General features: G+C 41.5%; 3 protein-coding genes across 3 annotated transcripts; 2 read left to right on the forward strand and 1 right to left on the reverse strand.

The window, feature by feature from the left end:
* Positions 1–8,710: 8,710 nt before the first annotated feature.
* Positions 8,711–83,972, reverse strand: Eif3h (eukaryotic translation initiation factor 3 subunit H). Its single transcript, XM_057792373.1, has 8 exons — positions 83,812–83,972; positions 68,428–68,584; positions 22,011–22,178; positions 20,405–20,504; positions 19,148–19,297; positions 12,273–12,393; positions 11,253–11,385; positions 8,711–8,968 (listed from the first exon to the last, which is right to left on the reverse strand). The coding sequence occupies exons 1-8, from the start codon at positions 83,941–83,943 to the stop codon at positions 8,871–8,873; spliced, it is 1,059 nt and encodes a 352-aa protein (XP_057648356.1). The 5' UTR covers positions 83,944–83,972; the 3' UTR covers positions 8,711–8,870.
* Positions 83,973–92,988: 9,016 nt separating this feature from the next.
* On the forward strand, positions 92,989–98,144 carry Utp23 (UTP23 small subunit processome component). The gene is made up of 3 exons (XM_057792326.1): positions 92,989–93,235; positions 96,372–96,546; positions 97,612–98,144. The coding sequence occupies exons 1-3, from the start codon at positions 93,048–93,050 to the stop codon at positions 97,990–97,992; spliced, it is 744 nt and encodes a 247-aa protein (XP_057648309.1). The 5' UTR covers positions 92,989–93,047; the 3' UTR covers positions 97,993–98,144.
* Positions 98,145–107,893: 9,749 nt separating this feature from the next.
* Positions 107,894–109,116, forward strand: LOC130888756 (ADP/ATP translocase 2). Its single transcript, XM_057792072.1, has one exon. It carries the CDS (start codon positions 107,957–107,959, stop codon positions 108,851–108,853), a length of 897 nt encoding a protein of 298 aa, XP_057648055.1. The 5' UTR covers positions 107,894–107,956; the 3' UTR covers positions 108,854–109,116.
* Positions 109,117–144,179: the final 35,063 nt, after the last annotated feature.

Genomic DNA, 144,179 nt, shown 5'->3' on the forward strand with positions numbered 1-144,179 from the left:
ACGTCTTATACCCACTGCTTGCCTTTGCCTTCAGCTAGGGCCAGCAAAACCACAGCAGGCCCAGCCCAGCTCCTGAGCCTGTCTGTAGTTGACATTTCTCAGAAGCACAGCCACACCGGTCGTTTCTATACTGTCTGCAGCGACCTTATCGGCCTCAGAGCTGAGCAGCTGCTGTCCTGAGCCCCTCGCCCACAAGGCCTAAAATAGTGTATGGTATATGGCTCCTTTCAGAGAAAAGCTGCCCAGCCCCCTGCTCTGCAGCTCCTCTCTCAAGAATCTCCCATCAGCCCTGGGAACCACTGCTGACAACCGGCTCTACAGGTTCCTTGGTCACACAGTCGATCCTTTAACAAGTGCTTTAATTTAATCCCAAAAGCCCATATTACTGTATGTATTATTATATGGTGTGATAAGGGGACTGGCCCCAACCAAGTGAAAGGGTCATCTTTTTTAATAGATCAAGTGGTGATGTGGGATTCCCCTCTGTATGCTGTGAATGTTTTATTCCCATTGGTTAAAAAAGAAGCTGCTTTGGGCCTATGGCAGGGCAGAATATAACCAGGTGGAATCTGAAATATATATATATATATATATATATATATAGAGAGAGAGAGAGAGAGAGAGAGAGAGAGAGAGAAAGTAGGCAGAGTCAGAGAGATGCCTAGTAGCTACCAAAGGAAAAAGAGGCCCACCAGAGCCTGCTGGAACCTTGCCAGTAGGCCATGACCTCGTGGTGATGCACAGATTAATAGAGATGAGTTAATTCAAAATGTAAGAGCTAGCTAAAAACACGAGGCCATGACCTCGTGGTGATGCACAGATTAATAGAGATGGGTTAATTCAAGATGTAATGGATAGCTAAAAACACAATTAAGCTATTGGCCAAGCAGTGTTGTAGTTAATATAGTTTTCAACAAAGTATGACAATTTCATGAAAAATCAAGCTAACGGTATCAGTTGGAGAACTGCAGCAGAGGAGAGAGCAGGAGAGGTGTAGCCAGCAGCAGACAGTTAAGAAGGGCAAGCGCTCAGGCCCAGACCAGCCGTAGTCTAGGTCCGTGGTTCTCAACCTTCCCAAACACTGGAACCCTTTAATACAGTTCCTCACGTTGTGATGATCCCCTCCCATAAAATTACTTTCGTTGCTATTTCCTAGCTGTAATATTGCTACTGTTATGAACTGTAAATACTTTGGGGGAATAGAGAGGTTTTTGTGAAGTCATGGCCCACAGGTTGAGAACCACTTGTCTAGGGTCATCCACCTTACTATGTGGTCTTTTCTGATAGGTCACAAGTCACTTTATGGAAGGAATCTTGCTCATTTTAAAGATCACTTTCATCTACTACTGCTTAAAATGTGTCTGGCCAGGAAAGTTCCCACCTATCTATCCCCAGACATAGTGAACAAAAGCAGCCCCGGCTTTCCAGAACTGCTTAAGAATGCCCCCCTCCCTCCCTCCTTCCCGTCAGACAATCCACAGTACTGAGGGGCTGTCACCAAGCTCCAGGGCTCCAGCCATCCCCTACCTCCCTGAAGACCCATGCAAATGGGCTGGGGCATGCCCAGTTAAAGGCCCACAGTGCCTCGCTCCACAAGCAAATGAAACCCCATTCTCACAGCAATAGCCTGTGTCATCCACGCTACTGCTGGAGGCTAACTCCATTTACAGGAATAATGAAGCTCTAGCCTAGTGTGCTGAGGGTTGTTACTTTTTTTTACCCATCCCAACACCTCAAACGTGTGATGCAAATACACCGTATCTTCCATCAGAATGGCCCAAATCGTTTGCAGGCTTTTTTCCAGCAGCGGTACGGAAAACTGAGGCTGCCTTCCAGTACAAGTCAATTAAACAACCTGGTAGATAATTAGCATCCCTGCCTCTCCTTTTCAAAGGGAAGAACAATTTTTATATATGTAAAGTTTGGCCGAGCCCTGTTTATAGCGCTTTCTTTAGGAATAAGGTCTTGACCATCACAAGCATTCTCCGCTGACCTTCCAAAAGCATTCACTTGGTAAGCAGCTTCAGAATTTGTCGCAACCCATGGTAGACATCCGCATGCAAAAATAGCGAATCTGGGGCTGAAGATTTTATTGCCATATTTTGAAATGACTGGCTAGGCAGCTGCTACCGTTCTCTTGCAGTTACTTCTCAACTTCCCAGACCCCTAAACTCAAGCTGTAGCAAATTAAATCTAAACTCCTTTCTGCTTTTTCAAAGAAAGATTGTTATCAGAAAGCAGCACCGCAAAAGAAGTTGGAATGGAGGAGAGAGGGACACTGGTAGAGAGACGGTGAGTCCATTTCCTGCACCTGGGCAGGGAGGGGAGGCTGTTTCATAGCCATAAGCTATGCAGGTTTTGGTCTTGGAACAATACTCTATTGATAGTACCTAACTACATAAGAAATCCTCCGAAGACTCCAGTATTTTGGAGATACTTCAGATACAAAAAAGAAAATCCAATATCAAAACTGAGAAAAGTATGTGTATATATTGGTCAAATGAACATGTCTTTTTTTTTCTTTTAAAAAGAATTTTTATTACAGAGAGAGAGAGAGAGAGACAGAGAGAGAGGCAGAGACAGAGAGACAGAGAGAGAGACTGAGACTTTGATATGTGAACATATGCAAGCAGGTGTCAGGTCTCTCCTTCCACCATGGGAGTCCCACACATTTTCTAATCTTTTTTTCCACTTTGTATCTGACTTCTTGACCCTAATTTTGGGGAGCAAAGAATGAGGGGAGGGAACAGATTGCTCTCCCTTTTTTTCCCACCCCATGCTATATTTCAAAACAGAGCCCAGAACACAGCCAAGGTCTCTGGGGGAATTTCCTCACTGCAGGGTTGTAAAACGTCACATGGTGTCCTTTTTTGGCTTGGGTGCTACACTGCCAATACAGACCATACAGTGACACCGGCTACTGCCTTACAACTGGAAGGCTCTCAGGATTCGAGACCCTCCCAGCCCCCTCCTCCTGCCAGCCCCCCTCCTCCCAGGCCCAGCATGGTCGTCCTTTTCAACCTGTAGAGGTTCCAGTGAGGCCCTAAGTTATTACGGAAAGTCTTCTTGCTATCACCTGGCAACTTAAAAGATGGGGGAGGTGAGGATTTCTAGACCTTATGGGCTTATTTCAGACTTGATTAAAAACAAAACAAAACAAAACAACAAAACAAAACAAAAAACAGAAAAACCTTCCCAGGAAGCGACCTAGCCAGATTCCAGGGTTGGCCAGGGCCCCAGCGGCAACCCTCCTGATCCAATGAATCTGGGCTGAGGCCAGAGAACTCACTGCCCTCACAGGCTTGCAGGCGATGTTCATGGGGGCAGTGCTTTGAGAGCCACTATCTTTGGCAGGCCCCTTCAGCACCCCTGCCACCCCCAGCACTGATCTGGGTCTGATCCACGTGTTCGCTGGTTGTGCTCCCAAAGTGCTCTAAGCATGGCACAAGTCCGAAGGCGACACGATTCCTGAAAGTGTAAGTCTGAAGTCACACTTTCTGCCCATGCCGATGATCTGCCTAGGGAAGCAAGTCTGATAAGCGACGAGAGACCGGGGTGCTGAACTGACAGGCAAATAAATTACTCTCTGATTTCTTATTGCTGGTTGGCCAGTGGGGTTTTCTTCCTCAGTGCTAGTGGGTAGCACCTAAAAAAAATCAGAAGGAAGAAGATAACGTTTTTCCAAGTACGCTTCAGTTGAGAGTAATGACTTAGTGCTAGCGATTTTATAGTCAGTACTCGGGCAGGAGTTGCCTTGTCAGCCTCTAAGCACTTGGCGGCAGAGCCCCCCAAACTGCTCCAGTCCATCAATACAAGACAGAAGATTGACATCTGAGACTTGCCACATCAGGGCTTCATTAGCATGCAACATCGACACCTTCCTTTTCTCCTTCTACCCTGGATGAGTTCTGAATCGCTGTGCATTTGTGAATTCACAGAGACATGAAGAGAATGACAGGGGTGTCACGAATGCAAATGTCTTTATTGCTAACAAATCATGCCGGTTTCTCTCCTCTGTGTTAGGGAAGGGTCTCGGCAAAATCACCTTAAGCTTAGGAGCGAGGGCAAAGGGGCTTCCGGCTACCCTGAGCCCCCCGAGAAGCAACTGCTCTTAAACACACACAAACACGTATTTTCTTCCCAAAACTGATTTGTACTTCACTGACATCTGCATCTCTGAAGAAATACTTTGCTGTCAAGAGAATATAGCTGAATTCTGTTTTGCTTGAAATGTTTTCATCTCAGACCAAATTTAGAACCCCCTGCCACCTGTTTTTCCTGCCAGTCTCCAGCAAAGCAGTCATAGCTCACCTCTCCCATTCACGTCCCAGCTGGAGCAGTCAAGGTGATGGGGAGACGAAGTTTTAAATCCCAAGTTATTGTTCCTCTCTGAGTATGCAGTATTTGCATCCCCACTCCCGGGTGCATCAGAAGGAAACACGAATAGAATAACCCATCACGTAAGAGACAACATTTGGGCTTTGTGAACTGCTGTGGCACAGGTTCATCTAAAAGGGTTGGGGACCTAGGATGTTTCAGGACCCTCACCAGAGTCCTAGGGACCGATTTTTTTTTTTTTTTTTTTTTTTTTTTTTGGTTTTTCGAGACAGGGTTTCTCTGTGGTTTTGGAGCCTGTCCTGGAACTAGCTCTTGTAGGCCAGGCTGGTCTCGAACTCACAGAGATCCGCCTACCTCTGCCTCTGCCTCCCGAGTGCTGGGACTAAAGGCGTGCGCCACCACCGCCTGGCTCCTAGGGACCGATTTTTGCCTCTGAATAGGTGTCAGTGCTGGCCAGGACTGGACCAGGTCTCGCAACATCTTGTCTGATTATCACATTCACTCTTAAGACCATATCTTCCCCAAACTGTTGGAGCCTACCTTACAGCAAATAAGTCTTGGGACAACAATGAGGATGTTGTTTTTGAGGCTGAATGTAAAGACACCAACTCAGTTGGTGGGGGGGAAACTTACTAAGATTCAAAGCCTTTTGTAAAACCCAAGGACACAGATGCAAGGACAGCTTCGGAAGGGAAGCAGAAAGCCAACTGTTAGAGAGACAGCACCTGTCACTTCCAGCACCCAGTCTCAGGGCAGCAATCTGAGGTGGGCTTGTCACAGTCTGCTTGAAGTCTAGTTCCATCACCCTTAGGGCTGACATCTCAGTCCCTCAGTATTCTCCGGACCAAGGACATTTGCTTCCCAATGTATCTGAACAGGAGAAAATATATGAACAAGAACTCTGGGCATTGTAAAGGAATACAATACAAAGGGAAGGGCACCTGAAGCTATCTCGCCTATGATGTAATCTGTCTGTGCGTTCTTCTCCAAACTTGGCTCTTCTGCCTCTAGAAAACTCCCCTCAGGATGGATGAAGCATCACAGACTGCAAGCCAAAGCAACCCTCCCATCCGAACAGGTATTTTATGTAGGCAGCACATGCATGTTGTATTTCCTTGGCCCGTTGCCTTCTGAGAGTGCACTTCTGCTACAGTGCAGCGGGCTAGAAGTGGAAGTCATCATCAGCCGCGATTCTCCTCTGTATCTCATTAGAGGCCCAGTTTCCCCTTAATGCACACGAAGACCTTTCATTAGCAATAATGGGAGCCGCACGCCTCACAGAGAAAGATAGCCCTCACCATTGTAACACCGACGAGGTTATTGGGACACTTGCCTGCCCGACGGGAAATTATGACATTCTGAGGTGCATGGTTAGATTAAGGAACAAATTAAAATCTTTGTGGCCATTTTTAAAAGGTGTGTGTGTGTGTGTGGATGCACACATGTGCACGCAATTTTAAAATCTCTACCCGGAGAAGGGCAAGAATCAAAAAACCGAAACATCACAGGCAGGTTGAAATGAGGAATGAGTTGGGCCAGTGAGAGCCAAATGACAAGATAAACAAAGGTGAGGAAAGATGACCCAGGGTTATCTGACAAAGTAAGAATCCTTTCCAATTTACATAAGTAAGATGCAGCCGAGAGACTACAGAGAATCTGAGAAGAGATGGCAAGGGTCACTTACTGCCAGATAGTAAGCCCAACTGAAGGTTAAACAAATCCTTGCCTCAGTGTCCCCAAGGGAAGGTGGAAGAGGACAGAAATGACTGCGCTGTGAAGTCTGAGCCAGATATTACTGAAAGAAATACAGCGACTCCCGAGCTTGTGTTCTAAGGGTGACAGAAATGCCGGAAGCAGTGTTTTTCTCCTATAGTCACCTTTAAATTAGGACATCTGGAAATGGCCCATTCTGCATGATTGGAGTGGCTGTACTAGAGTGTTCAATGTAAATACTGTAACCCATGAACTGAAAGAGGAACCTATCTATGCTTCACAGAAGCTCCTTGGGAATTAGGATTCTTTTGGGGTTGGGGAATGAGCATAAAGAAACTCATGTATCTGAAAACCAGGGAATGACTTTTAGAGTAAGACATGTTCAGCTCTTTGCCCTTCGTCCCTTAACTGTAGGGATGGCACCAGCTAGTGGTTACTGCTTTAATAAGGCTGTACCTATTCCATCTTTGACAGACTGTTGGCCATTAATCCAATGAAGAGACAGAAAAGATAATGGTGCAGGGTGGTGGTAGTGCATGCCTTTAATCCTGGCTCTTAGGAGGCAGAGGTAGGTGGATCTCTATGAGTTCCAGGACAGCCAGGACTACACAGAAAAACTGTTCTGAAAAACAAAAACAAAGAATGGCTAACTTATAAGAAATGCAAAAAGACTTCAGCATGTAATCCCATATACTCGCCCGAACTGTGAAGAGCTGATCACATGACAGCTGAAGCCAAGACTTATTTGACAATGCATCTGAGGGCCAGGATTGACTAAGGCACTCAGAAGTAACTATCTGGGATACATCAGACTCTTTGGAATGGCCCAAACTCTCTGTGCTGGTCTGAGTAAGAATGGCCCCCAAAGGTTCATGTATTTGAATGTTTGGCTCCAAATGGTGGACCTTTTAGAAGAATCAAGAGGTATGGCTTATTGGAGGAAGTGTGTCATTGGGGATGGTCCTTGAGGTCTCAAAGTTCACATCAGACCCACCCTCCCTCCCCCATCTCTCTGTCTCTATCTTGGACGTAAGATGTAAGCTCTCAGTCAGGTGGTGCACGCCTTTAATCCCAGCATTTGGGAGGCAGAGGCAGGTGAATCTGTGAGTTCGAGGCCAGCCTGGCCTGCAAAGCAAGTTCCAGGACAGGCTCCAAAAGATACATAAAGAAACCGTCTCAAAAAAACAAACAAACAAACAAAAGACGTAAGCTCTCAGCTACTGCTCCAGCACCATGCCTACCTGTCTCACTTCCCATCAGGGACTAATCTGAAACTGTAAGAAAATGCCCAATTAAATGCTTTCTGTATGTTGCCTTGATCATGGTGTCTCGTCACAATAGAAGAGAAATTAAGACAATTTCCAAACTGGAGATAAAAGCTCCTGAACATTATCCTTTCATCCACGGACACATCCCTGAAATCACAATTAAAGTTTCTGCACAATATCCCTTTTGTACAGCTCCAGCAAGAAGGCAGCCTGAAGCACTTGCCAAGGTACCAAGGCCACCTACCCATCTTCCTCTTCTGGGACTTTTACAAGAAGCTCTACTGGCTCCTGTACCAAGCTCAGGGACAGAACCTGTGTTCTCATTTTCTTTCTAACAGAGTAAGTAATTGACACATAGTACATGCTCAAAATATTGTTACAGGAAAACAAATAAAAGGATCAGAAAAAATTAGACCTTTCACAGGGGAAAAAATGTCCAGTGAAAAGGAAAAGGAAATGGGCTATGGTTTATTACATTAAGTTGGTTGAGAATTGTTTACTATAAAAAGACAGGACTTACAACTGGAATACGCAATTTGTGACATTTGATTATCGGTATGCCAGAGTTCAGTGCCAGCAAATGAAGTTCACACAAGTTTTCTAAGATCACAAAACCAAAATATGAACAATGTAGTAACATTTTAGAAGGTAGGAAATGAGAAATCATATTAAAGTCAATTTATTATCAATCACATTTCAATTTCTAAGCTTCAAAAAATGGAGCATCTTTCAAACATTTACATTAAGGGATATAATGGTCTTACTTCTGGATGCTACCCAAAAGATTTGAAATCAGTGATGCTCATCCATGTCCATCACTGTAGGCGGAGGCTGCTTGTTTCCCAGCCACCCAGACCTGAAATAATCAAACTGAAACTATACTAAAATCCAACAGTGCTTGACCTATTAGCTTATGTATATTTCTAGCTAGCTCTTATATCTTAAATTAACCCATTTCTATTAATCTATGTATCACCACATGGTTGTGGCCTACCAATAAGGTTCTGTCTGGCATCTGTCTCCTGCAGTGGCTACATGGCTTCTCCCTGACTCCGCCTACTCGCTCTATGTATCTTTTCCAGCTATATTTGTAGTATAGGAAGATAAATATGGAATCCTAAACAATATACAAAAGATGAATTTCTATGATCATCTGACAAAGTGACTGTTTAAAATCCCTCTGCTCAGTGGTCTGTGAGTTTGGAAACAGGTGCCCATCACCTGAAGAAAAGGAAGGAGACCTCTGCAAGTACACGAAGTGCCCACAGACCTCCAGAGCAGAGGAATGTGAGCTGAATGCCTGAAGACTGAGCTTGTATAGCCTCTAGTCAAGACTTCTTTCTTCTTTCTGGAAATAAAGACATCAAAACAAAATAAAACACGCAGGCAAGTGCACAATCAAGGTTTTATTACTGGTTAGAAACACATTGCAGCAGTGACATTAGAGAACCCCTCTCCGCTCTGCAGTACAGAAATATAGTTTTCCAAGAGTCACTCTGGTGGAGTCTCAACAGTTTTCCACTCAACTTCTTTTCTGCAAACTTTCTCTTCTTAGTTATTGTATTCTTGAAGAGCCTGAGCCATGAAGAGCTTGCCTAAGTTTTGGGCAGTGAACTCTTTAATGTTCTGGCAGTAAGTGTTAATCTGGCCTGCGTATTTGAGAAAAACAGATCACAATTAATATTCAACAAACTACAAAATTTTCCTAGAATCTTGAAACCAAAATCACCTGTTGTAGGGAAGGGACCCACTTGTTTGTTCCATCTGCCTGGCTACCTTATACCTGAAATAATCACACAGAAACTGTATTCATCAAAACACTGCTTGCCCCATTAGCTCTAGGGTTTTGTTTTTTTTTTTTAAAGATTTATTTATTTATTTTGTTTACAGTGTTCTGTCAGCATGTGTGCCTGCAGGCCAGAAGAGGGAACCAGATTTCATTACAGATGGTTGTGAGCCACCATATGGTTGCTGGGAATTGAACTCAGGACCTCTGGAAGAACAATCAGTGCTCTTAACCTCTGAGCCATCTCTCCAGCCCCAGCTCTAGTTTTTTATTGGCTATTTTTTACTTCTTAGTTTAACCCATTTTTATTAATCTGTGTATTGCCACGTGGCTGTGGCTTACTGGCAAGATTCTAACCGGCGTCTCAGGCAGAGGATCCATGGCGTCTCCCTGACTCTGCTTTTTTTCTCCCGGTCTCCAGTTCTGTTTTCCTCGTCTACCTAAGTTTTGCCCTATCAAAAGGCCAAGGCAGTTTCTTTGTTCATTAGCCTCCTACACCAATCACCTGTATTGTTTTAAATCAAGAATTCCATAAAGGAAAAAAAAAAAAAACAACAACCCAGTGATACTTTTCCACAAGAGATGAAGAATATCTTTGCCAAAGAATCTATCCTCCACTCTCGGTGCCCTAAAGAATGATGAAAAATGGTAACTTTCTAATAATCATCAGCCACCAGCCCCAATGTATTTGTTGTCCATCAACAACTAACTATTCAGATCGGACTGACATTATGTTAAGACAACTGAGAAAGCAGCACAGACTCTCCTCAGAAGACAGAGGAGTAATAAAAATAACCAAAACCTGAAGCTTATCAGGGTTCACCAGGCCCACATGTGAATGGCCACCTTGCTTGGAATGACCTATAGGAGTGCTATCCTTAGGTTACAACTGAGCCAGGGCCCAGCCCTCTTGAAGGTTGTCAGGGGAGCTTTGATATCAGAAAGCTAGCACATCTACACATGACTTAACCACTTGAACTTGACCTAAAGGAAGATCTATGTCTCAGTTCCTCTTATCTAAAAACTGCAGAATATTTATTTAAAACAAAAAAAAACCCTTTATGACGAATTTAAAACTGCAGTCTAACTGTACTGATCATAGGCGACTGAACTTTCAATGAGAATACATAATCCTGAGCCTGGATGTCACAAGAAGTTAGAATGAAAGAACTCAAAAGTCCTGTTCCTAAAGGAGCTGGGACAGCCATATCATTCAGCTAAGACTACAGATTATGAACTATGGGCCATCATCTCGCTTTGACCTGGACCCAGGTTACAGTACAAGTTACAGATACACAAGGAAGACCATGAATTAACAATAAGCACAAAAAGTCCTCCTACCACACAGACACCTTCACCATGGTGGTCACAGAAACCATGTAGTCTCAATGAATATTGAGTTTTAAGAAATCTGAATTTTCACCCTCTCAATTAGTAAATTGTGGAAGATAAGTTTTTACGTCTTAAGTCTAATACAGCTCCCAAAGACACTAGCTGACTGAAGAATCACACTTACAATTTCTGTAGGAATATTATAGCCAAGTAAAATATAGCATTGGTGCTATATTTTAAAATCAACCATGCTGCCGGACAGTAGTGGTACATGCCCTAATCCTAGCACTTCGGAGGCCAGCCAGACTACACAGTGAGACCATACCTCAAACAAAACAAATCCACCCACAGAAGCGAGATGCCAAAACCAAATACCCACAAAGAAGGCTCCGTTTTGCATTGCCATAGTCAAAGAAAAGGCAGGATTTTCTTCACACTCCAAACTCCTTTTCAGTTCACCATGGGAAGAGATGAAAAGGGCTTGAATTACATGGTCTTTTGCATTATGAGGGTATAAACCTTTGTCTAGGTTTCCATTTACGATATGACACATAAAATCTATTTTAGAAAGCTTATAATGCCAGCTCAGAAGTGTTTAGATACACATATACTGAGGGAAACCGTGCAAGGATCCAAGACACAAAAGGGTTACAAATTCTCAGCCACAGAAATTACAGGTGCTAGACACAAATTCAATTCTTACTATTTATAAAACACTAGTTTTTATGACCCACAATGCTGTTTGGGAATTTTTTACTATGTACTGATCTCTGAAGAAGACAAGAAGCTACATGTGCCCCCACGGTCAGTAATACCTGCAATGAGCAGCGAATCCATCCTGGCAGGGGCCTGGTGGGGCTTGAAGAGTTTGGAGAGGTCTTCCTCAGGGAGTGGGGGCTCTCCTCGACTCTGGCGCTGCATATTCTCCTGCTGGCGACGCTGCTGGTACTAAAATCAAAGAGAAAATGATTCATGTTTATTAATCAAGAAAACAAAGACCTTGTGCACACAAATGAGCGTACACACGTCTTCTCTATTCAAATGTGGCAAAACCATGTGTTTTTAAATTCACTATATATGTGAACTGATGCTAAGATTTTTAAAATATAACACTGTCAGAAATACTTAGCTGTGCTTAGCATAGTGTGTTTAACAACACCTAGTATGTAAGACATTTTAGCAAAGTGGTCATATTTAAACACCATTTTAAAAGATAAACATTCTAGAGTCAACTTATCTATGAGTCAAAGACTAAGAACACTAGATTAATAAAAACAGTAACACAAGACACCATGAAAGTCTTGTGGCCATCAGGTTACACGAATAAAGAAAAAATTAAAGGCACAAAAGACTGTGTATGTACATATGAGAATATTGGGGTAATCCTAGGGTCTTTATCTGGACTATACTATCTATTTCACAGCAGTTGGTCTATTATTTCCTATCAAAATTGCTTGCTCTTAATCACAATTGCTCAGTTTTTAAATGAACTGAAGATTGCTAAGTACACCGCAATGAGCCACTACCAAACCAATTACAGTTAGGGAAGAAATGAGCTGTGACTCTGCGGCCCTCTTCTGCCTCTGGTTTTCTCAATAATGTATCACCTATTTGCATAACCTTGGCATTACACTCTCAGCCAAACAGCCTGCTCTCTGTAAGTCAGGTATTTTAAGTATAAGGTGTAAATAAATAAGAGTATAAAAGAATATTTTTTAAACACGATAGTCATTAGGCTAGCAGTCAGCGCTTTCCCAATAATTCTGAAAGACACGCCTGCAACATTTGCACCTAGAGATGGATGACTACTAAATTCTCCTGAAAACCATACCCACCTGATGTTTCTGCTGCTGCTGCTTACTGGTGTTTCTCATGTACGTGTTGTACTTGATTATGTCCTGGCTCATTTCATCCACCCGGTCCATCAGCAACTGGAGATTCTTCCCCAAATGATTGCTGAAAAATGAAGTGCACTGGCATGCAGTCTTTAGGCTATTTTTTTTCTGAACAGTTCTGAGATGTTAACCGAACCTGCCTTTTGTTAAAGGCCTGAGCCCATACTCATGTAGAAACAGAGGCAGCCGATAGTGAGAGTCTGTACTAAGTTCCCCAGTCAACCTCAAGCATCACCAGGAGTGTCGGCCTTAGCTCTGTTTCTTCCTGTCGGAGCATGGGGATGGGGCCAGGAAAGGTGCAGCATAGCGAGTGAGACATCTACAATGGGCATTTTTAAAAGTCCAAGTTTAATTTAAACTCTGTACTCCTGAATGTTTTCCCTTAAAACCTTCCCCTCTTGTCCAAGAACTTTAAATCGGCAGTCACCAGAAAAGAACACATGAACAAGTAAAGCTCCTCCAACTGCAGTTCTTGTCTAGCAGGCTCCAAACACAACACCAGCCTTCGCTCTGCACTGCACAAAGCTCTGTCTCTCACCATTCCTAGAATTCTTTCCAGAAACTTCCTAACTTCTTGGAGAGGTATGCTAGTGATCAGCAGAATGACCACAATACACACCACTGCTGCCTGCAAACATCCGCTGCCACAAGAAGCCTGAATAACTGACAGACACATTCCAGCAGCGGCGGCCTGACAACCAGTGCTCCATTCGCCTGCTGCAGACAGACAGACAGACATTTGCTAACGTTTATTACATGGTAGTCTCAGTCACAGGAAAGAGGGAGACAGCAAGGCATCAGACACACACAGTCTCCATCTTCACTGGACCTGTAACTGGAGAGCTGAGGAGACGCTTTAGATAGTATGTCAGAGTATCTCTGAGGAGATGGCAGCCTGAAAACAGAGGATTAGGCATCAATTATGCCAAAAATATGTTCCAGAGAAAAGATAAGTACAAGTGATGAAGGCCTGAAGACAGGCAAGAAATAGGCATCTTAAAATCCATTTAATTTAAAAGCAAGAACCACCCAAGAAGGCCAGAGGCATCAAACCTCCCTTCCGGCCTGCTCACGTGGTTTGTGGGAATGAATCTTTCGACTACAGTGTGAAAGCATCCTGGCCAATTAAAGACTAATGAAGACTGCTTCCTTTAAAATGGTTAGCATTATGAAATCGTGTCTATTTTAAAAATATGAAATGTGAGCCAGCTGTGGTGGTGCACACCTTTAATCCCCAGCACTTGGGAGGCAGAGTCAGGTAGATCTCTGTGAGTTCCCGGACAGCTAGGGCTACATAGAGAAACTATGTCTTTAAACACCAAAACATAAAATAGAACCACAACTAGTGATGGGCCATCCCAGGGGAAAATGCCCTTAGCCTGCCCACGCCCAGTAAGCACAACTGCCGCTTTACACACGGGTATGACAGAGGAGTGGGGTGCTGGTGGCTCAGCTTCCTAGTCTGAGCAGCCAACTGGTACAAGAAGAAACAGGCTGGGAAGCTTGGGACCAAATCAAAGTAAATCTAATTATGGATTCCATCTGTAACCAGAAAATTAGAAAGTTTGGGTTCTTTCTTAAATGGTATTATAACAGAAAGAGATGTGTATGGGTGAATAAATCTACTTTTTAATTCCAGTCAAGCAGTTCTTAGACAACTTTGACTCAGTAACTCCACCTGCCTAATCTCTTTCTATCTTCTTTCCCTCCTCTCCCCTTTTCTTTTCTCCCCGCAGGGTGTCACGGAGACCAAGCTGGCCTCATACTTGTTGTCAGTGAGGTTAACCTTGAATCAACCTCCCCATCTTCCTGCCCCCATCTCCTTACTGCTGGTGTTCTACTGGCTTCAAGTACTACTTTAATACTAATACTTAATTCACATTTATAGTATTTCATTGAAATTTTTAACTTGAAAAGTATTTCTTCTCTGATAATTGGGTATTTGTTGCTGTTTTCTAATTTCTTAATAGTTTGAGTTTAATCCACCCAGACTCAAGTGTTTGGGCATATGGTGCAAAATGAGGAATGAGAGTGATTTTTTTCCTGGTAGCTAACCAAATGTCCAGAACCACTGATTAGTCACATTGCTTCCCAAATAACTTCAGGATTAATTTAACAATACTGCATCTCACACTCATTCTTTCAACACTTTCACTGCCAGTCACTCCCTTAGACAATAAGGATTAGTCTGTAAGACACTGTTACACTCTGCACATTGTGCCGAGAAGGTAAAGAGATAAGCACAGAAGTGCGGTTAAGAGCTATAACATGCACAACAGATGCATAGGAAAGATGGTTGGGTGGGATAAAGTCAGACCCTCCCAGATGATCTGACAACGACATTTTGGGTTTTTGGTGATGGTGACACACAGGCAACAAGAGTGGAAAAGCATACTGCAGGTACTGGGCAAAAGCAGCGTGCTGGGACCCCAATGAGGAAAAGGAGGTGCATGGAAGGAGATCCACTGAGAACTGGGGACATGAGCACTAGGGCAGTGTAGAGGCAGGCAGGAGCTATGCTCCAAAGACCCCCGGGCAAGTACTATGGCAGTGCAGAGGCGGGCAGCACACGCACCAGACCTTTGTAATCTTGGGCTCCCATCCAAAGACAATAGAACCCGGCAAAGACTTCAAAGGAGCAATATGAGCATCCTGTCTGCACATAGCAAGATAACGATTTTGAAAAAGGAATTAAAAGTAAGAAAAAATTAAAACAAATGAGAAAAAAAACAGTAAGTTTTAAGACCAAAATAAGTCAAGGAAAGATAATGAAGTAGAAAAAGTTGATGGAAATAAGATGAAGTCACCCCTCAAGGTACATGGCAGGGAAGACAGATCCAGAACAGCACTAACATGGAGGGGTGAGCAAGAGAGTTCACTGTGTATAAAAAGCAACCCTTACTAAATCAGTGGATTCCAAAGAGTCCCATAAAGAATTAGCCAACAGTACTCAGTGCTAAGTGATGGACGATATCCAGGGACAAACAAATTTTTAAAACTTTGGTGAGAGCTCTGTCTTAGGGTTTTCCTTGCTATGAAGAGACACCATGACCAGGGCAACTCTTTTTCAGAGGTTCAGTCCATGATCATCATGTGATGGAGAGCATGATAGCATGCAGGCAGATGTGCTAGAGCTGACAGCGCTACATCTTGCAGGCAACAGGAAATCAACTGAGACACTGGGTGGTATCCTGAGAATAGGAAACCTCGAAGTCCGCCCACCCCTACCATCACACACTTGCTCCAACGAGACCATACCTACTTCAACCAAGTCACACCTCCTCACAGATTATGGGGGACAATTACATTTAAACTACCACAAGTTCCAACGACATACATTGTAGTATGGGGACAGTGGGAAATAAGGAGATAAAGACAGTGACAGAAAACACTATCAAGAAATTTAAACACAAAACAAGGAAGGGGTGAAATGTTGGAGAATAATAGCATGAAGTCAAGGTTATTCTTTCTGCAACAGAGAAGGCCTGGCAATAACAATAAACTAGGAATGATATGAAATAAAAATCTATGCAGAAGATGGACACTTGGAGTCCCTCAACTCAGTTAAGGCATAAAAGTTGGGGGCAGGGTAGAACTGCCTGGGGGCAAACGTTTCAATGGTGAAAGACCAGAACTATGTCAAGTATGAGAAACACTATTGACATGACTGGTTGTAAAGCAAGACACACTCTTAGGTGGTGGTGGTGGTGGGGGGGGGTTGTTGGAAGGGGGTAGAAGAATACAACGGGGAGATTAGACAGAGAGCAGGAGAGACGCTGGTAATGCAGAGAAGCAATTAATCCTGGAGACTAGCTACACTCACTTCAGCAATGCAAAAATTAAAAAAGGCCTTGCTGGGGCTGAAGAGGTAGCTCACTGGTTAAGAGTATGTGCTTTTTTTGGAAAAGAAATCAAGTTCAGTTCCCAGCACCCATGTAGAGTGGATCATAACCAACCGTGTCTCAAGTTCCAGGGGGATCTGACACCTTTGACCCCCCATGAGCACCTGAGCACACACACGCACTCATATGAAGGAGGAGGAAGAAAACAAAAACCACACTCCCAAATTCCTAAATCTTACTTTCCATTGATGTCTTTCAACTGTTAAGCCATGTGCTAAAAAGTATATGGTATATGCAATCACAGTAAAAGACTGCCATCAAAGATACGGCAACACATATACCATAACAGTGGTCTTTAGAAACATACTCAAAAAGACAGTGTATAGGCACCCGCAATTAACATTTCATACCAATTTCAGATACCATTCACAGAAAATCAGATCCATCACCAGGAGCAATTTTCTGAGGCAATCTTTTCAGTATTGGTTTAGCCAGTATAAGGAAATAGGGAGTTCCTGCGAGGAGCTTTCTATAACACAGTTCTGTCTTTAATTGCCAAGGAAACAAAGAATTGAAAATAGATAACTTAAACAGATGTGAACCAAGACAGTGTGAAGCCGACTCTCCCCAAAGCATCAGTTCATGCTTATTACCCTTAATATAGAATGCTCACTCCTAGTTTACTGTCTAAAAGAAGGAAATAGAATTGCTTTTCATGTGTGAAAAGCCCAAGGCCTGTGCTCTACAAATGTAAGAACTAACAAAGACTGATTTAGAATGCCCATCTAGTAAAATGTACACGACTAAGGCTCTGAACAAAAGGAACTGCACATCTTAGACGTGTTAAAAAAAACAAATTAACTGTAAATGAAAGAACTGACACCCATATAATAGGTCATGGAAGAGAAAATAAGCCTAATATCCAAGGAAGGAACTATGTAATAAAGGTTTCTAATCAGGATTCTAGGAAGGGAGGGAGGGAGGGAGGGAAAAGGCACATATTCAGGTATCACCTTATTATCCTACTGATGCCCCAAATTAATGAGGATATACAAAATGTACACTCTGGTATCACCTGGCTCTATCTAAGGATTCACAGATATAGGATAGGCATTGCTTCCTGCCCCACAACACTAATTTACCCTTTGAACAACAGGGAAAGCAGAGGCCTCTCTTTCAAAGTCACAACAATACAGAAGATAAAGCCATAATAAAAGTGTTTGGAGATTTTTGGTGATGGAGCAAGCTAGGGTAATGTTCCTGCACAACAGCGATTACAGACTGGCTCACTGGAGACCCGACAGCTGCACAAAGGCTGTGTTGTCTCCTGATACAGAAAGGGAAGAAGGGAAGACGTGAATCATACAACTCTGTACTAGTACATCAAACTGTAACCTCAGATGCCTTTAAAGTAGGTCCTTAGCTTGATTCTTTAACTATAGGTGTGCTGAGTATCTCTGTAAAAACAACAGAAAAATCTGATCTTCTCAGACAAGTGTAAGGACTGTTATAAAAATAGCTTTGCAACTAAACAGTACACTCTTTGGGTCCTTGAAACCTGGCTGTATCATTTAGCATTCTGGTTACCATTAGGTTTCCATCTTGTTGCCCTTCAAGGCCTTTCCAGTGGCCTTTGTGATGGATTAATGTGATGGACAATGTTACCTGAATTACAGTGCTGCTCACACAGAACACAGAGAACACTGGTTTCCTGTCCTTTGTTCCTCTCATAATTACAAAGCTTTTCATTTTTCTAACAAGTATTGAATGATAACTACAAATCTGACAAACAACTGAAGTTCTGCTACAAACCGATTGCTTAAGAAAATATACCTTTCCGGGTGGTGGTGGCGCACGCCTTTAATTCCAGCACTCGGGAGGCAGAGGCAGGCGGATCTCTGGCAGTTCGAGACCAGCCTGGTCTACAAGAGCTAGTTCCGGGACAGGCACCAAAGCTACAGAGAAATCCTGTCTCGAAAAAACCAAAAACCAAAAAAAAAAAAAAAGAAAGAAAGAAAGAAAATATACCTTAGCCAGGTATGGTGGCATACACCTATAGTGTAAGGGAGAAGAATTTTGAGTACCTAAGCTACCCCGTGAGAGAGCCACTTAGGAGTTGAGGGGAAACCGTCTCTCTCTTTTAGTCACCTGACTATCGACTCCGTGTGTTTGTTTTATATAATATGTCTACTGATGCCTCCTTCTACCACAAAGGACAACCACTGAAGCCGAAAAGGGCATGTAAAAGAGCTCTCTGTGAGTTCACCAACACTTCTACTAAGAGGACTGGGACTGAAGCAGTCACTTGCCTGGCATGTATGAGATCCTGCACTCAATACCCATGACTTAAAATAAAAAAAAAAAAAAAAAAGTAAGAATTTGGGGACCTAGGGAGATGAAAAGTAATTTCAGAAACACAATTTGTTCTAGGACATCTCAATCAGTATTATAGCAAAATAAAAATATTATCTTGCCAATTCAACAGCTAAAACAAACAAACTAGAGGAAATTGCATCCTCAATGTAACTTCTAAAATAGCAAAAGCCAATGAGGATCAAAAATGCTAATTTTGGTCACATGCTCTGATAGCTGAAAGTCTACTGCTCGGGAGGTCTCCGTTTGTACAAGGGCCACTGCAGTCAAATGAAGTCTTTCTCTGCTCCGAGCACATCAGAGACTACAGAGCAGCTGCCTGTCTCTTGGGATCGAGTACAGTAAACAATATCAAACTCAACTTCAGCAACCCCTCCCTATCAGGGTCCAAATGGCACAGTAAGGAAGACAGCCCAGGGTCCTTACAGCAGATCACTGATGGCTTTCACGGTCTAGCGGGGCGAGACAAACTCTACACACTCTTCCATATCTTAGTAACCTCCAAGCGCTCTTCAGGAATTTCTCCTGGTTTTACAAGGACCATCTACACAAAACAATTGTTTGCAAGGTGGGGGGCTTTCCTTAGGAAGGGTCACTTACCTGCTAGCAAGACTGAGCAATTCGTGCTTGTCCGCTACGGCTGACTTCTTCTCAAGCTCCCACATCAGGACATTGATCAGATGGGAGTTTTTAATTACAATCGGCACTTCCTCAAACATGTGCTCAAAGGTGATGCTTGCCTTTTTCAATCTGTGAAGCACGTTAAAGACACTTGAGGCTGATGGTCAGCACTGAGTGCTAAACTGAGTGCTTCCCACATTTCACCGATTACCGCGCTCTCCACAGACTTAGCTTCATTAGTCTTTTAGGGGCTTGGGGTGGAAAGTGATTGCCAAGCCTAAGTCCAGTGACTTGAGTAACTTTAAAAATGATCTGAATCTGAGCTGTAAGCCCAAAGATTAGGTCCCTGGCAAAAGAACTTGCTCATCCAGTGTTAATCAGGAGTTCTTAGGTTTTTAGCGACACTGAGAGGTCACTGTGAGCTGTGATGTGATCCACACTCACGGCAACTAGGGAAGGGCCGTGCTGTCTGCACCTCAGAGAGGTGACTGCACAGGAACGGGCACAGGGGACTCCACACCAAGTGCAGGACACAGCTTCTCCTAGGTTGGCTGCAACTCCACACTCAGACCTGGTCATGAGTCAGCTTTGCTTTGAACAACCTACACATGTCTTTTTTTTTGGGGGGGGGGGCAGCTGGGAAACTAGAGATGAACTGTCTGGCATGAAGTTTCATAAGAAGTTTATATATATAAAAAAAAGCCCTTCACAATAACAGAATAATTCTAAATATTTTTTAAATGTACATATTCTTATGCCACAAAGTCAGATCACAGAACAGTTCATCTGATGTGTACTTGTTACCCCGTAAATTTCCAATGAGCCACTTTTTTTTCTCTGAATGCTTGAAACATTGAGATTTATTCCACTTCTTCGTCAAACAGGCCATGAGGTGCAGAAGCAGACTACAGCTTGCACTCTGATGGTGGCTAACCACTCTTCTCACCTTCCTTTATCCACCACTTGGAGAATGCTTCAAATACGGTGGCTAATTAATTCCCACTAAGTGAGTTCACCCAGTGAAAGCAGCAGATGAGACTTTCCACACAATAGTTTTTAAACTATTTATGCGGAGAAGGGAAATCAAATGGCCCTTGCACAATGCAGAAAACTTTTCATCCGCACGGTAATGGCATTACCATAGGCCAACTGAGGACTCAGTACATGTGGTGAACTGAAATTCTAGAAGAAACACAGAGTCCTCTACTGCACGCCTCATGGGCCTAGAACACTTACGCTTCAGGGGAAAAGTCCTTCTCTTTACAAACTTCCATCAGTTTAGGAGTCAGTCTGTATGCCTTCAGTGAGAGAGACCCTTGGGCAGTTTTTATGGGATCTCAAAAAAGAAAAAGAGAAAGGTATTACTGAGAAGTTTGCCACTGTTAGTGCTTGTAAAGTACTAGTTCTGAGGACACTGTTACTAATCACACAAGCTTTGAAATATGAAGACCAAAATATATAATCAGTACATAATTTGAAGCTGATTAAAAACAGAACAGCTTCCTCCTTAAAACAAAAACTAAGCATCAAAATCTAGGTGGAATACCTTCAAATCCATTCCTCAACTAGAACCAGAAAACTTGTTGAAAATTAAATGTATGATATGTTCTATAGGTCTTCCATAAACAAGAGAAAATACTCATGAATACTGAACATAGAAAAGCTCTGTGTACACTTCTATAGCCCTTCAGTCAATAAACTGAAAACAAACAGCCTGGGAACAAAGCACATCATCCAGTGAGTGCTGTTCACGGTTCTTCATTAGGCAGACTGTAAAAACAAAACCACTGTGTCAAAGCGCTATCACAAAGTGTCATTTCAGTTTTAGAGAAACAAATTTTTGTCAAAACTGACTGCTTAAACAGTCCGCAAGGAAGGGAGCTGAGCACTTGCTGCATGATAACGGCTCTGGTGTGCCAACGCTTGCCTAAAACCTGTGTCAACATTCATGTTGTCTGAAATTCAACACAGTGAAACTTTTAGCAATAGGTGATAAAATGAAAACCAAAATAGATTGAAGCAAGTGGAAAATTCATCAAGGTCTGATGATGCAATGTTTCCAGCCAATCTAAGTGCCCTTTAACAACTTGTTCTCCCTGTAATCCAATTGCTAACACACTGAAACAATTTCAGGGCAGCTCATAAGATTGATCGTATTCATTAGTATTTTTTCTGACAGATACTCAGGACGTTACATTTACTTCTCAGCTGGAAACTATATGCAAGTCTGCCAGATATGGCAAACTGTGAGTGTTTGGGAAGGGGGAGGCTATAAAGCTGTTAAATTGCCTACGGTTCTGATATAGCACAGAACATCTGGTCTGGAGAGCTTGAGGAAACACCATTAAATAGGCCGAAAAGAAAAAAATCTTTGTGCTAAGAAACAGTCCAGGTTTTGTATGCTGCTGTCAGAGGTAAAAAAAAAAAAAAAAAAAAAGAAGAAGAAAAAAGAAAAAAAAAGGAAAGGAAAGGAAAACTTGGCACACTGTATTATGATTGGTCAGTCACGTACAAAACCAGACACGCCAGCAATCGGGGTTTGTTAGACATCTGGTCTCATTCCACCAGCCCCTGCAAAGAGGGAGGGAGATGAAGGAAAAAAATGAAGCAGCTACTCCAGCATTCCAAAACGTACACATCAGGGCTCTGATAGCAAGAAAAATAAACAGAAAGAAGGAAACCCTGTCTAGACGTAGCTGCTGCTGAGGCTGCTGCAGAGCGGAGCTGATATTTACTTGAGAGGGCCTGCCAGCACTGCTCCAAGAGGCAGAAAGACAGAAAGCAAAAATAGCAGTAATAATATTAAGGGAGGAAAAGAATAATAAAGGAGCCTCCTACTAACCGTAAATGAGGACGACAGATTCCTCAATGGCATGCTGGTAGCTGAACTGAGAGTCCAGAAGCGCCCGGGTAACAAACGAGCCGTAGTACGTGGACTGGTACCAGCCCACGTGGAGGTGATCGATGTTCACATGGCGAAGGCTTCGCATCATCTCCATCTGATACTGAACTAGAAGACACAGCAGCGGAATTCATACAAAGCTCACCAAACAAAAACCAAAGCATTTAATGATGCCACTAACATTAAAAATAAGACTTTTTCATTTACACAAAAAGAGAACATTTTTCAAATCACTTCAAATAATTGGTCTTTTCCTTTTGTTATTTAACAAATCATATTTTATACAAAAGGTATTAGAAATACAAAGTTAATGTCTTATTATAAACAAGGAATTATTAATTGTAGCTCATACTTCTCTTTTCTAAAACCCTAAAAACAGTAAATGTATAAGGAAAAGGTATACAAGTGTTTGATTGTAATAATTTCATCTGAATTAATGGTGAGAGTAGTTATTGTCTCCTTCACATGTAACTTTGGGAACTAAGAACTAAATCCATCAAGAAAACTAAGGGAAAACAATTACCACTGACTTACATATGAACCAGACAGAGGCTACAGCTGCTTCAACATAAGAATTCATTTTTGCCTTCATCTAGTGCCCCCTACTGCATATACTTACTTTTAAAAAGACATTCTCTTTTCTTCTCTTTGCATTCATTTGTACTAGTAGATGATTTTTATTAGACTGGTTGTATTTTAATCACCATATATACAAGGAAAAGGTGTGCGGGCTTTTCCTTTTGCTGAATGAGTATAATATATATTATTTATTTAAAGTAGTAGTACTAAAAAAAGAGGCACAAATTCATAAAGTAATAATTGCCTTTAAAAAGCAATATAGAGTTGGAGAAATGTCTCAAAGGTTAAGAGAACTGAATTTAGTTCTCTTAGTTCTCTCTCAGCATTCACGGTAGCTCACAACTGGCTCTAACTTCACCTCTAAGGAGAATTATACACACTCTTTGCTCTGCAAGTGCATACACACATGCATACAAACATGCACACACATATCAATAAAAAGAAATCTTTAAAAATAAACATTACATCCTAACAATGTACACTTAATATAAAATAGAGAAAAGTTTTATAGTCAACACACTAGCCAAGCTATGTCTATAATGAAGAATGAAGGCATGGTTGCACAGAGTAGCCATAACTGCTTGACACTGAGCCTGACAACTTCATTTTCAAAACAATCAAATTTTACCAAAAATTTTATTATTGCTATTCCTCTGATCGGAGCACTATGGTTTCAAAAAAGAAAAATCAAACAAGACTCAGATCACAATGTTTTTCAACATGTTATTAGGCAAAGAAATTAACAGGCTTTTGTCAAAGAGCATCTACCTCTTGTAGAAATGACCCAAACGCAATACACCTATCACTCTTTGGAAGAACCAAATTTCATTCCACAGTAAATCTGCTGTTAAGATGCACACACATAGAAACAACTCACTTCAAAGTCAGCTCGTTCATTCATTATTCTCTGGCTGGACTACTTCTTTTGTTCCTATTTAAAGGGTATGGTGGAGGAGCTAGAGAAACAGCTCAGCAGTTTAGAGCACTTGTTACTCCTGTAGGTGGCCTGTGTTCAGTTCCCAGTACACACATGGTGGTTTACAACCATCCATAACTCCATTAACTACAGTCTCATGGATCGGATGCCCTCTTCTGCCTCCATGTGCACCAGGCATGCAAGAGGTGCATATACACACATATACTCAAAGTACTCATACATACATACATACATACAAACAAACAAACAAAAAGTAAAGGGTATGGCAAAGAAGGTATATAATATGCTATACACTTTTATAAATTCTGTATCTTTTGCAATTTCCTAAATAATGTGTGAAAACAAAGCCCTATAACCCATGTTACATTCTAAACCACAGTTAAAAGCATCACAACCAGGTTGGAGACAGCTCAGTGGTAGAGCATCCTCCTAGAACATGGAAGGCTCTCAGTTCAATAGTTACCTAATTAATCTTTTTTAAAAAGTAAATTAGCAAGCTACAACCAAATCAATAACCTTATAGCAAGTATTTTTGTCTTAGTACTATCTCTTTCTGTGATGTAAGAAACACCTCACTATCCTATTCTTTCATCCAACTTAACAGATTCTCCCTCAACAACCCAAATCATTCCTTTGGTCTCTAGCATGAGACTCTTCATATAAACTTATTTGACAAATTTTAATCAAATTTAACTTACAAATAAATACCTTAATACTATCAGTAAAATGGGAGATAAAATGAAATTTGCTAGATTGTTTTAAAACGAAAGTGACGAGGAGACGGAGGAATTATCAAATAATGGACAGAACAAATACCATTAAAAAACAAACACCACATCAGTACTTGAAAAGCAGTGTCAGTGAGTGGCTGAGCCTTAGTACAAGAGCAGCATCCACCACACCTCTGCTAGTGAGTAGCTAGCAGTGCCATCTACCAACTTGGAGGACCAGAAAAAAGAGTGCTCCTGCCAGCTCTGACATTTTCCCTGTGGGGATCTTGCCGCCTCTATTAGCTAAAGCAGGCATGCATTACAACTTAAATCAAAATGCATTTTTTGGAAAAAAAAATAGTCTATAAGCTAACTAAAACTCCCCTCAAATAGCTTGGATAAAATGAATTTTACAAAAGCATTTTCAGAATACCTCACAGAGTTTAAAAAAATTCTAAGATCAGTAGCAAAACTCCAGTGTCCAGCTCCCCCCACTCTTCCCTATTCCACAGGCCCTCCAAAAAGACCAATAAAGATGAAGTTCTTCTCTAAACCGAAAGAGTCAGAGACACAAGCCCCAGGGCTACTGGGTGCATAACTAAATCTGGAGACTAAGAGTAGGAACGCTGATTATTTATCACGTCAGGAACAAAGGAACAATGTGCCCTCTTTTCCACCAGAGAATGCTAAGATTCTGGAGGTTGAACATATTCCTTCACAAGTCACTATCTTAATGACTATAAAAATGAAAGTGCCAAGAGCATGGGCAGTGGATGAACAAGGCTGCTCTGAGGAATTCTAGAGAGGGCACTGCATGCCTGTAATCCCAACACTGGGGAAGCAGAAACAAGAGGATCAACTGCTGACTTGAGCATCATCTTGATCTCTGTAGTGAGCCGTCAGGCCAGTCGGACGGAGACGTACGGAGAAATCCCAAAACCATGAGAACAAACAAAACATTCCAGTCCACTGGAATTTTACAACAAAATCTGTGCTTCGCCCATTCTGCACAAAGCGTTAGTTCTTTATCTAACCTGACTGCGCTCATGACTCAATTTTAAGAATTGAGAATTCTGCCAGGCAGTGGTGGCAGCACACCTTTAATCCCAGCACTTGGGAGGTATTGACAGGCAGATCTCTGTGAGTTCAAGGCCAGTCTAGTCTGCAGAGCAAATTCCAGATCCGGCTCCAAAGCTACCCAGAGAAACCCTGCCTCAAAAAACCAAAATGAAACAAACAAAAACAAAATGTCAGAATTCTGAAATCACATGTTATAATATGTTATAATGCCTCCACCACTCCGGAGGGCAAGCAAGGGGATCCTATCTCAAATTTGAGGCCAGCCTGGACTACAAAGAGAGCCTCAACTCAAAAGCAAGTCACAAACTAAATACATGCATTGCATTTTACAAAGTCTGTGGCTGTGCAGGCAGAAGGAATAGTGGTTATTCTCTAGTGTACATGAGGTCGCTCTCCTGTGAAGCTGAGGCAGATGTCCCATCCATGTGCTGTCTGAGAGAGGTCACTTGATTTCACTTAGAGACTGATGCTCCTACCAGGTGCAAGCAGAAGAACCACACAGAGCTCACACACAGTCATGTGGACCAAGTCTATCTGCAGATATTTAAGGACTGTCCTTGTTCTCATGTTGACAGAGACATGTGGTCCTTATCTCCTTAGTTTTTCTTCCTCCCAACCCAATTTCCAAAAAGTTTGTTGCTAAAACTAAGTAGAACTAAACGATGGACAGTACCACTAACCTCAAGACCAAAGCAACACTCCCAGCACCCACCATCTGTCAACTCAGTTAGAGCATGGTAGCTGGCACCCACTTACCTCACTGTGGAGACATAATAAACCAATCACGAAGAGGTGGCACAGCCATTACAATAAGCTTTACACTGTTAATAACAAGAATGGCCATTTTGGATTCTGACTGCTAAGTTAACACCACTGCTTTTGTTGCCGTGCTAGTCCACCAATAGTGAGCAGATAAGGTGAGCATGGATGGAATCCACTGAGGTATAAACCACAGTTCAATAGAGAAGCTCCAAAGTATGTGGATGAGGCCAAGTTATAGCGCACAGCTCTGGGAAACATGACTGAATCCTAGCTTACATCTAGCCATTCCTATGTAGACAGTGGCTCACAACAGAAGGAAGAAGGTCAAGTCCAAAGGAAACAAGAGAAAAAGAAGAAGGGCCCCTAATAAACAGCCATAACTCGCCATCGCTGCACTCATGCTGACCACCGAAACTACAAGCTGCCAACTTCTCAAAGCTGGTCCACGGCCAGACACTTACATCTTGGGTGAAAATGTCTCTTTAATAAAGAAGCAGTAGAAGCAGTCATCCAATGGTATTTACTTCTGAATTAATGGCTGGGGGTTCCTGGGAATTTTCCAAGGAACAACGGCACCAGGAAAATCCTTTGGAAAAGGGACTACTTTTAAATTGATGATAATGTTCAAGAGAAGGGCTTAGAATTTCATTATAAGAAGTCTAGGGGAGAACCTTTAAAATATTTAGCTTAAAAAAATAAAACACTCAGACTGGAGAGGTGGCTTAGCAGGTAAGGGCAGCAGCTGCCAAGCCTGGTGGCACATAAGTTCTATGCCCTGGAACCCACAGGGTGAAAAGAGAACCCTCTGATCTCCACAGATACTCACACACTCCTAGCTCCTCCACACAATGAAGAAAATGCAATTAACTATTTAAAAGCAAGGCAAATAAATGTCTAACCAACTGAAAAAAAGAGGCAAGCAGCAAATTAATGTTGCAAGCTGGTAGTTATTACTAGGCCAGCTCAGATTACTAATAAAAGTCTATACACAGATACAAGAGAGGTGTTGCCATAATATGAGCAGCTTATTATTATAAGGGTCGAACCCTTACAAATCACGACAACCCCTACCATTGTCTTAACTATCTAGGCCTAGGCCTTCTCGAGCAACAGAGAACCTGGGGCAACACTAGTAGCTGCTCCAGGTCTGGCACTAATACACCCACCTTCACTTTTCCAGGGAGAACTCAAATACCCAGAGCTACAACCACCCTTAGGCTGCCCAGTAACTACTCTTAAAAAAAAAAAAAAAAAAAAAAAAAAAAAAAAAATCCCAGTGCTTTTTATTGTCTTTTAAAATCAGACAACCCTGAAAGTAAACGTCATCTTATACTGGGCTGCTGCATCGGGAGCAGCTCTGGCAGCCCATCACATGGACGAGAGGATTGTCAGTCCGGAATTACTAACCATCTCCCTTCACCTCCAATTCCTCACTCACATTTAAGTAACACCTCTTTTATACCATTTTTCAAGGCTGTGTATTGTGTATATGTGTGTGTGTAGAAGTCAAGGCTCTCTTCCTCCACAATTCAGGTCGTGCGGACTGAACTCAGGTCATCAGATGAGCTGCGAGCAGCCCTACTGCCTGAGACACTTGTGCAACAGTTCCTCACTGCTGGGTGGGAACAGCTGACTGTGCTGGATGACCTAAATATCATCAATAAAGCTGTAGCACAATGAAAACAAAAACTAGTTTGTCCAGCACACTGGGAGGAAGAAGTTGCACAGATGTGTTATTAAGGAACTCCTGAAGGCCAAAACAACCTGAATTTTAAAAATTAAAAATCACTTTAAAGGCCTACTGTCTTAATGGCAATATTATATAAAATAAACCTACAGGTAGAGCCTGGATGGGAAAGGATACATCTAGGCATGAGAAAAGACACCAGCCCTGACTAATCACTATTTACTAGTTCGACTTCCCAAATGGCCTACACATATTCTAACTCAAAATAACTATAACGTGCTAATCGCAATCATGGAAAGGTTTTAGAAAAGCAGCCTACCACAGCCTTGTCTTCAACTTGCCTTTAGACTCTGACTCTAAAACCTAGGCAGTCCATCATTCACAGGCCCTGGCTGGGGAACGTAGTTATCGACATCTGACTCAAAGTGCAGCAGACACACACTAGAAGCTACAGAGAAAGTCACCACGGCTTCTTAAGCACAAGGTAACTACAAAATCAACAGCCAGTAAGAAGTGGTGAGGCTACTACCAAAGGCTTTTAGGTGCCAAAGCAATGTGAAACCAGACTCCCAAGACATTGCATTTTTTGAAACTTGGGTCAAGATTGAGTTGTCATTAAACACTGGCTCAGAACAAGCAGGGAGACAGTCAGCAATGGACCACACATTACACAGCAAAAAACTCAGTCAGAAGATGCAAATAGCTTTTAAAAACAAGCAAAGCCATACAATGGCCCTGAAACAAACTAGTGATTTCAACAAATACTGTCATATTGTCAAAGTGCAGAGCATAGAAATCACCTATCTGTTCAGGCACTGTGGCCAGAGAGGACTTTGAGAAAACAATTACAAGCCTCTCTCCCTGCAGTGCCGAGGGATGCCAAGGAGTACTCACAGCCTGTGAGCATTTAGCAAGACAAACTTCATTCTGTGCTTTTCCTTTTCACATTGAGACTTTCTGCCAAGCCGCACATACGTTCCAGGCAATGTTCAAAGCTAGTAGCAGATGTAGATTTAAGCAAACAGAATGTGCATTTGAAAAAAGAATTAAATACAATCTACTTTAAATGGAGAGAATTATGGAATACACAGATTTCTCAAAAGTTCCATAGTCTCTTCCCCCCATCTGTACCACGTATCCATCACTTGTTTCAATTAACACATCTGTTATTAATGCCACTCCTATGATGGCTTATGAATTTTGGTAATGTTTTTCACAATTTTTCACAATAAAATGTTCAATATAAGTTCTTCTTTATCTAAAAACCACTAAAAGAAATGTCAAAATACTGCTTTGTCCTGAGTGGTTAGATATATTCCTTAAACTGACTTTGAATTTTGTCAAAATAATTTCCTTTAAATGTCAGGCTGGGGACAGGAAATAGAGGGAGGCGAGAGGGTGACTCTAGTTTATCTTTAAAACTACTTAGAGCCTTTGACAATATCTAAAATATTTTTTGAGAGGGGTGCTGGTGTGTTTAAGGAGTTGTCCATGAAATAGAAGAAAAGAGAAAAATCACATCTTCATTCTGTAACACACAATGTCTTTTTAATCAGGTCATAAAATATAGTCAATAAATTGTGTTTAAGGTTATGAAAACGTACTCACTAAGTAAATACAAGAGCACTGGGAAGTTAATGTCACTTGACATTCGTGTACACAGGATCAAGGACACGAATGCTTCACTCCATGAAAAACTATTACAAAATGACTACACGGTATAAGGCAGACCAAACGATAATCTCTGGGTGTGGACAAAAGTATCACATGAAGTCCTTTCAAAAGGCAGGTGGCATCTCCTTCACAATTATAGTCATCTATGAGGAACTAAAACTAGAAGCTACAAAAAAAAAAATTCTGAAGGAATGGAAAGTTGAGTGCCCTTTCTAAAGACTGCCTGAAGATCTAAGAGTAAAACAGTCCCACTCGTTAGCCTTACAGACCAGAATATGCTAACATACACCTTTAATCCCAGTAGCTACAATGACATGCATCTTTAATCCCAGTCCTAGAGGGGAATGGTTTCCTTCTGAGATTCTTGGAGGCAGGATCACCATTTTCAGACTGAGGTCGAGGTAAGAGCCAGTGGTTGGCTGTTTTGCTTTTCAGATCTTCAGTTGAACCCCAATTTCCGACCTGAGCTTTTACTAATTGTGCATCAGTTAGCATATTTGTTTTTCTTAATTTCATCTATAAAATATTGATTTCATCTTCCAAAAACATGGTATTGACAGCAAGTTCAGAAGCTGACTCCCTACATAAATGGCCCTTTGCTAAAGGAGCACTTCCAGCGGAAAGCAGACAGTTTAGTGACCATCACTCCCACCCTGTAGCCTGCTGTTTCCAGTTTCTTCTTCAGTACATGCACACTATGAGCCATTAGTCTACTACTCCTTTACCAGCTTATACAGCCAAGAACATCTGCATAAGAATTCGTTTTTCTTTACAGCCAAAATTATTTCAAAGCTAGGGGGAAATGGCATGAGAAAATAATCACAAGGCACAGAGAAACAAGGTAGAATATGAGTCTGTCAGGATACAAATGGCTATATGGAAACAACTTGGGTTACTTCCATACCCTAAAAAGAAACACCATAAAGAAATGGCTAAAACTAGTAATGCTCCTAGCTCTCTCCAGGAGAAAGATCAGAAGTTTTGGGTTTTTTAAAATAATTTTTACTATTATTTTCTTTTGATTATTTTGGTAGTACTAGTGACAGCAATAAAACACTCTAGGGTTAAATAGTATAATTAATTCCAAGTGTTCTATGGCAAATTACCTCACAAAGAAATCAAGAACTTGTCACTATCACCTGGTGCTTGGAAATATTTAGATTAGAATCTCAAAGAACTGACACCTGAGTTCAAAATCAAATTTTTTTTTTTTTTTTTTTTTTTTTTTTTGGTTTTTCGAGACAGGGTTTCCCTGTGGTTTTGGAGCCTGTCCTGGAACTAGCTCTTGTAGACCAGGCTGGTCTCGAACTCACAGAGATCCGCCTGCCTCTGCCTCCCGAGTGCTGGGATTAAAGGTGTGCGCCACCATCGCCCGGCTAAAATCAATTGTTTTTGAACACGAGGTTTGATTAATTTGATAACCAGGTATTATATAAAGTCCTGATTTTCCATTTCTCTACTAGGAATACAGAAAACAAAAATACAAAGGAGATTGTACCTGACCACAAAAGATAAAGTGTGACTTCATTAACATTCATCTCATGAAACTAAACTCCTGTGTATAAATACAAATGTGACCAGAAAACAATCTACAATGAGAAAGATTACAAAAGGAAAAATACTTCTAGGTATTAAAACTATAAGTAATTATACTCCATACAATAAAGAACAGATTCAATAAGAGAGGGACAAGCTACAGAAATTCAATTTCAGGAATAGGTAATCCTGATTATTGCTGTGCGCCTAACAATATAATTACATTTTACTACACAAGTTTCTATCTCCCAATTCCATTTTAAATCTTTAAAAAGAGAGGGGATAAACCTCTGCCCCCTAGAGGTGAGTAAAACAAAACCACTGGTAGGTGAGGGCCAAGTGGTGCCAGCACACGAATGTCTGGGCAGCCAGCTCAGAGACCTCAGCAGGGGCTTCTTGGGAATCCTGACCATCCAAGCAAAGTACTAACTCAACCAGAAACGGCAAAGAATTTTGGAATGCACCATGCTGATGGAGCTGGTCCATTACTGCATCTTAACTGTCTAAACATAAGTTCAAATATTAAGATTTAGACTTTAAAGCCAGTTTTAAAAACACTAAATATAAGCCTGGCTGTAGTGGCACACACCTGTAATCCAGACACTCAAGAGGCAGAGGCAGGTGGATATCTGCGAGTCTCAGATCAGCCAGGACTACAATTCGAATTCCAGGTCTACGATTTTTGATCCTCAACTGCAACCTAAAGAAAGAGAGGCTGGCAAAACTGGAAAGAGACAGTGTTACTGTCAAAAAAACTTTAAAAAGAGAAAATAAGTTCCTATGGGTTTATTAAATAAACACGTTTATGTTTCCATAGTCACGTGCCCCACTTCTCTACGTCTCCAACTCCTTCCCTGCACATTCCGCTTCATCCAAACGTTTTTTTATGGGATAAGGACCACAGAACTTCATGCTGAGACAAACATTCAGGCAGAGATCTTTCAGAGCAATTCGTGATAAATCTGAAGGCTTGAGCAATGCATGGCTTCCTTTTAACACCACGTTTCATTTCCTGTTCAGATACTTTTCAGGGAGACAGTTCCCAGCCCAGGGGTCTGGAATTTCAGGGTAAATTTCTCCAAATCACATGCATATAACTTCTGTGAAGGAGAACCTAAAGCTCTCACCAAATTCTCAAAGAGGCTTAAAGATCCAAAAGAGGTTAATAGGTGCTAAGAACAAGACTGAGCGAGCATGGCTGTCAGGAGAGCCTGTCCTCTGTGGAGGCAGGAAACAGGGAGAAGCCTGGGTGTAGGCAGTAAAAGAGGTCCAGTTGGGGACAGTTGTCGAGTAACACAGACAAGCACTGGCCCGGCCACCAAGGAGACAGAGTTCAGAGAGAATACCAGCTGTCATACACACATACCTCCCAGACCAACACTCTTCTTCCTCCAACTAAGAACCAGAAGTAAATAAGCACGGGGCCAAGCGGAATGGAGCCACCACTCAACTCCTCTGTGGCCCAGGTGAGCAGTTCCCATGATAGACAGGAAAGAAGAGCACTACCTCTAGGAAAAATGTGTTTCTTTTTCTGCTGCCATGAATGTACTGAAGACAATAGTACAGTCTCACAACCAAACATATTTCTCAAAGAACACACTGATCTTAACCTGTAGCTTTTTTTTTTTTTAAGAGACTTCTAAGACTCATTAGAGAGACCTGTCTGATGAGCTGTCCTGAAGCTCATAGATAATTTCCTATGGAAGGCGACTTTGGCCACAGGGTGCTGGGAAGCAACTGCTACGGAAAGGCTTCTAAGAAAATGACTGGAGGAATGTGTTGGAAGCTACAAAACAGACCAAGGGGCTCTCTGTTCTGTTTCTGCTCGAGGTTCAAAAAGGAATTCAGGGTTAGTTACGACAGGAATAAGCCGAAAACTACAAACACGCACATAGGTAAATGTAATTAGCCATTCAGCAGGGCTGTTTCTCCCCCGAGTTATACAGCGGGCAATTTATCCCAATCACATGGTGAAGATATGCCAGAGCCAGCAGTACAGGAGACAGGATACAGTGTTTCAAAGCATTCTCAAAGCAGCCTCCTCTTAAAAAGACAGGTATCTTTTCCTGCCAAAGGACTACACCCTCTGGCACTGAGGGGCTCCTATGCTTCCTCCTTATATTTGGGAATTAGAATTTTAAAAAAAGAAAAGAAAAAAGAAAAGAAAGGGTAACCCATACATTCATTCCTTTGTGTATTCACCTGAGCTCAAACGTGAAGACCAGCTAGGTGCTGAGAAGCATGGAGCAGACAAGACACAGCTGGCATTTAGGGAAGGGAAATAAAACACACACAGGGGATTGGCAGCCAGCAATCAAGGTCCCCTCAGATGCCTGAGGGACAATCTATACACAGTTCTCCAGGCCCCGAAAGTGAACAAGCTGCTGTCAGGAGCAATGAGGAACTAAAGCTTAGAAGTCAAAGGCTTGGCATCAGCCCCGGCCAAGTTACTACAGTGTAAGAAAACCACTGCAGTCTAAGCAAACAAGAGGCTTACGCTGCAACGCTGTGACTAAATAATGTAAAAAGAAAATGCTCATATGACAAGACGCTCCCTAAAACTATGGTTTTAAATCATGTACATTCAATTCATGCAATGAAAAAAGAATGGCTTGGTTTGATGCTTACACCATGATAGTGACAACAGTGAACAGTCAAATGGCAACCGCCACTTTTTTGTAAGGCAGAATCTTAGAGGTAAAGCAAGGGCCAAATAAACAGAATTCTCGTTGTTTCTTTGCTTGGGTTTGTAAAATTAGAATCAACTGGTTATTACTGTGTTAATAATGCACAGAAATAAATTTAAAAGGCCAGTTTCATTATAATTTTCTTCTATCACCCTAGCAATCACAAATAAAATGGAAATGAAAACAGGGCTCATATGAGTGGCCAAAGGTCAGCAAAGAGAGGACAGAACAGGAATTGGTTTCTGAACTGACAGGACAGTTGTAGGATATACCTCTATAACAGATGTGTGCTCAGAATCAGGAAAACACATATAACACACACACACGGACACTGGTGTTAGAATAAGATGAGACCAAGGAGTTTTATGGGAGCTCTCTGCATTGACTATCCTGAAGCGGACACTCAAAACCATCAGTAAGCTTGACCATGAATTCAAGGTTATCCTGGGCTACACAGTGAGTACCAGGCTAACCTGAGCTATACGACAAAATCCTGTCGAGGGGGGAGAGGGAAAGCGGGGAGAATGAGAGTATCAACCAACCATACAGACATCAATGATTGTCCTCGGGCTTAATCTTATTTCAGACAAGGAAGTAGCGTTTCTCAAGCCTTTAGCGGATGTGCACCTTGAATGGACACTCATGAAACTGAGCTTCCTGAGCTGTCATTTCAGTTTGGATTGCATAAGTAATGGTGGTTGCTTGCAAAGCTCTTTACTCAGACTAAGAGGGCATCCATCAACAGTGATCAGTGGCCACTGCTAGGGGACACTGGACAAATGAACAGAGAATCATGGTGATTTCACACTGGCTGTCTAAAGAGCAGGACAAAACTAGAAATTCATAGTTTAATTAGGGAAATATGTAGATTAGATCTTATCCTTGACCTAATTAAGCTGTGGGAGTTACATGCACCTTACTGAAGAATTTAGATATTTTTAAAAAATGTTAAGCAATCTCATCAACTTTGTCCTCTGTAAGTAAAAATGACCACGGTTTACTTCAAGTACAAACACTCGAGCACTGTATGTTTAGCTACAGCAGGCCACCTTATCTGAGAGAATGTGGGGTGGCTTTACTGGCATTAAGTGTGCCATAAACACAGGGCAAAATGTGCTGTGTAACCTTCTCACAACTGATCTGGAAAAGTGAGGTCAAGCACACTGTAAAAGAGAACACTTAGAGAGCAAAAGTTGGAATTTATTGTTTCTAGTATTTCCTTCTACACTGAGTTAAACCAGAAAGCATGACACTGTGTCTTATCGAGTCTAAAACTCCACCGACTAGAGTGACAAGGAAAAGCCAACCACTTTAACTGTAAGATAACCAGGGACTAAAGGCTGCTCTCATAATTCAGGTACAGAAAATTTCCCAAAATGTTTATGTGCTGAAGGCTTGGTTTCCAGCTAATGGGCATCTACGAAACAAATGGATCTTGAGAAATTGGATCTAATCAATGTCTTTCCCCCTTGCTGGATTCGTAATGAGAGATAGTGACTAGGCAGGGTACAACTGAATGAAGTAAGTGCAGGCACAAGAAATTATACCGGGCCTGTCAATGCTCCCTACCGCCAGGAAATAAACAACTTTGCCTGCCCTATCCTTCCCTCAAAATTTGTTCTGCCTCCCACCTAGGAACAATGGGGTCGAGTTACTGTGGCTGAGACCTCTGAATCCATCAGCAACATAAACCTTCCTTCTTTTTAAGCTAGGCCAGGTGTCTGTCAGAGTAACATGAGGCTGACTATCAGTGATGTTCCGGAAGCCGTTCCTTGTGAAGGAAGCAGCATACGTGTATTCTGTGATAGAAGCCACCTCCTAAAAGCACAACTGCGCCATCAGTACTGGTTCCAACACACTTCTTTCCAGTCATGTATCACAGTTCACGTTAACAAAATAAAAACTCTTCTCTAAAATCAGCTTTTCCACAATGAGCACAGGAACTACTCTGTACGGAAGCAACACGTGTTCAGCCTAGCTGCGGGTCTCAGCGTGTGTGTTTCTGTGTACTTATTAGTGAATATTTTTTTGCAATATTATTCAATCACTAATTTTGTAAAGGAAATGACACAGCTCCTCTGCTTTCTCCCAAAATCTATTTTTCACTAACTTTGTAACCAATTTCAAATGTTCTTTGCCACAGCACGACTTGCTGGTGCAGAAGTCCTGTTCTGGATCTTGTTCTGGCAGAAGAGATTGCTTATCTTTAGAGAGAGGACTCATCATTTAGAGAATAATCCTTCAGAAAATGTAAGAAAAACTCAGTTGATTACAAATGTCAAATGTCAGCATAACTTACTTTTAAATCTTACACTCTGATGGCACTGTGCCACAACTTAACGATGTCTTACAAGAGACCAAAGCTGTGAGGAAGAGCAAATGACTAAATGCGCCAATAAAACCTATCTTCAGACACACGTCATTATAATTTCTGTTCATACTTCTTTTTCAATTGCAGTCACACAAATATTCTCATTCTCAACAGCTGCAGATCCATATACCATTCCTGAACAAGGTTTTACAACATGGGTAACAACGACATTTTGTGAGTGTGGGTGGGGTAGGAGCTGAACACACTCAGGTTCAGGTTGTACCGTCAAAAATGTTTCCAAACTACCTACTCTTACTGGAAAGCAAGCCTCAGTTTGTCCTGAAAATACTAACTTAAGCACCGGAGCTGCATTCAAGTGTCACATTATTTTGAGACAACAATGACATTATTTTGATGCCTAAATGCTCCACTATGGTATACTTTTGAGATGGGACTACAAACACAACAGCAGAATAAAAAGGTAAAGACAATGAAATAAACACCTAGAGCACTCTTTCTAATCACCTCCTAGTGCAGGTGTGTATTAACCAAACAAAGCACATAGTCAGTAGACCACAAGCCAGAGCAAACGTGGCAGTACGAACAGGCAGGCAAGAGAAAGGCCAGCCGTGAGCTGCTGCTTATCTTTCACGCCTTGCCTTGCAAAGTTCCTGCTCTCCAGAAAGGATCGCAGTTCTCCATACTGGGGACCACATGCTTTGAGAAAGTTGTCTCACAATGCTCTATGCTATTTTGCCTTTATTTTTCTAAATAAACTACTATGTCCTTAACACTAGGTGGATGATCACCAGAAAACAGTGGATTCCTGCTAAAAGGATGCAGATGAATTCTGGAGTAGCCGTTCTTATGATACCCAATAATAACAATAACATTTACTAATTTATTAAGTGATCAAGACTATCTAAAATATTGTGATGACTTCAAGCTTTCCCCAGATATCAATATGAACCATATATGAAACTTTCTAAATTTAGAACAGATGAATGGGGATTATAAAGCCATTTTTACTTTTTTTCCCCCAGAAAAACACACTGTAGGAAAATTACGATTTCAGATACGCTTCAGTCCTGCATATTGACCCAGTAGTCTTGCTCAAGTTAGCATCGCCTTCTACCAACATCATCTACAATAGGAGTTAAACTAAAACAGTGTAATCCTCATCCAAAACGTACACAATGTGGGAGGCAGGAGGGACCACTCAATGGCAGTTAGAATGTGGTTTAGTCACAATACAACATGTGTTCTAAAATGCTTGAGTCCAATATATTATTCTGTCCTAACGTCGAGAGCTCAGCCCTTAGCTGACTAAAGTAATACTACATGGTAAATTATATGCGCACAGTTAAATGGAACTCCCACATACTGAGAGCAACAAGCCCAAAAGAAAAATGTTGGCACTAAATAAAGGTTCCATTTACTATGTGCCTGTATTTCACTCAATCAATCAGACATTTCTACATTTCCTATATAAGGCAGATACTTGTTTTTCCAATCGATTCAAGAATAACTTGTCTGTACAATAAGAACCTGACAACTATAACTCAAGGCTAGACTTTCCAAACTGCCAAGACTTTTGTTATTTTCAATACGCTATAATAATGTTTACGTCCAATGACTAATTCCTTTCATAGGAATACAGAGTAAAGCTTTAACTCAAACTCTAAGGGAAAGAAAACTATGTCCATGGTCATGAAAAAAACTAACCATATGAAGTAGGCATGTTGTATCACAACTACAATATCAGCACTCAGGATGATGGGGCAGGGTTACTGCAAGTTCAAGGCCAGATTGAACTACAGAGTGAGGCCTTATGAAAAAACATTTCTTCTCTCTCCCCCCACCCCCATCCCTTTCCTCCCTCCAAGGTTGTCCCGGCTATTCCCCTTGAGCCCCTCCAATGCTCCCCAACTCACGAGTTGTTTCTTTTGACTATATTTTTTTACATAAGCACACATGTATGTCTATGTAAGCACAAATTATAAACAACAACACACACACACACAATCCAGTGAGTCTGTTTTTGTTGGTGGTGTGTATAAGGCTTCAAGACTGACCACTCTGCATTGGGCCACCAATAAAGGGGCTCATTTCTGGAAGAGGCTAATTCTCCTCCTAGCAGTCATTAGCAGCCTACAGTTCTTTGTCCAGGAGTAGGACCCCCATGTTAACGTGCCTACTAATACTGTCATTCTAATCTTCTTTATGTGGCCAGTTCCAGGAGAGACTGTTTCACAACAGACTTCCTGGTATTCTGTCTGTTGCAATCTTTCTTCTGTCCCCTCTTCCACAATGTTCCCCGAGTCACAGATGCAAGAGCTGTGGTGCAGACGTATCCACTGGGGCTGAACACCCCAGTGTGTTGATCTCTGTGGTATCCAGTTATGAAAATGCTGCCTGGATGGACAGAACAGTACAGTACTACTAAAGCAAGTCCTTGTTCTAACCCCACATAAAAACAACAAATGTTTACAACAAAACCGAACAAACCCAGACCCGAAGGCTGATTCATCAAGTGCCTGGGGTACAGCGTGAGTTCAGACTTCCAGGGGTGACAGCATGGAAACAGGAAAGGCAGTGTGGTGATGCACGCGTGTAACCCTGCTCCCCGGCAGCTTGTCCAAACCAGTGAGCTCTGGGAGCAACAAGAGACACTATCTCAAAAAATAAGGTAGAGAAAGATCCAGGAGGTCACCCAACACCAATGCTTGGCCTCTATATACACTCGCATGCACATGTACACATTCACATGAACACTCCCCACACACAAACACAAATTAATTAATTAACGTGTAATGATAGTGTCAGTAAGCTATAATACATGCACACCTTCAAGTTTCCAGTTCTACTATAATACTGATGGTGATGAAGATTTCAACTACAGAAGAATATGTGATTTATTAAACATACACAAAATGTAAAACATTTTTAAAGTTTAGATGAAATGCACCAAAATGGTAACTGTTGTATTCAAAATAATATAAGACAAGGTCTGGAGAGATGGCGCAGCAGTTAAGACAGTGACTGCTCTTCCAGAGGACCTATGTTCACTTCCCAGCGCCCACATGGTGGCTAACAATCAACTGTAACTCCAGTCCCAGAGGACCCAGGATCGTCTTCTAGGCTCCATGGATACCGGGTATGCATGCACATGGTACACAGACATATATCAAACAAAAACATTCATATACATTAAATACATTAAAACAATTTAAGATAAGATAAAACATAGTTTTTTCCTAAATTCCCTGAAATATTTTCTAATAATTGTATCATCCAAAAGTCATCTAAAAATGAAAAACTTTAACAAGTGGTGCTGGCATAACTGGATATCAACATGTAGAAGAATGAAAATAGATGCATATCTATCCCCATGTACAAAACTCAAGTCCAAATGGATCAAAGACCTCAACATAAAGCCAACCACACTGAACCTCATAGAAGAGAAAGTAGGAAGTACACGTGAACACGTTAGTACAGGAGATCACTTTCTAAATATAACCCCAGCAGCACAGTCACTGAGAGAAACAATTAATAAAAGGGACCTCCTGAAACTGAAAAGCTTCTGTAAAGAAAAGGACACGGTCAGCAAGACAAAACAACAGCCTACAGAATGGAAAAAGATCTTCACCAATCCCACATCAGACAGAGGGCTGAACTCAAAAAAATTGGTCAACAAAAGAAGAAATAATCCAATAAAAAATGGAATACAGACCTAAACAGAGAACTCTCAACAGAGGAATCTAAAATGGCTGAAAGACACTTAAGGAAATGTTCAACATCCTTAGTCATCAGAGAAATGCAAATCAAAACAACACTGAGATTCCATCTTACACCTGTAAGAATGGCCAAGATCAAAAACACTGATGACAACTTACGCTGGAGACGTTGTGGGGAAAAGGGAACACTTCTGCATTGCTGGTGGGAGTGCAAGCTGGTACAGCCCTTTGGATGTCAGAGTGGAGATTGCTCAGAAAATTAGCAAACAACCTTCCTCAAGACCCAGCAATACCACTTTTGAGTATATATTTAAAGGATGCTCAATCGTGCCACAAGGGCATGCGCTCAACTATGTTCATAGCAGCATTGTTTGTTATAGCCAGAACCTGGAAACAACCTAAATGCCCTTTGACTGAAGAATGGATAAGAAAAATATACATTTACACAATAAAGTACTATACAGCAGAAAAAAAAAATAATGACATCTTGAATTTTGCAGGCAAATGGATGGATGGATCTAGAAAACACAATATTGAGTGAGGTAATTCAGATCCAGAAAGATAAATATCATATGTAATCATTCATAAGTGGCTTTTAGAGATAAAACAAAGAAAAACCTGCCTACAATTCACAATCCCAAAGGACCTAGACAATAATGAGGACCCTAAGAGAGACATACATGGATTTAATCTATATGGAAAGTAGAAAAGGACAAGATCTCCTGAGAAAATTGAGAGCATGGGGACCATGGGAGAGGGTCGAAGGGGAGGGGAGAGGAAGGGAGGGGAACATAGAAAAATGTATAGCTCAATAAAATCAATTTAAAAACTGCAAAAAAAAAAAGAAGTAAAGAAAAAAATTTAGTAAAGACTCAAAGTTCAACTACAGTCCATTCTCTAGTCACAGTGAAGTTTAAAGGAACAGATAAGCAAGAGACATGCAAAACAGAAGTTCAAGAGGTAGACCAGACATCCCTGTGGATCTTCAGCAGATTATTCTGCAGAGAAATTCAGAATGTCAAAGGCTACGTTTAGATCAAAAACCATAAAAGATCCACCCACTACAGAAATGTCCATCACAGGGAGGATACAGTCATGGTACACTTTCAGCAAAAGTCAAAGTAGTGTCAGTTGAAGACTGAGTAAAAAAATAAAGTACTGGCAATATGAGAAGACCATTTTCTTAAGCACTTCACTGGCTAAACAAACACTGACAATCAAGTCAAGACAGAGATCAAAAGATAGATAGTTTAGGGGCGGGGTGATGGTGGCTCAGTCTGTAAGGGACTTGCTGTGTAACCATGAGGACCCAAATTCTGGTCCTGATCACCCATGTCAAAAGCAGAGCACTCTGGTACATGTGTGTAATCCTAGCGCTGGGGAGACAGGCAGATTCCTGATGCTCACTACAAAGCTCAGAAACAAAACTGGAGAAAGACTGAAAAGCCACCCAATCTCAGCTTCTGGCATGCACTCGTCATACCCATGCACATACAGACACAAAGGTATCATGTAAGAGACACTATCTTATTTGATGTGATAGAAAGTTCACTTGCTTGTGCTGTAACTATCACTTCTTTCTCTCCAAGCATTTCTCCTTTACTTTCCCACATAACTGAGATTGTACGTTTACTTATATAATATTAATAAGGACTTCTCGCCGCCAGGTCAAAGACTCACAACATGAAGTAAAAATTACTGTTTGCTCTGCTCTGTTCCAAAAACATTTACCTTCCACGTGAGAGCGGATTTATTAGGAGTATCCAGAGTAATCCCCCCCCGTTCTACCCAGCACCCTAATCAAGAGAATATACACAGTGAAGCGCTGTTTTACATGGTTTGCTACAGTTATAAGCCATGAAGTTTTTTCTAGAGAACTCTGTTGAGAAGATAATCATCTGACACTGAATTATGACTAGTACAGTCAATGCTGGCCCGGGGAAAATCAATTAAAGTTGCACAAATGTTAAAAATCGAAGCATCTAGGGTACCTATCACCTACAATAACATTTTACAGATGTCTTCAGAGGACAAAACTTTCAACGAATTGAAATGGTGGTAAAAAAAAAAAAAAACCATAAACCCCTCACTAAACAGAATGACTTTTCATTGTTATAATATTTCATACAACAAATTTATTTCCATAGTGTAATATAGCACAGCTGACTGCATACCTATTTACTTCTAATATGGACTTTACCTGTACATTAATCTTCTGGGGCTATCAAAGAAAGAAAAAGGGGAGGAAGGGGGTAGTAGGGAGGGAGAAGAAAAAGTAGGGATTTCCTCTGTACCGTGAGTTTTATTTTTAGCTTATCTTTTGAGTACACAAGAGTGTAAGTGTGGGAAATTCATCCACACAGCACTGCAACCATGGGAAAGTAAGATGGTAACTCGTGCACTTGGCTTTCTTCATTCATCTTTACATGGGCTCTAGGGATTGCACTAAGGTCTCCAGGTTTACAGGGCAAGCACTACCGGCTCAGTCATCTTGTCACCCCTGTCTTATATTTAACTCCGAAGAGAAACTCTTGCCATACAGAAGGCCAGAATGAGTTGGTAAGTTCCACAGACAGGGGCATTTTGACTGAAAATTGTAATCATCCATAATACATTCACAAGCAGGCTGTTCCTGCTGGACCCTCTAAAATAGAGACTTACAAGAAGCACAATTTTAAGGTAAGATTTCCAGGAAGAACTTTATGATTACCTGTAGCTATCCTATCCTATCATACCTAATAAAGTGATATACTTCTGCATTTCTTCTTAACCACGTAGTTGTTTTTATAAGGCACAGTCCTTAATAAAATTGCTATACTTTTCCTGATTGGAAAAAAAAAAAAAAAACAGAGAAATTTGGAATACACACAATCTTTTCCAGACTCAGAGCTATGATCAGTGCTAAAATTCAAAGACTGAAGGAAGAGATAGGGAATAATCCCTTTGAACTGTAAGCATACACTGGAGGACGTGCGCAACATGAAAGCAACACAGCACTTTACAATGCTTGTAAATCAATATCCTGTAGATGCTATGATTAAGCAAATCGAAAATCTGCCCAATTACAAAATGTTTTAAAATTGTTAAATTAAAAAGAAATATTTACCACTTTTTTGAGAATATGTAAATCATACTTTAACACACATTCATCGGAGACACTTCCTGAAAAAGATTTTTCCCACACTTTTTTATGTAGAATATGGATATGTCAGGAAGATATATGCACAAGACGTGGTTGTAGCACAACCTTTTTACTATAAGGCAAATCACATCATTTCCTCCTATTTGTTTAGAGAACACTTGAAGTTCTGTGTTCTCAGCAGTGTGTGATAAGCACTGACCAGAAGGGAGCCTGAAGGAGAAGCAGAGCATCTGGTGAAGCACATTACAAGCCTAAGGACCACACCTGCTACTGAGGTTAGGATCCAGCAAGAGAGCTGCAACCTCCATGCAAACAGTAAGAGCACAATGCAGAATATGAAAACATGCTTCATAGAGCACTTTCTTCTTTTCTTGGCAATGTGTTAACAACTGAGGCTCACAGAGAACTAGGAGAAACATTCCCGCAAATTCCTTCAAAGCATGTAGGAGTTCAACAGACTGTTTTTACCCCATGGCTTCTGACTACATCCCTCCTCCACATATATCAACTGAGCTTTCAAGACAAGATGGATGCCATTTCTCTGTGATTCATCAGTTTTGCTCTTTTTGTTGTTTTGAAGCATACCAATAAAAAAATCTGGGATAGAAAAAACAAAAAACAGAACAAAAAAAACAAAGCAGTAAAGAAAATCTGAGGAAGTCCAAAAGAGCCCAACCACATTCAGCAGTCCTTCTCCACTTACCTCCAGCTTTCAATTTTGTGCCATAAACAGCAACAACGAAAAAAATCTTTGCTTGCTGCAGTATAAATTGCCTAACAGTTCTGACACTTTTAAGAGCCCCAACTGTGCCGTGAAAGGTTCCCCAACAAGGAATGATCTGCACAGTGGGAGAGGAACCCACTTAGATTTCCTCACAGCTGTGAGGACTAGTCTCTTGGAGTAACAGAAACCAAGGGCAGACTAGAAACTCCTCAGAATGCTGTTTCCATCACCTCAGACCATCAGCCACTTCCATTAGTGCCCAGGAGAAAGACAAGGAATTACTTTGCACTTCAGTATAACAAGCTTCATTCACTAAGAGACAAGTAACCCACCACCAAACACAACACAAATGAAAAACACTTGTACTCTTCTATTACTAGGATAAACAACTAGTTTAATAATAATAACTTTTTAAAAGCCTTAATCTATACAAATTTATGGAGCATTTTGTTAGCCAGCTTCTAAAATCAAACATTATGGTATGCTTCCTACCTAGAAAGCGTGAGGTTCTGGGCTGCACTCTAGCACTATAGAAACTATGCTGCTGTGATATCAGCACTTAGGAGGTGGTGTCAAGAAGACCAAGAGTTCAAGGTCATTCTTGATTACATAGAGTGAAGCTGGAGTGTCCTGGTGGTTTTATAAAGAACCTGGCTATCAGCAAGAATAAGACAGTCTACATATCTTGAAAAGAAAGATAGGTGACCACCTAGGAGACTATCATCCTCTATATGAACAACATGAGGATGTGAAATCAAATCCAAAGTCACACTAAGCCTGGGTGTAGTAGCATAGGCCTTGAAGGAGCTAAGTTCAAGACTGCTTAGTCTGTACAGTGGGTTCCAGGACAGATTTACAAAAGATTAAAAAGGTCACTTTATAGCTAATTACTAAGTTATTCCAACCAGTACTCCCTAGTACCTATCCCTTTAGACACTACAGTAAAAGCTAACAGCAAGCCTTGAAAGACAACACAGTCCTTGCCTTCAAGAAGACACACATGTAAAAAAATGCCAGGTGAAAAGAACAATCAACTGATATACAAGGCAAAACAATACAAAAGGAACTACAGAAATGAAGGCATTGATAAATGTTTCTCAGAAAATGTTACCTGTGCTAGACTTTGAAGGATGGGTAAGTTAGCCAGGCAGAAGAAGTCAGAGCGGCATCACAGCCTTTCCGAGAGGGTATCTTTGAGCCTTCTGCAAGGCACAGGGCATGAATACAAACTTTAAAGAAAGATGTCTAACAATCACAGATTATATAATGGCCATGGCAAAAGAACAAGAAATGAGGCATGGTAGATAGCTCTGAACCACATCTCAAAGGGTCAAAGGCCAGAGAGACAGACTCTGCTTACAAAATTGGTTTTTGAAATGAAGACTCTCAGCTACCAGCTTTAGACACTGGAGTGGAATAAGGGATAAGTCAAAAGGGAGGACTTGCACAAGAAAACTGCAAGAAAAGAGGTGACCGGTGAGGTGATTCCAAAAGGCTAAAAAGAATCAACATAAGAATTGGAAGAAACTCCGCAACTTCGCATGCTACCTATAACGTGGGCTTGTCAAAAAGTGTATGACAACATCAGAAAGACAAGCGAATTCTAGAAGGCACTTGAGGCTCAGTACAGAATGAATAATGAAGGGTATACTGCAGAACAGCTTCACTCACAAGGAGACTGCAAATCTGCATCCTACCTGCTTCGACTCTGGTGCTGCAGCAAAAATACAACCTCAGGTTGACATCATAAAATCCACCAGTCAGAGTACAATGCGAACATTCTCAAATAAGCAACTGGCATGATTTATAATCACAATGTGTTGTATAATGTATGATATTGATAAGTTACCCAGCTACTTCATGTTTTGTTTTCTGCCTGGTCCTTTTTTAAGCTAGAAAGACAAAGAAAAATTCATTTGATAAAAGGCATTTTTAAGGGGTTTAAAAACTATAGTTTCCAGAATGTATTTCCCATTGATGCATTTATTTCTGGAATAAAGTCAAATCTGTTAAAATGAGGTTTGTCAATTATTTAGTATGACACGATTCCTTTTAAAGATAAAGTCACAAAAGCAATTGTTCATTCACATAAAAGAATCTAATATTATGGACATGGTAGACTATGCCGGTAATCTTATCATTCCATGGGCTCAAGTAGGACAACTGTCAGAAGTTCAGGCTGGCCCGGGTCAGACAGCCAGTTCTAGGTCAGTCTTGGCTACCAGACTAACCTAAGTGAGATCCTGCAAACAAACAAGCAAAGACAGAAAACAAACTCAAAGAATTGAAAATGGTCCAGAAGTCATTCCAAACTGACACAAGTTATGGCAACCGCCTATGTATCCTCATAATACAAGCTAGCTAAAGGTAATAATTCTTTCAGAAGGTCAACAGACATGTTCTGACTACAGCTTAAATACGAGACAATGGAGCACGGTGTGTTGGCATCCAGCTCTCTCACATGCAGGAGGTAAGCGGATCTATCTCTGTGAGTTCAAAAACAGCCTGGTCTAAATATTGAGTTCCAGGACAGCCAGGGCTATGTGGAGAGATCCTGTCTCAACAAACAAACAAACAAACAAACAAAAAACAGAGAGCAAAGGAAAAAATACACTAACAAATATTGTATTTAATAGGCCAGTTTATTTAATATTTTATTATATTTAATAGGCCATTGTTTCCTCATTTTAATCTATATATTATTCATATGATTGAGAAAACTGAAGCAATCCAATGGAAAAGTTCAGAGTTTTGCAACATGCAACTACTTATTGAAGCGACCACAAGCTAGAGTAAAAAATCTTCCACAGAATGCACTCACAGAGTAACAGACATGCTAACCACCCAGCACTCATAACTAAGACAAAGTCTGTAAAATTATCAACTACATGAGACAATTTTACCATACAAGTGTCTTGACATGGAGTACATTTTAAAAATCTGAAAATTCTACATAAAAACAACCAGCTGTATTCTGAGGAGAGAATGAAAATATAAAGCACAACATATTCCCATCCAAGGATGTAAGAATGAAAATGGATGAACAAGAGACGATGAGCCTAAAATGTTAGTGCCAAGGAAAAGAAGCAAGACAGAAAAGATATACTTTTATAAAATCCAAAAATCAGACAAATTATAACGTATATAAACACAGCTGCAACAACTGAAAAGATGAAATGCCATAGATGTCAAAATACTGGTTAGTTCTAACGGGAAAACAAGTAGATTTTGATCAAGCAAGAAAACTCTAGGGAGAGTCTGTGGTACTATCATGGTCTATTTCTTAACCAAACCAGTGGTTATGGAGATGTGTGCTTTCTAATTATTCTCCAAGCTATGCATTTGTTTTATGTGCTTCTCCTGCAAACATCTTTTGCAATAAAATGCTTTTAAATGGGATAGTTTTTCAATTTATTTATTATACATACACTTGCCAGAAGAGGGCGCCAGATCTCATTACAGATGGTTGTGAGCCACCATGTGGTTGCTGGGAATTGAACTCAGGATCTCTAGAAAAGGAGCCAGTGCTCTTAACCTCTGAGCCATCTCTCCAGCCCCTTAAATGAGATATTTTTAAATGATACAAAGATCTCAAAATTAATGGGCAAAGTATATCTCAGTTTTCTAAAAACAATGTGTAATTGATATAACTGCTTTGGGAGACAACCAGGCAGTTCCTTAATTACATGTAGTTACCATGTAACCCAGCCATTTTTTCCTAGGAATACACTAAAGAGAATACACAATCTTACACTAACAAATGTTTACAACTGCACTACTCACAAGTGATTGATGAATAAGCAAAAGATAACGTGTGCACATAAAGAAATTCTTCCTGGTCCTAACAAGGCCCCTTTGAGTTCTGTTGGAGTTATTTTGAGGTGCCATGTGGACAACCCTTTAAAATGTATGCTTAATTAAAGGGGCCAGACATCCTAGCACAAATGCTGTGCGACCACCCTACAGGACATAAGAGCAAATTAACAGCACGAGAAATCAGACTTGATGTTATCAGAGAAGGAAAGGGGAAAAAAGAAGCTATTTTTTAGCAGAGTTTCCGTTTGGAATGATTAGAAAGTTAATAGAAATGATTATTGCACAACACCATGAATATAGCCATTATCAGTTAATTACATACTAAAAGATTAAGGTGGTATGTCAGAAAACAAAGCATTTAAAAAACTAATAAAGTACTGGTGTGTGCTGTAGTGGGAAAGAATTCTGAAAATATGCCAAGTGGAAGAAACCAACCATGAACGACCACAACTGCATGATTACATTCATACAAAATGTACAAAATGAACCTCTATGGAGCAGAGTGTGCCAGTGGTGACTTAGGGAGAAGACAGAAGGCCAGGAGACGAGCAGGGCAAAGCTGAATAACAAAGCTGCTCTGGATCTAAGATGGATTGGCTCTGGCTATATTCATCTGTGAAACTCACTTTGAATTGGTACGTGGCATGTGTAAGGAGAATGTGTTGGAAAATGCCACTGCTGCTTAGAAAAAAACATAGTGCAACAAATTTTATTTTTAAATATAATTCTAAATTAAATAAGCACATCTAAGAACTGAATACATATACAAATGTTATCCTTTCACTAAACAATTATGAGAATTTTTAGAACTAAGATTCAACAAAATAATATTTAAAAACTCAGTAACATGATTTGTCTGAGATCATTAACAGCACAGCATTAAAGGCCGGAATCATTACATCAGTACATACAGAATCAAGAACTGAGACCTATGTGGTCTCAAACACCCATACCTTGAAAGAAAGAGGGAGGGAGGCCATGGAGAGAGGCAGACAGGGAAGGAAGGAGGGAGAGAGAGACCCTTTTATTGAAGACGTTTCCTGTATTTTGTGGGTATAATTAGTGGCACCAAGAAGAACACATGTAATATGATGCAGCCCAGAAAGACCAAAGACTCTCGCATCCCGATGCCATGCCTACCTCCACATTTATGCCCATATGGTCCCATGACTGTAGTATCTGTTTCAAACAAGTTTGTTGACAGGTGTCTCAAAGAACAACCCTACCTATCACTGAAGATGCCAAGCCCACGTCTTTCTCCCAATGGACCTCCATTCACTCGTTTCCTAACGTTCTATTTGCCTGGAGTGAATGACCTAGAGTTGACCTAGAACAAACCTATGAAGCACAAACAGCTATTACAGAAATCACAAGGTGTTACTGAAAATAGTGAACACGAAGGCTTAATGCAGTTCAAAGAAAAAACTACTTTCCCTTTATCCCTCCATCCCTTTCTTCATTCCTCAATTCCTGTATCCAATACCACCAAAACCACTGAGAAATAAGCTAGCAAACCCCCATGAAAATGTAATGTTCTTCTCTGAGGTGCACTCGGAAACGGCTGTAGGAAGGAAGCCTAAGAAAGAAGAGCTGGGGTTATCAATTCTTCCAGGCTGCTGTAGTATTACTTTAATCCTAACTATTATTTCTAGGCTCGAATTACATAAGACTTTAATTATAAGCTATTTTTCTTATATTCTCAGTACACAGTGGAGGGAGTATAATATAATTTGGACACAGCAAATATTCAAACATTAGTTCTGCTCTCTGTAATCGTTTTAAGTGGGACAGAGGAAACAGAGAGAGGTATGACATGATTTAAGAATGTTATATGAAGTAAGTGTGTACGCAGCCCATCACTCTCCACACAGTGAAGAGTCTCATAAGCAGAGTGAAAGCCTCCCGCAGCCCACGGCTGAGTTCACACGAATTTCTGTCCAAATGACAGACACCAGTGTGTCTCTGGAGAGGACACTCAGCCTCAGTTTCATCATCCAGGTAAGCTGTGTCCTGCTGTTCTAAACCTAAGCACCCCTCCATCCTGCTACAATCTTGGGGGTGGGGGGCAGTGATTCCTAAGAGTCAGCTGTCACACTTAGAAAAAGAATGGCTCTCCTCATCATCCCATAAACAACATATTTGTAGGCTGTCCGTAACTCAGAGATAGCACGCTTCAAACTTAACAGTGACATCATCTGCCTGCTGCTGAAGCCAAAATGCCACCCCAGTTTATATTCACTCCTGAGCCCTAAATGTGACTTTGTGGGGATGGAGGCTTCTTGAGAAAGTCTAAGAACACTCCAAATATAACTATCTTTTCTTTCAATCTTTTAACATATACTGAATCTTTTCACCTCTCATACTTTATTTTCAGTAATTTGAACTGTCTCAAAAAAAGGAGGGGAAAGCCTCCAAAAGCAGTGTCCTTCTAGCTGGAAAAGAAAAGAGAGAAAATATCTTCACTTTCTATTCAATGTTAAGGTTTCAAAGAATAAACAAACACCTTGCACATTATTCCACTTGGAGCAGAGATTGTGTAACAGCTGGTGCTAACACTAATGTATCTTCTTTTGACTCATGATTTCAAATGGCCATCTGGCAAATAAGAGCCTACTTTCTGTAACCTCCTCAGAAATCCTCCCCAGTACTACCTCTCTTTACCTGCTGGAGTAAAGAACAGAGCAAAGACATATAACGATCCCCCTATCTGTACAAACTATTAAATGGAAAAGCCCAGAACCATTTACATTTTCATTCCCCTGCCTTTCTGAGCAGGAACCATGCCACTCTGCGGCACAACCACTATCGACCCCAAACATTCTCACCTAAATGATAAAGAGAGAATTTAGGGTGAAACAAGTATGAGTGACTTCAGTCCAGAAATACTGGTTCACTGTGTTACAGAATGACGGACACATATCACTACAGACACTGCTGCTCTAATTCAGTATGGGTTACTGTGCAATCCTTACTGTGCTCACTTGAGCATTTTACAGCTAAAGAACAAAAGAAGAGTCAGGTGTCAACACTATTTCCAAATACAGTGGTGGGGACAGACTGATGGGCTAGGGTGTAGGCAGTGCTATAATAGGCTTCAGAGACTATGTGATAACATTCTTTACTTTGGGGTTGTAGAAATCAGTGGCATGAGGTTAAATACTGAATGTAAGCTCTGAAGGGAAATAAAGACAGTCCAAGGTAACTTTGGCTCTGACGCTGTAACATTGTAACTCTATAATCATATCCCAATGGGTCAATCAGCCTAGCCTTGCACTATCCTCAAGCAGATTTGTTTTGTTTTGTTTTTTTCTGGGAACTTCAGCCTTCTCAGTTACCAAATGATATCACTGTTAACAGTATATAGTGAGAGCTGTTCTACTTTATTGTTGACTACTGCTCATCTCTCACTGTGCCGTGTGTGTGTTCAATATTAAGCATGGTACCTTAACCCTCTTGGCTTTTAGATAGTATTAGTCACTATGGGCTCTCCTCCAGGTCTACTACCTACACTACCTAAAGTAAGAGGAGCAGAGGAAACCAACTCTTTTTACCAAATTCTGAATTAAGTTGAAATAACGTAAATAAAATAAAGGGCCAGTGTGATGGCTCAGGAGATAAAAGCACTTCCCAAGCAAGCCTGATGATATAAATTCAATGCCCAAAGTCGTGTCAGGAGAAGCGATTCCTGAAAGCTGTCCTCTGCCCTCCACACACCATGACACGTTCATACACCTGCTTGCATGCAAACTTCACACACACATGCAACATTAAGAAAATTAACAAAAATAAATTGCAATTGTAGATGATCAAAGCCTAGTCTATACTGGAGCAGCTGTCTCTATACCCCAAACCACTGCAACAACGTCAGATTCCTGATGCATGACATTATACTCACCGCCACCAAGAAACCTCTACACTTGCCTGTCTTCATTATACTAAATTGGTTATGTTCCTTCCCTTGGGGCCAAAACTTTAACTTGTTCCTAAAAAAAATATTGTCTATTTAAAAACTTTCTAAATCTCAACTTGCTGATTAGTTTGAATTATACAATGTAAATTAATCTATTCAGCAAGTCTTGGGCCTGAAATTTGGTAAGTATAATCTCCACTGATTAAGTTAAACTATGCTCCAGTGGAAGATATAGAGTCTGTATAGTTCAAATGTCCTCAAGGCACATGTGTCCAGTTCCTATGTTTTCCTAAAAAAACAAAAACAAAACAACAACAAAAAACCATGCACCACTCATTGTCTCAATGATTTGCTTGTGTTCTTTCTTAATCCCCAGAAGAACCCAAAGGACAAACAGTATTAACATGTGTAGACAGAAGTTTCTGTCCTATTCAGTCCTGTAGCTGTTCAGTTCCAAAGAAACAGAGGCTTATACTAATTAAGGCTTATATTAACTAATTATATAAACTGTTTGGCCTATTAGCTGAGGCTTATTATTAACCAGCTCTTACAACTTAAATTAACCCATAATTCTTGTCTATTTTTAGCCACGTGACTTGGCACCTTTTCTCAGTTAAGGTATCCTCATCTTGCTTCCTCTGCTTCTGGATGACAACTGTGTCTCTGCCTTTCCTTTTCCCAGAATTCTAGTCTGCTTGCCCCGCCTAATACTTCCTGCCTGGCTACTGGCCAATCAGCATTTTATTAAACCAGTACAAGTGACAAACCTTTACAGTGTACAAGAGCATTACCCTACAGCAATCATGATCAAACTCAGATCACAGCTAAATTTCTTAATCCCCAGAACAACGCAAAGGATAAGCAGCATTATCTTCATCAAACTAAGATCACAGTTAAATGCACCTTAAGAAGTAGGAAGCTATGATTTCACATGCTAAGTAAGTTTAGTAACAATTTTTGTAATGTCAAACCGATACAAATTTGACATTTATTATTCAAAAAGGTAAATCATATACATTTTATTCAAAAATTTCCAATTTTCAAAAGCCTAGCTCACAAGTCAAATTAGCTGACAATCACAAATGCAAATTAGCCCTTTACTCAGCGGCCACCACCTCTCCTATCCATCTCCTCTTCATTGCCACCACTAATGATCTAACTGATCTTCCCAAATCCACAGCTTTATCTATACAAATCTCAACATTTTCATGGTACAAAAGGCCTTCATAGCCACCCACTGTCAGATGTATTGACCAGCCAAACTCCTGATTAAATGATAACTTATAAACACTGCTGTCAGTAATGACTATGCTATGTCTTACCAATGGGGAAACTGATGTTACATGCAAGCATGGCTTACTGTTTCTGTTCCTGGTGCAGCAACCAACAGGCTTTTCCAAAAGGGAAGGAAGAAAACCAAAAAGGTAAGTGCAGTTTGAAAAGAAATCGGACAGCATCCATGAGACAAGCTGGCATGAACTATAGAAGTTAAATTTGGTATGCCTGAGGTTCAGAGATTCATTCATATTGCAAAAATGAGGTTAAAACAGCACTGGAACTTTTTAACCACCTTTGGGGGGGGGGGATTTTTCTAACACTACTAATTTACTTACAAATTATAAGCTTTCCCACGCTGAATCCACCCTTCTAAAATGAAGGGTATACTCAACCAACTATCTTTAATCATAAGACTTCTTATATGGGGCTGGAGAGATGGCTCAGAGGTTAAGAACACTGACTGTTCTTCCAAAGGTCCTGAGTTCAACTCCTAGCAACCACATGGTGGCTCACAACCATCTGTAATGGGGTCTGGTGCCCTCTTCTGGCCTGCAGGCATACACACAGACAGAATATTGTATACATAATAAATAAATAAATAAATATTTAAAAAAAAAAAGGCCTTCTTATATTGTCAAAAGGATTTAATCAGTCAAATGTTAAAATGAGAAAAATTTTAAAAACTGCTTAATTTCAAATAAATTCAAAACAAACTAAGCTATTGGAACACATACGTGTCAGATGGAAAAATCAGCAACACCAACCTATTACCTACCTGTACGCCAGTTTCCACCACAGTGGCATGGATGCAGTTTACACTCTCCCCCTTTCCACTCAACAGATATTTTATTTAGCATGTAGTTCACTCTACTGTTCTACACACAGGGAACTATCAATAAGTGTCGGCCAAGAGTTCAATGAGAACCCAGTCTAGCAGAAGTTGAGTAATAACTGAAAAGATAGGATCTCACCGTCCTCATAATGTGTATTAATTATACAGCGCTTTTCATGTATCTTCAGGTCTTTGATATTCCTCCCACAAAGACATGGAATTTAAATCCTACATTAGATAAGTATAGGAAAAGAAGACCACTAACTGTTTAGTGGAGAAACCAAACAGTCAGAGTCCAAACCACATGATCCATAACTGTCATTGTGTGCCCGAAAGCAATGTCCAGAATGGGAGCAATGAGGAAGACGGTTTCACCACTTCCTCCACCAAATCCAAATCTCAACACACCATGAGAAAAACAAATAAACCCAAAATGGCAAACATACAAAATAACTGATAAAAATAAACGCGTCAAGTTCAGGAAAAGGAAGAAAATATACAAAGTAGAGGACACCAGAGATACAATGACTGAATGTGATACAACACCCTAGACTAGATAAAGACAGAGAAAACCTGGAGAAATCCAATCAGAACCTATAATTCAGCTTTTGGTAATTTACCAGTAATTTCTTATTTGAGTGGGCTCATGAGCTGTTAACTTGCTGACCATGTCGTGTGGGGACCAGGGATAACACAAACAGAAGCATGACCCTGTATGATCTTTAGATGTAGCCATTACTACCTGTAACTCCAGCACTCTTGGAGATTCAGGCAGGAATATCAAGTTCAAGGCCAGACTGTGCTACACAGTGAGAAGCTGTCTCCAACACTCCCACCCCAACAACAGAGTCAGAAATAAAGAGTATCTCCATGTAGGGAAAAAAAGAAGATATGACATCAAGAAAAGCTGAATAAAGGCTATACCAGGAATGTACTATCTTTGCAAGCTCTGTAAATCTAATTTCAGAATAACGGCTTCAATATATGTAATCTGGTGATCACCACTGTTGAATAAACTTGTGATCTGTGGGAGCATGCAGCCAGGGCTTGTCTTGGGACTATGTGTGTGCGGTCTGGGATAATATCTAAACTGGAATAGAAGCAGGAGTTAATAGAGGGGATCCCTATTTAGGAACAAGGAAGACTTTGCATTTGTATGGTAAACAAGTGCCTCAGTACAACTGGAAGAATGAGAGAAACAAGATAAGAGGAACCACCTGTCTTCAAGACCCAGCTGAATCCCAGGTAGACCAACCAACCACACCAACCACAACTTCTTGCCAGAAGGATATCCTTTACTCAACCATGTCTCCCATCTGTCATTTCGTCCCAACCATCTCCTGAGAGCATCTTACCTCTGGCAGTAGAGAACTGGAAAGATTACGAAATCTGAAACCTTTTCCCCCTGGTTTTTGGTAGTTGTGCTAGGGATCAAGTCCAGGACCCGAATGTGTGTAGGTCAAACATTACCAGTAAGAAAGTCTTACCAGTGTTCATAATGCTTTAGGAATTTCAGATTTTGGATTATTATGTAAGTTTATTTACAAAAGACTCCAGATATTCTGACTTGTGAAGAGTATCTAAGTACCCATTACGCTTTCTTAGAATAAATACCAATAAATCTAATTCCCATCCCGGGTTTCCATAAACATTTCAAATGTCAACTGTAAAGACCAGAAGGCAAAGTCTTAGTATAGTCATGGAATTAAAGAGTGCATGGCCATCCTCTGGGGTTCTAAATAACAGCACCTTGTTTCCCATCCAAAAAGATTCATTAAGCAACATTAGCCCAGTGCAGGGTCTCCACACTTGTTCTTCCTCTCCTCTTGGCTCTGCACAGTAGCTCTGTCTATCTGCTCACGCAGGATCTGACTCTGTGGCCCAGGCTACCCTGGTACTCATAACCTACAACTAACAGTGATCCTCTTGCACCAGCCACCCAAGTGCTGGAATTGTCGGCTTAGATCTTCTTATCCCTCAGATGTCATCTGGCTGTACCTTTCATAAGGATCAGCCCCACAAGTACATTTGTTTAGCCCTTCTACTTAGCACACTGTGCTTATTTTACAGTCTAATGTTTTCTGTTCCACTTGACTATGGAATCCCTTAACATAGTAAAGGGATACTAGTAAACACTCATTGAACAAATCAATCAGCTCAACAAGCCTGCAAAACTGTATCTGAGATGGCGTAACTGAGAAATAGCATCCTCTTTCTATTTTTAGGTTTGGGCTCTGTTTGAAGCTATCCTTAAAGTATCAGCTCACATTTGCACAGCACTAACTGTTCCACATTCTCTATGTATTTTAAATGATCTAAACAATTCTCTACAATTACCGAATCTAAAAACACTAAATACTTCATTTCAGTAAAGATGATATTGTTACTACTAAATATATGAACCTCCTGGCCTATTACCAATTGCTTTCATTTACTACACCCATCTGCTCTTTGACACTTACCATCATCACTGGTATTTTTATGAAATATTTTAAAGGAGGGGATAATGAACAAAACTTAATTCTTCCTTTTTCTGGAATCTATCAGGCACTGGAGGTAATAAGCCTCTAGCTCCACCTTATGTGTTCTTCCATCTCTCTAGTGTTCACCCATCATTATTTCATTCAAGCTCTCCTCTTCCTTCTGATGTCCCTCTGTAAACCACAAAATGCTGGTTTCACACTATCACACCTATGCTACAGAATAAAGATTGACTACTACTGGGGCTGGAGAGATGGCTCAGAAGTTAAGATCATTGCTTGCTCTTCCAAAGGTCCTGATTTCAATTCCCAGCAATTACATGGTGGCTCACAACCATCTATAGTGAGGTCTGGCACCCTCTTCTGGTCTGCAGGCATACACACAGACAGAACATTGTATACATAATAAATAAATAAATATTTTTTAAAAAAAGATTGACTACTACTTCAAAACTATACTTCATTTTCAAATATTCCAAAATCTGACTCTACCTACTATTTTTTCAGTCTACTCCAAAAGTAAACCTCTGCTTCAACCAACAGATCTACTCATTCTATGCCTGTATCACGTATGCTCCCAATCTATGTGTAGCTAGAAGTTTCCTTTGTCCCACAAGATCCTCTTTCTTGAGTCAACAAGTTGTATATGACAAGTTAAATAAAATACAAACTTACTTTCAAAAACAAGAGTATCATACCTCTTGGTAAGCAATCTCTCCAATACTCAAGTCTTTTACCTATTTTTAATTTTTCCTCTTTTTTCTGATAAGAGAAACTAAAAGTAAGACTGGGTGTCAATTCCACATAGTCCTTTTACTACTAAAGGAAAAAAAATCAAGGATTTACATTTTTGAATATTTTTAACCAGACTTAAGTTACATGGGGAAAGGGAAAACTTAGAGGTAAATTTATAGCAGTTGTAACAGGGTAAACAATGATAATTAGTGAGAATGTGAACAAACGTACAAAGTGTATCACATATAAAAGTTAGAACATTGCTGAATGATTATCATTACTACCATGCTAGTAAAAGTCATCTTAAATTATTCAGTTTTTCCCGTCCTCCCGTCACCACTCAAAATGCTTTTCCAAGTTAAAAAAAACTGCTTCAACATTTATCAAAGAAACTGTTAAATATTAACGAAAAGACTCTGTAATAAAGAAAATCAGTAGAAGGAAATTCTGATGGTTTTGATGAGTAAAATTTTCATTTACTGACATTAAGCTAACTGAAGTTTAAACATTTCAGGTTCAAAGGCAAAGCAAGACAATTTATCAAGCAAATTAAGTTCTGTGATTATTATAATTCAGTCATTGTGGCTGAAGCGGTTAAAAATCATACCATAAGTTCTTGAAGATGTTCATCAAAACCACTTAGCACTTGGGAAGGAAAGTGGAGAGCAGCAGTACCTTCTCAAAACATGATACGTGTTTTAAATGCGTATTTATATCAAACAATAATTAATTGAATTATACCACTCATCCTTAGAGCATTCCCTACCATAAGAAGTGTAATTATGATCTAAGCAGAAACTGCAAAGAAGGTCAGACGAACTTGATATTCAGTGGCTTTTATGTCTTTGTGGAATGGTTCTCTTGTCCTAAGGTTCCTCAGGCTGTTGAACTTGACCTCCTCCAAATTTTGGCTTGGCCAGAATCTTTCTTTTTAAAAAACAAAAAAACAAAAATAAAAACAAAACAAAAACAAAAAACCTCTTTGCAATGAACGAAATTGTGGTCTAAATCACACAATGACAAGAAACCTTAGCAATTTAAAGAGACAAGCCTTGGAATAATTCTGTGATCAAAGTATCAAGCAGCCTAATAAAACCCAGGTGGCCTGGCCTTATCATAGATGGTCCTCATTACCACACTGCACTATTTAACCTACTTCCTGGTGTCAACAACAGCTTTCTGTTATTAATTCCTCCCAGTTATGGATCTGTTTAAGTTTCCATGTTTTTTGATAACTCTTTTTGCAAAAAAAAAAAAAAAAGTACAGTAAAAAAGAGTGGATCTAATTTTGAATGTTTCAGAACTGAGCATGGTTGGTAAGCCTCAGAAACCACAGTGGCTTTGTACTATTAGCCATCTATTCAAGGCTATGTTAATTCCTAAGGAGGTTCCAGATGAGCATGGTTAGCACAGTTTAGTAAGGGCTCACATGTTTTATGATAATAACAAGAAGCTGCAGTATAAAAAGCAAACATAAGCACAAAAACCTGTTTAACAATCCCGAAGATTAAAAGAGATGTCTCCACTAACAAAAGTGTCGGCTTACTCCAAACACAACTTCATCATTAATTCAAAAAGTTCCCCAGCGGTACAATGGGTGAGGTTTGAAGTGATTTTCCCATCTGTAGGTCCTGCTGCCTTCTAAAACGGGACTTAAGTATCTTGGGAAATTTGCTTTAGAGAATAATTTGGCTCCAAAAAGGTTTCACTAAAGTGAAGCTAAAGTGTCAGTGGTCCTTACATCTACCTCAACATTTGCGCCAAAGACGGCAGCAGCGAAAAGACTGTATTTTAAAAAGGAAAAAATTGTTTTATCTGCTTTCTTTCACCAGCTCAACCCCCGCGCCTAACACACCGGTAAAAACAAATTCCTACGAAGATTCCATGCTGGAACAGGGTGAAGGACTGGCTGAAGAACAGTGAAGTCATGAGCTGATGGCCTTTTTGTCTAGCTGTGAATGTTTTAGGTGCTGAACTACTGTCTTTCTCAACCACAGGTTCCAGGACATCCAAAAGGGATGACTGTGAGAGCTGTCCATGTTACAGACCTCCATTTTACACAGTGACTTAGATGGGCACAAAGACAGCTGCCACAGCTCAGTGTGCTGCGAGTGGCACCCAGTGTTCACAGAGATTCCTTACAGCTGAGGGACCCATTTCCTTCCCGTGCTTTCTTTTTTTTCATTCTGTTTGCCCAGATGGCAGAAGTAGCAGATTGGAAGCATTGCACAACATATCACTTAACCATACTGTGTACTCAGTAAAGAAGGAAATTCACATGACAGGCTTTCTCAGTACTGTCTGTTTAAGTCATCTGCAAAGCAATGTATTCTAGAAAGCCTGTGCCATCAGTCAGCCAACTTACACTAAGTAAAACCATCTATTCAAGCTATTTGGAAATACAGTTCGTGGCATTTAATAAGAACTCACCCTACTCAGCTCAATCTATACTTCAGTTAGCTTCTCCATTCATGTAGCAAATACTAGAGGCTATGCTGACTTTCAGCAACTGTGTTTAGAATGCCTGAGCTGACTTGATTGACCCACAGTTGCCTGTTTAGAATGTCTGACTTGATTCAGCCACCACTAATCTATAGCTAATGTAAAGCTTAGGGCTGCCCTGGAGTTTTAATGTCTATGGTACACATACACAACTTACTACATTTTCTGAAATCTACCTTAAATTTAACAACCATTTCCTTCAGCTGGACCAACAGTAAATGGTAACACCAAGCAGGGCTTTAAGTGAACACATGCCTGTACACTGATTTCAGGGCCTGCATCACTCAGACAACCATTCTGACAAACCAGCAGGATCACTCCAGCTCTCCTGAACTGGATCTCAGTGCACAGGTCTGTTAACTGGGGCTTCTGTCACTACTTAATTAACCCTGTGCTTCTATTTCCTCAATTTCCTACCCACTAAAGATTCAGGGAAGTATCCATAATGATCTACATTACCAACGTGTAAACTACCTGGAGGAAAGATAACAGTTAGTGGCAAATCTACAACTGTAGCCAGATAGCCAGAACAATTGAGAAACTAGAGTTTGGCTTTTTTGGGGGGAGGGGAAGGGGGGACCATGGAGGCTTATTCTTAGTTATGAATGCCAGCCTTAGTCTGACTTGCTTCTTTCCAGTTTTTCTTAAATTATCACAACTATCTTTTGCCTCTGGATTTTTTCCTTTTCTTATTTCTGTGTATCTTACTTTCACTCGTATTCTGGTGGCCCCTGACATCTCCTCCCCTTGTTCTCGGGTTGTTCCTCCTCTCCTCCAGATTTCTCCTATTTATACTCTCTGCCTGCCAACCCCACCTATCCTTCCTTTCTCTTGCCTTGCTATTGGCCATTCATCTCTTTATTAGGACCATCAGGTGTTTTAGACAGACAAAGAATCACAGCTTCACAGAGTTAAACAAATGCAGCATAAACAAAAGTCATACACCTTAAAACAATATTTCCTAACACTGAACTTCCTTCTTTTCATGCCTTTCAAAGGCTGGCGATGGAAATGTGTCTTTGAGAAATTTTCTCAGGTGAAAACTGTAATAGTGTATGTGTGCAGCTCCTGTAATTAGCTTCTAGTATATTTTTCTAGTCAGTGTTCTATAGGAGGAGACATTCTGGAAAGAAACGCAAAGCTAGATTCTGAGAAGGCAAGAGCAGTCTCACTGCCCCTCACACCCAGCACTGCTAAGGCAGTAGGAAGCCCCTGGCTATTCCCTAAGATCCGAATATGCCATGCCTACCTATACGATCCTTTCCTTATTTCATCACCAGAGGAAAAAGACTAGTGCCGATCAAGGCATTACTTCACTATTCTTCACCCTGTTTAGTCCAGGATCTTCCTAATGTTTTGTTTTAGCAATATTTGAAGGTGGGGGAGAGGAGTTGAGCACTTGATAGAAGACAAACCAAACTATAAAATTTAAGGAGAAATAATTCATAACAGTAGAAACTTTAGTAATACACGCTGAAAACTAAGTACAGCTAGTATTACATCTCCTGTTTGTAATCCTAGCACCTAGGAAGTAGAGACCAGAGGATGGCGAATTTGAGGAGATCCTTTGCTATATTAAGATTTCTAGGCCAGCCTAAACTACATAAGACACTGTCTCAAAAGATAAGCAACAACAAAACAATGCACAAAATACATTTAAAAGCACTAGGAGTTATTACCAAATGAGGTTAAAAGAAGAAATAAAATATATGTCTAGTAATCAGTGCAAGGGTGGTTCAATTTTAATATTTGAACAACAAACTACCTTGTATATAGAATCATTTTAAATCACAGAATTGATGATGTAGAGCTTTGTAAATATATTTGCCATTCTCACCCGTCATTCACCTTATTTATAAACAGAAGATAGATAGATAGATAGATAGATAGATAGATAGATAGATAGATAGATAGATAGATAATGAATCTAGAATGTTCACTTTATCGGTCTTCATTTTATACTTCTCTGATTTACTAACATCATCTATTAGGCTTCCTCATGCTTCAAACCTAATGTGCTGCTTAGAATGTAGCAGTCAAAAAGGCCAGGCATATAGTTTTCCTTCAAATATCAACCAACTTAAAGAGATGGGGAGGGTGAGAACATACATGGAACTTGGAAGCTGTGATGCCCAAGGACAAGAGGCAGAGGTCCAGCTGGTGCTACTGCTGTCATCCCTGCAGCCTGCTTAGGCTGCAGGTCACAAATCCCAGGCGTCCCAAATAGGTTCTGCAGTCAGACTCCTGCAGCCATTGCTGCTGGCTCCTAAGGTTAGCTGCCTGCTATCAAACATGCGTACAGCATTACCACCTATCTAGTTCTGTAAAACAGAAACAATGTGGACATTTCTGCAAAGACTGCTGATATAAACATACAATCCTCTCCCTACTCAAGCAGACGCAGAGGCTGTCTGCATATTAAAAGATGTGTGAAGGCTGGATGTTAGAGGAGACAATGGTAAATGTGCACAAGGGAATGGTCAGAAGGTGATCCAGGGTGTATAAATCATTTGTACTATGATAGTGGTCAAAACAAACATTGCTTTTGTGCTTCACTACGTTGGAAAGTAGATAAAATATACCAGATGAATGTTTGTGATTCTAAAAAGGAATAAGTAACACTTATGTTGGGAATGGTCAGGTACACAAAGCCCACTCAGCATGCAGAACTACCGCGATGTCAGCAGAGAAAGGCCAATTTACAAACAGATGTCATGTCCTAGATTGAGGGAGCTCTGGAAAATGCAACAACAGAATCAAAAACATCAAATCTAATTATAGTTAACCTAGCAATATATAAAATTCACAGATTAGGTAATATATTTAATTGTCTGACTGAGATTAGCCAGTCTTCTGGGCAAAATAGGAAGCGAGCTTAAACTTGCTTCTTAGGAAACGGTTTATAGAAAAACAGAAATAACAAGGACCTTTGCTTACATACCCTAATTGTGGCCTTTTGACATCTTAATTAGTATTAAATAGTTCTTTCTTAATGGTTATCAGCTTGAAATTTAGTAACGATTCAAATATCTTTACCTAGAGTTGTTGTGGGTCAAAAGTAAAACAGGTTTTATTTAATTAAAATTTAAACCACTGGGAACAGTAATTTAAGGATTACATTTTTTAGACTTGGGAAACTTAGGAATTTTAACTACTATTTAAGTACTATATTCACCTGTAATTTTCAAATCTTACAGTATTACTTTAAGTCTGCACAAAATTCAAACAGGTTTTCCTTGGCTTCTTTCCAAACCATAGCACTTACGCTTTGGGGACCGCTGCTTTCAGTTTCTTTAAGCAGAAAAACCTTTCACGTGGACCGCATTTCCAATAGCGCATCCTTCCTCACATGGGAGTTTCTCAACTCATTTTTTAAAAGTGAAATTTAAAATATGAAATAAGCACATCCTGACCCTTTTGAAAGTTTTAAAATAAAGCCAGATTTTGACCGCACTTCTATAGTTATTCTTGAAAACTCAAAAGAACAACAAAAAAAGAGACCAGAATCAACTGAGATTTCAGTTTCATCTTTTGATTTTCTCATTTTCTAATCACCTTAATGAACCAAAAATAAAACACATCATTTAATGTCTAACACACAAACAGCCTATCTGAATGGTCAAAATAATCTGGTAAAGCATTAATCTAAATCAGCTTACTGCTCTGAACAGTCACCAGAAAAATCATTAAATATTTAAGATTTAACATTTCAAACACTACCATGAACAACAAAAACAAGAAACAAAAACCAGGAGAATTATAATTTAGTATACAGTCCCATGGTTTGCTGCCTGGACAAAATGAAAACGAGCTATTTAATATTTATGTTAAACATTTTCCTACACATTTTAAATAGAGCTTCTGTTCTATGAACTAAAATTCCCACAAACTTGACACTAGCTTGGTCCTTTGCTTATCACAAGCATTACCACCAAAGGCGTCTCCACTTTGAATACAGGACCCCTCATCAGAAGTCCTGTAAAGGAATATAACTTTCTCTGACTAAATGTTAAGCCAAATTGTCACATTACTCTTTATTTCTTGAGATAGCAGCGCTATTTACTATGTCCCACAAATACAAATAATTAGAATACACTAAGAACAAACATATTACCTTCCTTAACAATTAACTAAAATTGCAACTGACATCTACCTACAAATTCAAGCTTTGTTTCTGTGAGGTCATCCCAAACAAGAAACCACACTGATATCTGATCCTTCCTACCATTTTTTCCATCTCTTTCCAGATGTATCAAGGACACTTCAAACTTTCTTATTTACACACTTGTCTCTCCTACTTAAAACCTTTCACAGCTATAATAAGATTTGCTATCTTTCTTTTTTCACTGTCTATACAATATCATTTCCACATAAATGCCAAAATAAACTACTGTGGGCACTCTCTTATCCCCTGAAATATACGAAGCATTTTATTACACTCTTGCACTTGAAGACTTGAGATCACTAAAAATGTCCCCATCCTTCCAGCAAGCTTCAAGCATGCCCCTCAAAGTGTCTAATATTTCTATCAAGAATTGTCTAATGTTTCTATCAAAAAAGGTTCTTTGTAAAAAAAATTAACAAAACAAGCAGATTTTTTAAAAGAATGAATCTATTGAAAAGAACACAGTGATTACTAACTACAGATAGGCGAATCAAGAAAATAATAAGCAAACAGCCCATCTTTCCACAAAATGTCTCCATCTGTCTGATAATTAGAGACCATGCTCTGTCCTGACCACGCTTGGAATTCTGAAGCAACACAGACTGAAGAAGGATCCCGCCCTCTAAGTTTTGAGCAGTCCTGGCTCGGGTCTGCATTTGGGGCAGCCTAAGGAAAGTGGAGGAAGGTGACCAGGCAACAAGTAATTAAGCCAAGACTTAATTACCACCGAGCACAGATTCTCACACACCACTGCAAAACGGCAACTACAGATCTCGCTCCCCATAAACCCAGGGCACGGCAACTGTGAAACTCTCGCTACTCTGAAAGCCCCTTATTTTCATTCAACTTCTTTCTTCTTTTTTGAGAAGTCCATTTAGGAGTCCCAGCACTTTGTATTTGAATTTTTTTTTTTTAGCTAATTCTGTAAAACAGTCTGTACTAGCATTTCTTAAAACGAACACTACACTTTTATCAAAGAAAACAAATTTGCCACAACAAAAATTACCCAAAGTCTCAAACATCACATAACTTGCTATCTTTGCAGTAACTGCCGACCACACACAGTAAGATGGTCTAAGTCGTTCCCCTACCAACCTCCCTGCTTCCTTGGTAAGGAGACCCCTTCTGCAAGTCAATGACCACTTTGTGGCAAACCTGAGGCAAGCAAAATTAAACTTTGTCCATTTCAAATATAAAAATTAGGAATTTGGCTCTAATGCAGACAAGGTAAGCTTTTTATAGCACCTGCAATATTAAATTGATTTAGTGTGCTGAAAAACAAGACAGTGAGTTATTGAATCTGTGTTTAATTCAGTGCACTTTATAACATATTTAAGGAATTCAGTTGTATAAAACAGGATCTGAATCTTATCAGATAAAAATATTTTCGCTGTTAGCAAGCCCCGGGTTGTATGTCTGAGAAAACAAATTAGTCTCCAGTTCTAAGCGTGATAATAGTGCCCCCTAATGGGGGTTTTGACTTGAGGGGTTTACTCACATTTTTAAAAAGCAAATATTCTCTAATGGGTAAGTTACCTCACTTTCACCAAAAAGCAAATTCTCTAATATAAATTTAACAAAATTTGGACCACTCAAAGAGTTACCTATGTTGAATTTAAAAAAAAAAAAAAAGAAGGTAAGAAACCCTGTGAATAACAGAATCAAATGACACATTTCTAGGTTTTACATTATCCTAAAGCACAATCCAAGCAAACACCAGGCAAACAGTTTTATCTAAGGACAGTCTTTCTTCACACTTTTGGTACTCACTGACAGAGCGAGCAGCATCTTCTAAGTGGAAGGCATCACCGAATCCCACAGAAGTGCTCCCAAGTTATTCACTGTCACGGGAGCTCCAGTGTCAACAGGAGCATCTTTAACAAGGCGGCCACAAGACACCCATGAGCACCTACCCTGTCATCTATAGTTAGTTCCCCAAACATCAACAACTCAGTGTGTATTTTTTTTCTTTAAGAGAAAACGCACTAAAATTAAGAAAATCTACTGTGATACTGCCAGTGAAATAAATCCAATAGCATTAGAATTTTCAGGTTGGTGTTCACAACCCATTCAAAACTTGGGTAATACTATGGTATACATCCAGGAGAAATAAGCACTGAGCAACTACCACCACATACATATTTAAAATAAAAAGAGAAACTACCATCTTACTTTTTATCCAAACCATATAAAGAGAATAAGGAATAAGAAAGTTATATTATCAGTCAAAATTGTTCAAAGAGCCAAAACTTTTAGTATTTTAAGCTAAAGACCCATATGGTTACAGTAACGACTGTAGTGGGATATAGCTACAAATACACGAACAAACAGGACAGTCTTCCAATGAAACTTTATTGACAACAGCAGGCACACAGGTCAGTTTGCAACCTGGTTTAAAACATTTACTAATATTTTATTTGTACCACAGATTAAAATTGCTCACTTCCATGAGGCACCAAAACAAAAACAAAAAATCAAGCCTATATCCCTAACAAAAATTCTTAAGAAACCCAAACTGTATGATTACCATAACTATGAAATATTTGACATTTCAGCTTCATAAAGCGGTGGCAGAAGAGGACACAGAATAATGGAAAACCAGTGAGTAAAACAAGCAGCCTTTACTATGACGCACAATAACCCACATCTAGGAATATTCTAAGATACCTAACCATAGTAAAAAATTTTATTTCACAAAAATAAAAAATAAAAAAATAAAAATTCAGCCGGGCGGTGGTGGCGCACGCCTTTAATCCCAGTACGTGGGAGGCAGAGGCAGGCGGATCTCTGTGAGACCAGGATCTCAGCCTGGTCTACAAGAGCTAGTTCCAGGACAGGCTCCAAAACCACAAAGAAACCCTGTCTCGAAAAACCAAAAAAAATAAAAATAAAAAAAAATAAAAATTAAACGATGACCACATTCTGATGATTATTAAGAGAATAAATGGGTTTAGGTAACTGAACCTAAATTCAAACTTCTCGCCTAAGACTATGAAGAAAAACAGTGTCACGCTACATTTTCACGTGCACACTGAAAAGGACGGATCCCATTAGTTCTTTGTACGAGCACGTTTGTAAACATACTGAGACCAGAGGTCCATGGCAGGTATCTTCAGCAAATCACTCTCTGCCTTATACTTGGAGGAGTCTCTCACTGAACCTGGAGCTATCAATTCAGCTTCACTGGATGACAAGGAAGTGCAGGGACCCTCCTTCCTCCATGCTATGCCCTTGTATTAAGATCTGGGGTTACAGACACACACCACAGAGCCACGCTTTTACTGAAAGCTGGGGAGCTACCCTGAGTTGTCAAAGTTTGGGAGGCAAGCACTTTAGAGACTGTGCCACCTTCACAGCCCCATATTAGTTCTTACAGGTAAAACAAGAAATTAAAGCTTGTTTTACATAAAGAGATTTCAAATATGGAATCACACTGCTTTGCATCCAATATATTTTAATCTCTGACACACACTTCAGTTTCCTAATACAGAAAATAGGGCTGATAAAAATTATATCCTGTGTGGGACAGGATATAATGACCAGGATTTAAAAATTACTAGTATTACTAAATGCTAAGTACAGTTTCTTCTTATCTTGAAACTGTTAAAGCCTTAAACAAGCTTATTAAAGTATATGTTAACTAACTTCCAATTGTCAAGTTCTAAAATTAATATGTAACACTTTATGCAGCATAATTGGACTAAACATTATTTCTTTATATTCTAAAGAATGTTATTTAAAAAATAATTCCTACCCAACAAAATCAGGCATTATATATTCTGAGATGGTTTTTATTCTAACCAGCCACATTGGTTCAATAAACATCTAAAGCTCTTCATTTTTAAGAGAAAACAACTGTATGAATAACCACTTGTCCCCTGGTCTGAAATAGTGAATATTAAATTACAACTAAGCATCTCCAGATATGCTTCTAGAAAAACTGATCTCTACTGATACTGCTTTAGGAGACTACACAAACCCCAAGATTATCCTTATCAAAGGTGCTTTTACAGAAACCCAAGTGAAAACAGGCCTGTTTAGAACAGAAAAAAATGCATTATGTATAGAAGTTTACAAATTAACACACGGGCAGTCAGGTGTCTCAAACAAAGGCAGGTAAACGATTTTCCAGAGATATTAAGTTAATGGAAAACTATTTCCAGAAGAATGACAGTATCATGAAACCAGCCTCTGCAAGAATATACTGTACATTTCTAATATGTTCAAGTTGCTTCATAGAAAAGGCTGAATAAAATAGTGACATTTTATTAAGTTAAAAGTAATTGGCTAAAAGTTATTTAAAAATCATGAGGGACCAACGAGATGGAGCAGTAGGGAAGAAAAATGCTTCCCATTCAAGTCTGACAGCCCAAGACCGATCTACAAAATCCACAAAGATGGAAAGGCGAAAACATAACCTCTAACCTACACACATGCTGTGGCACACATGCCTCCAAACACAATAATAAAAAGTTACATTTACATCTTAATTCCAGCACGGGAGGCAGAGGCAGGCAGATGTCTGTGAGTTTAAGGCCACCTGATCTAGAGAGCAAGTTCCAGGATAGCCAAGGCTACAGAGGAAAACCCTGTCTCAAAAAAAAAAAAAAAAATTATTTAAAAGAAATGACTAAGAAAAATACCCAGTTTATAGCATTATAAATACAATTCTTAGAAATAAGCTTAACCAAGGAGACAAAAGACTTGCCACTACCTACAGTGACTTACATATTCAATGTAATCAAAATTCTAATATTTTAATAAGTCAAATAATTAATGTGGGCTGCTATCGATACGTATCTCTTTCTTTTTCTTTTTTGAGACTTACCTCTTCTTAAACCCTTCAAAACAGAAGACAATGGCTGCCAAACAGGACAAGTCATGAACATTATTACACAAATTCTCACTGCACAGAACATGCAATGTTTCCAAGAAACTCAAAAGTCAAGTTGAGATTTAGGTTAACCAATAAAACTCTGATAGCATATAATCAAAAGTTAACTAGAAAATTTGTCAACATTACTTGTATATCCTGTAAAGACAAACTTGACACCAGTCCAGACAGACCCTTACCTTCATCAAACTCAGCATCATCTTCTGTGTGCTGGGGGAATGGGAAGCAGTTGGTAATCTCTAGTCGATCTTCTACAACCAGACCCAGGAGCACTCCCTGAACTACCTCAGTTCCTTGTCCTTCTTCTTGATAATGTTTGATTATCTTTAATATTACCTGAAAGAAAATACAAAAGAGAACTTAAAAGACATACTAGTTTATATTTTACTTATTTCTAAGAGAAAAAAAAATTCTACCAGTGAGTTTTCACAACCACAAAACTACATATTAGGACTCAACAAATTTTGTCTCACAAACCATTTCCTTTAACTTTAGGTGGAAAGATAAGCCTGGGAATTACTTGTGTTCATTTCAATAAATAAAATTTCAAATTTAAGGGTAAATTATCTACAGCATTCAAGACTGGCTAAAATAAACTCATCAAGAAAGACTCCACCAATATAATAAATGTATGGTCTTACCATTTCAACCTAATGAAATAAAGCACACAAAAATTAGTCAGACCATATCATTCTCAAACCTAAGCAGCTTCATTCATCCTTTGAAACTGTATGGTCTTTCCACTCCCCTACTGCTGTGGTAGGAATACACATGGCCCCAAAATCCTGTGTTTAGTGTTGTGCCTCAGTTGGTGACAGTATTTCTGGAGGTTCTGGAAACGCTTGGAGATTGGACCTAATTGGAGGATATCAGTTTCTAGAGGCATGGCTCTGAAATTCATACCTGGTCCCAAGTCCCTACCCTTCAGTGCTTCCCCATCTCCTCTTTCATCCTGTGACTCCAACACAGGATTAACTAAGTCAGAACTACTTCCCAAAGCCCATCTGGTGATAATTCAGCTTTCTACCTAAACCATAAGAATATTAAACTGGAGGCTGGAGTGATAGATGGCTCAGAGATTAAGAGTGCTGATTGCTCTTCCAGAGGACCTGGGTTCAATTCCCAGCACCCACACGGCAGCTCACAACTATTTAACTATAACTATAGTTTTGTAACTATAGTCCCTGACACCCTTTCACAGGCATACAAACAGAGCAATAAGCCCTTTTAACTCCTGGCCTCTCTATTTATCTGAAAGAACAAAAAAAGAGCCGGGCAGTGGTGACTCACACCTCTAATCCTGGCACTCAAGAGGCAGAGGCAGGCAGGTCTCTGTGAGCTCGAGACTAGCCTGGTCTATAAGAGCTAGTTCCAGGGCAGCTAGGACTGCTACACAGAGAAACCCTGTCTCAAAAAAAAAAAAAAAAGAAAAAAAAAGAGAAAAAGAAAGGAAGAATTAAAAAAGAACAATTGAATGGACAAAGAAAGAAAATTCCTCAAGGGAACAAACTGAAGCCTATTTTTTATAATTCTACATAACCACAAATCTGTTATATACATGTGTTTAAAACTTTGGGATCTGGAAGTCTCAACTTCCTGCTTACTGCATCCCCTCTTAAAGACTCTCATAAATGAAGGGCTGTTTTACTCAGTATTACATTTTCAACAGCTAACAGACACTAGCACATGAAAGATACTCCAAATGTAGTTTAAGGAATGCATAAAAAAACATTACCAATCATTCATGATACACTAAATCCTCTGCTCAATGTCTTACAAGTAATGAATGACTTAATTCAATCCCTACATCCATCTTTTTACAAAGCCAGTTGTACTATTTTCCTGTCTTCTCCAAGGAAACAGTTACGCTGACATGAAATGAGCATATTCATGTAAACCTTGGTACTTTTAAGTTACTCTGCAATAACTCAGAAGGTGAAGGTGTGCTAAACATGCTTGTAACAGGCTAGACCATCATGATACAGTATCAGCATCTCTAGATGGTGTTGTTGTAACTATGGCTACACACTAAGGAGTTCATGCACACAACACAACATACAAGATCAGGCAGCAACTGTCTGTGAAAGAATGGTGATGATTATCAAATTAAAGCACTGGTCGCTGAAACAAGTGCCCAGTTACTCCAAGAATGCAAAGCAGCTTTTATCTTTTACACGTCAGTCTCATGAGTTTCAAATTAGGAATATCCACCCACAAAAATCCTCACCTGTTCATGCTCAACTATTTACTTTCTTTCCCACCAACCACCACGGCTCTTTCCACAAAACAGTGCTGATATATTTAATTAGTCCTGTTTAGTAAAGTCAGGTTCTCTGTCTTTACTTTCAAAAGCAGATGTGTGGAAGGTTTACTAGTTCTCCAAAACAAAAACATATTCCCATAATATATTTGAATATTGAGTCCACATACTCCAGAGCCTTACATCACTTGTTCTCCGTTTAACAAATGATCTAACAGATGTTTTCAGCATAAATAAATGCCCCTATTTACATACATATAAAGAGGCATCTAGGGAGCCCTAAAATATTCTTGCACCCAATCATACTCTCTGAACTCAGAGTTAACTAATCTGAGCAGGATGTGTATACTGTTTGGGATGTTTTGCATTTAGATTCTCCAGGTGACTAAACTATATCATCCTACTTGACTCTAATACCTTAAAACTTAATTTATTTTAGTTACTATTTAAACTAGTGTAGCTATATGTGTCTATGTGTAGATATCTGCTCCTGAGTATGAACAGCCAGTAAAAGCCAGAAGTTACAGGGTCCTTACAAGTGGGTAACAGCCACCTGACATGGGTTCTGGGAACCAAACTTGGGTCCTCTACAAAAGAAGTAAGTGGCCGGGCGGTGGTGGCGCACGCCTTTAATCCCAGCACTCGGGAGGCAGAGGCAGGCGGATCTCTGGGAGTTCGAGGCCAGCCTGGTCTACAAGAGCTAGTTCCGGGACGGGCACCAAAGCTACAGAGAAACCCTGTCTCGAAAAACCAAAAAAAAAAAAAAAAAAAAAAAAAAAGAAGTAAGTGCTTTTAGTACTGAAGCCATCTCTCCAATCCTATTCTATCTCTTAATGAACATGATCCGGCTTTCCTTTGTCCTTATTTTGTTGGTTTAACTCCTCAAAAGGTTATAATGCCATGAGCTTTCTTTCTTCTAAGACTTCTCAATGTTTCTAAAAAGTGAAGAGTGAGAATTCCTTGCCTTACTTTGTCATGCAAACTTTAAAAATCTTTTTTATTTTTGAATATTTTCTTCATGTGAATGTGAATATTTTATTTATAAAAGCAAAAATACCACCCCAATAAAGAAGCCAAGCTCAACCTGGAAGAACATTACAGTAGGAAGCAAGAGGAAAAAGAAGCACAGAGATCCCTTCTTAAAAGCAGACTGCTTCTTGCAGTCCAGTGGCCTCAGGGCTCTGGGCGACCCCAGGCCTCCAGAACCAGTGCTGACAGGATCCTAGAAAAGAGTGCAATGCACAGTCTGCTATAAACTCTGTCTTCTCAGAAACAAATGAGCAGTGTCCTCTTACAGAGGGACATAAAGCAAGGCAAGGAATCCTACCAGCAAAATACTAAAGGATGCCGTGTCTGCTCAGACAACCCTACAACGAACTTTCCTAGATCACTAATGCACACTGTGAAATAGCAAACCAGGCTATTGCCTAATCTCTAAGGAACATAAGAGGATTGTTCAACATGCCCTGGCTTTAAAAAGGAAAACAAAACAAACGCAACCTAACTTTGATTCAAAGTCTAAATGCAGCAACTGATTTAACTTAAGGTAGTGTTTTCAAAAAAAAAAACAAGATAGTATTCTCAAGAGAACAGGGAACCCTCAAGGTTCAGAGATTTGTCCATACAGAAGAGGAAGCAGAAACATTTTTAGAGCCAGAAGTGATGGATGGCTCCAAGGAACAGAGTCTTCCACACAACAGGATGATACACAAATGAACTCAGAGACTGACACAGCACACACAAGGCCTCCACCGATTAGTGGACATGGACTTTTACCCTAACCAAGCACTTGACACACGCTGGCAAAGAAAAAGAATCCACCTTAGTCTCACTCTACACTTTATTGCAGGGCCAGTTTTGAGGAATGGCTGGCCAACACAAAAGCAACTCAATGGTATTCTGGTAGCTTTTGGTCTCATTTTGCTTTATTTGGACTTTCTCTGTCTTGCGGCCTTTTGTTGTTTATTTTGGTTTCCATTTTTGTTTTGTTGGAGTTTCTCTCCTTTTTTTTTTTTTGGTTTATTGGTTTTATTGGATTGTTTGTTTTCTTTCAGAGAAAGAAAAAGTGGAATTGGTAGGGAGGTAGCAAAGATCTGGGGATTGTGGAACACAAAAACATAATCAAATGAATTGAATAAAAATATTTTTCAATAAAAAAGTTTAAAACAAGCCGGGCAGTCATAGTACATGCCTTTAATCCTAGCACTTGGAAGTCAGGGGTAGATGGATTTTTGTTAAGTTTGAAACCAGCCTGGTCTACATAGCCAGTTCTAGAGCACCAGAACGCCATAAAAGGATCCTATCTCCAAAACAAATAAACAAAAAAGTTTAAGACATATATATGGGGGACCATAAATACTAATCTATAATAGCCAAGTAAGTTATTACAATAACAATCAGAAATGCTAAATTTAAAGCATTAACAGGATGGGTAAATTTTTCTGTGATTCCCTAAGGCCTCCCTATAAATACATTAGGAGTTTCCTAGCAGGGTGCGGAAGAGTGGAAATTCCAGGTCAGAGTTCAGTCTGAGCTTTGTCTCACCAAAAAGAAAAGGAAAAAGAAGAAGGAAAAGAAAAAGAAAAAGGAGGGAGGTTGAAGGGCCTTTTAATTTCCTATCAAGAAAGACTTTAAATCTTACCAAAATACAGATAATGCTTTTTGGCAAATAACTGTTTTCTATCAAATATGCGTTTTTGAAGAACATTACCTAAAGAAGGTTTGAATCTTCTGCACAGATTTACCAGGCTTCTGCTACCTTCTACTTTTCTCTTTTCTTCATTAATTCATTTGGTCAGATATTTACTAACTTAATTCTATAGCCTGGTCATCTCTCCCATACCCTAGGAATATAAAATGAAGTCTAACATAAAATGCACGAAGTCTATGCTTTCATGAGGTTCCAAGTTTTAGAAAAGCAAGTCTCTTACTCAAATATTTAAGGCTTCCATACTAAGCAAGTCTTCCAGTGCCCCAGCACCACTTGAGAGTCTCAGATTGTAAGGCAATTAATTCTACACCTGAAGTTAGCACCAGACTCCAACGGTTAAGAGCTCTGTCCCACACCACTTCACACTTCATGTCTCGGATGCTTCTGACCAACAGACCATATAAACCAGGGATTCTCCCACAACACCCTTCTCAGGTTTAACCACCTGCTTTAAAGAGCTTACAGGACCCACGGAAACACATTACTTAGCAGTGGACAATGCAAGGGACTGGCAGCAGGAACAGCCTACCACTCCCCCAGTGCCTCTAACTATTCAGATTCCTCTCATTTCATCAAGGCTTATATCTTAGTAGATTTGTTTCAATTTTATCTTCATTTTACTGATCTTTAGTAAGTTAGACTCATCTCCTGTTTACCCAACCGCTCCAATCTCTTTACAGAACCTCATCATCATTAACATAAATTCCTATGGGACCAGAGCCTGAGTATGAACAAAGGCCATTCCTGTCACTCAAAGCCCTCAACGTGATAGAAGCTCTGGTACAGAAACTGGGAACAAGAACTGAACACACGCAGGACCCAAAACGCTCACTAATCTTTTAAAACTTTAAAATTCCTAAAATTCACCAACGGCCCCCAAAACTACAGTCAATTGAGAAATTTTCACAATACTTCTCTTAACAACAATAATGAATGTGCTATGTGCCAGCATAAGCTACATTCTTATGAAAAATAACTATTTTCCAAAACAAAAATATTCACTCAGTATTCAACAATGGCACTTCCAGATATTTAGAAAAAAGTTAATTTATAAAAATATTGTATTCAGAACAGAAGAATCAAACTGTTTCGAATTTTCAAGTCTTTTTTTTTTTAACGTCTTGCTTTGTAGGCAGCAGGTGGATTACCAAGTCTACCTTTGTACTCAATCTTTTATTACATCACTTTATCGCTGAGCATCTGGAATGTACTGAAAACTCATGAAAGAATAAAAAAAGCTGAAAAAAGGAGTTTATGTATTATGAAAAGTTTGACCCTGGAGACTTTTTAAGCAATATCTAACTAAGATGTTAATGACAATCAACAAACCTGACCATGATTACAGTTTGTTTGGTGTGGGAGGTTCTTCTGTTCATGTGTTGCTTTCATTGGCTAAAGAATAAAGAAACTGGCCGGACGGTGGTGGCGCACGCCTTTAATCCCAGCACTCGGGAGGCAGAGGCAGGCAGATCTCTGGGAGTTCGAGGCCAGCCTGGTCTACAAGAGCTAGTTCCGGGACCAGCACCAAAGCTACAAAGAAACCCTGTCTTGAAAAACCCCCCCAAAAAAGAAACTGCTTTGGGCCTGATAGGACAGAACTTAGGTAGGCAGAGAAGACAGAACTGAATGCTGGGAAGAAGGGCAAACAGGAAGATGGAAGACGTCATGAACTTCTGCCTGAGACCTACTCTGGTTAGAATCTTGCCAGTAAGCCACAGTCACGTGGCGATACACAGATTAATAGAAATGAGTTAAATTAAGATGTAAGAATTAGCCAATAAGAAACTAGAGCTAATGGGCCAAGCAGTGTTTTAATGAATACAGTTTCTGTGTGATTATTTCAGGGGCTAAGCTAGCCGGGTGGCCTGAAAGAACAAAGGGGCCCTCCCTGTAACAGTTTGTGAAAAACAATTATAATGAAAAGAAAGGGAGGGGGTGTGATGAGGGACAAGAAGGCAAACTGATGAGGCAATCACCTGGAGAAACAACACTGGAAACTACACCTTTGAACATTTTAAATAAAGCACCAACATCCGCTTTTCATAAAATATATACATTTTTGTTTGGTTGGTTGTTTGGTTGGTTTAATTTACTTGTATCAGGTATTTGCCTGCATCTGTGTCAGTGCACAAAATTTGTGATTGGTGCCTGTAGAGGCCAGAGGAGGGTGTTGGATGTCCTGGAAATGGAGTTACAGGTACTTGTGAACTACCATGTGGCTGCTAGGAATCAAATATGTAGGCCCATATTTCTATTTGGTATGGCAGCCAGGCTCTAAAGCCATAGTCAGTACCTGAAGTGGTCACATAACCTTCTGAACTGGCTGTCGCTAACCTAACAAAAGGTCGGGATATTGTTTTGCTCCTTTCTTTGTAAAGTGAAGGATGCCTGATAGAGATGCTAATCAAGCCTACGTGCCACCTAGCATACACAGTAGATAGGTAGAGGTGGACATGACTTAAAAGCCATTCACCTGGTTACCTAGGAGACAGAATGCTAATGTATTTACCCCTCAGTTTATGTTTCGATATATAAGGCTGTTTGGAGAATAAAGCAGGAGGGATTCTTCAGGATGTGAACTCAGGATTTCATGAGGGACCACAGAGAATCTCCCTCTCAATAAAGCCATGTTGTGTGTGTGTTTATTCCTGCGCCTCCACGCAGGTCCAGAGAGAGAGAGTTTATGTTGGGGTCTAGTCCAGAGAAATAATTTATGGTCTGGGCTAGCACCGGACCCCGACACTTTCCAAGAGGAAAGCAGCTAGTGATCCTAACCACTGAGCCATCTCTCCAGCCCCAGCAAATTTATTTTAAAGATATCAAAAATAACTAGAGATGATGCAGTTTGATACATACAATCCCAGATACTCGGGAACCTGAAGCAAAAAGATCACAAATTGGAGGCAAACCTAAGCAACTTAATGAGACTATCAAATTAAACAAAGGTTATTAAGCAAATAAACCTCAGAGACAGAGTGCTTACCTAGCATGTGTGAGGCCTCAAGTTCAATTCATCGCATGCATAGTCAGTCAGACAAAAAGGCTAAGGTTCAATTCATAGCACAAATAAACAAATAAGAAGTAAAAAGGTGCTGGGCAGTGGTGGTGCACACCTTTAATTCCAGCACCCGGGAGGCAGAGCCGGGCAGATCTCTGTGAGTTTGAGGCCAACCTGGTCTACAGAATGAGTTCCAGGACTGGCTCCATAGCTACTGAGAAACCCTGTCATGAAGAAGGAAAAAAAAAATTAGGAATGCAACTAAGCCAGGAATGGGGATGCAAGTCAATAATCCCAGCACTTGGGAAGTGGAGGCAGAGGTCTCAGGAGAACGAGGCCAGCCTCGGCTTCACAGCAAGCTTGGTTGGAATCAGCCTGGTATTCATTTCACCCTGCCTTAAAAAAAAAAAAAAAAAAGGGTTAAGCTACTTCACTCAAAATATTCTGTATTGTTTATATAATGCAATTCTCATGCAAAAGATGACTATACTAGCTAAAAACATGGTGTTGTCTACTCTAAGTGTTCCTTAATACACTAAGTTGTTTAAAACAATGACATCGAAGCCAGGCGGTGGTGGTGCACGACTTTAATCCCAGCACTTGGGAGGCAGAGGCAGGCGGATCTCTGTGAGTTCGAGACCAGCCTGGTCTACAAGAGCTAGTTCCAAGACAGGCTCCAAAGCCACAGAGAAACCCTGTCTCAAAAAAAACAAAAAAAAAAAAACAATGACATCAGCAAATTTGCAAGCAAATGGATAGAAGTAGAAAAAAATAATCATCCTGAGTGAGGCAACCCAGACTCAGAAAGACAAACATGGTGTGCACTCACTCATAAGTGGATACTGGCTGCAAAGGATAACCATGCTACAATCCACAGACCCAGAGAAGACTAGGTAACAAGGAGGGCCCACGCGGGGAATGCATGGATCTCCCTGGAAAAAAGAAATAGAAAAAGATCTTCTTGGTGGACGAGGGGCGGGAGGGGATGGGAACTTGAGGGATCGGATTAGGGGTGAATGGAAGAGGAGAGTTCTGAAAGAGAAGACTGGTAAGGGGGGTCAGGTAGAAACCTGATGCAAGAAAAACCCCTACAAATCTACAAGGATAACCCCAGCTAAGACTCCTAGCAATAATGGATGCATAGCCTGACCTAGCACTCTCCTGTGATCAGATTGGTGACTATCCCAATGGCCAGCGAGTCTACATCCAGTAACTGATGGAAACAGATGCAGAGACCCCACAGTCAAACATTAGTCCAAGCTCAGGGAATTCTGCTGAAGAGAGGGAAGAATTGCAGGAGCTAGAGATGTCAAGGACATCACAAGAAAACCCACCAAAACAACTAACCTGGCTCACAGAAACTCAAGAGTCTGAACCGACATCTTGGAAGCTTGCAGGAAACCAACCTAGATGCTCTGCATATATGTGACAGTGGTGTAGCTTGGTCTACTTGTGGGTACCCTAACAATGGGAGCAGAGGTTGTCCCTAAAACTTTGGTTGGCTCTTGGGACCCTATTCCTCATACTGGATTCCTTCAATCAGCCTTAATTCAAGGGGAGGTGCTGAGTCTTGCTTCAACTTGTTATGCCACGCTTTGTTGATACCCATGGGAGACCTGCCTCTTTCTAAACAGAAACAGAGGAGAGAAGAGGAGGAAGGGGAAATGTGGCTGGGATGTAAGATAAATTAATAAATTTACTTGATTAAAAAAAAAGAGTTCCTTAGAAGTTCAGAGCAAAGCAGCATAGGCCAAAATGCAAGGGGCTGGTGGGTTGAAGGACTCAGGCAAGCTGAACAATGCCTAGCTGGCTTTCCTCTAGCTCTGCAGCTTCTGGGAGGTGAGGCCCATGGCCTGAACTTCTCACATCAATCTCTGTCAAAGACCAGCTATTACTGTGGAAGAGTTTGATTCTCACAGACACTGTGATGTCACAAAATCTCCCTTAATATATTCTGTAAAGTCAGTATCTAGATTTTCATTTAATTCTGGCTTATTTTACTGCCAGATCTATGCACTTGGCAGTTTTCTTATTTGCTTAAGTCTCGACCATTTATTCTAACACTGAACAAAGAAGGTAGTTGTTGCCAAAATATAAATTCAAAAAACAGAAAGCTACATTAGTCTTAAATTTAACACATTTTATAGCCCAAGTGGGATAGGAGTTCCATTTCACAACTGGCTGAGTCAAAGAATAAATGAAATTTAAAGCATTGCTCTTAAGTTTTGATGTGAATGAAACTTTAGTAACTTCAATGGTGGAAATAGTTATTTTGCCCCTGACACATATGAGATTGGTTATAATGCTTCTCTATAGCTCACCAATATCACCTCTATAATATTTCATTTTGAAAGAACACGTTTCATGATTATTCTCTTGAATCTAATGCTAACTGACGGTTTACATTTTTAAAGTTAAATCAACTAATTACTGCGAAAGAGAGCATAAGCGCAACTTCAGGGACCTAGAGCACCAGTTCTCTTGTCCTACAATTGGCACGGAGAGCACAACGGTACAACCAAATGTTCAAGCACACATGATGTGGGATTCCCCTCTGTATGCTGTGAATATGTTTTATTACTGTTGGTTAATGAATAAAGCTGTTTTGGCCAATGACTTAGCAGAGTAAAGCCAGGAGGGAAATCCGATGAGAGCGGGAAATCCGATGAGAAAGAGAGGGAGGGAGGGCAGAGTCAAAGAGATGCCATGTAGCTATCAAAGGAAAAGGACATGCTGGAACCTTATTTGGGTAGGCCAGTCTGTGGCGATACAAATTAATAGAAATGGGTTAATTTAAGATATAAGAGTTAGCCAGAAATATGCCTAAGCTATTCACTATGCAGTGTTGTAATTAATATAGTTTCTGTGTGATTATTCGGGTCTGGGCGGCCAGGAAGCGAACGAGCAGTGGAATCTCATCTGGTCGCAAATTGCTATGTAACTGAAAATGACTTTGAACTCCTGATCCTTCTACCCCTACCCCAAATGCTGGGATTACAGATGTGTCATCTGTAAAGCCGCCATTCTCAGCTGAAACACAATCCTACTTACAATATTCTCAATTTACTGTAGGCTTATGGGGAGGTAAAAGCACTGTTAAGGAGCATGTGTATACTACACTTGTAATAGGAGCTGGGGACGATAGCTTATTTGGTAAAGTGCTTTGCCATACAAAGCTCTAAAGGACCTGAATTCCTCAGACCTCACCTAAAAAGCCAAGCTTGGTGTTGGCGTCTGACATCCTAGGCCTAGAGAGGAAAAGAGTGCTGGATTCCTGTAACTTGGGCAGTCAGTCAGCATAACTTTATCAGCAAGTCCCAGGTCTGCCTCAGAGGCCTAATTTTAAAATATGAAGTGGAAGCCCGGCGATGGTGGCGCACGTCTTTAATCCCAGCACTCGGGAGGCAGAGGCAGGCGGATCTCTGTGAGTTCGAGACCAGCCTGGTCTACAAAGCTAGTTCCAGGACAGGCTCCAAAGCCACAGAGAAACCCTGTCTCGAAAAACCAAAAAAAAAAAAAAAAAAAAAAATGAAGTGGACAAGCTGCTGGGGGAAGAAGAGACAACAAAGATCTTATCCAGCTGCATCCACATGCTGCACCTACCTACAGACAAACCATGCCGACTGTCAGTCAGCAGACCTGCTCCACAGGCACAAATGGAATGCCTGATAATGTAGTCCTGGTCAAAAGCCTAAAGCAAAACCTGCCTTCACCACTTTGCTGAACGGACATGGTCAACTTGCCTTCTAACAATTTATGCTTGGCCAAATATATTTGAAAGTCGGGTGGTGGAGGCACACACCTTTAATCCCAGCACTCAGGAGGCAGAGGCAGGCAGATCTCTGTGAATTCGAGGCCAGCCTGGTAAACAAGAGCTAGTTCCAGGACAGGCTCCAAAGCTACAGAGAAACCCTGTCTCAAAAAACCAAAAAAAAAAAAAAGAAATCTATTTGAAATAAGTCAAGTCATTCTCATGAACTATCCTTCAATATAATTAAGAGTTTATATTCCTAAGGATAATATTAAGTGGTTGTAGCCACTAGTAATATGCCAGAAGCAAGCATAATAAGTATGAAATTAATATCTGAACTCACCCATGCCTATGCATGGCTAAGTAAAGTCATGGTAGCGGGACTGGAGTGTCTACTTTGCTCACCAACAGAAGCAGCAACTGGCAGAGCTGAACGTCACTAAAGAAAGGTAATCCATAGTGGGTGTGGAGGAGAGGCAGAGGCAAGTGGATCTTTCTGAGTTCAAGGCCATCCTGGTCTATATTAGTTAGTCCCAGGATAATCAAAACTATACAGAGCAACCAATTCAAAAGAAAGAGAGAGAGAGAGAGAGAGAGAGAGAGAGAGAGAGAGAGAGAGGGAGAGAGGGAGAGAGGGAGGGAAGGAGGAAGGAAGGAAGGAAGGAAGGAAGGAAGGAAGGAAGGAAGGAAGGAAGGAAGGAAGGAAGGAAGAAAAAGATAGGTAACCTATGATTTTTACTAAATGAATCAGAACAGAGCATATCTGAACTATACAGATTCAAATTAAACTAGGGATTAAAACCATAGCTCTATTTAGTCACATTTGGCAACACTATACATGAAAGGAGGCAAAGAGGAACGCCACAGACAAAAGGAAGACAAACTGCAGGACCTAGTCAGGGAAGAACTAACTGGCCACATACCTTGGACAAAGTGTGGGATGAACAGGAAAGAAACCTGAACACAAGAAGCAACACCTTGATGGGGTGAATTCACTGACAACATCTAATGTAGGGAGACACTATTTGAACTTTAAATGAATGAGAAAAAATTAAGATATCATTAAAGGGGTATCAAGATTTGAACTAAGGGCCAGCATGATGGCTCAGCAAGTAAAGGCCCTTAACAACCTGAGTGTCCCTTTTGATGGCTCATTTGGGGTCACTCATAATCCCCAGGATGATTTGCCAGGAAGCTGATAAAAGAGGTCCTTTTGATTGAAGACATGAGTACTTTGTCACTGAAAAGTCTATCTTCATAGCAAATTATAAACTTTTAATCCAGTCTCTTGTGAAGAGCATGAATCAGTTTATGGATAAAACAGTGGCCGTGAAGACAGAAATCCAAAGCAAGTGTCTTGACTTTCCTAGGCCCACTGCCGGCTTGTCTGTCTCCGCCTGCAGCAACCACATTCCTTTAACTTTCTTAAGGTACCCTGACACTGTTGCAGCTCGGCAGTTTCAAGGCTGCCCTAAAAAGCATGCTTTACCCTCTCTTGGTTGACAGTCTCACTATGCAGCCCAGACAGACTGACAGACAACTCCCCCAGCACCCTGCTGCACCCTCCCAAGAGCTAGGATTACAGGTATGCATCTCCATGCCCAGCCCAAGTCCTAAAATACTTATTTGTAATTAGATCCACCAGATGGATTTATAACACCTCCTTGTTGCCTTCTACACCTCTAGAAACCAAGTAATTTAGAGTACTTTCAAAGCATACGTAAATGCAGTAAAACATAAACTCGTAAGACTTAAAACACTTTCCGAGCATCCAGAACATTTTCTGAGTGTTTAACTGGTACTTCAACAAGTCCACCCACCAACTAATCTGCAATCTTTGAAAATGGGTTCATGCCTTTAATCTCACCACTCAGGAGGCAGAAGCAGGTGGATCTCTGTGAGTTCAAGGTCAGGACAAGATCCAAAGCTACAGAGAAACCCTGTCTTGAAAAACAAGAATAAACAAACAAAAAAAAAAAGTTTTATTCCTGAAGGCACCTGCTTCAAAAAAGCCAATGGAAGTTGAAAGTGTCAGCTAAGCAAAAGAGATAGCACTGCTTTTTCACGTGACATTTAAATGATGCGACTAAGCTGCTCAAAGCTATTCCCTACAGCTTTCAAACTCCACAGATGTTCCAGCCAGCAATAACCACAGCTCACAGTTTGACAAGCTCACAACAGGTCGCCACATCAAGGGTTTCCACATAATCCAAACAACACACTGATACATACCAACTTCTCACTCCCATCTGTGAGGTAAGTGAGGCTGATGAAGGCTAACTTTCTCAGGGCCACAGAGCTGGCAGATGGCAGAACTGAGAAGACCAAGCCCTTAAACATCAGGGTATTCTGAGGTGAAATTACGAAGGACTTCTTCCACTTAAACACTGCACTGCCTGATGGGGACACCCACTGATCAGTCTTCCTGAGCTAATGCGAGCTCACCAACTCCAGCCGGACTGGGAAGGAACAAGCATAGGACCAAACTAGTTCCTCTGAATGTGGTTGACACTTGCACAGCTGGGGCAGACTGAGGGGCCACTGGCAGTGGCACCAGGATTTATCCCTACTGCATGTACTGGCTTTTTGGGAACCTATTCTCTTTGGATGATACCTTGCTCAGCCTAGATATAGTGGGGAGGGTCTTGAACCTTCCAAAAAACAATGTGCCTTACCTTCTCTGAGGAGCGGATGGGGGTGAAGGTGGGGAGGAAAGTGGAGGGAATGAGAGGAGAGGAGGGAATGGGAACTTGGATTGGTATGTATAATGAAAAAGGACGAGCCGGACGATGGTGGCGCACGCCTTTAATCCCAGCACTTGGGAGGCAGAGGCAGGCGGATCTCTGTGAGTTCGAGACCAGCCTGGTCTACAGAGCTAGTTCCAGGACAGGCTCCAAAGCCACAGAGAAACCCTGTCTCGAAAAACCAAAAAAAAAAAAAAAAAAAAAAGACGGTTTTCTTTTTTAAAAATAACTAAAAATTAAAAAAAATACACCGCACTGCCTGCTGTAATCCCAATTTTCACACGAACTTAAAAATTCCTACAAGTGTCTTAGCTAATGGATATACCCAGAAAACTGCTTTGAGAGGAAAGTGTGCTTTTGGAAAAACGCACGGTGAATGCCTCTTTTTTTTTTTTCTTTTGAGGGGGAGCACCTTAGCCCCAGGTGGCCCCAGGAGATCTGCCTGCCTGTGCCTCGCCAGCGCTGGGAGGACAACCGCATGCCAGCACACCCTGCAGGAGGAATGCTCCTAAAGCTTAGAAACCCACATCATTCAGATTCGCATCTCCTGCCCCATCCTTTTCCTTTTACTTCTACCGAGTTTCCACAGGTGCCCTTACCCAGAAACAGACGTAAGGCTATTTTCCATGCTTTCTGTAGTTCGGACTGAACAGTGTCCAGGAGTCTATCCCAGGCCCGCAATTCCAGCTGACGTGCTTAAAGCACGGGAACAGAGTAGCAGATCTCGGGAGGAGGCACTTGTCAAAAGTCTCTCCGGAAAGTCAAGGTGTCTCCCTTCCCCTCTCCCCTCCCCAGAGCCCTACATCCTTCTCATGACAACTGCCACTTTGCTGGAACTGGTCCTTTCGCCCTCTTCCTGAGCACCTACACCCAAGACCAGGCGAATCTGTCGCACGCCCGACTCCGGTCCCTCTGCTCAGCTCCCAGCTCTGTCCCTGGAAACCAGGGAAGGCTGCGGTGTCTTTCGAGCAAGAGTGAGGATGAAGGAGAAGGGTGCTGAGAGGAGAGCGCGGTCAGCATCCTCCAGGGGAAGGCGACAGGAAGCGCGCCCGGCGAGAATCTGGGTCCCGCATCGGCCTGCGGCCAAGACCCGCACTCACCAGGCCGTCGATCTGCACCTGCTTTACGGCTGAGTCCCCGGAGCCGCCTTTGCCTTTGCCCTTCCCCACCGCGCCGCCCGCCGTGCTGGAGGAGGTGGCGGTGGACCCGGTGCCTTCCTTGCGCGACGCCATGTTTCCAGCCAGACAGGAAGAAAGGGAAGCGTGAGGCGCCGGAAGCGGAATGACGAACTTTGTGACATCGACGGGGGGGGACTAAAGGGCGGGGTCTGGGAGAGCCGTGCCTCACCCCGGTGCTCCCCCCCCCCCACACACACACACACACTTTGGGCGCTCTCCAATGACTCTGCGCACGCGCGTTGTGTCTGGCTAGTGTCAGTCTATGATCACCCACTCACTACTTAAAACCTAAAAGACGCCTTTTTTTTTTTTTTTTTTTTTTAAATACATGTGAGTGCTCTGTCTAGAAGGCTTCAGATCCCATTATAGAAAATGGTTATGAGGCCGGGCGGTGGTGGCGCACGCCTTTAATCCCAGCACTTGGGAGGCAGAGACAGGCGGATCTCTGTGAGTTCGAGGCCAGCCTGGTCTACAAGAGCTAGTTCCAGGACAGGCTCCAAAACCACAGAGAAACCCTGTCTTGAAAAACCAAAAAAAAAAAGAAAATGGTTATGAGCTACCAAGTGGTTTCTGGGACTTGAACTCAGGACCTCTGGAAGGGCAGACAGTACTCTTAGCTGCCAAACCATCTCCAGCCCAATTAAGCTTTTTTAGTGTGGACTTACTCGCCATTAGGCAGACGGCTATAATAATAGAGCTCGTATTTCTGTATCGTTTCCATATTAAAAATGTTTTTATTTAGCCGAGTGGTGGTGGCACATACCTTTAATCCCAACGATCGGAAGGTGGAGGCAGGAGGATCTCTGTGAGTTCGAGGCCAGCCTGGTCTACAAGAGTTAGTTCCAGGACAGGCTCCAAAGCTACAGAGAAACCCATTCAAACCCATTCTCGAAAGAAAAAGAAAAGAGAAAAAAAAAATATGCTTTGACTCTTAATTTCCAATCCTCTCACCAGCTGTCAAGGAGACTTGAGACATCACCCATTAATTAGTGACAAGCTGCATCAAGTCGCTTGCCTCATGAAGTTTTAGATTGCTTTCTCTAGCCACTCAGACCATACAGAAAATACGTAAACCATGGTTAACTTTGATCAGTCTTCAGGATCAAAGATTTACGTGAGTAAAATACCAAAGTTCTTTTAGTAGTGTTGTAGTGTTGAACTTGATGTAATGGTAAGTATTCAGAATACATCACAAATCAAGCGACCTATGACATGCAATTCTGAAATACATACCAAGTCTGGAAACTACTGCATCAGTTGTAGCAAGCCATTTTAGGTAATCCTCTACATTCAAGTGACTTTGTTCCCATTCCTTATTTTTGCAGTAAGTATTCCTTTACTAGTACTCAAAAGTAATGAAATGGTCACATTATGGTAAACCATGTTGTACCATGTTGATTTTGTTGTTGCTATTATTTGGGGTCTGTTATGCATCAAGTTGACAGCAGTAATTGTTACGCCTGACATGTTACTGATGATTCAAAGAACATTTTTTCAAGTCTATAAGAAATATTAGCAAAATAGACCTCATCCTGGACCAGAGAGAAAACCTCCACAGGTAAGTGTCAAAGGTGGATCACAGATTCTATGGAGGCACCAGCTCAACTTCTCCATGTTCAGTGAGTTTTGTAGGGGTTGTCTTTGGCAATTGGGTTTGCTGTCAGTTTGTGGCGAGCAACCTTTTGTCTTGGCAACAGCCTAAGTTATTGGGGAAGTTTCATGGGAGCCTTTTGACCAACAACCATGCCATGTTGGTGCCAATTTGTTGGAGGAGAGAGAGCCCCTTTTTAGTCCCAGCTGCCCAACCATGAAATAAACACATGGAAATTGTATTAATAAAATCACTGTTTGGCCCATTAGCTCTAGCTTCTTATTGGTTAACTCTTATATTAATTTAACCCATTTCTATTCATCTATACATCGCCACGTGGCAGTGGCTTGCCGGCAAAGTTTCAGCATGTCTGACTCTGGCAGCTTCATGGCATCTCTCTGACTCTGCCCTTTTTTCTCCCAGCATTCAGTCCAGCTTTCCCTGCCTACCTAAGTTCTGCCTTGCTATAAGTCCAAAGGAGTTTATTTATTTATTAATGGTAATCACAGCACACAGAGGGGACTCCCACATCAGGGCTCTGTCTCCTTGATTATTTGGAGATTTCATTAGAATTGCCTTCTTCTATTTTAGGAAGTTTCCATTGCACTAGGTTCCATACCACCCCTCAAATGTCTCCCAGTGTTATGTGTCTCTCCCCAAATTCCCTCCTTCGACCTCATTTCCCCTCCCCATTACTAATTTTAGAATAATAATCAAAGAAGTTCCCTCTTAAGAAAAAGAGAAAATAAATAGTTTTGAACCTTGATGAAGGAAAAAATAGCATGATAATTAAAAACCTGAAAAGGAAAATTAGACTTTTCTCATATTTGGAGATTTCTAAAGCATTTTAAAAGTTAAAGTAAAATTTTTAGCCAGGTGGTGGTGGTGCACGCCTTTAATCCCAGCACTAGGGAGGCAGAGGGCAGGCGGATCTCTGTGAGTTCAAGGCCAGCCTGGGTGATCAGAGCTAGTTCCAGGACAGGCTCCAAAGCCACAGAGAAACCTTGTCTTGGAAAAAAAAGAAAAAGAAAAAAACAAATAAATAAATAAAATTGTTTATTATAGTTAAAATGTATATTAAATGTATTTAAGTCAGTTGTTTTAAATAAGCTGTTATAGGTTATAACACCTAGAGAAGGAAGCTTTACAAAGAAATATGTTAAAATGCCATAGATAATTAATTTGAAATGCTAACAGAATCAGGTACACTTGTGCAAATTTGAAGTATACAACTCGAGAACCTAAAACAGGTTGATGAGTTCCAGGCAGGTCAGAATGGCCTACACAATGAGACAATATCTCAAAAAAAGTGCTTTAAAATGTTTAAATAACCCTCAGTGTTATAGGAATCCAGCAGTCACTGTATCTAGGGCAAACTTTAGGAGGGAGAGTTAAATTCACTTTAGCTAGGGTAAGCAGTAGAATGAATAGCGGTTTCCTAGAAGTCCTTTGACCTTGAAGACATCATTGTGGAAAACAGTGATTGTTTTCCGTGATTTATAGACTTGTTTTTCTGAGGGCGTTTACAGCCTTTGTGTGACTTCTGGCATACCTGGGGCTCTTGGATTATTGGGTACTGCAAACTGTATGCCCATGGGGACATTTCATATTCAAACCACAACACCCGTCACAGGAAAAGTCTTCTCTTCGCTTCGATTGGTGTCAGTTGAACCCACGTACCTCCTTTTTTGTCCTGTGTGTAACATAGGAGTGTATACTTGGAAGAGTGACGTGATCTTTTTTCAGTGCCACAGAAGGAGCGACAGAGAGGGTAAAGCAGAGCCATTAAAAACAAAACAATATTCAGAACTTCCATGAGACTCAGCGTGGGGCCATTTTCTATAGGTTTGCTAAAATAATAATTTTTAAAGTGACATTTGACCTTTCTATCCCCGTGTGTTGATTTATGACTTACCGACTAGTATTAAAACAAATTGAGCTCACACTGGGGAAAATGTCAAAGATTCTAAGAGTGAGCTTATTTTGTATAATATCATGTAATTAATACCTCATATTGGTGTAATTCAATTATAATTACCAGACTCTGTAATAATATTCTACTGGATTAATAAAGCGCATTTATTTTCTTGCCTCCAGGAGTTCGGTCTCTACCCCAAAGTCCTCCTGCGGCTTAAAAACACACATGGAACTCTTAAGTGAAAGGTTGCCTTTACCATCGCGCGCTACAAAAATACACAAGGAACTGTAAGTGAACGGTTGCCTTTAACACGGCGCGCTACAAAAACAAACAGTGGTGTTAGAAAGACCCTTTAAAGCCGTAATCGGAGAGAGTTTTCAATCTTTAAGCTCCTTTAAGAAATAGCACTAATATTTGCTTACCTAGAGTAATTTCATACGGGTTCATTAATCTCTAAAGGGTTTTGATGGGTCAAAACGATAGCCCCCGTACAGCGTGAACTCTTTGACCCATTTCAGTTATGATGTAATTAAACTTCAAATGGCAAGGTGTTTTCACCAAACCGAAACATTTTTCTTATTGAGTCTGCTTCGTTTCTGACAGGAAAAAGTAAAAATGGCTGCTAGTTCTGAGCCCTTCGCTATCCTCTACAAGTTTCTCGGCCCCCACACACACCTTTATGGAGTAAAATTAAAGGTTCTGGAGTGAAGTTCCAAAGGCAAGCACTATCCAAACCGTAGTGGAAATCTGAATCTCGTTCACTTTAGTCAAGTGGGCAGGAATCTTGCATGCTTTTGTTCAAACAAGCTTTCTAGTCTAATTTTGAAGTCATCAGACGAGCGTCATCTGATAATTAATTCTAGGAAGGCTGGGTTTCAAAGTTAGGATTAAAACATTCTATACTAGCCGGGCGGTGGTGGCGCACGCCTTTAATCTCAGCACTCGGGAGGCAGAGGCAGGCGGATCTCTGTGAGTTCGAGGCCAGCCTGGTCTACAAGAGCTAGTTCCAGGGCAGGCTCCAAAGCTACAGAGAAACACTGTCTCGGAAAAATAAAAAAATTCTATACTGCAGGGTAGGTAGTTCCTTAAGTAAGGAGGTAAACAACCAAATAGTAGTAGCAGTAGCTTCTAGAACTCCCTGAAACTGACCAGCTTCTCTAAATTCTTTCCTGCCAGAGCAAGCACAGTACAGCTACAAAGAAGACTCCCAAACAAGAGATTAAGGCACCGGGAAAGGACACTTTCCAACCCGTTGAGCTGTGTTCCAGGTCCCCAGCATTTGTGAGCTGTCACCCATGCTGGGGTGGACTTCAGTGATGCAGCCGTCTCTGAGTCATTTCTGTCCCCATTAAGTAACCTCTCACTCGTATTCCTGTGAGTGACTCCAACAAAACGCATCGGTTCGCCAAGCTGGACTTCGGTGGCATCCCTTCTTTCTAGGTTCCCTATCTGGGATGAGTAGACATTTATGCCGTGGCTCCCCAGGAAAGAAGGTTCTGCTACACAGCAGGAGTTAACGTCTTATATTTATTGTTCTACTTGCTATAGGATTGACATGGTTGATTTTGTAATTCGAAATTTAAAAATATTTTTAAATGTGTCACCTGTATATTGAATCTTAATAACACCTTCAGACAAATCAGGGAGCTCACATGAATTATGTTCTATAGAACAAAATATATCTGTATAACTCTCTCTATCCAGTGAAGACATTAATGGGACCTCACTATGTAGCAGTTCACCTAACTTGTTCTAAAATGCAATTTATTCAGCTAAATCATTTATTTAGAGAGAATGTTTCCTGCATAATTTAGGAGGAAAGTAATATTCTTTTTTGAGTTAATGCCATGTTAACAATTGTTTATAAATATTTAAATGTGAATGCAAGAAAGATAACATCACAATAGATATGTTACATGTATCCCTTGATGCCCATAAAATTAAATAAAATTACACTAACATTCATGAGTGAAACAAAATAACCTCTATGAACTGAACTTAATGTTTACCTATTTAATTCCATTTAGACCATGAATCTTTCATGAAATAGTCCTTTTTAGGTATTAGTCACACCTTCCAAGAACAAATCATTCTCATGGCACCTTGGCTTCATCAAACTTTCATGAGGAATAAAAAACCTCCAAGATCATGTACAACAACATCACTTTATAAATTATATTTGATCCAGACACAATAATGAATATAAAGAGTATTTTAAAAGTCAAGAAAAATAAATTTCCATCCACCTCAGCTGAATGTAAATGTCTGGCATAGGATGTACGCAGTGCAGCAACCCAAGACAAGACTAAAGGGTAGCAATGTTAAGGTATTATTGTTCTCACCACTATAAAATCATATTTTCAAAGACTGCTGTAGCTTTTAAAATGATATCGCAATATTTTTTCAAAAGATTTAATTCATTTCTTTGAAAATTTTAAACATATCCTAATAGTTTATTGAATAATGGTAATATTTAGCTTCTGCCTTTGCTGTAACCAAATATTGACTTGCCATTAATACTAGGTCATTTGGCATTTGGGCAAAAATGTTTTAGGTAGATGGTCTAGTGGAAATATCATATTGGATAAACAGTAGTGTTTTACTGCAAAAGGTCAGTCAGGAACACTAATAAGCATGGTGATGACTTGGAGAAATTTTCATAATAAATGTGCCTCTCTGTCTGAATACTATATACTACCAGCCTGTTAGTTCTTCAGTGGGTGGAAATTGAAACTAAAAGTCAGATCTTAGGCAAGAGACACAGAGAACTTCACATAAGTTTTATCACAGTATTAACTGCTCTATTTTATTATTGTTGACAGTTCCCTACTGTGACTGATTTGTGAGTTAAAGTTTATCACAGGCCTGTATCTAATGGAAAAGACATAGTCTATATAAAATCCACTACTATCCACATGTTAGGTTCCCCCTGGAAGAGTTTAAGAACTCACAACTAAAGTAAAATCTTTCTCCAACAAAACTAGGTCTGAACCAGAAATGGCTATCTTAAGCAAGCACACTAAGGTGTTGTCTGCATAGCTGAGGATCATGTTTTTAGAAGACATTAATAGGAAATGATTTCAAACTTGCTCATCACTGTTATAAGGCGCTTTCGTTCTTTTTTAAGGAGAGGAAGAAGGCAAATTGGCAGGCAACTACAGAACTTGAAAAAGACTGTGCTGTAGTTCAGTAAATTAAAAACAAGAAGAAAAACCCTAGAATATGACTCAAGTCCTTTGTGGTGTCCCACATCTTTCTAGAGCTAAACAATGCCTAGAAGTTAGATCTAGAGTGAAAGATGTGGGCCTATTTTTTAAAAAAAAAAAAAAATATAAAGCTTTCATTGTTTTACAAGGCTGGGACAGTATTTCTTTGTGATGAGAGTACGTTCAGGCAGGGAGCATGCACACAGGAACAAAGGAAAAATCAAAGTAGAAAATAGTGAGAAATTAGGCTTAAGGACCACAGATCCGACCCTACTACAATTTCTCATGATTTCAAATGCCTAATTGAATTTTCAGTTAAATGAAAGCAGCCGTCATCTCAGGAAAGTGCTGGGATTCAGATCAGGGCTCTTTTTAGAATACATTAGTTCTAATTCATAAATCTATAAGTTGAAATAAAATGGCAAATACAGGCAATACATTTCAATCACATTATAAGTCATTTAAAAAAAATGATTCTTTCAATCTTTGACCAAAACTAGATCTGGGACAGATTCCAGGCAGAGACAAAAATGCAAAATTCATACTCTCCACTCTTTGATTATTTTACTTTATAGTGGATACCCCATGTGGTTAATCAAATTGAAAACTTTTGGTTCATTGTCTTCATCTAACCAAATGGACTAAGTAACGTGTAAATTATTTAAATCAGATGTGTGTCTTCCTATTTTTAACCCAGTATGTATGTTTCTTCTGTCAGAAACTATGGACAGAAAAACATCTATAAAATTGAATCAACCTTTCAATTGGTTTGAAGAGGAAGCTGGGCACAACTGTCCTGGAGAGTCACCAAGCTCAAAATGATCCAGGTTAGTGGTAGGATTGGGCTTCCAACTCAACAGACTTTGTTTAAAAAAATGAAACTCAGGAATTCTTCTAAAACACTGAGTCATTTAGGAGGGGCTTTAGGATGAGGAGATACAAGTAGTGGCTCTGTAACTGGTCTGACAGAAATAAAGATATTCCTTTATTTCCTTCAATTAAAACAAAATTGACCCCAAGAAATGTGAATCTCCTTGGGGACTCTCGTGCTTGGAGAAGGAAAAGTCTCAGAGCCTAGAACCCATGAGGGAATTTAATTTGTCTTCTGGGAAGGAGATTTCATAGTCTTAACACCTTGTTAGAAGGATAGGACTGAAGCCTAGAAAATGAGGGGTCAGTGGTGGGCAGTAACATTCATTAACCTAATTTGGTGAGAATTTGGTGGTTCGCAATGTGTTGGTCACGACCCCTTTGGGGGTCGAATGACACTTTTCACAGGGGTCACATATCAGCTTTCCTGCATATCAGATATTTATATTACGATTCATAAAAGTGGCAAAGTTACAGTTATGAAGTAGCAATGAAAATAATTTTAGGGTTGGGGACCACAACATGAGGAGCTGTACTGAAGGTCGCAGCATTAGGAAGGTTGAGAATCATCGTCTTAGATGCTCGTATTCATGGCTACCTATGTACACTTCCATTTCATTTCAGGACCTCAGAGACTGCCTGCAGAAATGGCAGCTCACTGGACCTCTTCAGCCTTGTTCTCCATTGGGACACGTTAATCAAATTTTTTTTACTGTTTATTTGACTGTTTTAATTGTGTTCTCCAGAACAGGCTTATGGGGTAGACTGTGACCTCGACTTGGGTATACAGACCTTCTTACCGTAACATGTGGCTCTTTGATGGGGTCGATTCTTAGGGGTGTGGTAAAATACCTGACATCAGGCAGTCAGTGCTGGGTTCCAGACGCTGAAGAACCACGTGCCCTTCGCAAAGGCGCTTTGCTTCCTTAAAGAGTACTACCCCGACGGTGGTGGTACACGCCTTTAATCCCAGCACTCGGGAGGCAGAGGCAGGCGAATCTCTGTGAGTTCGAGGCCAGCCTGGTCTACAAGGGCTAGTTTCAGGATAGGCACCAAAAAAGTTACAGAGAAACCTTGTCTCAAAAATAAATAAATAAATAGATAGATAAATAAATAAATAAAAGACTAGCAGCCAGCCAAACTTGCCAAGGTAAGGCTGTCCAACACTGGCTCCTCTCCCTCTCTTGAAAATTAAAAACATTCAATGGGATGATACACAGTAAATGTCAAATTACAGAGTGCCTGGAGCAATGGCGTCATCGTTGGTTATTTTCATATTCCTAGTGTTTTAGAGACTTCCTAAGTTCCAGGCAGCAAGCAGCACAAAGCAACAACATTTTTATTCCAGCTCACGGATGCGAACGTGCCAGCGCGCGCGAATTTGCGAAGCTCCGCCCCTTAAGGCTCGCGCTTGGAGAGGTGGGAGTGGGCGCTCCTCTGAGAGCGACGCAAGCCAGAGAGGCGGGGCGTGTACTTCCGGACCGAAGAGGCTTCGCTTCCGGGGATACGGGCCGTCTAGGAGTGCGGAAGCGAGGCTGGCGCCGCCGGTTCCGGGACGGGGACTTAAACAGGAATGAAGATCACCAGGCAGAAACACGCCAAGAAGCATCTTGGCTTCTTCCGTAACAATTTCGGGGTCCGTGAGCCCTACCAGATCCTTCTGGACGGCACGTTCTGCCAGGCGGCGCTGCGGGGGCGCATCCAGCTGCGGGACCAGCTGCCCCGCTACCTGATGGGAGAGACCCAGCTGTGCACCACGAGGTGGGCCTGCGGGGCGGGGTCGCGGGTGTGGCCCTCGGTAACTGACAGATGGGTCAGGCGGATGGTACGGTGTCCTGACAATAGTTCCTATTAGCCCTGCGAAATCAGAACGCGTGTTTTGTAGCAGGCAGGCCTGGCTTTGATTCCTGTGTGATTTCAGGCAAGAAATGGCGTCAGTCGTGAAGTAGAGGGAATCATTTCCTCCTTTTTTAAAAATTGATTTATTTGTTTTTATTTCATGTACATTGGTTTGCCAGTATGAGGTGTTGGATCCCTTGGAGCTGGAGTAATAGACAGTTGTGAGCTGCCATGTGGGTGTTGGGAATTGAACCCAGGTCTTCTGGAAGAGCAGCCGGTGCTCTTAACCACTGAGCCATCTCTCCAGCCCCAAGGGAATAACTTCTTATAAGTTACTGTTAGGTCAAATGAGGTATAATGTACATAGGACAATTTTCAGCATACAAATGCTACCCCTTTTCTATAGTGGTTGGTACCTTTAACGCAAAGGTTTTCAAGTCTTCCAAGTGCCAGTGAGGTATTATCTTCAATTCCTAGGAAAAAAAGTCAAGACTGGAGATTGAAACCTTTGCCCGAGGCCATTTATAAGTACCAACCAAATGTCAAGCGCTGCTCCCGACCCTGAGAACACTTAGTGGGCAGGACAGAGGTCCAGCTTTTTTTTTTTTTTTTTTTTTTTTTTTGGTTTTTCGAGACAGGGTTTCTCTGTGGCTTTGGAGCCTGTCCTGGAACTAGCTCTGTAGACCAGGCTGGTCTCGAACTCACAGAGATCCGCCTGCCTCTGCCTCCCGAGTGCTGGGATTAAAGGCGTGCGCCACCATCGCCTGGCCTAAAGTCAATTCTTGATGGCTGTCCTCATCCCACATCTGTGCCTCCTCACTTCATGTGAGTGAGCACACCTAGGGCAGAACACTGTGAGAGCAGGAGGGTGGTTGTGTAATCTTAAAAGGTTTCATATTTGAGTCTCAAGTTTTGTTCAGACCTGAAGGTGGGGAAAGTCTGTTTTGAAAATATAGATATGGTAGTGCTGTCGATTGAGAGAACTTTTGAACAAATGCAGTCGGTTGACCTCAGAAAAAGAGGTTGTGTCTAATATTGTGGGATATGAAAGTACGGTGAACTAAAGCTAGACTATGAAGAACTCTTAAGAGTTTTAGTGGTTTTTGCATTGTAGAATACTTGCTTAAGCAAATAAATTAAAATGAGTCATACTGTTACAGCTCATGAATAGCTGGTTTGAATGTTCTTTATATGTGAATACAAACCTAGCGGTGCCGTGTGCTGTGGGAATGTTCTGTCTTGCAGTGACTTGTCTTCTGTATTAAGAATTTCTCATGCACGCCTTTAGTCCCTGCACTCGGGAGGCAGAGACAGGTGGATCTCTGTGAGTTCAAAGCCGGCATGGTCTATAGTCTATAGGGCAAGTTCTGGAATAGCTAGGGCTGTTACACAGAGAAACCATGTCTTGGGGGGGGAAAAGGAAAGAATTCTCAAGTAATGCTTCTTTTGGGTTACAAATAGCCTTAAAACTTTATAACCCCAGGCTGGAAAGATGGCTTAGTGACGGTAAAGTCTCCTTCTTATTCTTGCAGAGGACCTGAGTTGGGTTCCCAGGAGTCTCATAACTGTAACGCCAGCTCCAGGGAATCCAACTTGCTCTTGTGGTCTCTGCAGCCACCCACACATACACACACATGTTTTTGGTTTGTTTTTGCTGTTCAAGACATGTTTTCTCTGTGTAGTCCTGGCTATCCTAGAACTCACTCATTCTTGTAGACCAGGCTGGTCTCAGACTCAGAGGTCCACCTGCCTTTGCTTCCCAAGTGTTGGGATTAAAGATGTGTGCCACTACCAGCCAGCTACTTTGGGAATTTTTCGAACAACACAGAAGTAAAATGATGGTGGAAAACCTCGATACCCAGTGTTTGCAGGTACCGGGATGCTCATTCTTGTTGACCCCACCTCTTCCCTACCTTCTTACTCAGGTTAGAGCATCTCTCCTTCATTCTTTGTTGTTTATCAGCTATTTATTTATGTTTTTTGAAACAGGGTTTCTCTGTAGCTTTGGAGCCTGTCCTGGAACTAGCTCTTGTGGACCAAGCTGGCCTCGAACTCACAGAGATCCACGTGCCTCTGCCTCCCAAGTGCTGGGATTAAAGGCGTGCGCCACCACCGCCCATTTTATTTTTTATTTTTTTTATTCATTCTTCTCCCATACAGTACATCCCAACTGGAGTTTCCTCTCCCTCTATTCCTCCCAGTTCTCCTCTTACCTCCCCTCTTCCCTAGTGCCATTCCTCCTGTTTCCCTTCAGATAAGAGCAGGCCTCCAAGGGATATGAACCAAACATGGCATAACAAGATACATTAGGACTAAGCACAAACCCTCATATCAGGGCCAGACGAGGCAACCCAGTAGAAGGAAAAGAATTCCGTGAGCAGGCAAAAGAATCAGAGATACCTCCATTCCCACTGTTAGAAGTCCCATAAAAACACTAAGGTAGCGACTCTAACAAATTGAGAGGACCCAGCACAGACTCATGCAGGCTCTGTGATCGCTGCTGTAGTCTCTGAACCCCTGTGAGCCATACTTAGTTCATTCTATGGGCTGCGTTCTCCTTATGTCCTTAACCCCTCCGACTCCTACAATTTTGAAGAACCTTTTTAAAATCAGGATTCAAATAAGATATACAAGTTGCTTTGGATTCTGTGTAGGATATTTTGAAGTTGTACCAGCAACCTGGAGGCCTCTTCAGATATCTGAAAGGTCACTGTATCTGGTACCTCTCGAAGAGATGTAGACTTGAGGATAAGTTAGAAATTAATCAAGTTTATCACCTAGCTTCTGGAGTCATTTGAAGTTAAGCAATAACCCGTGAAGAGCTTCCTGTACACACAAGGGCTCAGTATATTCTGGCATTGATATTCCTTCCGCTTGGAGTATGTAATTTTCAACCCTTCATTTAAGAAAAAAATGGCAACAGTACTATAAATTCACATTTTGATGGTATAGTTTTGCATCGTAAGCACTTGCGTATTGTGTTTCTGCGTGCTTTGTATACACAAAAGGAATGCGTCAGTTGTGATCATGAGCATCTCTTGACTTTGTTTCCCACCAGATGTGTGTTAAAGGAGTTGGAGACTCTGGGAAAGGAATTATATGGAGCAAAACTGATTGCACAGAAATGCCAGGTTCGAAATTGTTGTCACGTCAAGAGTGCAGTGAGTGGATCGGAATGCCTCCTGTCCATGGTGGAGGAGGGAAACCCTCATCATTACTTCGTGGCAACACAGGTGATGTTACCTTGAAAACTGCGGTTCTGACTGTTTCTGTGTATACTTCACGTGATCAGAAAGAAATAAATGGAAGGGAAAATGCAATGTTGGAATTTTATTTATTTACTTACTGTGATATGTTGGACAAGGATTCTATCACTTAGCTATAATCCATGTTTCATGTTTGCACTTCCAAAAATGCAGACTTTTCAATGAAGCCAGTAAAAGCAGTTACTGGAACATATGAGGAGAAAATCTTAAGTAAACTTCCAGAAGTTTCCCTCGAGAGGATGAGGAATAGTTGCAGTAGTGCTGACTGCTGCAGAGATCTTCAGTGGGGAGGAGGGCAGAGCCTCTGCATTCTGTATTCATAACTGTTTTCATGTTCCTCAGTTCGTATGATTTCTCCACAAGTCATGGTGCATATCCTGTAAGGCTGGCTTCAAGGGGATGGAGGGGTGGCTCAGTAGTTAAGAGCACTGACTGCTCTTTTAGAGGACTGGGGTTCAATTCCCAACACCCTCTTTTGGCCTCCAAGGCCATACATGAGGTGCACAGATGTCCATGTAGCTAAATATCTGTACACATAAAGACAAATGAACCTTAAAAGAAAGAGACCAGCAGCACCTGGAATGTTGCCGGCATTTAAAGGCTGGCAGGTAAGGGGGGCGTCAGGGCTGTTATCAAAACACTCCCGTGCAGATTTGCTCAACTATACTTCCAGAAAGCCCTGAGTCAGCTCACTTCTCCACTTCAGCCTCCTCCCACGTTGATATTTCCAGTGAATATTTTAGCATAGAAACAAGAGAACCTTCCTAATGCATTTTCTTTTGCGTTAGTTGATAGTTCATGGCCCCGGTATTGAGCAGTCTAGCCCAGACTGTTGTTGCCCACCTGTCCTCAGCACCGTTTTTATGTTTCTTGTCCTCTATTATAAGACATGCCTTGATTAGTAAAGCAGACTGAGGTGGGGAATCAAAGCCAGTCTCTCCCTTTTCTATACAACCTTGTTGAAATTCCTGTAAACTTAATTTTAACTACCTAAACTTGATTGAAAAACTAAATCCATTTTCTTTTTAACAGGATCAAGATTTATCTGTGAAAGTAAAGAAAACTCCTGGGATTCCTCTCATGTTCATTATTCAGAACACTATGGTCTTAGACAGGCCTTCTCCCAGAACAGTGGCCTTTGTGAAGGCGGTCGAGTCAGGCCAGCTGGTCTCAGTGCACGAGAAACAAAGTATTAAGCAACTGAAGGAGGAGCAAGGCTTAGTGAAGAGCCGGGAACCTAGGAGGAAGAGGAAAAAGAAGGTAGGCGGCCCCAATCCTCTCAGCTGCTTGAAGAAAAAGAAGAAAGCACAGGACACAAAGTCGCCTGCTTCAGAAAAGAAAAAGAAACGGAAGAGAATCCGGAACAGATCTACCCCGAAAGTACTTCCTGAGCAGCAGGGCGTGGAAGGATGACACATGCTGGGGATGCTCTGGAAGGCCATGAGGAGACTCATTTCCTTGAAAACTGTGAAAGAGTTTACAGCAAAGACTAAACTTATTTTTCTAAGTTAATACTGGCGCATACGCTTTTGCCTAAATTAAAGAGTGGTTGTGTTTCTTTATTACCATTCATCTTCAGTTGCTTTGAGAGGTGTTTTATTATAAAACTATTGTCTCCTGTTTCTCTACTCCCACCTCCCAAGTAGTATGTATGTGTATAGTGTGTGCACTAGTATAGGTTTACATATGTGCATGTGTGTGTGTGTGTGAGAGAGAGAGAGAGAGACAGAGACAATGTCTGTGTAGGTGCGCGATGACATGAGGCATTTTCCTCTGTCATACTCTACCTTTATTTTTTGAGACAGGGTCTCTCACTGAACCAGTAATTTGCCAGTGAAGTGCAATCATTAACTCAAAACTTATTAGCTGTACTGGGCCCACCTAAGATAAGCCTTATTAGCAGTCACAGTGCAGGGAGGGGCTTGTGGGGCCTATCATTTACTTCCAAACCGTTTGCTAGTGAAAGAGTCTTAGGGGGAATCACGTTCATTGTGACGCCATGCCCCAAAGGATAGCTTCAAACAGGTGGTCACACAGACCTGGCTAATCATGTGGGTCACATGAGATTTGTGGGAAGGGGGAGACTGCGGGCAGAGAGGTAGGAGGCTGGAAGGAGAGAGTGGCCACTGTCGATTTATCCATTTCGTAAAATTGTCTAAAGATGTTCCGCATTATTAGTCGTCAGAGAATGGAAGGTAGACCCCGGCAAGGTGCCACCTCCAGCCTAGCCAGACTGCTATAATCAGACAGACAACAGCAAGTGGGCGAAAAGGAAAAATCAGAAATACATGTTGCTAGTGTAATTTCACAATGGTACAACTCGCCTGGAAACAGGCACTTGTGATATTCTCTGGTAGACTTGCTCCTTCCAAGTGTACGTTTCAGAGAAATTAAACAGTTGTTCAAATAAAACTTATAGGTACCAGCCTGGTCTACAAGAGCTAGTTCCAGGACAGGCTCCAAAACCACAGAGAAACCCTGTCTCGAAAAACCAAAAAAAAAAAAAAAAAAAACTTATAGGTAGTGGCATTTCGTTTGTATTTTAATAAATAAAGCTTGCCTGAAGATGAGAGAAGTGGAGCAGCCACACTGGTCAGCCTCGCAGACCAGGCAGCAGTGACATACACCTCTAATCCCGGTAGATACACTAGCTTGTCATAGACACCAGGCAGTGGTGGTGCATGCCCTTAATCCCAGAACAAGAAAGAATTATAAAATGGACCTCATGGTACCCAGTAGGTGAAAGGAGAAAAGTGGGCAGGATTTCAGAATCTTCTTCCAGGGCACGTGCCAAAGGGTACGCTCCTACAAGACTGTACCTGCAAGTTCCAACACCTTCCAATAGCACCACAGGCTAGGACAACACCTGCAACATTGTCCTTTAAACTCAATCATGCCACCACTGTTTTATAGTAATGACTGATAGCATTTGTGGCACATAGTTAATGAATCTGATGAATGTGGAATGAATGAAATTGACTTAGACGAAATCTGCCCTCGTCAGAATTAACAGGATCTCCAGGCTTCATAACTCATGACTTGATCAGATTGTTGGTCCTCCATGTGGTGTAGGAGTGTGGCCATTTCACTTGACTTGCCCATTCTGCTCACACATTCAGCTCCTCCACCCTGCCCCCAAGACTCACTGACATTTGGAAATAACCAGCAGTTTAGAAAAATTACACTAAATGGACTCACTGGGTCTAAAAATAGAGCAAATGTGGGGAGGAACTGGAGGGAGGGGATGGGGAAAGGATTTGATAAAACATTATATGGATGTATGAAATTCTCAAACAGCATAAAAAAAGATATAAAAATTTACATCTAGGTGTGAAAGAAGTTATATTTAGAAAAATGTCAGCTAGAAAACATCATATATCCTAACTGAAATATTACCGTGTATACTCTAAAAGTTACCCTTTCTTACCATTCTACCTTATGAATGTCTGAGGGTAACGTGTGTGTGTGTGTGTGTGTGTGCGTGTGCGTATGTGGTGTGTATGTGTGTATATACTCCATATGTTGTATAACAATACTTTTTCTGGGCCGGGCGGTGGTGGCACACGCCTTTAATCCCAGCACTCGGGAGGCAGAGGCAGGCAGATCTCTGTGAGTTCGAGACCAGCTTGGTCTACAAGAGCTAGTTCCAGGACAGGCTCCAAAACCACAGAGAAACCCTGTCTCGAAAAAGCGAAAAAAAAAAAAAACAAACAAACAATACTTTTTCTGGGGAGATGCAACACACACATATATATTCACTCCAGATAGGAAGTCCACAACAGACCAAAGTACGGATACCGCCAAAGTCCAACTTGGTGAACCAATGGGTCCCACTGCGGTTACTTACGGGAATATGAAGAGGCTTACTTTTTTTTTTTTTTTTTTGGGTTTTTCGAGACAGGGTTTCTCTGTGGTTTTGGAGCCTGTCCTGGAACTAGCTCTTGTAGACCAGGCTGGTCTCGAACTCACAGAGATCCGCCTGCCTCTGCCTCCCGAGTGCTGAGATTAAAGGCGTGCGCCACCACCGCCCGACTGAAGAGGCTTACTTATAAGAGCAGAGATGACTCAAAGACAGCTGCAGCACCAGCATGGGTGGCAACTCACAAAAGCTGAGTCCCTAGGAGCACACGATATAGCCCGCAAATTGCTCAACAGGGTGGAAAGTGTCCTTTCTAAATGCCTTAGTCAGTCTAAACCTCTTCCAGTCAGCTCTGCTAGTGTCTGTTACTTCTGGGCAATTTGACTTGTCTCAAAGTCTTGTTTGCAGTTTTGCTAGTTTGAGAATCACCTTTGAGGCTCGAGTTATGTGCATGGCTGTCTTCTTTCCAGCTTGTCTTGTCTGAGAGTGACTCTCTTCCCTCTTTATTGCTTGCTCTGGCAGGGAAGGGCCTAGTTTATCGGGTCAATTCCAGGGACTTCCTGAAAGTATTTTGAGCTGTTCACCTTCTAGTTTAAGGAGCGTCAATGAAGTCTGGACCGTTTCAGTCTCAGAGGAAACTGTTAATACAACACCATATCATATTAAACATTATTTTGAGGGAGCCCTTGTACCCTGCTCTGCCCCAGCAATTCTAAAGCTGTTTAGCGAGATCATCTCTACTTTGATCTACTTTTAAGAGGACAGAAGGCTGTGTCCTTCCTTCTTCTTTCAACCAAAAATGACCGATGATAAGTGAGCCACTATCCAGCCGGCATCTGATTCTTATCTTTCCGGATGCATCATTATCCTTTCTCCATCGTGTACCTGTTCTGTCCTCTTGAAATGGAGCAACCCACATTCCTCAGCCCAACCAGTGAAGGTGACTCCCACACAGTAGGGGCTCCCTTCCAGACCCCAGATTAAGCACAAACCATACCCAAACACCTGTTTTCACAGAGAAATCCTTTATTAAGCAGGGAAGAAGGTTAAAGTGACTGCTTTCTGACTCAGGCAGAAAAACAGCAGCAAATGCCCTTGCAGGCGTCATTCTTCAGAGAAAAAGGGCAGGTCTGTGTCAGAACGGGCTAGGATGCTTTGGCAAAGGAGATAGGGATGAGGGGGAAGGGAAGAGGACAAGGGAAAGGGGGAGGGATATTTGCCCCAAAGGGACAAAGGACAACCTCTGGATAGAGAGGAGACAGATGTGGCACATAAGAAAATGGCAGTTTATAAAGGTAAAGGGGGAAGTTGGGCAGTGGGGGCTTTAATCCCAGCACTCGGGAGGCAGAGGCAGATGGATCCCTGTCAGTTCGAGGCCATCCTGGTCTACAAGAGCTAGTTCCATGAAAGGCTCCAAAGATACAGAGTAACCCTGTCTGGAAAAAAAAAAAAAAAAAGAAAGAAAAAAAAAGGTAAAGGGGGAAACCCCATGTTACGATGAGGTGCTAAATTTTAATTTTAATTGGGCATGTGAATTAGATGAACCAAAGGTGGCTTTGATTGCTGGACTTTGGTGGTCAGCCTCAGGAGGAGGAAGCAGCACTCATAGAGATCCGCCTGCCTCTGCCTCCCGAGTGCTGGGATTAAAGGTGTGCGCCACCACCGCCCGGCAATCTAACAGTTTTTTAGCAAGACAGAGGGAATGGGAGAGAAGCGCAAGGCCTGCCATAGCCACATACACTAGTGGGCTAGTGTCCCCTCAACCAGAAGTACTGTCATTTTTGTCCCTGTTACGTTCAGGATCTCCTGTGAATTTTTGGGGGAGGATATGAAGTTGGAAAAGGAAGGATAAGGAAATAACTAAACTGTAAACAGAGGCTGTGTTTTTGTTTCCCAGCCGCCCAGTCCTGAATAATCACACAGAAACTTACATTAATTACAAACTGCTTGGGTGAATAGCTCAGGCTTATTACTAACTAGCTTTTACCTTTAAATGAACTCATTTCTATTGCTGTCTTTTGCCATGTGTCTCGTGGCTTTACCAGTGCTCTCATACATCTTACTCCTCTGGCGGCTGACTTCCATCTCTGTACTCTGCCCTCTCTCTCTGTATTATTTGGCTTTCCTGCCTAGCTATAGTGTGCCTTGCTATTGGCCAAAGCAGCTTTTATTAACCAACAAGAACAACACGTATTTACGGTGTACAGAAAAATTATCCCACAGCTCTAAACCTGGACAAGGAATAAGAAAGTCAGAAATCATACTTCAATAGCTAACATTATGTTGATGGCTGACTTCATGCTTAAAAGTTTTATGTTTCTCTGATTAAAAGAACTATAAAGCAAAATTAAATTTCCAAATGTTAAGGGCTGTTAAGGGTTGATTTTTGTAATTGCCTGGTTTTGTACGTTTTAACAAAACTATTGTTTCTGCAAGTTAGTAGGTCATAAGATCAACTGCTGTTTCTGCTTCTGTAAACAAAAACTTGTTTTTCCTGAGAGGACTTGCAGCTTGCCCTAGATCAGAATGTAACTTTGTGTTCTTTGCCTTTATAAATCCCTGACTTAGGTAACTTGGGGTTACACTCTGAAATTCTGAGTCCCTGGTAAGGACCTGGTACCAGTAAATGAATAAAAGTGTCTTCATTTTTAGAATTTACTGATGATCAGACTCATAACCCTCTGAAACACCTGGGAACCACAAAAATACCTTTACAATCAGCCACAGAAGGATAATATTAGCACTGACAAAGGAATCATAGGAAACCAAATAAATGTCCAACCAAAAGAGATAGGTGCCTTTAACTGGGGGTGGGGTCCAGGCACTTGCTTAATTTAAATATCCTCCAGGTATTTTCTGTGGGCAGCCTGGCTGGAATCTTTGGTGTAGCACCATAGAACTTGAGTCGGAGAAATAGATTGGAGAACCTGGGCATCTGTCAGACTTCTTCCAAGTTTTAGTTTTCTCGAGTACACAGTAAAGTTAATATAGATTGTAAATGAGAAAGGGCCAGCCTTCTCATGGACAACCAACATATAATCATACCGGAACAATACACAGTCATCAAAACTCATTTTAGTTGGCTGTGGTTTTTTTTTTTTTTTTTTTTTTTTTTTGGTTTTTCGAGACAGGGTTTCTCTGTAGCTTTGGAGCCTGTCCTGGAACTCCCTTTGTAGACCAGGCTGGCCTCGAACTCACAGAGATCCGCCTGCCTCTGCCTCCCGAGTGCTGGGACTAAAGGCGTGCGCCACCACCGCCCGGCTAGTTGGCTGTTTTAAATGATCTAAAAAGTATTCCTTTGCATCTCTTCAGTTCCCTGTCCTGTAAGCGGCGACCAGGAACGGAAGATTATTGCGGTCTGGGCAGCCGGAAAGGAAGGGGCAGTCTCCATTTACACTGACCTCTTCCAGTGAACGTCTACGGGCACTTGCACACCTGGACTTAATATTTCTAAAGCAGACCCGGGCCCCGCCCTCCTTCCTAGGGTATTGTGAGTCACAGGAGCTCTCCGCTCTAGGCTGTAAAGTTGTTGCTCACCAAAACTTCTTAAAACGTTAAAATGGGAATCTTCAGGAAGAGATCTGCATTATGGACTACTCTAAAAGCTCCCGACGGATTCTAATCAAGTTGCACGGCTCAAAAACACCAAATGGACACACTTTGACAAGGCTAAAAGTCATCTGTAGGTTATGGGAAGAAATTGGCCCCGATGAGACAGACCTATTCCATGTTGTAAACAATAGGAACCCCCTGTGGAAAGCACACTGAATTTACATGAATGTTGGGTTAAATTATATGTTCAACTCTGAGGAGTATGGGTAGGAGTTGGGGGTGGGCAGTGGAGATGCTTCGTCAACTAGGACACTGTTGCAATGATAAAAGATGACCAATCAGGTCCTCAAATGAAAATCAGTTATTGTAGGATGGGAAGTGACAATTTGAGATGGGTATAGAGCCTTCTGTTCTTTAGGACAAAGTTCTGAGGAAGACAAGAGAATCTTGGAGAAGGTTCAAGCTTTTTTATTTTTATCTTATTTTATTTATTTTATTTTTAATGTTGCTTATGAGCTGTGTCAATAGCTGGATCAAGCCTCTTTATGTGACTTCATCCACTTTGGCGTCTTTTGGTCCACACCCCGTCTTCCAGCCATACATCATCTTGTTAGTTTGGGTCTCCAGAACGGTTGCTGAACAAGCCGAAAAAATAGCCTGGTATTTTCAGTCCTAAAAGGCAAAAGTGTAGAAATGGCAAATGCTGCCAGGTCTTAGGGAGGTTCCATCTCTGAGGCTAGGAACCATAGCGTGAGTGTGTGAACGCATTTTTAGAAAGAAGAGCGGTGGTGAACTGGGAAGATGACCAGCTGCTAAAATGCTTGCCAGGCAACCATGAGCACCTGACCTTAATTTCCAGGTCCTCTGTAAAACCCGGGTGCTGCAGCTTGACTAGCCCCAGTGCGGGGACGGAAGATCCCCGGAGCTTGCTGGTCACCCTGCCTAGCCTAATCAGTAAGCGCCAAGTTCAGCAAGAGACTCTCCCTCGAAACATAAAGTGGACATTGGCCGAGGAAGATATCTGCTCTGCCCTCTGCCCTCTGTATGCACGTACACACGTGGACATGCACCTAGACGTATATCAAACCTTGCCCTCCCACGCCCCCACCCAAAAAAAGGGTGAAGAAGAGAGTCATTACCCGAAGGAAGAAAGTAATTCGTCACGAGAAAATTATCCAAAGGCGTTCATTATATCCAAAGGTCTTAGAAAAGATGGGGTTTTGGATCAGTATAAAATGATACAGACGATGAGGTCAAGTTACAGCAAAGCGAAGAACGGGTTTAGAATCCCAAAGTACTCTTGCATTTGGCGCCACCTGCTGGCCCGTGTCTGCTCTGTCTTACTTGGGTTTGGCATCTTTTTTCCTTCCAAGCAAATCCCAACACAGTGTAAGGGGCAAAATGCAAGGGTCCTGTGACAACTGGAGCACGCGCTTGTCCTCCTTCTGAGTCCTCTATCTACTCGGTCTTCCAGCCACCTCCTGCTTAATTAGAGCTCACACTTCCTTGGCTGTTATTGGAGCGAGGAGCCAAGGTTATGAAGATCCATCCACCCCTCTGCCTGTTCACTGTTTGAGATAGGGAAAAGGTGGCTTCTTACACTTTAGCTGACCCTCTTCTGCTCACCATCACCAGAAGATACGACACCATCCTTGACCCCTTTCAAAGGAGTTCAAGATAGGAACCAGGAATCTAATCTGTGCATTAGATTCCAGGAGTCCTGTGGAGCTTCTTGCATTGCTTTCTATATTATTTTGATAACCAAGAAAAAAAATCACAAACATTTTATAATAAATAATTTCTGCCATTTGTCTGCCTCTCTTGAAGGCCTCTCTCTCTCTATTCTCTACACGTTTAGTTCCTATCTGGGTAATTCACACATCACCCTCTGTAACTAGCCCGCAGGCACATTGAGGATAAGAGCAGGCCTTCTTGGTCTGGTATCAGAGGGCTTGGTTCTTCTCACGCACTCATTCTATTAAGCTAAAGAGTCATTTCAATGACTGAGCTATAATTTCAGTCGTGGTGTTAAATTGAGGTTCTTCGCAGATGCAGTAGTTTATCCTAAAGCATTGTTTGATGGCGACAACATGTCGCCTCTTCCCTTCCTGGGAACAATCATAAGAAAGACCATCACATCATACAGATGAGAACATGGAACTTATTTTCAGTAGGTCTTTTATCTTCTTGGAGCAAAATTATTTTAAAAAAAAATAGTGAACTAAATGAACTAAATTCAGACATATATTCGGCTTCGCAGCTAAAATTTAGTTTTGTACTATTTTCACGATGGCTGGTGTATCAGTCAGGGTTCTCTAGAGCAGTGGTTCTCAATTTGTGGGTCACAACCCCCTCCGGGGGTCAAATAACCCTTTCACAGGGTTTCCTAGGACCATTGGATAGCATAGATATTTATATTATGATTAATAACAGCAGCAAAATTAGCTATAAAGAAGTAACAAAAATAATTTTATGGGGGCTGGAGAGACAGCTCAGAGGTTAAGAGCATTGCCTGCTCTTCCAAAGGTCCTGAGTTCAATTCCCAGCAACCCCATGGTGGCTCACAACCATCTGTAATTGAGTCTGGTGCCCTCTTCTGGCCTGCAGGCATACACACAGACAGAATATTGTATACATAATAAGTAAATAAATATTAAAAAAAATAATTTTATGGTTTAGGGGTCACCACAACATGACGAACGGTATTAAAGGGTTGCAGCATGAGGAAGGTTAAGTACCACTGACCTGGAGGATTCCTAAGAGTCACTGGTTTTGCATCCACACTGGAAGGCCAAGGGTTCTGTGCTGGCAAAAGAGGGCAGCAGCAGAGGAGGTAACAGCAACAGAGTAGCTGAGCTCACACAAACATGGCAGATGAACTCACCAGCAGGACTTGACGGTGAGCAGGCACCAAGGAAAAGAGTCTTCCTTCCACTTCCTTCTATCAGGGCCTTAGGGGAAGGTGCCACCCACACAGAGAGCGGGTCTTTTCATTTTAAATAACCCACACACATGCGTGCACACACATACATACACGTGAGCACACATACACACACACATCCATACCAAGCACGCTCACAACAGTTTATGTATCGTATGTTTTATCTACCATAAAGTCAAATTGAATTTCATTTCAAGTTAGTTTGCCATTTCCACATAAAATATTATCAGAAGTGAAATTTATTCAGGTAATCAGAGATTTACTAATAGATTTTAGTCACGAAGAGAGTAATCTTATTGTACACAGATCTGTGTGCTTTGGAAGCATACCATTATCTAAGTTATAATTTGAATCGGTGTTGTAAGTAGAAAAGGTGACATCTCAGGTGACACTGACAGAATCAATTTCCAGACTTAGAGCTGGTGTAGATGGAAATCCCAGTCGTCAGAACGATTATGGTTATAAGTGACAGAAAGCTGGCTTGCAGAAAATAGCGTTTATTGGGTTACATAGCAGAAAACTTCAGAGAAAAACTTTCCTTCCATCTCAGATGGACCTAGCTGTTTCATTTCTCAGAATCCATCCCTTACTTCTGCTTTGCGTTTTACTGGTTTTACTCTGAGGTATGCTTTCTCCATCTGTGTCTTTTCCGAGGTTATAGTTTCAAGACCAAGAAAAAAAAAAAAAGATTACCTCTGTCTTCCTTGCCCACCAACTCCCAAGAATATACAGCTTCTGCACCGTTTGAGAAGCTACAAGCGTGGGGTTGATGCTCCAATTTTATAGTCATGCTACACACAGAAATATGGTTGAGATAGAGAAGCTGACTCCACCCGAAATGCACCAGGGAAAGTACCGTGCTGCCTAAGGAATGGAAGCTCCCATGACAAAAACCGGTGGCTGCTGCTTATTTTTGTGTATTAGAGTCAAATAAAATTTTATTTGGGGCCCAGAGTCCGGGAGTCGAAGCCGGTTGTCAAGCCAGTGCCGTTCCGCGCTCCCCTGCCTTTTCTTTCTCTTTCAACATGACAGATGCCGCTGTGTCCTTCGCCAAGGACTTCTTGGCAGGTGGAGTGGCCGCGGCCATCTCCAAGACGGCGGTAGCGCCCATCGAGCGGGTCAAGCTGCTGCTGCAGGTGCAGCATGCCAGCAAGCAAATCACGGCAGATAAGCAATACAAGGGCATTATAGACTGCGTGGTTCGTATCCCCAAGGAACAGGGAGTCCTGTCCTTCTGGCGTGGTAACCTGGCCAATGTCATCAGATACTTCCCCACCCAGGCTCTCAACTTTGCCTTCAAAGATAAATACAAGCAGATATTTTTGGGTGGTGTGGACAAGAGGACCCAGTTTTGGCGCTACTTTGCAGGGAACCTGGCATCAGGTGGTGCCGCTGGGGCCACATCTTTGTGCTTTGTGTACCCCCTTGATTTTGCCCGTACCCGTCTAGCAGCTGATGTGGGCAAAGCTGGAGCTGAAAGGGAATTCAAAGGCCTTGGTGACTGCCTGGTTAAGATCTACAAATCTGATGGGATTAGGGGCCTGTACCAAGGCTTTAATGTGTCAGTCCAGGGCATTATCATCTACCGAGCTGCCTACTTTGGCATCTATGACACTGCAAAGGGAATGCTTCCAGATCCCAAGAACACTCACATCTTCATCAGCTGGATGATTGCACAGTCTGTCACCGCTGTAGCTGGCTTAACTTCCTATCCCTTTGACACGGTTCGCCGTCGTATGATGATGCAGTCAGGACGCAAAGGAACTGACATCATGTATACAGGCACGATCGACTGCTGGAGGAAGATTGCTCGTGATGAAGGAAGCAAGGCCTTTTTCAAGGGTGCATGGTCCAACGTTCTCAGGGGCATGGGTGGTGCCTTTGTGCTTGTCTTGTATGATGAGATCAAGAAGTACACATAATTATGTCGTAGGTGTTCTCCCCGAGAACAGGCATGTTGTATAATACACCATATCTTGAACATTCTGGACAGATTCTCTGGGCTTGTCTGTTTTATCAATGGCAACTATTTACCAGTTGAAAAGTGGGAAGCAATAATATTCATCTGACCAGTTTTCTCTTAAAGCCATTTCCATAATGACAATAATGATGGGACTCAATTATATTTTTTATTTCAGTCACTCCTGATAATAAAAATTGAGGAAATAAAAAATATCTAAAGACAAAAAAAAAAAAAAAATTTTATTTGGGTTATTTTATGTGCTCAAATTTACCAGTATTTCTAAAGGTGCTCTTGGTATAATTAGCTGGTCTTTCAGCAACATCATAACCATTAGACGAAGATGATACTTGCTATGACCTGAATATTTGTGTCACCTTCGCTCCTGTTTCAGTTGTTGAAGTCTACCCACTAATGTGTTGGTATTTGAGCACGGGCCATTGGGAGGTGATCAGACCATGAGAGGAGAACATTCAAAAATTCATCTGCCAGAAGCTGCCACCCACTTCTGCCTTGTACGGATACAGCCAGAAGCATGCCTGTTAACCAGAACAGAGTCCTCAGCAGACATCAGGTCTGCTGGTTCCTTCGTTTTGAACGTCTCAATCCCCAGAGCTGTGAGAAATGACTTCTGGTTGTTTGTAAGACATGCAGTGTGTGACATTTTGCTATAGTAACACAGAAGGGCTAAGATAATACCCATCACCTAGATAAAGAACTTCACAATTTATCTCCATCTATTGCTCAACATTCTTGCTTCTTTCATCTGGTTTCAGGCCCTGGAGAATGGATATAATTTGGAGAAACTCTGTAAGAGCATTTACAGTTGCAGAAAACACTTCACAATTCACTTTCTCTCAGGCAACTCTGAGGTCACAAAGCAAGATGACGGTAGTTAACGTTCTAGCATGGAGTGGCAAGAGGCCTGTGGGATTTGAAATAAAATCCACCCCCCTCCCCAAAGGGAGTAGCATTGTTGGGAGGTGTGGCTTTGCTGGAATAGATATGGTCTTGTTGGAGGAAGTGTGACACTAGGGGCTGGGCTTTGAGGTCTCCTATGCTCAAGCTGCACCCAGTCACACAGTTCATTTCCTGTTGCCTGCCAAGCAAGATGTTTAACCCTCAGCTACTTCTCCAGCATCGCATCTGCCTGCATGCCACCATTCTCACGGTGATGATAACGGACTGAGCCTTTGAAACTGTAAGCAAGCCCCAAATGCTTTCCTTTATAAGGGTTGCCATGGTCTTGATGTCTCTTCACAGCAATAGAAACCTTAGACAAGGCTCGAATTGTTGACGGCTTCTGGAGGAGGGAAAGTCACTTCTCTTCAATGGTGTGGCTCCTGGTAGGTCTACCATGCTTCACTGTACAGCTCCACAGCGAGGAGCTTATGGAGAACATCAACTAAATAGATGAGTATTTTTAAAAGGAGGACACAAATTGGGGGGTATGGGTAGATAGAGGTGGGTCTAGGAGGAGTTAAGGGTAGAAATTGGGGGTGAATAGGATCAAAGTACATTATATAAAATTCTCAAAGAACCTCCAAAATTTTTAAAGTACATTTTAAAAAAAATCCCACAACAACCCACAAACATGTATGCAATAAGAATTAAGTAACAAAACCAAAAGTCTCCTTCTGTTCTTGAGTGTTAGAACTATTTCCACAGTATAGGGATTTTGGATGGCAGTACTAGTTGCCCTTTGAAGCTCAACTGAATTATAACATCTCATAAAAATGTAATAATATTAAATTATATAAGTGTATACCAATGACTTATTTTTATCATTATCATCATCATCATCATTATTATTATTAGTTTTTCGAGATTGGGTTTCTCTGTGTTGCTTTGGAGCCTGTCTTGGAACTAGCTCTTGTAGACCATGCTGGCCTCAAACTCACAGAGATCCGCCTGCCTTTGCCTTCTGAGTGCTGGGATTAAAGGCGTGTGCCACCACTGCCCAGCCAAAGACTTGCTTTTAGAAACATAATTTCCATCATAGAGGTGGGGCGGTGGTAAAGGTGCTTGCTACAAAGTCTGATAACCTGAATTCAATCCCAGGATTCACTTAGAGGAATAAAATCTACTCTTGCAAGATATTCACTAACGTTCATAACCATGCCATGGCATACATCCCCAGCCTCTTTCCTAGCCCCTACTGAATGAATAAATAAATAGGTGTAAGAAAATTAATGAATTTCAACTTCAATATTCAAATACCTTGTATCTTACATCTTGATTTTTAAAAAGATTTATTTATGTATTTTATGTGTATGGTACTTTGTCAGCATGGACATCTGCACACCAGAAGAGGGCATCAGACAGTTGTGAGCTGCCATGTAGGTGTTGGGAACTGAACTCAGGATCTTTGGGAGAGCAATGAGTGCTCTTAACCAATGAGCTGTTTCTCCAGTCCCACATCTTGATATTTAACTGTTTTTTTTAAATTGTTAGGTTTGTTTATTTATTTGTTCATTTATTTATATATTTAAAGAGTTTATTTATTTATTTATTCTTTATACAGTATTTTTCCTGCTTGTATGCCTGCAAGCCAGAAGAGGGGCATCAGATCTCATTATGGATGGTTGTGAGCCACCACCTGGTTGCTGGGAATTGAACTCAGGACCTCTGGAAGAGTAGCCAGTACTCTTAACCTCTGAGCTATTTCTCTAGCCCCCAACAGACATGTTTTTTTTTTTTGGAAGAATGTGTAACCAAAGGATTATCATTAATTCTGTCGTTCTGTGATGTAGTTTCAACAATACTGCCACATAATGTTTTTTCCTTTAAAAAAGAAATTTCCTATCCAACCCAGCACTGCATTTTTACAGATGCCTCATCTCTGCCCCTAGGGGGAGCTCCAGACTCCTCTACGAATCAACTCATCCCCTTTCTGCAATTTTTTTTTCTTGTTTTCTTTTTACTTCACATCCAAGAGGAGTCAAGGTGAATCTGTTAAGAGCAGATTTCTGAGTGTGTCTCTTGAAGTGTGGATCTTCTGACCACTTGTCCAGGGTTTCTGCTGACACTAAGAAAGTCTCTGGTTGGATTTTGCTGCCGTATTAAATGGATTCAGCAGGCAATTTAAGTGCTTCACAGGTGCTAGGTACCTGAATGCTGGTATAGGCTGTAAACAAGTGATGGACGTTGCTTATTTCTTGATATACACCCTGGTGTCTTTGACTAGCTCTGCCTTGGTCCACAGAAAGAAATCTTAAAAACAGGTTCAACCTTCAGCTTATCTAGCCTCCAGAATTCTAGCAATGTAAGGTGTTCTAAGTCCTTTCTATTTTGGCAAGGATGGGTACTTAAATAGACACTACCATTGAGTTAACATATGTCTCTTCCCTCCTGACCCTCATATGCCCTAGACAAAATTAACTGGCCAAGGGGGCCATTTGTTCAGAAGAGCCCATCATCTGGGTTGATGAAATTGTGACTGGCTCTACAGAGACCTTGATCATCACCATGGACCTATAAGATTCACTCTCCTCAGAGATCTTAACAATGAGGTACTGAATTGGTTTACCACAGCTGCTACGATAGGTACCAGAGATGGTGTGGTGGCTTAAATAACAGAACTTAATCTTCTCACCACTCTGAGTATTAAAAACTTGCCATCAAGATGGTATCTTCTTCTTCTTTCTTCTTCTTCTTCTTCTTCCTCTTCCTCTTCCTCTTCCTCTTCCTCTTCCTCTTCCTCTTCCTCTTCCTCTTCCTCTTCTTCTTCTTCTTCTTCTTCTTCTTCTTCTTCTTCTTCTTCCTCTTCTTCTCCTTCTTCTTCATTTGTTTTTTTGTTTGTTTGTTTGTTTGTTTTGAGACAGGACTTCGTGTAGCCCTGGCTGTGTTGGAACTCACTCTATAGACCAGACTGGTCTCAAACTCAGAGATCCTCTTGCCTCTGACTCCTGAGTGCTGGAATTAAAGGCGTGTGCTATCACTGCCCAGCTGTTGGTTGCTTCTGAAGCCTCTCCCTCTGGCATGTAGAGGACCACCTTCCTCCCAGGTCTTCACTTTGTCTCACCTCTGTGTGTCTGTGCCCTAATTTCCATTCATAAAAACACCAGTCACGTCACATTTGCTTTCATGAGGACACCAGTCGTGTTGGATTTCTTTTCATGATGACATTCCAATCATGTTGCATTTGCAATCTTTTTTTTCTAAAGACCATGTGTTAACTTAGTCACGCTGATAGAGACCCTATCTCCAAATACTGCCACATGCTGAGGCACAGGGTTTAGGAGCTCAGCATATGAATTTTCAGAAGGCACAATTTATAAGTCTGTAATTGACACAAGGAGAAGGGTCCCTTAGTGATGTGACGTAAATTAGACACTGCCTTGTATAAAGAATGTGCCAAAAAAGCAGGAACTTTTAGGAGTTGGAAGTATGCAGGGATGAATGTATAAACTATACTTTAAAACCTGTATTAGACAGTATTCATTGAGTTAGTGCCTGGTTCATTGGCTTGAACAAGAATATTGGACATGACCACAAAAGCACAAGCAACAATAGCAAGTGTAGGCAAGTGGAAGGACAGACAAAAACACTTCTGTACACCAAAAGAAGCTATTCAGCTGGGAGAAATATGGACAAACCACAGTCTGGCATAAGGACTACAATATTTAAAAAAAAAACTCAGTTCAATAGTAAGGAAACAAATTGTTCTATTAAAAAAAAAAACAAAGTATGCAGGAGAGATGGCTCAGTAGTTGAGAACATTAGGTGTTTCTCCAAGATCTAGTTTCAATCCCCAGCTCCCACACATTGGCTCACAGGCATAACTCACTCCAGTTATAAGCTATCTGAGCCCCCCTCTGGCCTCCTTGGGAACAAGGTACATCTGTGGTGCATCAAAACATATGGGTCAAACATTCATACACAAGAGATAACAAACAAAAATTTTAAAATGGGAAAAGGTTGTGAGCTGACATTTATTTATTCAGATGGCCAACTAGTACAAGAATGAATGTCTAACATAACTAATCATTAGGTAAATACAAATTAAAACAACCATAAAATACCACCCCATAATGGTTAGAGTGGCTTTTGTCAAAAAAAAAAAAATGAATGCTGGGACCACAGCATGGCTCAGTTAGGAAAAGTATCAGCTGCCTGGTTTAAGGAACTGAGATCAATCTCCAGGACCCAAATGATGGAAGGAAATGTATATCTGCTGGGTAACAGTTTCCTCCTAGATTGAAACACTTCATCCTTCAGGGAAGTTCCTTAAATCAGAGGGCAAACAACTCAAAATAGATACAGGAAGTCCCTGAAACTGACCAGATTCATTAGCCCCCACCCCCAGAGTAAGCCATAAAGTCAAACTGCAATGAAGACCTTGAAACCAGCCAAGCTGCCTAGAAGAGGTTTAGACCAGCTGAATCACTCAGAAAGGACACTCTCCCACTGACTGAGCTGCCTGCAGGCTGTGTACTGTCCTGAGGTTCCCAGTTTTTGTGAGTTCTCATCCATGCTTGGGTAGGTTTTGGTGATGTAGCTGTCTTTAAATCATTTCCACTTCTGTAAGTAACCCCTCGTCCATACTCCTGTAAGCAACCCAAATGAAACTCATTGGTTCACCAGATTGGACTTTGGTGATATGTGTACTTTGGCTTGTTGTAGACTCCCTGTCTGGGATGAGTAGACATGTGTATTGTGTCTCCCCAGGAAAAATCTTGTCACTCAATAATATCCTCCACAAATGAATTAAAAAATAAATAATAAGTCAAAACCATGAATTGTAAGCATTGACTAAAATGTAGAGAAGAGGGAATGCAGGCATCTGTGGCAACATGAATAGGTCTGGATGACATCATGCTAATTGAAATCAACCAGACATAGAATGATAAATATCATGTGATCTTACATAGGAGTCTGAACAGACTAACCTCATAATTAAATAATTTCCAGAGACCAGCGGGGTGTGCTGAGTGCGGTGGTGTTGATCAAAGGATACAAAAGTTCAGCCAACAGTAAGAGTGGATTTTAAAGCTTATGCACAATAGAGGGACAATTGTCTATAACAATATATTACAATTTCAAAAATAATAGCAAATTTAAATACCTAGCATAAAAATAAGAAATAGTATATATTAATAAATTTGATTCAGTTATGTACTCTAAACATTTATTAAAACACCACCCTGTATTCCATAAATGTCTAAAATTATGATTTGTGAATAAAAATAATAGTGTAAATTTTGTCAACTAAACTTAATTTAAAACATGCTCAGAGTAGCTCAGGTGATGATGATGCACGCCTTTAATCCCAGCACTCTGGAGGCAGAGGCAGGAAGATCTCTGTGAGTTTGAGGCCAGTCTGGTCTACAAAGTGAGTTCCAGGACAGACAAAGCTGTTATACAGAGAAACCCTGTCTCAAAAAACCAAAAGAAAAAAAATTAAAAAGCTCACTGTAGCAGGGCAGGTGACATATGCTTTTAATCCCACCCAGCATTTGGAAAGCAGAGGCAGGCAGATCTCTGAGTTCAAGGCCAACCTGGCCTACGTAGTGAGTTCCAGAACAGCCAGGGTTACACTGGGAAAGCCTGTCTTGAGAAACAATAAAAAGCTCAGTGTGAGGCTGTTAGGCCAAAATTATCTCAGGGCTTGTACCTCAAGGCTTGTAGGACAAAGAAAAGCCTGGCTCGAGTTCGAGGGAACCAAGTGAGAATGCGACAGAAAAATCTAGGTCGATGTCCCTCCAGCCGGAGGGAGGGCTTGGCTGTCTCTCATTGGTTGGAGGTACCCCCACATCACATGATGTCACTTAACCTATATAAGCTGATGTTCACAGTAATAAACTGAGTTCCTGCTTTGACTTGACTCCCTATTGTGTCTGATTGTCCTGCATTGCAGGGCTGCGGAAAGGGTGGATAGTGCGCTCACCTTTCCCTGGGGAATAAGGAGGCTAAGGAAGCCTAGCATGAGGCTAAGAATTCATTGACTCTCATTCTCCCCATTTCAGTGAGAAAACTGAAGGTCAGAGAACTCAGGCACTTTGCCCACATGGAACAATTTTGTAGCAGAACCGAGGTTTGAACTCAAATCCCAAAGTCAATGTGGCTTGGAAGCAGGAGTGAGGGGCAGAGTGGAATCTCCATGGCTGGACAGGCTTAAAGTATATGGAGGTCCTTCAGATGGCTATTAACACCTTCAGGGTGATGATGCATGATGTTTGGGTGGAATGTAATTTTTGCATATAACAGCAAGAAATCTATAATCCCTTTAAGATTGCTTAAAGGGAAAAGGGAAGAGTGAGATACACTAATATTTCTTGTTCTGAAGATAGTCTTAAAATTGGGAGGAATTTGAGACAATGTCAGCACTGCAGACAAATGTACGTTTTCCCCGAGTCTCTAACACCTACTTGGCGTCTGTTCGGATATGTATATCTCATTTTCTGAGCACCTACACGGATTGGAAGTCAATAATGAGTAAGATACAGTCTCCTCTCATGAAGTTTGTGATGCACTTGGGAAAGCAGATAGGTAAATCGTGAATTTTATTATGCTGAGATTAGTGTTACGACAAAACTCCTACCGACCATAAAATCCTTTGGCTGTAGAATATGCAGCATCAATCTCGCTTTGTTTCGATAGGGAAGATATCATAAGCGAGTAAATAAACCTATTTCCTTACAAATATTTTTAAAAATCATTCTTCTTGGGAGCTTGGTGAAAAGCTGGATGGGGAGTTGATGTTGAAGCAGGCTTCAAGGTAATTTAATAACAATACACACACAAAGCAAAGACAGACTCAACAGTGCGTCTTAAATGGATTAGGGAGGAAAGCTGTATTGGTTACTTTTCTATTGCTGTGATAAAACACCACGTCCAAGGCAGATTATAGAAGAAAGAGTTACTTGGGATTATGGTTTCAGAGGGATAGGAGTCTTTCATAGCAGGGGGTAGACACGGCAGCAGGAAGAGCGAGTTGAGAGCTCATGTTTTAAATCACAAGCTGGAAGCTGAGAGAGGGCCCTGGGAGCAGTGGGAGTCTTTTGAAACCCAAAGTCCACCCCAAAGTGACTTCCTCCAGAAAGGCCACACCTTCTAAACCTCCACACACAGCACTACCTGAGCCTGTAAGGAACATCTTCATTCAAACCTCCATGAAAGAATTAATCTTTGTCTTCATATCCCCTGAGACACAGTCTGCATTATGTAACCCAGTTAATCTCAAGCTTGAGCTACTCCTGTCCCGAGAAGGCTGGAATTATGGGCACGTATCATAAGGCTCTATAGGAAGTATCAGGGTTTTATTTTATGCCCAGTATCTTCAGTGTTTTGCCTTTATATGAGCTCCCTATTCTGCTTAAGTTATGTTTGCTCTGATGGAAAAGGCCTTTTGGCTTCCTGTATCTGGTTCTCCGAATGAATAAGCAACAGCAGCACAATCTACCAAGTACGAGTTAAATAAATACTGGTGGCTCAAGCCTACAGCTTGACAGGAGAGACCAGTGCCCAGCAACCCCGATTCCATGCCCCCCATGCCCCCGAGCAGTAATTTCAGCTCCTCCCCAGCCCTTACCCCAGTACCTAGTAGCATTTCACAGCTGCTGAAGGGGCTTAACACTTTCCCAGGTTACAGACGGTGTTTTCCTGGGACTGACTGCCCCTTCATGCTAGTTTTCAGGCCCCTCCTTATGAAGGCACAAAACCAGAAATGAAATAAGATCTGGATTTCTCACATTCTCACCCTGCCAGGCACAGGCATCACGGTAGCAGGGAAGATTCTTTTGACATAAGCCAGTGTTATTAATCTTCCCTTGCTGGTCCCACTTCTCCCTCCAAATAGTCTCTTCTGATTACAACTGACATACATCCCATTGTTCTATCTTGTCTGTCCTCTCACCTCCCTACCTCCTGTTTTCATGATGTGTGTGTGTGTACGCGCATGTATGTCTCTTAAGTGATGATTCTTATTTACCTTGAAGTTTGAAATCCATTCAGAACGACGGAGGAAATGAGACTCTTACTCCTCCCTCTTGTGACTTCTAGCTATCTTGGGAGAGGGCGGGCAGCATGCTGGCTCTTCACTTTGGACTTCTCCACACGTGACAATTCAATCACGTAACTGTTACTAAGCCTGTTTTACAAATGACATGTCTGGTTGTTCCAAAGGCTGAGTGCTCTAAAATTGATAGGTAGCGTTGGGACTTTCTCACCGGGAAGGCTGAGTCTTGAGGGGTGAGGGGGCTTCTTGCTCTCACTGACATGCCTGCAGGACAGGGACTTGGGGAGAAGACCCATAGAAAAGAAGAATTGAATTGCCAGCCAGCCACTGCAGCACCTCCAGGACTTCAGAAAGATCAGGCTGTGAGCTCATTTTATTTTATTATCTTCAGTGCTGGGATGAACCTGGAGCCGTGGGATTGCAGACAATCCCCTTACCACTGAGTTATTGCCGTCAGCCAAAGCTGCTGGCTCTTGAGAGACAACATTTTGCTTCTTCAGCTTTCTTTCCTTTTTTGTTTTGCATGAATACAATTACGCATTTGCAGAAAAGGAAAGCAGAGTAATGCGACTTAGAAGGCAGAGTATGCTAAAAATCCTCGGCATTCTTGATAGGGACTGGTGGAATAAAACATAGCTTAGTTCCCATCTGCAGAACTGCATCCGTCAAGATCAAACCCTCCTCCTCCAGCAGCAGAGCTGAGGGGGTTTGCAAGCAACTGTGAGGCCAGCTTGATCTACATAGCAGGCTCCGTACACCCAGGTCTGTACCGAGAACACACAAACAAACAAACTAAAGCTGGAAAAGAAAATAGTCACAAAAGCAAATAAGGTGATTGAGATATCACAGGGAAACAGGCGTGATTACTAGGTGAGCTTTAAGGTGTGTGGAGTAAAAATGAATGTCAGAACATCCTCTAAATATGTGGCCAACACTGTACACACGCTCATGTGTGTGCACTCACATGTAGAAGGTCTGTAAGTGCAGAGAGAGGGAGAGCTGCTCACACACTTGTTGGCAGTGGGGTAGCTAGGAGAGGAGTCCTTTATCTGTTTGTTTCATCTATTCTGTTCCCGAAATTTATTTTTCCATGGGACTGTATTAAAATACGTATGTGCTGGTATGGAGGCACACGCTTTTAATCCCAGCACTCAGGAAGCAGAGGCAGATGGATCTCTGTGAGTCTGAAGTCAGCATGGTCCACATAGTGAGTTCCAGGACAACCCCGGGCTGTCACAGAGAAATTCTGTCTCACAAACAAAGCAAGTAACAACAATGGTACTGGAAGTGGCCAACTGGAAGCTTCTATCTTCCATAGTTTAAGAAGCTCATGTTTTCTGATCATTCTGGATTGCAGTAATCTTTTGTCCAGAACTGGTGTCTCACCGTAGACAAGGAACTTGTATATGTAACAGTGAGAAAAAGGTTTTTTCCCATTAGGGAGAAGAAAGAAAATAAGCCATCAAAGGCCAGCCCATTTGGGTTTTGAAAGACCATGAGGTCCTTCCTTCTGTCCCATTCTTCCAGGCTGTCATGTGGTTTTATTTTCCTTTCAGTAGAGAAAGAGGACATAAACTTAATATGGGTTGTAAAAAACAAGATAGCAACGGCTATAAAAGAAGTGGCCAGGAGCAACTTCATGTGCATATGTGCACTTCATCAAAAAACAATAACACTTTAAAAATTTACCATAAATAACAAACAGAAACCACAAAATCAATTTCCCAATGGTGCTGGAGGCAGGAAGGAGAGGTAGGAGGGTGTGGAGGTTTAGACTAGATATGTCCCTCAAAGGCCCACACATTTAAATACTCGGTCCCTAGATATGGTGCTACCTGGGAGGTGGTTCCCCCTTGTTGAGGAAGTGCGTGTAACTGGCAGTGCATGTAATTGGCGGTGGGTTTGGGGAGGGTTTTAGGAGTCCATAGCCGTGTTTTTCTTCCAGTTTTTACTTCTCTCTGCTCTGTGCTTGTGATTGAAGACGAGAGCTCTCAGCTCCTTGCCCTCCCTGCCTGCTGCCATGCTTTCATCGCCAGTATGAACTTTCTCTCAGGACCCTTAAACCAAAACAAATGCTCCCTCCTGTTTCCCTGTTTGTAGTGTTTTATCAAAGCAATAGAAAAGTCACTCGCACAGAGAGTGAACTTCGAGGGGAGGAATTCAAGTACTCGAAATTCTTCCAGGCACAGGTGCTGGCAAATCGGAGAAAAGAGCTGGCGAGAAACCTGTGGTCCCCTTAGCGTCAGTGAGGTGGAAATCTGCACACTGCTGTCGGAAAGATCCAGCCCTCCGTGAGAGTTCCAGCTCTCAAAGGGAAGGAGCACGCAGAGGGCCCTTGGCAGCCAATTGATCAACTTTCTCTGGTGAGGAAGGAGGAGCGCAGAGAAGCCTCAGCCTTTGCCCGAAGCCCCCCATCCTCCATGGCCCTCAGTGCTCTGCAGTTTAGAAGGAGGCAGAGGCAGTGGAATGGAAGTCTCCGTGGAGATGGAGTAGTAGTTCACGGCAGAGACTGTCTTGAGGAAGGGTCTGTTACTCGTGTCTGCTTCAAGTAAGTTTTCAAGTGTGTTGACAGAAAGTTGTTAACAACAGCAGCAGCAGCAGCAGCAACAACAACGGCAGTAAAAGGCAACAAGGAGGAGAGGTGCAATGAGAAACAGTCCATTTGACTAAGGTGTTGACGCGGAAAGAGACAGGACTAGCAAGCAAGGAGGCAGCCTCTGATAATGTCCGGGGCTCCATTGCTGCAAGGATAGCCAAACTAGCTGCACAAAGCCAAAGCGTTTAGCTTCAGATTTATCAGCTATGGAAACCTAGAGATCTTAAGTTTAAGAGATCACTAAACAGTTGAGTTTTTAAGGAGGACAGCTGCATGGGTTTTTAAAGAAAAAAGTTACATGCAACCCATGGTTATCTGTAATCCATCTCAGCTGCTGTGGGAGAAAATGAAACAATCTGCTCTACTCGTTTCATCCTAGATAGGACTACACGGAACAACAGAAAAATACCCGAAGAGATGTATCTTCAAAATTTGGAATAGCTGGTTGTCTTAGTTTGAGTTTTTATTACAGTGAAGAGACATCATGACCACAGCAACTCTTATAAAGAAAACATTTAATTGTGTGGCTCACTAATAGTTTCAGAGGTTCAGTCCATTATCATCAGGATGGGGAGCATGGCCGCATGCAGGTAGATGCAGTGTTGGAGGAGCATCTGGAAGTCCTACATCTTGTAGGCAACCGGAAGTTGACTGTAACACTGGGAGTAGCTTGAGCAAAGGAGACCTCAAAGCCCACTCCCACAGGGACACACTTCTTCCAACAAGGTCACACCTATTCCAGTAAGTCCACACCTCCTAATAGTGCCACTCTCTGTGAGATTATGGTGGCCAATTACATTCAAACTACCCACACTGGCTATCTGGAGGGGTAATTTTAGGCTGTACCCTTTCTGGAGACACTAATGTAGAATAATAATAAAAACGAACACTTATTTATAAATATATAACTTATATATTATATAAGCATAATAATTTATTATTATTAGGGATAGGAGCAACTATTTTATTTCAGATACTTGGTGCATATAAGAAAAACACTGTCTTATGAAGTTTATGTAAGTATACAACATTTCCAATATAGATATTTTATCTTCATTTTTCTAAGTGATAGAATTAAAGCTCAGATAAACATAAAAAAAATCTTAGTGTTTCTCAGCTACTGAAAGTTACAGATGAGATTTAAAACCAGATCAACAAACTCCAAGCCAAAAAAAGTGCTTGCACAATTTGGCATACTAAAGGTTCTACAGCCAGCCACACTGGTCACTAGACCTTAAAGGATTCAGAATTTAAGAAGGTGTGTGGATATACTTCCATGCTGGATTTGCCTAGCAATGTAGGTGGTTTGCTAAGCATGTGCAGGACCTTGAATTTTATCCCCCGAACTTTGGGTTCAATCTGAAACATAGAGAACAGAAAAAGAACGCAAGAAGTGAGTTTTCCCTCCACCCACATTGAGCAGAGAGCATCCTGAGGAAGGGATTAGAGCTGTCATCGACCAAGCTGCTCTGACTTGATCATTCTAGGGCTAGAGAAATGAGGGCACTTGAATAGTGTGTCATCATGAATTCATTTGGAGGTCCAAGGCACTGCTGAATTCTGCCCTTTGAAATCTAAACTCAACCTAAACAGAGATTGACAGGTTCCCCTTAGAAGAAATATCATGTTTGCTCAAAGCCTGGGGGAGAGTTGGCCGAGATGTCATACTGTTCCACTTTAGCAAGTCCTTTGAAAACAGAATCAGGAAAGTTGAATTTTCATGATCTTGAGTAGGAACTCTCACGTTGTGTTGCTGAGGCCAGGATTCAATTTAGTCTAATTCAACAAACATTTATTAAGCAGCTTGTATAAGCCAGGTGCTGTTTTAGACTAGGAAACCAAAGAAGATGAGAGACAGGTCCTACCCTGAAGGAAATCAGGGTAGCCGGGGAGATGGATACAGCCAATGCAATAGGATGGAATAAACAGAACATAACAAATGGACACAGAAGATGAAGAAGGCTGCTGGGAAGCACAGACCCTGCATGGGGCTGCGAATGTCAGGCCCAGATGCATCAGTGTCGCTTGGGTTTTCCTGCACAAGTTTTCGTCTCAAGACTTTTACTATGAACCTGTACTATTCCAGGTATGTGACATTTACGTCCCTTTTGTTGTCGTTGTTTCTGTGATTCCTAATATAATTCCGGGCCTCTGTTCTCAGGTTAAACTGAGAGGAAGAAGGGAATTCCGGGTGGAGCTGTGGTTTGCTGACCCTCCAGCATCCTCTGTGAACTGAGGATGGCGCGAAGCCTTTGAGTTGTCATAAGGCACTGATCCTGTGAGTACACTTTGTTCCGTCACTTGCCAGATTTTATTAGGAGCACCCACTTTGTCCTGTCACCTGCCAGACTTTATTAGGAGAGCCCAAGAGGTTTGTTGGCAGAAAGATATGGTCAGAATCTACTCTTAAAGGCTGACATTTTTTGGAAATACGTGGTGAAATTAGACGATTCAAAAGTCCCAGAAAACAACTAAGCTACATCAAAGTGTGGAAATATTAATAACACCTTCATACTAATTACTTCTTTAAGTTACTGTTTTTTCTTTGAATACCTGTACTCCACCAAATTAGAAAATCATAAAGAAATGGATTTTTTGATACATACCACTTGCCAAAGTTAAACCAAGATCAGATAAGCAATTTAAACATACATATAACCCTTAGGTATAGAAGCAATCATTAAAAATCTCCAAACCTGGGGGCTGGAGAGATGGCTCAGCAGTTAAGAGAATTGCCCGCTCTTCCAAAGGTCTTGAGTTCAATTCCCAGCATCCACATGGTGGCCCACAACCATCTGTAATGAGGTCTGGTACCCTCTTCTGGCTAACTATATAAATAATAAATAAATAAAAAAATCTCCAAACCAAAAAAAAAGCCCCAGGCTAGAGAGTTTTAGGGCAGAATTCTACCAGATGTTTAAAGAAAAGCTAATGCCAATACTTCTCAAGTTATTCCACAAAATAGAAACAAAGGGAGTGTTGCCTAATTTGTTTTACAAGGCTACAATTACCCTGATACTCAAACCACATAAAGACCAAACAAAGAAAGAGAATTACAGACGTATTTCCCTATGAACATAGATGCAAAAATACTCAACAAAATACTTGTAAACTGAATCCAAGAACACACCAAAACAAAACAAAACAACAACAAAAAACCAAACATCCGCTATGATCAACTAGGCTTCAATCCAGAGCTGCAAGGATGGTTCAACATACAAAAATCAGTCAATGTAATTCACCACATAAACAAACTGAAAAAAGAAAAAAACATAACCATTTCATTAGATGCAGAAAAGACCTTCATGATAAAAGTCTTGGAGAGATTGGGCTGTACCTAGACATGATAAAGGCAGTTTACAGCACGCCTACAGGCAAAATCAACTTAAATGGAGAGAAACACAAAGCAGTTCCACTAAAATCAGGGACAAAACAAGGTTGTCCACTTTCTCCATACCTAGTCAGTATAGTACTTGAAATCTTAGTTAGAGCAATTAGACAACTAAAGGGGATCAGGGAGATACAAATTGGAAAGGAAGATGTCAAAGTAGCTTTATTTGCAGATGCTATGTTAATATACATAAGTTATCCTAAAATATTATCAGGAAACTCCTACATTTGATAAACACTTTCAGAAAAATTAACTCACAAAAATCAGTAGCAATGCTATCTACAAATGGACTGAGAGAGAAAGCAGGGAGACAACAGCCTCAGATGATATAAAATATCTAGGGGTAACTCTGGCCAAGCTAATGAAATAAAATCTTCAAGACACTGAAAAAAGAAATGTAAAAAGATATAAGAAGATGGGACAATCTCATGCTCATAGATGAGTGAGATTGACATAGTAAAAATGGCCATTCTACCAACTGGCTCCTACAAGGCTCTTCCGAAGGATTCTCTGAGTTCTGCCTAATTTTGACTGTGGGTCTCTGTACCTGTTTTCATCAGTTGCTGGATGAAGCCTCTCTCTCTAATGACATTTGGGTTAGGCACCGATCTGAGTATACCAGAATATCATTTGGAATCATTTCATTGAATTTATTTTTGCCAGTTGTGTTTAGTTCTTTCTTCCCTCAGACTCTCTTTTAACCAGATCCATTTATGTCATTAACAAAAAAATAAAATCATAGTACCTCAATGTCCTGGAGATTAAATTTTTTTTTAAATTCTTTGAGAAATTCATACTATGTATATTGGTCATATTCGTCCCCTGTAACTCCTGCTAGATCCACCCTCACTTTTCTTATCTATCCTACTATCTGTCTTTTTTGTTTTTGTTTTTAAAAATACATCAGGTTCAATTTGTGCTGCCCATTTACGCTTGAACATGGGATCATCTATTAAAGTGCACCTGACCTAAGAGACTCCCCAATCTTAGAGAAAACCAGCTTTCCTTCTCTCAGCATGTATCAGATGCCAATATTTCCTCAACTAGGGATAGCAATTACTTTGAATTTAATTTCAGGGAATTCAATTACTGATATGATTAAGGTCTTTGCTGCTCAGAGTACAGAACATATACCAGCAGCATCAGAAACACCTGAGGAGCACCGCTGAGAAGTAACGAGTCATCTTCATTGTAGCAATGCCCGGGTGGCATTGCTGTTTACTGTGGCTTTATTGGCCTCTTTTGATTTTTCTTGGCGTTGACAAGGTCAGTGTTGACTGAACAGTCATCGAGGTTGATACAGCAAGCGGGAACAGAAAGAACAGTCAACTGCGAGTGAAAACACACAGCCCCACAGGACTGAGAACCACACTCCTGATACCACCAGTATTCGTGTGCGACAGTTTCTCCCACTATGGGGTAGTTAAACCAGTACAGCCAAGACCTCAAACTGGACTAGCCATAAGTTGTCTGAAGCACACCAAGAAAATATGGCGCCGCCAAGGAAATGGTTTGGGCCCCATTCCTGCATGGTTCTAGACGATGGCTAATTTGTCCTCGCATATGTTTGTAATTGTGACAACACAATGGGCTGACTAGGGTGAAGTCATCACCATGTGATGTCATTTTGTTGATCATCTGTGAAACATTTTTCACCGTACATAAATCACCTGTGCGGACGTGCATCTGGGCTGGGCTGGTGCCCGTTCTATTAAGAAGCAAATGGCTTTTCATATTGTTGCTAGCCAAGGTAATGTCCAACCATGAGTAAACCCTAGGCGGAAAACAAAGATAATAAGCAAAGGAAAAGAATGACTTTAAAGATAATATTCAGGGGGCTGGAGAGATGGCTCAGAGGTTAAGAGCATTGCCTGCTCTTCCAAAGGTCCTGAGTTCAATTCCCAGCAACCACATGGTGGCTGACAACCATCCGTAATGGGGTCTGGTGCCCTCTTCTGGCCTGCAGGCATACACACAGACAGAATATTGTATACATAATAAATAAATAAATATTTAAAAAAAAAAGATAATATTCAGGAATACAGATGGGTAGGCAACAGAGCTTTGAGCATCGGGCACACTTACACCAAAACAGGCTTGAAAAAGAAACTGAATACTCTATACTTGGGTCCATTTTTATTTTTATTTTTATTTTATTTTTTTTTTTTGAGACAGGGTTTCTCTGTAGCTTTGGAGCCTGTCCTGGAGCTAGCTCTTGTAGACCAGGCTGGCCTCGAACTCACAGAGATCCGCCTGCCTCTGCCTCCCCAAGTGCTGGGATTAAAGGCATGCGCCACTACCTCCCGACTACTTTCTAATTCTTCAGGGCATCTTTCTGACCACAGGTGTGATGGGACGGGGGATGGAGAGGAAGAGTTGGAGGAATTCATAAAATACCTTTGTAGGCTTGTGTATTTATGTGGTATTGGAATATAGTTTTATAAAGAAGAAGAAAGTTAGCTGGGTAGTGGTCACACACGCCTTTAATCCCAGCACTTAGGAGGCAGAGTCAGATCTCTGAGTTTGAGGCCAGCCTGCTTTACAGGGTGAGGTCCAGGACAGCCAGGGCTACAAAGAGAAACCCTGTCTCGAAAACTCTAAATAAAGAAAAAATACGAAATGAATAAGAAGAAACAGAGCAAAAGGTAGCTAACTCATTATTTCTTATTATTCCAAATAAATCTAGAATTATTCATTTCAATATAAATCCAAGTAAAATATTACACTGATGTACTATTTTTCTTCATAACTGTTTTTCACACTCCATTAGTTTTTTTCCCCATGACAGACCTCTACTGCCTATTCTCATTTCCACACTTAGGTTGAGTATTTCTTTTTTTTACTAAATTATCTTTAATAAATAAGGTATCATTCCTGTGTTCAGTTTCTTCATCTGCAAAATGAGAATGACAGCACACAGAGAGAGAGAGGGGGGGGGGAGAGAGAGAAAGAGAGAGAGAGAGAAAGAGAGAGAGAGAGAGGGAGAGAGAGAGAGAGGGAGAGAGGGGGGGAGAAAGAGAGAGAGAGAGGGAGAGAGAGAGAGATGGAGAGAGAGAGAGGGAGAGGGAGAGGGAGAGAGAGAGAGATATTTTTGTCATCATCCTCAGGATTAAATATGAATGCACACAAAAATAATTTGTCTAGAGCTGGACAGGTAACCAATTCTAGTTAAATGTTCTTTATATAAAACCCTATCAGAACCAAATAATGAGAGTACACACATAGTCACAGAAGGCTGTGTAAGAAGAGGGTTCTCTTTGATAACAGATGTTTCCGAGCAGCAGAGCCAGTGTTCCCCTCCTTCCAGGTTGGGCTTCCTAACTGTGTGGTTTGAACAGTCTCACAGACCCTTATGCTTGGTTTGGTGTGTTGCTGTTACTACCTTGACATTTGATTAAGTTTTCCACAGAGGGCCTTATGTAAGAATGTGTGTGTATCCATATATGTGTACACACACACATATATGTACACACATACAACATTATACTCATGTCTGTATATACACATCTGTTTTTGCACTGGCACGTAAAGGCCTACACACCTTTATAAACAGAGGTTTCTCTGTCCTGCTCTGTTCAACCGCTGCTTCTAAATAGTCACACAGAGGCTTAATATTAATTACAAACTGTTTGGCCTACAGTTCAGGCTATTGATATCTAGCTCTTACGTTTAAGTTAACCCATTTCTTTTAATCTATGTATTGCCACGTGGCCCTGGTGTTATCTGTCTGCTGGCATCTTGTTTCTTTTGCTGCTGGTGACTCCTCTCTCTCTCTCTCTCTCTCTCTCTCTCTCTCTCTCTCTCTCTCTCTCTCTCTCTCTCTCTCTCTTCACTTTGGCTTTCCCACTTAGTGATATTCTGCCTTGCTATAGGCCAAGGTAGCTTTTATTATCAATCAATGAGAGCAACATATATTCACAGTGTACGGAAGGGTTATCCCACAGTAGCTCTTAACCAAACCATCAAAGTCAGTACCTTCCCAGAGTGAGTAAGACTAACCCTGCCATTGTTCCTATCCCATGGTGAGACTGGAGTGTCAAACACCAGCTTTACCATTTACCAGGGTAGGGGCATGGGGATTAGGAAAGTTGGTAAAGAGCACAAAGACGCAAGTGAAAATAATAAAGCAGAAACCTAGGATAGTATCGGGAGTTCCCGTGAATACAGAAAACTCTTCTGTGTTAAATTGTCCATGCACTCTTCTACCCCAATACAGCAGGGAGAGAAGACAGAAGACTGCTGCTGACATGATACAAAAGGCAGCTAGAACAGTTACCTGCTTCAGTACTGGAGCTATCAAGTCATTCATTCCTGAGAAAAGCATTCTGTTGTTTAGGCAGTGAACACACTCTAGACCAAGTGTTCTGAAGGCAGCCGCTCCCTAGGTCAAACCTCTTAATTCAAAAGAAGGAGCAGATGTATGCTTGAATTCTCTGATTTCTGATCAGGGTAGAGTAGATCTACCAGTCTGAGCCATCTTAAGGTCCCAAACACCAAGTAACCACACCCTAGGTGAGGGTGTGTAGTGCTTATTGTCAACAACTTTGAACAAGCTAAAACTCTGACCTTCAGGCAAGGTGGAAATAGGCTCACATTTTTGGACCTCCGTGTTGGAGTCCCTTGTTCCTCTGCTCACCAGCTGTTCTCCCCTGAACTCTCAAGACACTCCCCAGACCCACCAAGAGAACATTTACCCCTAGGTGGGTACCTCAATGACTTTGTGAGTACAAGGCTATGGTGGCTCCAAGTTCGTGGCTTTTGTCCCTTTTGCTTAGTCATTGTTCATTAGGTAGAAGGGTTTTATGGACAAGATCAGGGCTCTTTGCAGCCACAGGAAAAACAATAATCTGTGGGTCTTGAAGAAACAGAAAATACACAAGCAGAAAAACACAGAAAAATCACTAAACCGTTGCTTTGGTTGTATTTCCAAATTGCCCAAACCACTACGAAGGCTGAAGTGTCAGGAGAGGCATTCCTGGGGTTTTACAGACAGCATGGGGAAGGCATTTCTCTGTGGGATGGCCGAGGATGCAGACAGGAAAATGATCCAAAGAAGAAATATTGTCCTTGGAGCCACAAAGTGTGAGGCCTGTTTGTCCAGGTGCAGTGCTTATGAGCGAATGGGTGCAGTCGGCCACAGTGCCAAGACAGGCAGGTGTGCCCCAGGTCACCGGCTTAGCCTCTGGGAAGCTGGGCCACTCATGAAGCTGAGAGGACCCAGGGAAGCAGTGTATGGCGTGCTTGGAATGACAATGGATGTAAATCAAAACCAAAGGAACCCACAGCCCAGGAATTCCAGCCAGGCTTAGCAATGATGAAAATAAAAAGAAAACTTACCTGGGGTTCAGACTGGGGCTAGGGTTGTGACAGTTTATAAATCTGGAAAATGCTGTCGAATGAGTAAAACTAGGAAGCTGCCATGCTGCTAAATAAAGATTATTTTAAGACACTAATTATTAACCCTCCTGGTTCTTCTCTGCAGAAATCCTTTTTTAAAAAAATATTTATTTATCATGCATACAATATTCTATTTGTACGTCTGCAGGCCAGAAGAGGGCACCAGACCTCATTACAGGTGGTTGTGAGCCACCATGTGATTGCTGGGAATTGAACTCAGGACCTTTTGAAAAGCAAGCAATGTTCTTAATCACTGAGCCATCTCTCTAGCCCAGACATCTTTTCTTTACTTATACCAAGGTTTGTTTCCACCAGGAGAGGAAATATGTATACATACACACGTACACACACACAACATTATACTGCATGCCATTATATTGGCACAAAAATGGGTCCTGCTACTCCTGGTTATATATACATGGGTGTACCATTTAAGATCTCAGCATCTCAGCACATTCTTGTATAAATGAATTGGATAGCAACTGTTTTTATAGATGTGTTCTTCAAATCCTTTTCAGCAATCTGGAGTGAGAAAGACAATTTAATAACATTATGCAATAAAACTATGCCCATATACCGGAGTGTCACTGAAACGAAGATTTTATGAACTAGCATTTCTGATGACAGAATTGGATACACTCATACATTTCATTTTTTCCCCTCTGATCACTTTTAAATAAGAAATAGTGGTTGTGAACAACCAAAGTGATTGCGTAGCTGAATGTTGCAAAAACATTGAAAAATCGTAATAGTGTTCAGTGACTACGGATTCCCACGTTTCTTTCCTCCAGGGTAGTTAAAGTGACATTCACTACAGTTTTTGCTTTGGAATTCTGTGACATGGACATGGGATGTTCATGTAATCTTCACAATTCAGTAAACTGAATTGTGGATCTCTATGAGTTCCAGGCCAGTCTGGTCTATGGAGCAAGTTCCAGGACAGGTTCCAAAGCAACAGAGAAACCCTGTCTCGAAAAACAAAAAACAAAACAAAAAAACCCAAACAATATCAGTGGAAGGCAGTAAAACCAATCATAGCTGGACTCCATAGGGAAACATTGAAGATATTTTTGTGTGTACATTTGCAATATTCTAATTATGTATATAAAAATATTACACACAGCTTTTTTACTTTTATTGAGTGACATGTTTTTCTCCTCTCTTCTCCCTTCTCCCCCCTCCCCTTTTACCTTCTCCCAGGACCCCTACGCTCCCAATGTACTCAGGAGATCCTGTCCTTTTCTCCTTCCTATGTATTACACACAGTTTTACAGTCAAAACGTTCACTTAAAATATGCAGTAGGGTCCTGAGAATTTCTGCGCAGTTAATGGTTGATGCGGGGAGCAGGAGAGAAACTATTTCCCCAGTGGTGTAGCCAAGACAAGGTGCCCATGCTCCTGTAATAATCCCAGTGAAACTAACTGGGTTTTTCTCACACACATGTGCTCACACAGAGACACACACACGTGTGTACATGTGCAAGAGAGAGAAAGAGAGAGAGAGAGAACTAGAAGGAGGGCTAAGGAAGCAAGGGAGGAGAAGGGGGTGAATATGGTCAAAATACATATGCACGTTTGTAGAAACCTCATAATGAAAGCAGTAAGTGATGATAAAATATTCAGTTAGCTGGGGAAGTCATTCAGTGATAGACCACTTGACTGGCATATGTTGGCTTTTATTTGCAGCACAGGGGAAAAAGCCACAAAAATCTGTTAAGTAGCTCAAGATAAAACTGCTCTTATTGAGGTTGGAGAGACGGGTAGCAATCATTGGCTGTTTTTCCAGTTCAATTCCCAGCACCTACATAATAGCTCACAATTATCTGTAACCCTAGTCCCAGGGCAATTGATGCCCTCTCCTGGCCTATGCAGGCATTGCATGAATGTCAAGCACAGCTGCCAGCCTGCAGTCTAAATCCAACCATACATGTAAACTAAGAAAATAAGGGGTGTGTGTGTGTGTGTGTGTGTGTGTGTGTGTGTGTGTGTGTGCTCTTGCCCTTAAAGAGCCTTCAGAATCGTTACCTTTATCTATCCCAGGAATCTGCTATCAGGAAGTATTCATGAAAGCCATCTGCCTTTTTCCAGCCTAAACATGTTCTTCACTAATTCAGAAGCACAGTTCCTGCTAAGTGCATAAGGTTCTGAGTCACACTCCAGGTGCTCCATGGTGCTTATGGGACTGAAGGAATCAGCTGTCTCCACAGCCGGTTCCTGTGTGTTCAGTGTTTGTGCAAAAAGCTGTTCCAGGACATGAAGTTCCTTGGCAGACACAACTCCCAAAAGACAGCCTTTTGGTCTGGAGTTCGGGTGATTCCACTGGACACACGTAGTCCACAGCATCTGCCCACTGCAGGAAGGACTAGCAGGCTTGCTGCAAAATCTGCAGCTCAACATACTTCCTTTGCTCAGCAAAGGAGATCCTGATGCCCACATCCCAACCAGACCTGTGGCGATGGCTCTGTATTTGTTCTCTTCATCCATTTTTACAACAGAGTTACAGGGCCTGCAGTACAGTGACCCCAACATTAAAGAGAATGCACAGTGAGCCAGCAGAGGAAAGGTCCTGAAGAAGACTACTTGACCTGCCCCCGTGGTCACACGAGCTGTTGTGAGGGCAGTCAGGGGGTAAAGTAGCTAGATGTTTCTAGTGGGGCATACCTGGGAAGAGTCTCATTATCACAGCATCATGGGCCACCTTGGTCTTCTGGGAATTAGAGCCTAGCCCACCACCAGACATGCTGGTGAAATGTAACCTAGGAGATGGATTGCATCGTTTAATGGGTAGACTAAGTGTGGTAGTTTGAAGAGGTGTGGCCCCCATAGACTGATGTGTTTCAATGGTTTGCCCATAGGGAGTGGTGCTATTAGGAGCTGTGGCCTTGTTGAGGTGGGTATTCTCTTATTGGAGGAAGGGTGTCGCTGTAGAAGCAGGCTTTGAGGTCTCGTATGTTCAAGCTACTCCCAGGGTGGGTTACAGTCTCCTGCTGCCTGCAGATAAAGATGCAGAACTCTCAACTCCTTCTCCAGCACCATGTCTGCCTGCATGCTGCAGTGTTTTCACCATGATGATAATAGACCAAACCTCTGAGACTCTGAGCCAGCCCCAATTAAATGCTTTGCTTTATAAGAGTTGTCATGTCATGGTGTCTCTCCTCAGCAATGGCGTCACTAAGACACTAAGCTCTCCCTTTCCTTCTCTCCCAGGCATCTAGCCCACCACTATCTTGTCTTTCAGAGCTTTAGTACTGCTTCTAGAAACTTGGACAGGAAAGACCTAACTTCCTGTCACTCATTGTCCCCCATGAGCTGGCAAAGGTCACTTTAAGTTGCAAACACCTCAGTTGCGTTGAACTGAATCCTAAAAATCTCTTGGAAGAGAGCAGACTTTGAATACTCCTCTCCTCCGTGCTCGCTCTCTGAGTTTCCCCATCAGGGCCGTCACGACTTGCTGGTTCTCAGTAGACATCAAGCCTTGGCTTCCATTCTGCTTCTCATCCAGGCTCCTGCACACCATGGATGCACCATGAGCTGCTGGTTTTCAAAAAGATTTATCTGGTGCATGACAATCACAGGCTGTTTGATGCAGGGTGAAATATTTCCGCACCCCACTGTCTTTTCCAATTGCAGCGTGAGACACTGAGAACTCAGGAGTCTGCTAGTGACCCAGATTTTTTCCAAGATGCTGAAGCCCACTCCAAGTCCTTCGGATCCTCCCTTTCAGCCAAAAGTCTTGCACAGACAGTTTTTCCTAAGGTTGTGGAAACGGAATTTCTTAAGTATGCAATTCGCTGCTGGAAACAGGTGTATTTTCTCTCTGCTGAGACACCATTCCCTCCCTGCCAGTCTCGCATTTCTCCTGGAGAAAGACCTCTGCTTCCCTTGGACGGCTGTGCTACCCTAGCACAGCTGGGTATTTGAAACTCTATCTTAACACAGACAAAATAGGTTATGGACCAATCTACCAATCCTCCATCACCCCTGGGAGTCTTTACATCTAGAACATCCCTTATCCTGTGGAGGTGATCAGCAAAACTCTCTCTACTTGAAACTTTCCAAGAGTTGATTTTTACACTAAGGAGCTATTAGGAGTTTCAAAGTTTTCTTGGGTGACCTGGATCCTGTTGAGATGTCAAAAAGTGAAAAGGGAATTTTTTTTTGTATGTGTATTTTTAAAATATGGTCTGTATTCTATAAGCGACGGTGACTGTAAAGTTAGTGGAACGTCACTGTTTACAGGCTTGGGAAGGAAAGCATTCTCCTGGAGCAGATGTGCTCTCTATAGCTCGCTTCTGGGCACACGGGCAAGCAGGGCGTTGTCTCGTGAGTCTGTCAGTGATTTGGAGGTGTCGTGCAAAATACTGAATTGCAGTTAAATTGAAGTAGGACAGAGAAAGGACTGTTGCTTCATCTTGCCTTGCTTTGTTTTGATACATAAAATCTAATTACATTTCTACATTAGCTACAACAATTGGAAAGTATTTTCTTTTCCTTAAAAATGAACTTAGTTTGCTCTTTGATCACTCTCTATCCTCTCTACATTGCTCCCATCTCGATGATCTACCACCCCTCCACTTATCTCCCCTGCTTCCAGTCCCTTCCTCAGAGCCTTGAGTTTCAGTTCTGTTTTGTGGCCCAATTAGTTTAACCAGGTCCATCTGTATCTCAGTTGGGCTGGAACTACCCAGTGGAGACTGGGGGCTCAACAATAGGTTCACAAATGATTCCCTTCTCTCCCCGAATCTATCAGTAGCAAAGAGTTTAGTGGGGAGAGACAAAGTCCCTGGGGGTTCTTCCTCCATCCATGCCTGACTGTTGAAGGGCCTCTTCGTGCACAGGCCCAGTGTGGTCATCCACAGCGCTCACTGCAATTGAGGTTACGTGCACAGGATCTACATACACTGGGGCTCCTCACATTCCATTATGACTGGGGTGGGGCTCGTAAGAGCCCATCTCTCCCTTCGGAGAAAATAGGAATTAATGGTTACTGGGGGAGAAGGTATCATTTTCTTCAGTGATGCAGCCATTGGTAAGTTTCTCATGCTTCAGTAAATAACCCTTTCCTCCCATCCATGTAAGGAAACTGATCATCTCCGGGAGCCACACAATGAGCAAAAGGTGTGAAAGTAAGAGAGGAGGAGGGGTTTGGCTGAGAAAGGGTTCAGCAGAAGTAGGAGCGGGATGAGAGAGGGTAGTGGGGGATTGAAATGACAAAGATGTATTCTGTATGTATGAAATTGTCAAAGAATAGTGAAGAAGCAAATGCATAGAACACTGGACTAGGTGTTCATAAACTTCGTTGAGAATCTTTGCATCTGTGGTTAAAGGCATTTTGGGAAGGTGGATTCCAGTTTTGTTAAGATTTTCCTCTGTGACTTTTAATTTCTCTCTTTTGTCTTCACTCCTTGCTTTCTGATGCTTATCACATGTTTCATAAGTTCTGGTTCTTGTGTGCTAGATAAAAGCTGAGGGGACATTGATCGACCTCGATCCCTCAGTGTGATGAGCTTCTATGTGCTTGTTGAGCTGAATTCCATGTGGTTTTGGATTCCGTTTTTTTTTTTTTTTTTTTTTTTTGGTTTTTCGAGACAGGTTTTCTCTGTAGTTTTGGAGCCTGTCCTGGAACTAGCTCTTGTAGACCAGGCTGGTCTCGAACTCACAGAGATCTGCCTGCCTCTGCCTCCCGAGTGCTGGGATTAAAGGCGTGCACCACCACCACCCAGCTGGATTCCGAATTTTTTATTATGCATATGAATAATATGTGATATAGGACTTCATTATAATATTTTCATCCATGTATATAATGTAGTTTGATCATTTTCATCCTCTAAATAATCTTGTCTCTTTCTGTTCCCGTCAATCCCTTCTTCTTTCCAACCGCCTACTCTTCTACTTTCATGTCTGTGTGTGTGTGTCTGTGTGTGTGTGTCTGTGTGTGTGTGTGTCTGTGTGTGTGTGTGTCTGTGTGTGTGTGTCTGTGTGTGTGTGTCTGTGTGTGTGTGTTACTTAGAAGTATTGGTAGAGAATTATTTACAGGAGCATGGCTAACTTAACCAATGACTGCAACACTAATGAAAATGCCCCCTTCAGCAACCATTAACAATTTATTGATCCTCAGGGAAGGGTAGGGCCTTCTAAGGCCCCTCCATTGCTGCTATAAACTGACATAGATCCTCAGGAAGGGTTAGGACATTGGGAGGCCTTTCTCTCTCAATTTCATATATTTTAATGGTTTATATTTCCATTTCTACCAATTTCAATTTATTCATGACCTCCTTTTTGACTTATTTGTTGAGTCACGGTTTATTTAAAGTCGGTTATTGAGAGCTGAAGTTTTCAAGTCGATTTCTAGCTTAGTGCCATTGTGATCACAGATCATGTAGTTGATTCACTTCTAATCCTTTACATTTTTTGAAGCTTGCATTGTGGTCCAGGATGTGAAAACTTTTGATAATTGTTCTGTGCATGTTTACAGAAAATGTGTATTCTGCTTCTGTTTTGGATAGAGTTCTATGAATGTCATATAGGTCATGTTGATTGACAGTCTTGTTTAAGTTGGTCATATCCTTAGTGATTTTCTGTCTACTTCATCACAGATTTTATGAAAGAGATGAGGAAAATACCCAACTCTAATTATGGATTTGCCAGTTTTGCTCTGTGACCTATTGAGCACATGTCATGAATAATGAAATTCTAGTATTAGGTGTTTAAACATTTGGATCCCATACAGTCATAATAAATTGACACTTTTGTGATTATGTGAGGTAATATCCCTGGCAATAGCTTTTGCTCTGAAACCTCTGTGAGATATAAATATATTCACTCCAGTTTTCTTGAGATTATTGTTTGCATGGTCTACCCCTTTCTTTTCCTTTATGGTCAGTCATTTGCATTCTTATAGTAAACGTGACTCTTCTGGCTTTCAACACTTGCTGTGTTTCTGATGAAAATAAAACGATTGTTTTCATCTTGGCTCTCTTCTGTATAGAATCTTTGGTTTTTGGTTCTTTCTTAACTGGCGGTTTTAAGCCGTTAATTGAACTGTAGAATTCATCTTGTTTATTGTATTGGGGCCTTTTTGTTATTCTTAATAGTTTTTAGCACATTTAAGAAAGCTTTCTCCCTTGCTTTCATAAAATTTTCTGTACCTCTTTTTGTTCAGGAACTCTGCTTAATTTATAAAGCTGCCCATATTTTCCCCAGAGCTCACTGACTGTCCAACTTCTGCAGTTGTTTTCTTCCTATGATTCATTTGGGAAAGTTCTAGCAGCACATCTTCAGGCTCCCTTTTCCTTTTACTGCAGTGGCTCATAGTCTACTAATATTATGGAGTAAATTTTTTTATTTTAATCATTATATTTTTCACTTCCAAGAGTTTGATTTTGATCTTTAAAGATTTTAGTGTCGCTTCCCCTGTTCGATCGTTGACTTCTTCAACATATGGAAAGTAGTCACCCTGATCCTTTCCTCTGTCACCTGTTCTGCTGTCAGTACCATTTTGATTCACCTTGTCTTCATTTTCCTTCTTTCAGGAAAAGTGTGGAAGCTTTGGATTTGCTTCTTTGAACTGTACTATGTTGGATGCTGAATAGTTTCATTTTTCTGTGTTCTCTCAATTGCCTGCCTGCTTGCCGTCCTTTCTTCCCTACTTCCCTCCTTTTCTCCTTTCCTCCTCTTCCCTTTTCCCCTCTCTCTGCTCCCTGAGTCTTGGAATTATAGGCCTGCAGCACTGCCACCAACGGCTTGAGCTTTTATCACATGATATATCTATGTTCCCTGGGAAACCTTGGCTCCTTGCAAGTCTTTCACTTGCTTTAGATGCAGAACAAATTGAGTCATTTTCTTGTTCCCACCTTCTGAGGTCTTTACCTCCATTTATTATTAGAGTTGACACTCTGAGTGATGGAACACAAACTCTTCCTATCTCTGTGTAGTCTTCTGGGACTGAGCCCCAGCTTCCTCTGTGTGGTTCTTTCCCAGGCTCTTACAGCTCACATGTATGTACCAGTTAACATTCAGATGGCTATTCAAGGTAGACCAGCTGCCTTTCAAATGCTGAAGGTATTTCTTCGCAGTGTCCTCTTCTTAAAGGTGACACTGAATTTTAGTCACTGTGACTTTGTGGACGTCCCAGTTCCACCTAACCCAATCAGTGGAACAGTCGGGAGTTACTAAGGTTTCCCTATGCGTCACTGAAACCTGGAGACGTTCTCCAGTTGGCAAGCTGAGCTTGGATCAAGATTGCTTTTGCAGGGACTCTGGCCTCGGCAGCTTAGGGGTCAGCATTTGGAAAACATTGTATCATACATTTCTTCTTTTCTAAGTTTTATGCAGAAGGGGAAATCTATGTTATGTCCTGCCTGGACTTTGCTTTTTTGTTTATTTGTTTTTCAAGACAGGCTTTCTCTGTGTAGCCTTGGCTGTCCTAGAACTCTGTCTTTGTTAGGGTTCTATTGCTGTGAAGAGACCCCATGACCATGGCAACACTTACAAAGGAAGACATTTCATTGGATCTGGCTTACAGTTTCAGAGGTTTAGTCCATTGTCATCATGGTGAGAGGCATGGCAGCATGCAGGCAGACATGATGCTGGAGAAGATGAGAGTTCTACATCTCGATCTGTAGGTAGGAAAAGGAGATGGGCACACTAGGTCAAGGTTGAGAATATAGGACCTCAAAGCCTGCCTCCACAATGACACACTTCCTCCCCCACGGCCACACCTACTCCAACAAGGTCATATCTCCTAATAGTGCTACTCCTTATAAGTTTACGTGGTGGTGGTGGGGGGTAGGCATTTCTACTCAAACTACCACAAACTCGCTGTGTAGACCAGGCTGGCCTCAAACTCACTGAGATTCACCTGCCTCTGTCTCCCGAGTGCTGGGATTAAAGATGTGCGCCACCACTGACCAGTTTAGAGATTTTTAAATTTCTATTTATACTGTCTGTGAGTAACCTGTAATACATTTAAATGGTATTTTCATCGGTTTGACTTTCCTCTATGTCCTTCTCCTGTTTCTACATCGGGACCATTTCTGTTCCATGTCTAAGTATGGTCTGTATGTTATGGAGATCGGCATTCTCCTTTCCTTTCTCTTATTCATGTCTTCACTGTGCTTAGAATTGTTCCTAATCCCAGAGCCGCTGAGGAAAACAGGAGGAATGGCCAGCACAGAGTGCTCCGCAGCTTGTTGAACGAAGTCATAGATTTGAAATTAGAGAATTTTTCAAAAAACAGAAACACCTTTTATCTTTAGACAAGACCCATTTTATTTACAAATGTATTGACTAATAATTAATGCATTTTAAACTTCCCAAATGGAGAGCTGCGAAGAGTCATATCATTTGGACCTTTGTTGATGGATTATTTGGGGGTGAGGTGGGAGATGAATCAGATGAATTCGTTTCTATCCACCTTAGAACAGTGTGGAATTTGAAATCAGACTTTTAAGGGATCTCCACCCTCAAAGACAAAAGGATGGTATTGTTGTTAACTTCTCATTGATTGCCATTGATTGTTAATTCCTTGCCATTATAAAGACAGACAACACATCAACACAGTGTCAGCAAGAGGTTCCAGTGGCCGCACCGATCAGAAGAAAGCCCAGAGTGTCAGTGAGAGCGCCAGCAGCCTCACTGACCAGAAGAAAGCCACAGGTCTCATCCCACCTTCCAGGTACTGTAAGCAGGCAAGTGTCTAGTTTCTGTTTGGTATTCATGATTATGGCTGAGACTGACCTGGTGCCAGGTCTTGTTATTTAAACACATCAAGAAGGGGCATTACTCTTTATGACAAATGTGCTTAAAACATTCTGTTAATTGTATTTCAACAGAATTCATTTTCTCTGTCCCCTACCTTTAACCTTGTACACATCTCAACACTGTTTTGACGACCAGTCGTCTCCATGGCTGGAGGGCTAAAATAGACGAGGGCTGGAGTCACCTTAAGGAGAGAATTGGTAGCTTTAAAGCAGGTCCTAGGTTTTCACATCTTGCTCCGTCCCAGCAGGAAGATTGAGGGTGTAACCTGACTCTCAGACATCCCGATCTCTGCACATATTTCTGGCCCAGTGACTGTAGGCAACTAGCAGTTCTGACATGATAGCTTCCGTCAGGAGCAGTGCTCAGTAGATTTGGGGGCAGACACTTCTCTGCAAGGCTCTGCTGGCTCTCCTTTCCTGATGAGACCATGCCAAGATGACTTTCCACATGAAGGAAACTGTTTCAAATCTGACATTCCAGCTTGGGGCTACACCTTGATTTAATCAGCACCATCCATCCCCTGTGTTGGAATCCAATACGTTCAGGACACAAGAGCTGTTATCATCCCATTGGCCTCTGCCTCTGCCTCCTAACCTCCCTCTGGGGCAGGTGATGAAGCCAGAAGGCAGCTAGGCTCCAGCATTTTGGCCTTGTCAACTCCTGCAGAGACCAGCTATCAGTTTTCACTCTTGACAAAGCAGAATGACAGGAAATCGAGTCCAAAGCAAAGGTCACTTGGAGTTGAAGTCTCTGATCTTGTCATTCTTTGACACCAATACTCTCTGACCCAGAACTCTTTTTCTAAGATAAACCCAATGAGAAAACTTTTCCGTTTGTTAGCTGAGAAAATTTTACTGCACACGCTGCTATTTTCTGGTTTAACTGTAGTAAGAAAAACCAACATTTTACATTTTCCGTGCCTTCTTAGTAATCACTTAGTTCTGAAAGTGACAGTGGGCAGCCCGCATTCTTGTTCCTTGTTGACATATAAGAATATCGGATGGGGCTGGAGAGGTGGCCAGTGGTTAAGAGCATTGACTGCTCTTCCAAAGGTCCTGAGTTCAATTCCCAGCAACCACATGGTGGCTCACAACCATCTGTAATGAGATCTGGTGCCCTCTTCTGGCCTTCAGGCATAAGCACACACAGACAGAATATTGTATACATAATAAATAAATAAATATTTTTTTTAAAAAAAGAATATTGGATGGCCAGTAAGAGCTCAGTGGGGAAAGTTGTACAGCAATGGTTAGCTTTCATTCTCAACTTGACATGGCCTAGAACTGTCTGGGAAGAAAGATTTACTGAGAAATTGACTATATTGGATTAGCCTGGGGGCGTGCTCTTAACCTTAATTAAGTTAATTAGTGTGGGAAGACCCAACCCACTGTGGGTGGCAAATTCCCTAGGCAGGGGTCCCGAGTTGTATAAAAGTCCAGCGGAGCAGCGAGCAAACATGCATTTATTTCTCTGCTCTTGGCTGTGGATGTAATGTGACTAGCTGTTTGAAGTTCCTATCCTGACTTTCCCCTGGTGACTGACGGAAATCTGGAATTGTAAGCAAAATCAACCATTCTTCTCCTAGGTTTTACACACACACATACATACACACACACACACACACGAGTAAACATAGTTATTTCATTTCGAAGGGAGTTAGTACCAAACTCAGTTAGTACTAACTCAGTTTAGTGTAGTAATTGTCTCTCACCTTTGGACCTATGACCTCCCTAGGCATAGGCTTTTGACAAGGTTCACAGTACCAATATGGTACTTCCCTTCTGTGGAGCAGGTCCCAAATCCACTTAGAGGATGGCTGGTTACCCTCATAACCACTGTGCTGTCATTATGCACAGGGGGACCTCTTTGCTTGGGAGACATTGACGAGAAAGACATTGAAGGTCATGTTAGAACATAAGACAGGCGGCTAAAAAGAGATTCGGTTTACATGACTGGAGGACCAGGATGCTATAGCATAATTTCTCTAGGTCACGCTTTACAAGATGATCCTCAGAGCAAACTTCATGCAGGGCGGTTTCTGCGTGTGAGGATAAGCCTGTGTTATCTTAAAGGAGTTCTGATGGAATACCAAAATTTGGAAGCAACGGGGCTGTGCTTTAATCAAGAAGCGATTCTCTCCACATCCCGTTTTTCATCTTAATGTGCAGTGCAGTAGCTTTGCTCATCACACTTTCCCCTCGTTTCCAGGATCATCTTAAGTGTGTTTTCCCAAGGAGCAACCGCTGACAACCCCCAGAGTCCCTCTGCTGAGCTCCTATTCCTGCTAGCACTTCAGGTGGTACTGTCCTCGGTACTCTGTCATCTTCCTCAGGCTTTCATTTGCCTTCTCAGCTGCCAAGAGCCTCCCATTTATCTGTCTGCTTCCTCTGGTGCCAGGCCATTCTGAGAGGTAATTTTTCTTCCTGTCAGTTTCCTTATCCCAACGGCCCGCTCATTTTCTGCAGCCCTTTCCCCTTCTTCCTCTCTTCCCCGTCATGACAGCCTTGCTGGACAGAAGTTTTTAAAGTGTTCAGGGGTTGACAGCAGAAGACGGTGATCGGACTAGAATGCAAAGCTGAGTTGATTTAGTAGCGATGGCAGGGTTTCGAATCAATCACTGCTCTTGGTTGCCAACAGAAGAAACTCAGGTTCCCTTAATGGAAGGGGATCTATGGAAAGGCTCACTGGAAAATGATTGTAGGGTGGCTTAGAGTTTCTGCTGCTGTGGTGAAACACCAAGACCAAAAGCTGCTTGGGTAGGAAAGGGTTTACTTGGCTTACACTTAAAAGTTACAGCTTGTCAGCTTGCTACAGCAGACAGGGCAGGAACCTGCAGGCAGGAGCCAAAGCAGAGGGCAGGAAAGAGTGCTGCTTACGGGCTTGCTCAGTCTGCTTTTTTTTTTTTTTTTGGTTTTTCGAAACAGGGTTTCTCTGTGGCTTTGGAGCCTGTCCTGGAACTAGCTCTGTAGACCAGACTGGTCTCGAACTCACAGAGATCCGCCTGCCTCTGCCTCCCGAGTGCTGGGATTCAGTCTGCTTTCTTACAAGACCCAGGACCACACCACTCACAATGGGCTTCCCGCATCAAGCACTAATTAAGAGGATTCCGTAAGGGGGTATTTTCTCAGTTGAGATTTCCTCCTCTGAGATGACTCTTAATTTGTCGATGTGAAAACCAGCTAGCCCCTGGGATAAAACAGAATGGAAGAAACTGATGGAGGACGGCTGTAGCTAGCACCAGAATTCAGTGCTCCTAGGGCTTGGGATATTAATTACTTCTCTTGTCGCTGCAACAAAACACCTAAGAAAGCAGCTCAAGAGGGGTTTATTTGGCTCACAGTTTGACATGGTCCAGTCCGTCAGAATGGGCAGGCCATGGTAGCAGAAGGGGAAGGCAGCTGGTCATACCACATCTACAGTCAGGGAGCACAAAGCGATGGATGCTGGTGCGCTTTATACTTTCTCACTTTCTCTCCCTCCCTCTTTGTCTGTCTGTCCGTCTCTCTCGTTTGTTTTTCAAGACAGGGTCTTTCTGTGTAGCCCTAGCTGTCCTGGAACTAGCTCTTGTAGACCAGGCTGGCCTCGAACTCACAGAGATCTGCCTGCCTCTGCCTCCTGAGTGCTGGGATTAAAGGCATGCGCCACCACTGCCCAGTACTTTTTCATTCTTACTCAGTTTAGGACACCAGCATTTGGAACATTTCCTCCTGCACTTACGATAGAGCGTCCCACTTGAATGGACCTAACCTAAAAACACTTTCTCATGTATGTGCCCAGAGGCTTTTCTTCTAGGTGATTCTGTACCCTGCCAAGTTGGTAATCAATATTAATCATACACAAGGAAATGACTAAGGTAATGCCATTCTGTCCTAAATTTGTGCCTGCCTTCTCAGTCTTCCACCCCACTCCCACTCCTAACAGCTACATTCTCCTTAGCAATGCTTCTGGGACTGTCTATGACCTTGATGGTCCTAACATATTACGTGGTGTCTGGAAAAATTCTATTAAGCTTTACGGAGGAAACTGGCATCACTAGGCCACCCCAAATCCTAATGTAGCCTAACCACCCCCCAACTCCGGCAATACTGATGTAATCATGAATTTGTCTTTTTTTTTTTTTTTTCTTTTTTTTTTTTTTTACTTATTTATTTATTTTTATTCTTTTTTAATTAAAATTTCCACCTGCTCCCCATTTCCCATTTCCCTCCCCTCCTCCCAAATATTGCCCTCCCCCCACTTCCCTCCCCCTATCCCCACTCCTCTTCTCCTCCCCCCACTCCATTCCCCCTCCCTCTCGTTACTGAAGAGCAGTCCAAATTCCCTGCCCTGCGGGAAGACCAAGGTCCTTCTATCTACGTCCAGAAAGGTGAGCGTCCAAACAGGCTAAGCTCCCACAAAGCCAGTTCATGTATTAGGATCGAAACCTAGTGCCATTGTCCTTGGCTTCTCATCAGTCTTCATTGACCGCCATGCTCAGAGAGTCCGGAATCAACCCATGCTTATTCAGTCCCAGACCAGCTGGCCTTGGTGGGCTCCCAATAAATCAGTTCCACTGTCACAGTGGGTGGGTGCATCCCTCGTGGTCCTGATTTTTTGCTCATGTTCTCCCTCCTTCTGCTCCTCATTTGGACCTTAAGAGCTCAGACCGTTGCTCCAAATTGAGACTCTGTCTCTACCTCCATCCGTCGCCAGATGAAGGTTCTAAGGTGATATGCAAGATATTCATCAGTATAGGATAGGGTCATTTCAGGTTCCCTCTCCTTAGTTGCCCAAGGTACCAGATAAATATGAGAAGGGGAGGATGGGAGGAGCTCGGAGGATTGGGATGGTTGGGATATAGGAAGGATGGATACGGGAGCAGCGAAGTATATATCCTATCTAAGGGAGCCATCTTAGGGTTGGCAAGAGACTTGACTCTTGAGGGGTTCGCAGGTGTCCAGGAATATGAATTTGTCTTTTAAAAGGCTGTATCCCTAAGCTTGGGTATTAAGAGACTTTCCAGAGGCATGAGCCTGTTCTTGGCCTATTAATAAAGGGACTAAAAAATTTAATTGGCTTAATCGGCATGGTTGTCAGTAAGTATCTCCCATGGGTCATTCAACATGGTCTGTTTTTATTTATTTATTTTATTTTTAGGCCCAGCCCATTTGTTTCCTTCTGTAAGCATATTTCTGTGTCCTGAG

This window comes from Chionomys nivalis, chromosome 17, assembly GCF_950005125.1.
Source record: "Chionomys nivalis chromosome 17, mChiNiv1.1, whole genome shotgun sequence".
NCBI classification, from domain to species: Eukaryota; Metazoa; Chordata; class Mammalia; order Rodentia; family Cricetidae; genus Chionomys; species Chionomys nivalis.

What these genes read in the sequence shown, in the direction of transcription:
- LOC130888756 (XM_057792072.1), top strand. Translation starts at nt 107,957, where the DNA reads ATGACAGATGCCGCTGTGTCCTTCGCCAAGGACTTCTTGGCAGGTGGA.
- Utp23 (XM_057792326.1), top strand. Translation starts at nt 93,048, where the DNA reads ATGAAGATCACCAGGCAGAAACACGCCAAGAAGCATCTTGGCTTCTTC. An exon ending in ACCCAGCTGTGCACCACGAG is followed by an intron (nt 93,236 to 96,371) that starts GTGGGCCTGCGG and finishes GTTTCCCACCAG; the next exon opens with ATGTGTGTTAAAGGAGTTGG. An exon ending in ATTACTTCGTGGCAACACAG is followed by an intron (nt 96,547 to 97,611) that starts GTGATGTTACCT and finishes TCTTTTTAACAG; the next exon opens with GATCAAGATTTATCTGTGAA.
- Eif3h (XM_057792373.1), bottom strand. Translation starts at nt 83,943, where the DNA reads ATGGCGTCGCGCAAGGAAGGCACCGGGTCCACCGCCACCTCCTCCAGC. An exon ending in ATCTGTCGTCCTCATTTACG is followed by an intron (nt 20,505 to 22,010) that starts GTTAGTAGGAGG and finishes TTCTTTTTTGAG; the next exon opens with ATCCCATAAAAACTGCCCAA. An exon ending in GGATTCGCTGCTCATTGCAG is followed by an intron (nt 8,969 to 11,252) that starts GTATTACTGACC and finishes TCAAATACGCAG; the next exon opens with GCCAGATTAACACTTACTGC.